General features: G+C 45.8%; 2 protein-coding genes across 2 annotated transcripts; one reads left to right on the top strand and one right to left on the bottom strand.

The window, feature by feature from the left end:
- Positions 1-62,159: 62,159 nt before the first annotated feature.
- On the bottom strand, positions 62,160-70,277 carry LOC147703407 (zinc finger BED domain-containing protein 6-like). Its single transcript, XM_086928922.1, has 2 exons — positions 68,992-70,277; positions 62,160-62,181 (listed from the first exon to the last, which is right to left on the bottom strand). The coding sequence occupies exons 1-2, from the start codon at positions 70,263-70,265 to the stop codon at positions 62,160-62,162; spliced, it is 1,296 nt and encodes a 431-aa protein (XP_086785048.1). The 5' UTR covers positions 70,266-70,277.
- Positions 70,278-79,650: 9,373 nt separating this feature from the next.
- Positions 79,651-113,452, top strand: ARMC5 (armadillo repeat containing 5). The gene is made up of 7 exons (XM_086931840.1): positions 79,651-79,949; positions 80,076-80,106; positions 82,370-82,477; positions 83,234-84,053; positions 85,849-86,825; positions 88,953-89,085; positions 111,483-113,452. The coding sequence occupies exons 1-7, from the start codon at positions 79,686-79,688 to the stop codon at positions 112,321-112,323; spliced, it is 3,174 nt and encodes a 1,057-aa protein (XP_086787966.1). The 5' UTR covers positions 79,651-79,685; the 3' UTR covers positions 112,324-113,452.
- Positions 113,453-144,179: the final 30,727 nt, after the last annotated feature.

Genomic DNA, 144,179 nt, shown 5'->3' with positions numbered 1-144,179 from the left:
CACCAGCTTGTCACACCTGCAACGCAGATAGAGCCCTTCTTTATGCAACTCGCGAATGGGAGTTACATTCTAAGAACGGATCACAGATGTTGTGGCCTTGTTCCAGGGAAAAGTTATCTCGTAAGCGTGACTTCCATGGTCAAATGCTGTATGCAAGCATTGTTCCCGAGCGGGCCTGGAGACATAGAGACTCCCATCTGGCCTCGTCTGCATTTCTCTTCTATACGAAGTGATACTTTAAGCAAAATGAAGTCTGTGCTTTTACAGACAACAGTGCCCATAACGTCATCGAAAGAGACGTATGATCTCCTAGTTGCAAGGACAGCTACGGAGGTTCATGACCTTTTATCAACAAATTGCCCCGTGCATTTCGTAGAAATGTTGAGCCAACTCCTTAACATGTCTAGTGCCACAGGCATCCCAGGCATATTTAAGACGATTTTTACGGGACTGCTAACACCATTTCAAGCAATTCTGGGAATCGTTCCAAATTTTGTCCACTCTGTTTTTGGCGGCATACCCCTATTTTTGGGACTTGTAGCAGGGATTTTATTTTTGACCCTCCTGCTTCATTATGGCAAGCCACAGCTCAGACATGACTCCTATGGGAATGGAAGAGACAATCCTAGCAATCCGCTACCGGGACAGAATAACTAGAGTCCTTGGATTGGCCAGGCTGAGAGATCTAAACATGACCTGGTTCCTTTCATTCAGACCGATATGGCAAAATTGCATCTTACCTGTACTACGATGTATGCTATGCGGAGATGAGTGCATGTTGGACATCTGTCTTTCACTTCCATCAGCAGTACCAATGGATATCGATACTTTGCTAAGTCCGATAACGGCTCACGCATTGTGTTGTCCCCAGCGGCTACCAATCCTGATGACGGCTTTCGTTGAGACTCCTGTGCTACGACTAGGTGGTAACAGTGGAGCGAGTGACAAAAGCAACATCACCCAGGTACGACCTTCTGTGAGCATTGCTGATCCCGACTTTGATGACAGCAATCATTCTCACACCTGCCAAGTTACAGCACTATCGAATATGGTCGAACTGTCACCTGATTTTGTAGACCAATTCTTTGAGAGCCTGTCTGATATGATGTTCTCACCCGAACAGAAACAATAACTTTAGAGAAGCATTCCGACACACAGCGTTTCCTTGAACTCTGAATTCGGCCTTCAGTTTTGAACAACAAAAACTGCTAAAAGCGTTGGAACTCTATTTCCCGTTCAAGCAATAGTTCTTTTGAATTGAACACTTTTTAATATTCACCTTTTTTTGGCACGAAAAATTCTTTGCTTAAAGTAAAACTATTCATAGAGAACAGAAGCTTCAACTTCTATTTCTAAACACATCTAGAGACATAATAACTTTACACCAGCCTCTAGCACATTTTATTGCAATGCATTTATATGTGATGAAATTATCTCGCCCTTCTTCTGTTTCAGAGATATTTCATGAGTAATTCTTTTTGCATAATCGTTCATTGATTTCATATGCTATAATTTTTGAATGATTTCTATGCTTCAAAAACGTACAGTACCTAAATTTTCACGTATTACAAATACGCCTATTTCAAATGCATATATGTATTTTGGGGTGGGCAATGTTACACATGCATCTTATTGCTCTAGTTTTAGTAATTTGATGGACATGAATTCGTGGAGTGGGTGTAGCGTTCTAATCTAGGATCCTGATCGATACTGTGACCTTATGCCCCTATTCGGCTATAAATCCATTTATTCCCTATATTGGCATAACCGTTCAAGTGCAATATTCAGAAGCTCGTCTCTGGCCTCACACGAACAGAGCCACATTTCAGAATAGCTTTCTCTGCCACTTCCTTTGCAACCAATTAGTGCAATGACATAGCAGAAGTTACTATCTGAGATTCCTAGATTAACACTCCGAGTTCTTCAACAAGATAAAAACTCAGCAACCTGGAAATCCCCGCTTGCTGTGTTTTGATTAGTAATAGAACTCTAATGAGCACTGATAGACGATCACTTCCTAGTGACATCTTTATTGATGTCTTATGTCCAAAAACGTACGTATAAATATTACCAACGTTGCCTTAAGCAAACGCTGTTGTGCTGCTGTCTCATTGCTAGCTGTTCGCTGTGTTGCTGTCTGCCGTTGTTTCGCTGAAGCTGATGCTGCCAGCTATCTCGCTGCTGCTGAAGCTGTCATGCTGATGATACCATAGCTGCTATCGCTACTGCTATCGCTGCTAACTAGCGAACGATGGTGTGGTGAACTTAGGAGCTGAACAGCCGTCCCCTGCAAAGAGCCCAGCAGATGCAAGCTGCCCGCGGACGCTGCCCCTCCTCCTCCTCCTCGACGCGCTGAGAAGAGACGCTGTCTTTCTCCTGCAGAGAAATCCAGCTCCGGCGTTTCTGGTCTACCCTTGCGGGTGACTGGGATATCGAGTCCTGAGAGAGATACCAGACCTCCATCATTCTATTCCAGAGGTATGGTGTTGACTAAACCCTTAGAGAGAATTCTTGAAGCAAACCTTGGCAAAACCAACTTAACTTAAAGCTACTTACTTACTCCCCTCCCAAGTATTAGGCTTAGGTCAGGTACACTGGGGTAGGCGTAGTTAGAAGCACCAGTTGAGTATTTTAGCCTAATGTATATATGAATGTATATATGTTTTATTCATTTTAAACCACTGTATGGCTAAGAAACCATATCAATGCTTTTACAGTATTATTTCGCAATACTTATCTTACTGTACGTACTTTTTATAATAACAAGTCTTGCAATTGTGGCAATTCATTTCTCTTGTACGAGAAGAAAGACTGTTCAATAAATGTTACCCTTTATTGACAAACGCCCGTCTCTCTATTCTCTACATAATGTGAAAGTAATCTGCACCAACCTGACTGAGTAAAATAACTGTCTATTGTTTCACACGACCCTAGAGATTGACTCTTGATCTGAGGAGCAAAGTTGTCATGTTGCACGGTTGTTGGAAAACTGAATCCCTTCTTGGCTGTGCCAGGGAAGCTGATCACTTCCTATTTCAGTCAAGAAAGTTTCCAGTGACCTCTGAGCTAGTTGGTAACAAACCCAATTAAGTTTAGCATAGTCAGTGGAGGCCTGGAAGATCCGCACTTCTACGTCGATACTACTGTTTATGTTATTCCAATGCGCAGGGCCTATTGGGAAAATAGGAACTACACTACAAAACAAAGCATAGCATAACATAGCAAAACACAACAAACCATAGCATAACAAAACATAGCAAAACACAACAAACTATAGCATAACAAAACATAGCATACATAACAAAATATAGCATAGCAAAACATAGCATTGCATAACAAAACACAACATAGCATAGCATAACAAAACACAACACAACATAGCATAACAAAACAAAGCTTAGCATAGCATAACAAAACACAACATAGCATAGCATAACAAAACACAACACAACATAGCATTACAAAACAAAGCTTAGCATAGCATAACAAAACATAGCATAACAAAACATAGCATAACAAAACATAGCATAGCATAATAAAACACAACAAAACATAGCAGAGCATAACAAAGCATAGCAGAGCAAAACAGCATAACATAAACAAGCACTGGCGTTGCCAATAGGTCTCGCAGTAGGAAAGTTGGAGCTATTACAATTGCAAATAACAATGCCTTTTATTTTTGTTTTCATTTTAAAAACATAAAGGGCTTTGTCATTTACAAAACCAATAGCTCCAACTTTCCTACTGCGAGACCTATTGTGCACTGCACAGTGTGGGTGAAAGTGGCACTGCGTGGGTGTGAGTGGCTTTTAGTGAGTGGCGTTGCGTGGGTGAGTGGCGTTGCATGTGTGAGTGTTGTTGCGTGGGTGAGTGGCGTTGCGTGGGTGAGTGGCGTTGCGTGGGTGAGTGGCGTTGCGTGGGTGAGTGGCGTTGCGTGTGTGAGTGGCGTTACGTGTGTGAGTGGCGTTGCGTGGGTGAGTGGCGTTGCATGTGTGAGTGGCGTTGCATGTGTGAGTGGCGTTGCATGTGTGAGTGGCGTTGCATGTGTGAGTGGTGTTGCATGTGTGAGTGGCGTTGCATGTGAGAGTGGCGTTGCATGTGTGAGTGGCATTGCATGTGTGAGTGGCGTTGCATGTGTGAGTGGCGTTGCGTGGATGAGTGGGGTTGCGTGGATGAGTGGCGTTCCGTGTGTGAGTGGCGTTGCGTGAGTGAGTTGCGTTGCGTGTGTGAGTGGTGTTGCTTTGAGTGAGTGACGTTGTGTGGGTGAGTGGCATTGCATGTGTGAGTGGCGTTGCATGTTTGAGTGGCATTGCATGTTTGAGTGGTGTTGCATGTGTGAGTGTCGTTGCATGTGTGAGTGGCGTTGCATGTGTGAGTGGCGTTGCATGTGAAAGTGGCGTTGCATGTGTGAGTGGCGTTGCGTGTGTGAGTGGCGTTGCGTGGATGAGTGGGGTTGCGTGGATGAGTGGCGTTGCGTGTGTGAGTGGCGTTGCATGAGTGAGTTGCGTTGCGTGTGTGAGTGGTGTTGCTTTGAGTGAGTGGTGATACATGTGTGAGTGGCGTTGCGTGGGTGAGCGGTGTTGCGTGGGTGAGTGGCGTTGCGTGGGTGAGTGGCGTTGCATGTGTGAGTGGTGTTGCTTGGGTGAGTGGCGTTGCGTGTGAGTGGGGTTGCTTGGGTGAGTGGTGTTGCCTGGGTGAGTGTGGCATTGCGTGGGTGAGTGTGGCATTGCGTGGGTGATAGTGGGCTTGCGTGGGTGTGATTGGTGTTGCGTGTCTGAAAGTGGTGCTGTGTGGGTGAAAGTGGCACTGCGTGGGTGTGAGTGGCTTTGCATGAGTGAGTGAGTGAGTGGCGTTGCGTGTGTGAGTGGCGTTGCGTGTGTGAGTGGCGTTGCATGTGTGAGTGGCGTTGCATGTGTGAGTGGCGTTGCATGTGTGAGTGGCGTTGCATGTGTGAGTGGCGTTGCATGTGTGAGTGGTGTTGCGTGGATGAGTGGCGTTGCATGTGTGAGTGGCGTTGCGTGGATGAGTGGGGTTGCGTGGGTGAGTTGCGTTGCATGTGTGAGTGGCATTGATTGTGTGAGTGGTGTTGCGTGGATGAGTGGCGTTGCATGTGTGAGTGGTGTTGCGTGAGTGAGTGGCGTTGCGTGGGTGAGTTGCATTGCATGTGTGAGTGGCATTGCATGGGTGAGTGTGGAGTTGCGTGTGTGAGAGTGGGCTTGCGTGGGTGTGAGTGGCGTTGTGTGTCTGAAAGTGGTGCTGTGTGGGTAAAAGTGGCACTGCGTGGGTGTGAGTGGATTTGCGTGAGTGAGTGGTGTTGCGTGGGTGAGTGGCGTTGCGTGGGTGAGTGGCGTTGCGTGGGTGAGTGGCGTTGCGTGGGTGAGTGGCGTTGCATGGGTGAGTGGCATTGCATGTGTGAGTGGCGTTGCATGTGTGAGTGGCGTTGCCTGGATGAGTGGCGTTGCGTGGATGAGTCGCGTTGCGTGGATGAGTGGCGTTGCGTGCATGAGTGGTGTTGAGTAGATGAGTGGCGTTGCATGGATGAGTGGCGTTGCGTGGATGAGTGGCGTTGCGTGGATGAGTGGCGTTGCGTGGATGAGTGGGGTTGCGTGGGTGAGTTGTGTTGCGTGTGTGAGTGGTGTTGCTTGGGTGAGTGGCGTTGCTTGGGTGAGTGTGGCATTGCGTGGGTGATAGTGGGCTTGCGTGGGAGTGAGTGGTGTTGCGTGTCTGAAAGTGGTGCTGTGTGGGTGAAAGTGGCACTGCGTGGGTGTGAGTGGCTTTGCGTGAGTGAGTGAGTGAGTGGCGTTGCGTGGGTGAGTGGCTTTGCATGTGTGAGTGGCGTTGCGTGGATGAGTGGCGTTGCGTGGATGAGTGGGGTTGCGTGGATGAGTGGGGTTGCGTGGATGAGTGGGTTTGCATGGATGAGTTGCGTTGCGTGTGTGAGTGGTGTTGCTTGGGTGAGTGGCGTTGCGTGGGTGAGTGTGGTGTTGCGTGGGTGTGAGTGGCGTTGCGTGTCTGAAAGTGGTGCTGTGTGGGTGAAAGTGGCACAGAGCCTTTGATGTGGCCTGGCGCAGGAGAAATGCTGCTGCTGCTAATTAAATATAAAAAGTGTTTAGGGACTCACGGCTGCCGAGAGTAACAAGGCAGTGCTGGGAGGGGGGCTGCACACCAACTGAAGTGCTCTGGTTGCACTGCCTGCGGCCGTGTGAAGTGATAAGCCTTTGAAGTACACAGGCATGCTGTGACGGAGGTGTGAGAGGTCTGGCAGGGAACAGATGGCCTGGCCGTGAAGCAGGGGGCGGGGCAGCGCAGGGGAAGCCTGTGGGAGGGTGATTGATGCCTTTGATGTGGGGAGGGAGGAGAGCCTTTTGCGAGCCTTGTGCAGGAGAAATGCTGCCGATGCGCGTGCATGTTTAATCACGTGATTCACGTGAACTTCATGAAAACCGCGGCTGAAAGCCCTTGGTTTGACGATGATTTTGGCCACTTGAATTCTCGTTCCCTCAATGCGCTTGCGCGCATTGTAGGTCACGAGACCTAAACAACATAGCATAGCAAAACACAACAAAACATAATATAGCATAACAAAACAAAGCATAACAAAACAAAGCATAGCATAGCATACCAAAACATAGCATAGCATAACAGAACATAGCATAACAAAACATAGCATAACATAACAAAACATAGCATAACAAAATACAACAACACATAGCATAACAAAACACAACAAAACAGCATAGCTTAAAAAAACACAACAAAACATAGCATGGCTTAACAAAACATAACAAAACATATAATAGCATAGCAAAACACAGCATAGCATACCAAACACAGCAAAACATAGCATAGCATAACAAAACATAGCATAGCAAAACAAAGTATAGCATAATAAAACACAACAAAGCAAAGCATAGCATAAAAAACATAGCAGAACAAAGCATAGCAGAGCAAAACATAGCATAGCATAACAAAACATAGCATAGCATAACAAAGCATAGCCTAGCAAAACACAACACAACATACCATAGCATAACAAAACACAACAAAACATAGCATAACAAAACAAAGCATAGGATAGCAAAACTAAACATAGCATAGCATAACAAAACAAAGCATAGGATAGCAAAACAAAACATAGCATAGCATAACAAAACATAGCATAACATAACAAAACATAGCATAACATAACAAAACATAGCATAACATAACAAAACATAGCATAACAAAACACAACAAAACAGCATAGCTTAACAAAACAAAACATAGCATGGCTGAACAAAACATAACAAAACATAACAGCATAGCAAAACACAGCATAGCATACCAACACAACAAAACATAGCATAGCATAGCAAAACAAAGCATAGCATAATAAAACACAACAAAACATAGCATAGCATAACAAAGCAGAGCAAAACATAGCATAGCATAACATAGCATAGCAAAACATAGCAAAGCATAGCAAAACATAGCATAGCATAACAAAACAGCATAGCATAGCATAACAAAACAAAACATAGGATAGCAAAACAAAACATAGAATAGCATACAGCATCACTCAGCACCACCACAGCATCACTCAGTGGCACCACAACATCACTGAGCTCCACCACAGCATCAATCTGTACAACCATTCAACAACAACTGGTTCAAATATGTTATCTCAATGTTTCAAGCTTTATTACAAATGTAACAAAAAGATGTTAATATTTGACATATGTTCTTGGATTTTCGTCACAATAAAATACACTGAACATAATCTTCACAAATGTTATTTACAAACGTTTAAGCTATTGCCATTATAAATTACAATAACTTTTATTTAAGTATTAATTATAAAAAAAATTAAAAACATTGTTATTTGTAATATCAATACATGTAAGTCACGTAAATACAACACATATTGCATTACAAATGCTATAGGTGTCACATTTGCGAGAGTTATAACTATTGGCATTGTAAATGACAAAGCTATTAATTTTGCTATTTTCAAAAACAAAACCTAAATAAAAAATGTGTCATTTACAATACCAATAGCTCTAACTTTCCTAATACGAGACCTATTGCATTGCAAATGCTTGTCTTTTTTTTCTCTCCCCCTCCGTTGCTCAGTTATTTATTGTTCATACTGTATTCTTTATCCGTGGTTTGCTTACTTACTGTCAGCCTTCTAGGTAATGTAAGGCCCTTCAGCTTTGCACAATATGTATGTTAAGCCCTCTGATACCTACGCGCTATATAAAACTTTAAAAATAAATAAAATTAAAATAAAGGCCTGCTCTCTTGCACCTCGGGGATGTGTGTCTGTCCCTCGACTTCCGCCTCGGGTTCTTAACCCACTCTCGCTTCAGGCCTGCTCTCTTGCACCCCGGGGAGGCGTGTCTGGCCCTCGATTTCCGCCTCGGGTTCTTAACCCACTCTCGCTTCAGGCCTGCTCTCTTGCACCCCGGGGAGGTGTGTCTGTCCCTCGATTTCCGCCCTGGGTTCTTAACCCACTCTCGCTTCAGGCCTGCTCTCTTGCACCCCGGGGAGGTGTGTCTGTCCCTCGACTTCCGACTTGGGTTCTTACCCCACTCTCGCTGCAGTCCTGCTCTCCCTGAGGTCACTCTGATCATGATGCCAGAACTCGCACAGAACACACCTCGGCGCGAGCGTCAGCTCTGCACTGATCACGCTCATCCATCCCTCCCTCCTGTCGCCTACAAATGTTTGCTCCCTGGACCTTGGCTCTTTCTGTCCCCTGTGCAAAGGCATTGAGTTGGAGCAGTTTGCTCGAGGGAGAGACGTGTTTGCACCCCCACTCCATCATTCTCGCTCTCCTATCGTCCCCCCGCCTTCCTTACCATCATACCAGGCATGAAATGGAAATACAGAAGTGCCAGTTTCCACTGTTCTAGAGTGCCTGTTCGCTGCTGAGATGTATGTGATATGTGTTCAGTGAGTGCAGCTGTATCCAAATGTAGTGGAGCGCTGATGTATTGCACCACTCCTGAGAAGTGACGGGGCTCGTTCTTTCAAATGTCGGAAGTGCGGGTACTCGGTACTGGACAGTGCATTTCCCTGTAAAGCACTGCCCCACTCCGCAGCTTTGGGTCCTGCTGGCCGTCGCCACGGGAAGAGAGACACAAAGCTCACGTGCTTTTTAGGGCTCGTCTTTCCTATTCCGCAGGAATAGGAAAAGAGCCCTAATGCAGCCAAACCATTTCTTAAGGCCAAGGAGGATTTTGGGAAGTGCACGCCTCGTGCACGAGCTTGCCCTAGCCTTCCGCCTATCAGCCTGCCAGTTCTCCTCCCCTAATTATTCACTTCACTCACTCTGGCTCTTCAAAGGCTCTGCTCCCCGCCCCCCGCCTGCACTTCACGGCCGCTTGCCTTCTGTCCCTTAATCTCCCCGTGATTCCCCCCTCACCTCTCCCACTCCACTGCTTCAGGCCCCCATTTGCTCAGGACATTGCTTGTTTCTCAACACCAGCCCTCCCAGGCTGTTCTGCCTCCTCCCCCACTCCTAAGCTCCTCGGACGTTTCTTCATTCGAAGCCGCTTCCTCTAACTGCAGAAATCTAATGCAGTAAGTACATAACATAATTCACAAGACTGACTGGAAAGGCTGAAAGCAGCAGACATTCTTAAGTGAAAATTAGTGACCATCACGCTTGACTTTCCATGTATCAGCGTTGGATTCTTGCACTGCCGGCCGGTGTGAGTGCGTTGAGGTTTCACATGCTTTACTCTCCTTAATTATCCCTCTATTAACGCGCACAAATGTATGTGTTCATCCCATCCTAGTGCCAAAGTCTGCCTTCGTGTTCGTCTTTAGGGTGCGCTTGAATTCCGCCAAGGCACTCTTTGTCAGCTGCCCTTTGCTTCATTTCTCAGCTGCCTCCTCTTCCCCCATTGCTTGTTTTAGGCTTACTCGAAGGGTGCTTTCAAATTAATTAATTAATGTACGGCTAGAGCTAGGCAAACAATCAAAATCAGCAGCACACAAAAATATTTTTTTTAAACCACAGTGAAAGTCACTGAGCAGTTCGTTTTTTATCACTGAGCGCATTGTTTTAGAGCAAATAAAGGCACAAACAGCGACTGAAAGGTTGAGCACAGTATTTTCGCCCGCTGTAAAGTAAGAGATAGCTAGTGCTAAATTTGAGGTGGGGATTCCATTTGGGGCCATCGGCACTCACTTTGGGGACTTATATTTCCTCATCAGACTTAAAGCGCCACTCTTGGCCTCCTCTTTTACAAATTAAGCACTTAAAGTTTTCCAGGTTAGAGTTTATACGGAAACCACTTTATCAAGACGCATTTAATTAAAAAATGTGTTGTTTTGCAAAGTCCCCACTATGATGCGGTCTAAAAAGTGTCATAAATTGAACAAAAAAGTGAGTAGGGGCCCAAAAGGACCGTGGACAAAGAAGCATAACTAAGTACTCTTTGTATATAGCATGAAGCATAGCAAAGTGGCAGCAACTGTCAGCAGCATCTCACTCTGGTGATCAGAGCTACCAAGCTGCTGCAGTCTGTGACATCAGTGGGGGGGGGCACTGTCCGAACATTTCAGCCCCCGCCTTTAGTAACATGCCACTGTTAAAAAATACTTGACGGCCCCATAAAGTAAAAGTAGTTCCCTGCCACTCCATGACTTATTTTTAGGTCTCGGATCACACACAGTTCAAGTGTGACGGGCGCGCTCTCCGTTTGGCAGCCTGCGGCCACTGACAGCAGAAAAGTGCTTTGATCTATATCACGCCCCTCTCCCACTCCCTCCTCCCACTTGCTCCTGCTGAGCCTCACAAAGTGTTTGCATCTCAGCCACAGACTTCCTGGCTCGCACGCATTACGCTAAAAAACCTTTTACATTCACACAGAGCCTTTCCTATGCAATTTCAAAGGTTTCCTACTGCGCTGTCACACAAACACTGCGCTGCCTCACACACAAACTGCACTGGGAGACACACACTGCACTGCCTCACACACACACTGTGCTGTTACAAACTGCACTAAGACACACACTGCACTTCCTCACACACACACTGTGTTGCACCTCACACACACTGCCCTGCATCACCCACACACTGCCCTGCATCACCCACACACTGCGCCTCCTCACACACACACACACTGCGCTGCCTCACACACACACTGCGCTGCCTCACACACACTACGCTGCCTCACACACACACTACGCTGCCTCACACACACACTACGCTGCCTCAAACACATACACACACTGCGCTGCCTCACACACACACACTGCACTGCCTCAGACACACACACTGCGCTGCCTCAGACACACACACTGCGCTGCCTCAGACACACACACTGCGCTGCCTCACACACACACACTGCGCTGCCTCACACACACACACACTGCGCTGCCTCACACACACACACTGCGCTGCCTCACACACACACACTGCGCTGCCTCACACACACTGCGCTGCCTCACACACACTGCGCTGTCACACACACACAGCAATGTCTCACACTACGCAGTCACACACTGCTGTGTCACTCACACTGTCCTATCACACACACACACTGCGCTGTTACACACAAACTGCACTGTGAGATGCACACTGCGCTGCCTCACACACACACTGCGCTGCCTCACACACACACACTGCCCTGCCTCACACACACACACTGCCCAGCCTCACACACACACACTGCCCTGCCTCACACACACACACACTGCTCTGTTACAAACTGCACTGTGAGACACACACTGCACTGCCTCACACACACACTGCGCTGCATCACACACACCGCCCTGCCTCACACACACACTGCGCTGCCTCACATACACACGCTGCGCTGCCTCACATACACACACTGCGCTGCCTCACACACACACTGCGCTGCCTCACACACACACTGTGCTGCCTCACACACACACACTGCGCTGCCTCACACACACACTGCGCTGCCTCGCACACACACTGCGCTGCCTCACACACTGCGCTGCCTCACACACACAGCAATGTCTCACACTACGCAGTCACACACTGCTGTGTCACTCACACTGTCCTATCACACACACACACTGCGCTGTTACACACAAACTGCACTGTGAGATGCACACTGCGCTGCCTCACACAGACACTGCGCTGCCTCACACACACACACTGCCCTGCCTCACACACACACACTGCCCAGCCTCACACACACACACTGCCCTGCCTCACACACACACACACTGCTCTGTTACAAACTGCACTGTGAGACACACACTGCACTGCCTCACACACACACTGCGCTGCATCACACACACCGCCCTGCCTCACACACACACTGCGCTGCCTCACATACACACGCTGCGCTGCCTCACATACACACACTGCGCTGCCTCACACACACACTGCGCTGCCTCACACACACACTGCGCTGCCTCACACACACACTGCGCTGCCTCACACACACACTGCACTGCCTCGCACACACTGAGCTGCCTCACACACACTGCGCTGCCTCACACACACAGCAATGTCTCACACACACAGCAATGTCTCACACACACACACACTGTGCTGCCTCACACACACACTGCGCTGCCTCACACACACACTGCGCTGCCTCACACACACTGCGCTGTCACACACACACAGCAATGTCTCACACTACGCAGTCACACACTGCTGTGTGTCACTCACACTGTCCTATCACACACAAACTGCACTGTGAGACACACACTACACTGCCTCACACACACTGCGCTGCCTCACACACACTGCGCTGCCTCACACACACTGCGCTGCCTCACACACACTGCGCTGCCACACACACACTGCGCTGCCTCACACACACTGCGCTGCCTCACACACACACTCCGCTGCCTCACACACACACTGCGCTGCCTCACACACACACTGCGCTGCCTCACACACACACACTGTGCTGCCTTACACACACACTGCGCTGTCACACACACACTGCGCTGTCACACACACACAGCAATGACACACACACACAGCAATGTCTCACACTGCGCAGTCACACACTGCTGTGTACATACATATATATATACATCTGCATAACACTATAAATACAAATATACATGCATGCATACATATATGCAGACATATGCATCTTATGTACATAACGGTTTGAAAACCCATAACAGTCAGTGCCATACAATTACACGCCTCATACTTACACTCTACTCAATGCAACATAAATACACTACATATAATCACATACAGTTCCACATAATTATATGCTACATAATTACAGTGATCTCAATGTAACATGCACTCCAAATACCACTCAGTACCACATAATTACAAACCACATATTTACTATACTGAATGCAACATAAACTCCACACAATACCACTCAATGCAACATACTGATATAATACATAATTACACTGCCTCAATCCAACATACACTACAAATAATACCACTCAGTGCCACATAATTACACACCTCATATTTACACACAACTCAATGCAACATAAATACACTCCACATCATACCACACAGTGCCACATAATTATATGCTACATCATACCACTGCACTCAATGCGCAATGTACACCAAATAACACTCAGTGCCACATAATTAAACACATTATTATATACTACTAAATACAACACACACTCCACACAATACCACTCAGTGCAACATATTTGTATGCTACATAATTACACTACACTCAATGCAACATAGACTCCAAATAATACCACTCAATGCCACATTATTACATGCCACATAATTACACTCTACTGAATCTAACACACACTCCACACAATACCACCCAGTGCCACATAATTATATGCTACATAATTACACTTCAATCAATGCAACAGAAATGCACTTCACATATTAACACTCAGTGCCACATAATTACATACCACATATTTACACTCTACTCAATAAAACTTAAATACACCCCTAATACCACTCAGTGCCACACACTTACAAGCCACATTATTACACTCTACTCAATACAACATAAATACTACCACAAAAATACCACTCGGTACCACAAAATTACACTCCACATATTTACACTCTACTCAATGCAACATACATGCACTCAACATAAAGCCACTCTGTACACATAATTACACATCACACATTTACTGTACTCCATAAAACATACATAGTCCACATACCTGTCACATTTGCTAAAGTTTAAGCTATTGGCATTATAAATGCCTTTGCTATTAATTTATCTATTTTCTAAAACAACACATAAATAAAAAAAATCAATTAACAAATCGAATAGCTCACACTTTCCTAATGCGAGACCTATTGCATTGCAAATGCTTGTCTCTTTTAGTTATACCATTCAATCCACAAACATTGACTGAGCAAATCCGCAATCTGCTACCTTGCATCATAAAATCTGGTTGTGATTGGTATTATGATTATTTCCTAAATAGTTCTGGCCTGCCATTCAATGTCTCAAGAGAATCAATCAGACCCATTACAGGCCTATTGATGGTCTATTCACCTTCCATCCATCCCTAGAGCCTGACATTTACTATTATTTAGCCTATTGCATACTCAATTCATCATTCCCACTCCCCTTGCAGAACACATCTAAGTAAATATATAAAGAAAAAAACAGCATCAAGAAAAACAAGCATTGGCATAGCCAATAGGTCTCGCCTTTGGGACCTTATAAGTGTTTTGCCAGAGACTAGCACAGAAGTAACGAGTAGCATACAAGCAGAAAGTCGTTATCAAGAGAGAGAGAGAGAGAGGACTAGATAGCTAGTCCGTATCCCCAAGGTTTATATGTGTAATCAATAAGGACTAGCCTGTTTGTGAAGTTTTACCTTGACTCAAAATTGTATGAGAAAGTGCAAACCATTAGGTTTGTTCATGAAGCCCTCACCCACCAACCTGGTTGGTGGCATGCTTCATCATCGGGCCCACCCAGTGACACCGAATGTGTCCCGGGTGTGCTTCTACGCCTGGATACAGGGAGCAGGTATTTTACTGAGTGTGCAGTGTTGTGACGTGAAGGTGAAAGTTTAAAAGCTATACATGGGTCCCAGTACCCGAGGGTAAATTACACTTTAACAATTGGGCCGCTGTTTGCATTAAAAAAAGGCTGATGGATGTGATAGGAGTATCTATTATGGCCTCCTTCATCCAAGTGTGGTCTACATGTTTCAGCCAGGCCTTTATGATTAAAACTGGCTTTCCTCAGGACCAAAAAGTGAAGGTGCAATCTTAATTTTAAGTGAGTGTGTAATTGAACAATGTGAAGCACTCGCTAAGGTGCTATATGTGTGCGAGGGGGGTTCCCTCCTAGAGCATCAGTTGGCTTTTGCCATGAAATGCCCCATGGAGTAGTCCGGCAGAGGAAAGGACCAAAACTGTCGGACGAGACCTGCGGTGAACCTGTTGCTCTCTCTTGGACCTCCGTACACGGAGGTCCACGAGAGAGCACATGTCTGGAGGTGCATGTTGCAGCATCTCTATGTGATTGTCACCATATTTGTGCCTGTACACGGAACCGAAGCCCATGCGAACGTTGAACCCCTTGCAATGATCGGTGCTTCGCAGCACGGCTCCCGAGTCCTGCTCCTCCGGCTCTGCCTCATCCGGGGAGGACGACTCCCCCGCCAGCCTCCCGGGCTCCCACTCCTCTCTGCCGGCGCCTCCTCCTAAAGGGGAAAAGAAGAGGTGGTCAGCAACCGGGCGCACATGAGCAGTCGGGGTCCCAGGGGAAACACAAAGCACACAACGGCACAGACTAGGTCTCCATTTCTCAGTATTCTCTTAACCATTATAACCAACATTTCACTACTAAGCCCCCGTAGTTTAAAGCGATGTGTGGGTGAGGGAGATATCAAACATGCAAAGTCAACTGAATTGAATCTCCACCTCAAGCGTGGATAGCGATGACGCAATTGTACAACTGTTGCTGCAGCACGATGAAGGGATCAAGGGGCTGCAATGAGGTGTTTGGTTGTCCACCTCAGTGTGCAGCCAAGTCCAGTCTACGGCGAAAGCTCCAGCAGGTGTACGCATACATTACTCCCACATCTCTCACCTTTCAATGGGGTCGCATTTGTGGCAACACACGCACATACACCACACACTTCAGAGAACCTTTTTAAGGCTGCTTGCATCTGTGATGGTGGACTGAGTAGGTATGTAGTCTCAGGCATCACATGTGTAGTCAAGACGCAGATGTAAACAAAATATGCCAGGGAATCTTGGAAGGAGAAGAATCAAAATGCACTTTCGGCAATGTTGCAGCTGGGCTAGTTGCTCAGAAGCGGTGGTGTGCGTGGTTCCCCCTCGCCACTCAGCCTCGCATCCCGCCTGCTCTGAGCGCCCCGGGCAGAGCTCGCATGCTCTGAGGCGCTGCCTCTGCTCTGGGCTCGGCTGCCTGTGGCTGCCTCCCCGGCTCCCGGACCCTGCACACACGTGACTCGCCCAATTACACGCTTCCTTGCTGCTAATTTCACCTCGGTCTTGGAAGGGGCTTTCAGGGAGAGGGAGTGGTGGTGGGGATAGAGGCAGACCCCGGCCGGGGTTGGATGAGGGGACAGCACCGGGACGCGGGGACGCATGTAAACACAATCCGCCGTTGCCCTCAGTGTAGGCGCACGTGCAGCCTGGACCGCCATCCACTGCGCAAAAACGGAAGCGCGCTCGCTGCTTTGTTGATTCTTTAGGTCAGTGTTTACAATGCTGCATCTTGTCACCTCTATGCTAGCTTCGTTTTGCTATGCCTGTCTGATCGCAATGAAGGGCAGTTATTTTCTTAATAAAATGGTTCAGTAGCTGTCACAAGTATCACATGTGTTTTTTGTACAATGGGGCCGATGCATGTGCACCCTCCAGAGTGTGCCGTGTGCACAGCCTGCAATCCTTGGGCATTTAAAACAAGCCTGGGAGTGGTGCGCGCACGCGCTTGTGCCCGCCGCTGCATGGAAAAACAGATTACATGCTGCATAAAAGTCACAACAAGATAACCAGCGCGACCAGCGCTGACCGCAACTGTTTCCAATTAACGCGACCGCGAGACGAGGGCACGATAATTGGAAACAGATGGCACTGCTACTCGCTCCCGAGCACCCTAGACAAGGGGACAGAGAAGGAGGGACATGCACCAGCCTTGGACCAATTGCGTGCTGCCTTTCTTTGAAAGACGCATGCACAGGCCAATTAAGGATTAATAAAAAAAGCCCTTACTAATGTTATGTTATGTTATAGGCACTTGTAGAGTGCTCGTACACCAAAAAGGCTTCATAGCGCTGTGGACAGCGGGGAGAGAGGAGTCGCAAGATCTAGATTAGGTCACTATATGCTTGAGTGAACAGCTGTGTCTTGAGTGATTTCCGAACTGGGCATAGGAGGGCACCGACCTTAGCTCCACGGGAAGGGAGTTCCAAAATTGTGGGGCCAGGAAGGCAAATCTGGAGCCGCAGTGCTTCTTGCTTTTGAAGGCGGGCGTAACTAACAGATTAAGGTGGGAGGATCGTAAATCTCAAGAGGGAATGTAGCGTTAGATCCTGGACGATATAAAAGATGGACTGTTGCCATGAAGAGCTTTGAAGATAGTGCATCCCAGTTTGAAAGCACACTTCTTGGCCACAGGAAGCCAGTGTAGTTTCTTCATGAGAGATCTGATGTGTTGCTACTTGGGTAGATGAAAGATGAGTCTGGCAGCTTGGTTTTGAACCAGTTGGAGGCATCTAAATTGGTAGGCTGGGATGCTGACAATCAATGAATTGGCGTAATCCAGACGGGAGATGACAAGGCTAAAATAACCAGGGTCAGAGCTTCTCTGGACAGGAATCTACTGATCTTTTTTATTCTCTTCAATTGAAAGAAGCTAGCAGAAACTACTGAGCCAATCTGGGCGTTTAGTGACAGGTCATTAGAAATCTCTATTCCCAAACTTTTGGCGGAACTGGCTGGCACCGGGGAATTGCCCAGCGATGATGGCCAAAATTACTAAGAGCCTCGGAGAGCAGCGCATGCGCGCTGGCTGAGGCGAGACCTAAAAAGGGATAAGTAGATGAAAACAAATGGAAGCAGTTACAAAAAAACAAGACACATTCTATAAGAAAATCCCCTAGTTTTTTACACTTATAACTTCCAGGGCACAGTCCTACCCCACTTCCATCAAATATAAACCATACACAGGTTTCAGCTCATAGTGTCTAAACATTCTTCAGCTTTAAATGCAGATGTAAATACATGTGTCTTACCATGCCCAATTATCTTGAGCCTAGCTGGAATAAATAATAAGGCCTGCACCCCCTTGTCCTGGAATAGTTTGATCAATTGCCTCAATCTCCTGCATCTTTCAACTGTGACATGGCAGAAATCCTGTCTCACAAAAAATGTGCACCCTTCAGCAGTATGTTTATCGTCTGGACTTGCTCTCTCAAACATGGCTTGCATGAGAAGGAAGTACACACCCCCCCCCCCAAGCAAAATATCCCTAGGTTGCCCTGAGTAACGAGCTAACTGTTTCTTCATAAATGGGAATTTATGAACTCTTTGTATCTCTTGCTCTCTGTCCCAACCCGCAGGTTAAGGGAAAGCACTCTTGAATAGCTGTTCAATATACATCCTTGTGTTGCTCCCTTCTGCCCCTTCGTCCACGCTCAAGACTCTAAAATCATTGCAGTTTTCAAAACCTTCCAATTTTTATTGGGTAACAACTAATTTTGCTTGTTGGGCCACTGCCGTACACTTATTAGCCACAGTGTCCACCTCCAAAGTTGTAACCCTCCCTTCCAATGTGGCCAACCTGTCAGAAAATTCTGAGCAAGTCTTTGCTACCTTCCAAATCGCCATTTGCAGCTTCCTGGTGGCAGCCCGGGCTCTGCGATTATCCATCTGTGTCTCTTCTCTATGAGACATGATCCCCTTCTAAATAGCTTTGAGTGTGGGAGAGTCTGTTATCCCCGCCTGGATTGAATTGCCTAGGGGCTCTATCACATTACATCCCCGCCAGGGATTGGCAGAGTAGTCCCACTTTAATCCTTCTCCCCCAGCCAGTTTTTGTGCCCTCCACTGAGCCTTTCTTAATGGCTGACCAAGGGTTGTTGTCACCTAGGTCTCCAGTGGGGTAATCACTGCCCTCACTTTCCCCACTCGAAACACTTGATACACTAGCCTTTATGTCTTCTTTAGAATTGTCATCTGGAGAGTCGAGTTCCTCCCCTGACCAATCTGATCGATCTGAAAGAGAGAAAATGCACTCTACTACGTTATTATTTGGCCCTGATTTTATAAAAGGAATGTATCTCCTTTTTTGACTGCCTTTGCGCCATTTCTACAGTGGGGTGGCCCATGCACGAAAGGAGCACTTTCCCCGCGGGGTTCCACCTCCCCTTGTCTCTCTCGGTTTTCACAAAGGGTTGTCCTTCTACTTACATAATCTTTGGTGCCTTCGCCTCGCTACAGTTTCTGGTAGGCCCATCCGACCCTCTCCCCCACCCCTTGTGTACTTTCACTGACCTTCACACTGGCCTTCGGCACTGCCAGTGATCCAATGGGCAGGGAGACAGGGGGCTCGTCCCTGGTCCTTCAAAGAGATCTGTAGACATACTCAAAAATAAAATAAATAAATAGACAAAGTCCAAGACTGTCCCTTCTCATACTCCTTTCTGATGCTTGGCTGGTTTGATTCAGCCTCCCTCTGTGACAACTTCCGCTCTGCCATCATTCTCTGTGGGGGGAGCAGCGGCCGAGGCCCTCCTTCTCCTTCCTGGTGACTAAATATCCTGAGGCAGGGTTAAAAAAAAAAAAAATAGTTGACTAGAGTCTGCCTGGGGGCTGCTGAGCTCTCAGTGCTAATTTGTCCATCCCTCTGATTGCTGTTGCTCAGACGAATTTTGAGGTTCCCTAGCCCAGTGCAGCTCCTCATATATTGGCCCTGCAGGGCTTTGGTGGGCCCTATCCCTCCTGCCACTGATCTCCAGAGCTGCATCTACCTGCTGCTGTTTGGCCTACCGCCAAGGCTGCATAGTAACCAGAACAGCCGCCTCACTCGGCCTGGCTGGTTTGTTCACAGACCAAAATTTACACCAGCTCCAGAGAGTACAGCGTGTTCATGTCCCGGGGACAGGGCTCTTCAGTATCAGTGAAAGAAGTGGGCGGGAACGGCAGGGCAAGGCGTGCCCCTACTTCTCTCATTTAACAGATTCCGTTCCCCTACTTTTTTAGTTTAAACGTGCGTCCCAGGACACCAGAAATAGCCAAGATCTATAGATAAGGCTTGGAGTTCGTGGCCGTTCGGGGAGGCGGGACAGGCAGAGAAGGAAAAGGACTCTGTTTCTTCCTTCCCAGAGAAGACAAGGACAGTGTCCACGTCTCCTGCTCTGTTTCTGGCAGCTCCCCCCCCGCCCACCCCCTGCCCCCTCCCCCCCCACCAGCTGCTGCCCTCCACACACTTTCTTACTCTGCCTCAGGCGCGCAACACCCATTGGCCTCAAAGGTGTGTGGCAGCCCGGGATGAGACACTTCCCGGGCCCGCTCACAGCCGCACCCGAGCACTTCACAGGTCTTTAAAAGACCTTGTGCATGTTAATGGGGCTTTGTTGTTGTTTCACCCCTTCTAAGAACCCCTGCAGCTCGACTCTGCCGATTGCCTAAAGATTCAGCCCCCCGAATTTTCTCTTAGCCCCTGAAATTTGACTCTAGTTGCGCCTCTGCTCTGCCTCCCTCTCTTTCTGTCTTGCTCCTCTTCACTTATTGACTTCAAACAACAGTTATTACTCCCTCTTTCATCTTCTTTCCTTTATTTGTTTCTCCGTGAAATGGATCACCCCAAAAAAAATCACTCTGGAAATGTCTTTTTGGGCCATTTTTCTATTCCAAAGTGCAGCCTTGGGAAGGAGAGAAAATAAAGGTTAAAAATGTGGAAAATAACGAAATAACCTATACAATAATGAAACAAACAATATAGTGAGCTAGAAATCTCTCCTGTGGAAAGGAGCGTGGTCAGTGTACTGAGCGTCATGAGCAGTCTGTTCCTGGCTATGAACAACAAAGGAAAACTCTACCGATCTGTAAGTAACACCTTCTTATGGGGATGAGGGAGGAGGTGTGTACATTGAGAGGACATGACGTGCACGAACACAGGCTGCACATATAAACATACCTTCACACTGCTCCGTCTTGCTGCAGGCCTCAAAGGGTTAGAATATCCTGCTACGAAGCATGCCCTTTGAGGCACACGCATGCTGGACTGTGCAGAGCAGCTGTTGTGCCTTTTAGTCCTGCACTGCCCCCACCGCTGTTTGCACTTCCAGTCGAAGAGGGGCTATTGTCTTCTGGGGGGTGTAAGATGCTACCAGAGTAGGGTTACCACATCTTAGGACCCCACAACTGGGAGATTTCGCAAAAATAGAGGAAGGCCCACAATTCTACAATAGCGAAGTGGCATAGAATGACAGCCCTCAGCAGCACAGAAGACGCACTGAGAAGATATATATAACGTAATTTTTAAAACCAGCATCATGCCTGTTCATTAAATTACTTACTTATAAAAGATGCTAACTAACCCTGTCCTAGGAATCCGTAAAAAAGTGATTCTCACTGTTTACAGTTGCCCCACTCTAAAAACCGGGACATGAGCCAAATTTGCTGAAATCTACGGGGACAGCTGTTGAAAAACCGAGACTGTCCCAGCAAATCCGGGACACCTGGTCAGCCTATGCCAGGGCCACAGAGCCTTCATTCCATAGCGCAGTCCTGCTATAGTTGGAACCCACACATACACGCTGTTGTTCCTAGCTGCATAGATACTGACATCAGGGAAGGCTTGCATGACCATCAGGCATGGCTGTGTGCCTGCCTGCTCTCACATTATGCACTCTATCTAGGGGATTAATTAGATTGCCACACAGGAGACAGTGCTGAGGAATGGGCCTGTCAGTTGCTTTTCAGAATTGTAATTGTAGATGCATTTATATAGCGCTTCCTACTCCCGACAAGTGTGGCAATCAGTCGTGGAGGGGATTCGGCAGCATTACGCCTCCTTGCATCATCTTATACCTCTTTTACTGTTCCGATTGCCCAAAACAAGCCTTTCTGAACCTTTTCCTCTGACTCTTCCAACTACACCTCCCTTTTACTCATTCCAAGCTCCAAAACAAAAAAGATTTCTAAATCCTTTCCTCTTCCATCCCTCCACTATCCTTTTCAATCCAAATAACAGACTAACATATCCACCACTCAAATGAATCTCATTTTTCACTGTACTAATTCACCACGAATCCTTTATTGGTTCTGGAGTAGCATGCTACTCGCCGAAAAAGTGCTTCAACACCCCATCAGGGTTAGCAAGCGCTATATAAATGCAAACTTTTCTCCCTTTTCTATCCTTACACTATCCTTCTTAATCCAAAAAACTGACTAATATATCCACTACTCAAATTACTTTCATGTTTCACTATACTAATTCACCACTAATCCCTTATAGGTTCCGGAGTAGCTTGCTACTCACCTAAAAAGTGCTTTGACGCCTCGTCAGGGGTAGTACATGCTATTTAAATGCAATGACAATACAATAAAAATTAGAGTGGAGTCAAAATGGCCAGATTGATTTTATTCACCCAAACACATTAGCAGCACTTTACTGATTTTGAAAGTGAAGCGCTGCTTTGGTTTTATCATCTTTCTTTGAACAACATTGTTTTCCATGGGTGGAGAAGTGCACCATTCCTGGAGGTACTGACTCGCGTGGGGGCGTCATGTTCGCAAGTATATTATTTTTCTAAAATCACATGCTGCCTCCTTCCTGGCCTCCAGCAATTTTCTGCAACAATAAAAATGTACTCATAACTCCGCTGATTAATGTTCTTCCTAGAGAGGGAGGGAGTTTTGTCAAGTGGAAGATAAGATCCATGGACAGCCACCTTAGCTTCAGAAAACTACCCAAGAATTGCCTCTTCCTCACATAACCACCATAAGCAAACAGAAATATACAGCATATCCCTCTGTACAAAAGCATTTATTTGTACTATAGATATATACCTATATATGCATATTGCTTTGTATAAACATGTAGAATAATTGTTTGTCATTCATGTTTGAACTGCTCTTGTGGAAAAAGGGAGACGTGCTGATGACAGAAACTCCATAGCTCAGAGACAAATGGCTTGTGATTCCACTTTTAAACTTATTTGGGACACTCTGTGATTGGAAACGAATCCCAATTTGTGAATGTATTTTAATGTCAATAACTCATTAAACCTTAAATACATGTGTATCCATTGGTTGAATTAAATAACATAATAAGTTGCAACCTGGCAGTGAAATGCCAAAAAAACACTAAAAATTAGAATGATTTGCTCTTTCTGGCCACACCTCTGACTCCGCCCACTGACCCAAGCCTCAGGTTATTCCCGCTCCCTGATCTCCACCCACAGTTCCCCTACTTTTTTTCCCCCACTTCTACCACTGTTCAGTATACGTCTCCTACGGTCACCAGCTCTAGCAGGGTGGAGGGCTGCACTCAGGTGTCCTCACACAGCTGCCATCTTGCTTCTGAAAAGACACCTGCCAAAAGTCCTAGAGGTTACTTTTATGTACTAAAAAAGCAGGTTTGGGCTGGAAAAAGGTTTCTTTTACCAGGTCGAAATGTCAATTTAAAACTGCCCACAGAGGCTGCAAAGGCAGGAATAAGACATGTTTAAAAGAGTTACTTAGGTGGGTGGCACAATAAGAGCTGCAGGCCCACATGTGGTGGCATTTAATTTACAGGCCCTGGGAACATGTAGTACCACTTTACTAGTGACGTACAAGAAAATTAAATATTCCAATTGGGGACAAGACAGGGTTAACATGTTTTAAGGAGCAAGCACATGCCCTTTAGAACTAGTCAGTAGTAGTAAGGTGCACAGAGTCCTATGACCAGTAAAGACGAGATCAGCAAAAAATGGAGAAGGAAGGCAAAATGTTTGGGGCCAGACCAACCTAAAGCTGACAGATCTGACAGTGAGCGCTTTGATAGCTATATGTTGCCCAGAATTTGGGGAAACCCGGACTTAATGTCTCCCTCGAGTGTGCAGTTGATTAAAGAGAAATATTGGTTTTATGTATCAGTGTAGATGCAAACTAATGCTGCAATTTCAGGAAATCAAACGCTACTGTTTATATGAATGATACGTGGGCAGTTATTTCAGGTAGTAAAAAGATCGCTCTGTATAAGATTTAGACTAGGCCTACTTCCTGTATTGTCTTATACCAGCATCTAGTCAAACAAAACTAGAGGATCAGTCTCTTGCAACTGTAAACAAGGAGAGGGAACTATTGTATATTTTATGTTTCTGTGCACTATTTCTTTTCAGACCAGAAGATGCTTTTTGCATCCCCTTATTATGAAGCATAACATTAGACATTGTAAGGTTGCAATAACGCTCTGTTTTTTCCCTGACTTGATTCTATTTTTCTCCCAGTGGCTTCATACATATAGGCAGCCCGGAAGGCCACCATATCTGTGCCACAAAAACCTTGTGATTATTGCAATAGGCATAGGGAAGGGCAGAGGTCTTCAAACTTTTGTAGGTTGAGCCCCCCAGCTCAATTGCTTTAGCTGTTGGGCCCCCCAACACCTGACAGAAATTTCTGCAATCTGGTACACTACATAATTGACTGCCGCGTGCATATCCTGGGCCATTTTTCAGCAAATAATGTTCAACATAATAAGAGTGTTTAATAAAGTGCAGGTTTGTGAGTGGGTGGGCTGAAATGACAGATTATTACATAGCTCAAAACACAATTTTTCTAGATAAAATGTGCAAAAATTGTTTGTACTAGGATGCTTTGTTTTACACATGACATTGATTGATAACACCACCAACATAAATATGACGGGTGTGCCTGTTTTTCGATGGATTTTTGCTACTGCCATCCTCAGGTAGTGGCCACATTCATGGGCAGCTTTACAAGAAAGTGCTGAAGCGTGGCACCGCAAGCCCTTTGGCTGCACCATGCTGCGACACTTCCGAAGCACAGGGGTGCAACATATTTACAAGAATATGACGCATCTCTGTGCTTACCCTTGCGCTGGCACACAAACTGCAGCCATGCCCCCTCCCACATTTCCTCCTCCATGAATTCCCTCACTATCACTCACCAACGATGCACCTCATCTCTTTTTATTGTGTTATAGCGCTACTCATTGTTTACTCACACTCAGTTCTGAGATCTGCATGGTACACATTCTATGGAGCGGGCACATTAACCCTCTGTGCTGTGTGGGGGGCAGGAGTGCTCATGTGCGCACAGTGAGCCATGCAACAGTTTGTGAGTAGGGTAAGAGGTGTGACTGCAGGGAGAGCGAGGTGACCATATGAATTTGGTTGCAGATATAAGTGCAGAGTGGGACAAATGAATGCATAATTATTGGTGGGCTTATTTGAGTGAGATTGCAGATTGAGCAGTGAGGGGCAAGAATGAGAAGCGGGTTGTCTGAATGCATGGTGCATTCCCAGACACTTGAAGTAACTCAGAATGTTATTGACGGCAGCGTTGGGTTTCAAATGTGTTAAACTATTGCTAATATGGCAGTAACCAGGGATCAAGGTGGAGGAAATAAATAATGTGGTGATCCTGCAACAAACTCCCAGTCTTGTGATTAGGGTTGACAGCTTATTATTTTGATGTCCCAGGGGGTACAAAAATAAGCTGTCACCTAAAGCTGTTTTGTCAGTACTTGTCCATGCATACTTTGAACAGCAAATAGAAATAGAAATAACTTTTACTTGTGTTCCAGGGCTGCTTGAATAATCTATGGCTGATAATAAAAGGGTTTTTGTGGAGAGTCTGCGCACACTGTATTTGAACACAGTAAACAAAGAATAATCAAGTTTCACTTAGTGAATGGGTGCAACCCAGTTAGAAGGTAGCCAGCCTATTGAACTAACACAATACTTATGGAGGAAAACCACCAGTATACCAGATCCACAGCTAAAAAATACTGTAAGTTATCTTAACATTAGTAATCAGCAAAATATCACAATATTTTCTGTTAGTTTAAACATTATTTTTTATAATGTACCAAAATCGTTTTTCTTGTATTTTTTAAGTCAAAGAACTGGCAACATGAAAATCCTTACATGAATTGCGAGTAATGCACTTATTTTACAAATAATGTTTAAACTAACAGAATATATTGTGATGTTTGCTGATTACTAATGTGAAGATAACATACAGTATTTTTTAGCTGTGCATCGGGTATACTGGTGATAATAAAAGGGAACATGCAGTCTGTAAAATAACACAGGGCTGGCTATCATTTTGCGCGCCTGCCTGTGTAGTTTTAAAAGAAACTTTGGCTCCTTTCTGGGAAGCGCTAACCCTCCCAGGAGGGGGTTAATTTATAGCGCTGAAATGCTTCAGCTTCAGTGAGAGGCAGGATGTCTCCACTGCTTAAACTGAAAGCAAAGGAACAGACAGGCATTTCAGCTGCAGTGCAAGGCTAGTGGACTCCTCTATAATAATATGGAATGTGTCTTCAGTTTGTTTACCTTCGGTTTTAGCAGAGGAGACTTCCTGTCTCCTCACTGCAGCTGAAGCTGATTGGATTAACCCCCTCCTAGGACGGTGAACATAATAAAAGCATGGGCACTTCGTGCCCCGTCGATTTCCCCTCCCGCCTCCCTCCAACCATTCCGGAGTACTCTAAGAAGCCTTGTCAGGGAACAAAGGTAAAATTAGGGTGGATTGCGCGCAACCCCTAGGAAGGTGTCGCGCCCCCCCAGGGGGGCGCGCCCCACAGTTTGAAGAACTCTGGGGTAGTGGGACCCACCTGTGCTTTATTAACAAACTATATTCTTAGTTTAATTAAGGAGCAATACTTGAGATCTGTGGCGCGTGTTATGATTATGGTTATATTTGCATCATATTGTTCCCACTATATAAATCGTTTGGTTAAAACCAGAGTACTGTATTTAACTAGCTCGCCTGACCGGTGCAGGGCAGAAATATGGACATTTTTGTATCATAGTTTTACATAGAGGATAGTTACCGAAACTGAATGAGAGTGAATTTACTTTCTGACATCTGTCTCTCTGTACAGATAATCTTAGATATCGTATTTTAATAGCTACCAGTACGGTCAAGGAGAGTAATAACAATTCCTTGCACTTTTCTTTTATGCTATCTGTTAGAAAATTGTTTCTGGTTGGCAGAGGTATGCACCTTTTCCAAGTGGGAACCACAATCCTAGTCAGGATAAGTGCAGTACAAACAAAAATGTTATCTGTGATCACCCTTTGGTTGCTTGGCACAGAGCAGTCAGGCTAAACTAAAGAGGCAATGTGTAAAGTATTTGCACACACACACAGTAAAAGCACCACAGAAATACTCCACACCAGTTTAGAAAAATAGGCAATAGTCATCGGAGTAAAACAAGACCACAACAACAAAAATCCAACATGCGCAAGCCAAGATATGAATTTTGCAAGATTAAATCAAAATATGGTGCTTAGAAATCAATAGCTCCAACTGGGACTATCTGTTCGCGCTTCACAGAGGCAATTCCAAATGTTCAGTCCAACCGCAATGAAGCGTGGGCCGGATACAGGAGTCACGCAGACCCACTGACAGTACCTTGGATGCATTGATGCTTGGAATGATGTGTTGAAATATGGAGGTAATGCATTGCTGACGTAAGCAATGCGTCAGTTTTGAAGTCGGGCAAAGTCGTTGATGCGTCGATGTCAAAGGTGATGTGGGTTGATGTAGAACCGCTGAGCTGAAGGCATTTTGTGGCTGAGAAGCCACGCCAGGCCGGGAAAGTTTTGGAGTCAGGGTGTAGCAGACACTGGCGATGCGTTGTCAGATACCCACGCAGCAGATGTGATTCGTGATCAGTAAAGTCGGGCTGCATTGTAACTCCAGGCTGTTGCGTTGCGCACTCAGCGAGCAATGTCCATGGCATCAGTGCAGCAATGCACCAATTTTGCAGGGAAGGCGCCAGTTACCAACAACACTTCGGAGTTGATGCATTGGTTTCCTGGGTTGCAGCTCCAACCACTCACTTACAATGGCCCAGGACTGGATTTGGCACCACTTGGCAGAGCATGACTCATAGCAGAGGAGTCCAGGTGCTGGTAGCAAGATGCAGGTGAAGTCTTTGATATCTTTCAGACTTCAGAAACAGGAGGCAAGCCCAAATAAGCCCTTGGAGAACCTTTAGAGATGCAGGATGTAGAGAGTGAAGTCCCGTCTTCTCAACCCCAGGCAAGAAGCAGCAGGCAACAGGCCAGAACAGCAAAGCAAGCAGCAAAGTGGCAGTTTCTCCTGGCAGCACAACAGCTCTACTTCCTGGCAGTATGTCCTCAGTCCAGATGTGTTCTGAGTATATGGTGTCAGAGGTCCAGTACTCAGACCCATTTCAGCCTTTGAAGTAGGGAGACTTCAAAGAAAGGTCTTTGTAGTGCACAAGACTATGTTTTTCCTTGTCCACACTCCAGACACGCTACACGGATGAATGCACCTCTTTGTATGTGGACAGGCACAGTCCTATTCAGGTGGAAGTTTCAGTTCCTCCCTCTCACTCTAGCTCAGGAAGGCTCATAAGCCTGGTGATGGGCCATCAGGGTATGCAGGGAACACCTCAGCTCCCTCTACGTGTGACTGTCTAGAGGGAATACACGCAACCGAGCTGTCATCCATTCCAGACGTGTTTTACAAGGACAGGCAGAGGCAAATATTGGTTAATGTAAGAAAATGGCCACTTTCTAAAGAAAAGTGGCATTTTCAGATTTGCATTCTAAAAACCAACTTCACAAAAATATGTGTTTTTAAATTGTGAGTCCAGAATCACCAAGCTCATTATTCCTATATTTTCCAATTGGCAGTAACACTTGTAATGGGTTACAAAGCAGCTCCAGGGCTAACCTATGGAAGAGAAAGGCCTTGCTGTAGTGAAAAACAAATTTAGCAGTATTTCACTACCAAGACATGTAAAACGTCAAAGTACAAGTCCTAACTTTTAAATACACTGCACCCTGCCCATTGGGCTACCTAGGGCCTACCTTAGGGGTTACTTATGTGTAATAAAAAGGAAAGTTTGTTCTTGGCAAGTAGGTGAACTTGCCAGGTCGAAAAGGCAGTTTAAAACTGCAAACAAAGGGGCTGCAGTGGCAGGCCTGAGACATGTTTTTTTTAAAGGGCTACTCATGTGGGTGGCACAATCAGTGCTTCTGGAACACTAGTAGTATTTAATTTACAGGCCATGGACAAATATAGTGCACTGTACTGGAGACTTATCAGTAAATCAAATATGTCAATCATGGAACAACTAAATACCACTTTATTTTAGACACACAGCACATGCCCTTTAGCACTGGTCAGCAGTGAATAAAAGTGAACAGAGTCCTAAAGCGAGAAAAAACTAAGTAAAAAACAGGAGAAAGAAGGTAAAATGTTTGGGGGAACCCGGCTAAAAGGGCCATTTAGAAAGCTATTATACTTTTAAAAGTTGTAGTAATCGAGGATGGGGGAGTATTAGTTTTGGAGTTACTCTGACTATTATTGATTAATTGCTTGCCCTATTAGGGCAATACCCCTATGTCCACAACTCTGAAATATATTTAAGAAAGGTAGAGTAATCAATTATCAATGATAATAATAAACATGTGGTTTGTTATTCCTTTCAGTAAAATAATGGTCAGAGATTACGTACTAATCATCACATATGTGTAATTTAATGCAGTTGAAAACAAAGGAAAGACTCTACTTAATTGCAAAGCAGCAGAGAACTTAGACCAGCCAACAAGTGTTTTGCCGCACAATGGGGCCCAAGCCTGGGGCTTTTTAATGCTTTTTAAGTATTATTAGTTAGAGAATTACAGGAATTTCAATGATGTACATATATAGGTCCCATAAAGAAAAAAACAAAAGTAGAAACAAATAAATGCAGATGAACATTACATACAAGCGAAAAGGAGAGACAAAAAAGAGAGAAGCAAGCATAATTTATTTTCAACTGCATTAAAATAAACATATCTGATGTTAAAATGTAATCCTAAAATATCTGACTGCCTACTTAAGATCTTTGTTCTTTAAGTTTTACAAAAGTAAGCCATACAATGATTCACAAATCAAAGAATTAAAAAGAATCAGATATAACAAAAACACAAGCAAAATCGTAAAAACTGCACTAAGCTACTTGAGACACAATTAGAAATTGCAAATTCATTTTCTTTTTTATAGTTGTTTTTCCAACTGTTAAGAATCGATATGCTGCCTTTCACTTAGATATCTCAAATTGTAAAGTTCAACATAAAAGAGTGAAAAGCGAAGTTTGCTTCGTACATGTAATTTAGGTAGAGTAGGCAATTATAAATAAAACTAATAATGAACATGTAGTTTGATATTCCTTGAGTAAAATAGTGGTTATAAATGTCCTTTTAAGCACCTAGTTGCATACTGTCAGTTCTTTGAACATTTAATTATTGTTATTGTTATTTTTATCCAGATTTGTGAAGCGCACTGTAACCCTACGGGCATCCTGGCGCTGATGATACATGTACACTGCCACCAAAGTGTCACAAAGACAATGTTACTATGAAAAGGATTATGCTCTGGGGAATAACCAGGTTTTTATTTTCCTTTTAAACTTCAACAAATCCTGCATCTGTCTTAGATCAGTTGGGAGACCATTCCAGAGCAGCGCTGCTGCAAAACTGAAAGCTCTTCCCCCCGATTTTACTCTTTTAATCCTGGGTACTTTTACCAGGTTAGCCGAGGAGGAGCGAAGACAGCGGGTGGGGACATACCAACAAAACTTGTTCTGCAGCAGTTTAGACCCAGTCCCGTGCAGCGCCTTAAAAACGATACAGAGTGCTTTAAATTGTATCGTCTGGAAAACGGGGAGCCAATGCAGCTCTGCCAGAGATGTGGATGATCGTCGTGGTCTCGATAGGGCAAGTTTTGCCGGCACAATCTGGATTCTCAGGAGTCTCCCAATCAGATACCTTGAGGACTCCAGCAGCAATGCATTGCCATAGTCCAGACGACTCAGAACAACACTCCTTACTACTCATGCTCGTGCCTGGGTGGGTAACAACGGAAGAATCTTCTGGAGTACTCTGATGAGAGTGAAGCTGCTCCCCAAAATCTTGTTTACTTGGATTTCTAGGTTCAGTTTATCACTGAAGCTAATTACTAGATTACGTACCGTTTCAATGGGTATCGGAGGTGTATCCGTGGGGATGGGCCAAAAGTCCAGTGGAAGTGAGAATGGCATTTTACCTGCTGCACAGCATAGTATCTCCGTTTTATCGCTGTTGGATTGCAAGGAGTTGTTTCTCAACCAGTGCACCGTATCTTGCATGCAGGCGTGAAAATTTCCAAGTGAGACCGCCTGATCACCCTCCAATGATAAAATAAGCTGTGTGTCGTCAGCGTAATTCACGAGGCTGACATTATGTGACTTGATGACGCGATCAGGGGACTCATATAGGCGTTAAATAGTATTGGGCTGATTGCAGAACCCTGGGGCACCCCTTGCCTAATATCGACAAAGTGAGATTGATAAGGGGAGAGAGTCACTGCCTGACGTCTGTTTGCCAGGTAAGATTGAAACCATTTCAGGGCTACGCCCACTACCCCTACTCTCTCCAATCTTACTAAAGGACTGCATAGTTGACCGTGTTGAATGCGGCAGACGGGTCCAATAAAATCAGTATAGCCGATTGTCCCATGTCTGCTCGCATTTGAAGATCATCCAAAACGGTCGCCAGAGCAGTCTCCGTCCCGTGGCCTGGACCGAAACCAAACTGCATGTCAGCCAACTTGTTATTAAACTCCAGGAACTGGGAGAGTGCCCTATTTACCAGGCGCTCTGTGATCTTCACTGGATAGGGTAGGAGAGAGATGAGCCTATAGCTCTTAGGGCAAGCTGGGTCGAGCGTAGATTTTTTTAGAAAAGGCGTTATTATTGCTTGCTTCCAGCTTAACGGTACCAACTTGTTAGTCAAGGATTGACTGCACTGTTGTCGAAGTATCGGTAAGAGCTCAGGTCCTAACTCCTTCCAGATTTTATGAGGGAGGGGGTCTATAGGGGAGCCAGAGGAAACTCCTAAGGCTACATTGATAAACTCCTCCTCTGAGGGAAGGTCAAAATGATCTAAAAAGACCACCTGATCTACTAACTTAGCTCCCCCTTCCCAACCCTCTTGCTTATTTAGTGAGGAACTACCATCTATCTCACCAGAGATGACCAAGTCATCCATTTTCAGCCCTTCAATGATTTTGCTTATCTTATCCTCGAAAAAGGTGGCTAAACTGTCATATAACTCCAGAGAAGGAAGATTCTTATTTTTAGTACAATCTGGTCTGGCGATGTCCTTCACAATTTTAAAGATACTCTTGGCACTATTGGGTGCCTTCTGGATAACTTCTGCATGATATTCTGCTTTTGCAGTCACAATTTCCTTTTTATAGCTAACTATTTTCTTCTTCCAAGTGGCTTTATCGGTTTCTACATACGCCTTCCTCCAATGTTGAAATTATGAACTGGATGATACCTGAGTTATTGAAGAAAATTAAGTTGTGTTGATTTTCACTGGAAGATTCAGTGGTTGGGTTCTGATTTATTTTTTCATATAAAGAAAATGTATAACAATAAGAAAAACTGCTGAAACATTTTGTGATTAATTTTGATGGTTATATTAATATTCATAGTTGGCTTTCTAGCAAGATGTAGCACTTCAGTTGGGCATGCCTTACCTAAAATAAAAATTATGGGTCCTGATGATGACCCATAACATGGCTAGGGTTGAAACGTTGTCAACATAAAGGGAGAATGGAACCTATGTGATTGTATCCATTGATAGACTGATAATGAAATGGGCATTGTTTATCTACTTCTTGGGTTCCTTTGATCATTTATTTGTATACACAATGCATTCTTTGTTTGTCTTTTTTTTTTTGCTTTTACTTTACTTTGCATTATTTTAATGCATAAAAAGTAAAAATACAAATACGAGTTAAAACCTTACATCCAATAAAAACATTTAAGACCATACATACATCATAATAAATCAATTACATAACTTCACAATTTCTAAATTGTCAAATAAATACAGTCCATTAAAACATCTGTAAAGATAACGGTCTACGTCTGGCAATTGCCCATAGATGAGAGGTGAGAGTATAACACACATACAGGTCTAAGAGCTGCTGAATAAAGTGCAGTGCAGGGATAGATTGGACAAGATTATATTTCCGTAACATCGGAACTAAAAAAAGCTTTCCTTTGGAGTCCATAAATAGGTAGAGAAAAATAAAATATGTAATGTTGTTTGATTTGCTCTCCCATTACAGTTGGACATCGTTCACCGAGTGAGTGTTAGCCGGGAAAACAAACATTACAGGAATATAATTCAGCCTTAACCCCTTAAGTGCTCCCTTGGTGCATTGGCCGACGGCAGCACTACCTCCCCAGTGCTGCGCACGACCATTGGACGTCCATTCAGCACTAGTTCCAATGGACAGCGCAGCACTGGGGAGGGATGTTTACGAGCATCTATGAGGTTAATGTAATCAAGATGTATCTATGCCGAAGGTTCCATACCAATTAAAGGTATGAATGCAATATATCTTTATGAGGGGGAAAGGAAACTTTTTGTTGTTTTTACTTTATTCCTTTCCCACCTATCATTTGCAGTTTTTTCCAGGAAAATCTTTTTTAATTTTACCTTTGAGAACGATGCACACTGTGATGGCGAATGAAAAAGGTCTTAGAGCCCTATCTCAGTCAAAGTGTTCTCTACATATTTTAACCAGGGGATCCTATGGGCGTATTCTAGTATTAAGCACTCCAGCAGGATTGCCTGGTTTAGTTGTACACATTGGCTTTTCATTATGGAAAGCTTGTATAACAGTGGGGTCAATCCAATTACTTCCTCAAGGTATGATAAATTCAATTCTAAATGTGGTAGATAATTTGCACATGAACGGGGAGCGAGAGCAACCTCTTCCAAAATCATACTTCACACGTTGCAATGGAACCGGGTCTACCATTCGCCAAATTACCGTATGTGGCCCTAGTCAGCGTTTTTAGTTGGTGTATATTTAACAGGTCTGGTATAGGTTTCAAACCCAATTTTGTAGAAAGATTTGCAAGTGCCCTGAAAAGGGCCTTTCTACTTAACACCACCTTTTTCCTAGAAAGCTTTTTGTCAAATAATACACACAGCTAGATAAACAAATCAACCACTTCTAATTTCCTCTTCTCCATATGGAAATTAAAAGATTGAAACATTGAAAAATTTAAACAAAGGATTTTGAAATGTTTACACACAGGTCTAACCTAGCCATATTACACGTGTACTCCTGTATAAGGTTCTGCAGTGCCATAGGAGTTCTAGCCAGGAGCACCGCAACATCCGTGTAGGACTTGGTCTTTTTTTGCTAAAGTTCCCTAAACGTTTTGCTTTCCCTCTAGACCGTTTTCCTTAAATAGAGTTGCCAATTTAGATGCTTTGGTTCTTTGCCACTGCTGATCAGTGTCAAAGTACAAGTTTTCCCTGTGTAAAGTGTAATGGTAATTGGTTGGCCATGATTGGTATGTTTGCCTTACTAGTAAAGTCCCTATTGATGTGCACTGTGTGTGTGCCAGGGCTAGTAATGCAAATGTGCGCGGAGAAGCGAACTCAGGCCTGCAGTGTAGGGCCTGCACGCAGTTTGCTGAGTTAGCATGTTGTCCTGACAAGAGCAACCACTTGTCAGGCCTTACTTTCCCTTTTGCGTACACAGTGGGCACCCCTGTGGTAGGTCCCGGGTAACCCATGGACAGGGTGCAGTGTAAGTAAAAGATAGGACATATACTGAGGTGTGTGCTATGTCCTGACAGTGAAAAACACTCCATTTAGTTTTTCACTGGTGAAAGGCCATCCTGCCCATAGGACAGAAAGTGGGAGGCTGGGTATTGTGTTTTGTTAGCCTAGCTCCCTATATGTTTAAAATGGAGAGGTGAAGTTTAGTATGTATGAACTCACAGTGTCATAACATCTTTCTATGAAGGTGGTTTTGTCACTGTGTGTTCAGAAACCACTCTTTTAGAAAGTGACTGAGTTTTGTGCTTTAAGGATTTCTGTGTATCTCTGCTGAATGTGGATTGACTGTCTGGATCTGAGAGGTGAGAGGAGCTGGGGGGGTCTTGACCCAGGGAAAGGCTGAGATGGCGCCAGGCTGACCTGCATGTGGAGAGTAGGTAGAGGAGAAGCCCCGGGAGGTGAAGAGGCCTGGGTTGCTGCTATAAAACAATTGACCTGTCTCCTGCTGAGTGATTAAGGCTCCAGACCCCCAGTATCAAAGAGAGAAAGGTGACGCTGGAAGGGAGACACCCAGAACTGATTTAGGCAGGGGTCAGGGACCCCTGAGCACAACGAACTTCAAAGACATTTAGGGGTATAACTATGAGAGCTGAGACCCCTGAACGTTGTAATGGAATAGAAATGGATTAAGACTGAAAAGGCATGGACCCATTTCGTGGTCAAGAGGAACCTCTGCCAAGGAAGGAACAATTGAAGAGACTGCTGGGAAGAGCCAATCCTTGCTTCATGATCTTGGGCTGGTCTGCAGTATGCTGTTTTAACCAAGGAAGAGGCTGTTGGGACTGTGCTTTTTGTGCTGGGTGCCCCTGCCTGAAGAAGACTGTGCTGTGTCTTGTTACCCCAAGGGCCCGAGGAGAGCTGGCTCCCCGTTTCAAAACACAGGAACATAAAAGTTCCTGGAGAAGTTTCAAGCAACGTGGTGGCCGTGTGTTGTGGCAGCTTGAGACCCTCAGAAGGTGTACCCTGTGATCTTGGACACACGGACTAGAAGTGATACTCGGATGCTTTGTGTGCGTGTCGTGGTGCACAGGAGGCGTTGGTGAAGAGCACCTGGTCAACGTGTGCATTGAAGGTGAAGTGAGTCTCAAACGCGCTGGGTGCGTCTCATGGTGCACCACAGGCATTGGTGAAGAGCGCCTGGTCAGCGTGTGCATCGGAGGTGAAGTGAGACTCGGACGTGCAGGGTGCATGTTGTGGTACATCACAGGCGCTGGTGAAGAGCGCCTGGTCAGCGTGTGCATCGGGGATAAAGGGAGTCTCAGACGCGCAGGGTGCGTGTCGTGGTGCACAGGTGGCATTGGTGAGGAGTGCCTGGTCAACGTGTGCATCGGAAGTGGAGTGAGTCTCGGACGCGCAGGGTGAGTGTCGGGGTGCACCGGAGGCACTGGTAAAGAGCGCCTGGTCATCGAGTGCAACAGAGTGGAAGTGAGGCTCGGACACGGTGAGCATGTCGTGGTGCGGCCGAAGACGTTGGTGAAGAGCGCCTGGATATCGGGGCACCGGAGTTCGAGTAAGTCTCAGTGAAGCAATGTGCATGCTTTGGTGCACATTGCTTCATTGGACTGTGAGGTGATCGGTAGATCATCGTGTGCACCGGAAGAAAGTGGGTCTTTGCAACACGGTACGCGTGTCTTGGTGCCAACTGAGACCGCAGGAAGAAGTGCCTGGTGACTGTGCACTCGGAGTCGACGTGAAGTCCCATCAGTGTTTTGTGTGTGGCTTCATTCCTGAGGAAACCCGGACGGTGGTGTGTTGAACTTGCACCCGGAGTAAAGTAATTTTAGAGGCATGGGGTACGTCTGCCCCGCAGCCGCCTGAGACCTTCCTAACAGTCGCGGCCCGGACCAGCGGCCCTGGAGGAGCTGAGCTGCCAGGCCCCGTTTGCTAAAGGAGGAGAGGAGAGTGGGCTCGCGCCCCTAGGTAAAGTGGATCACTACCTGGGTGGGGTGCAGGCTCGGAGGGACACTCTCTCGGCCTCTCAGTCCTTTGATGTGGCTCAGATTGGGGCCCGTACTGACCAAAGGAGTGGCAGTACTGGGACCAGAGTGAGAAGCTGTACTTTATGACATCGTTGATCCGTGTGGGGTGGGGGGCAACTGTTATCGAAGAGGGTGATTGTCGTAATACACATTGCCAATATTGCTGCTAACGAACTGCCGGACTGTCTTATGATGCCTGACATTATTTCTGCATCCCGAAGGACACGATTGTAGTGCTACGCATTGCCTTATTTCTCCATTGCAAAGTACAGGATTGTAGCGGCCATCATTGCATTATTTCTTCATTGCAAAGTACACAATTGTAGCAGAGCGCATTGCATTATTTCTTCATTGCAAAGTACGTGATTGGGGTGTGACGCATTGCATTATTCCTTCATTGTGCAGTATATGATTGTAGCGGTATGCATTGCATTATTTCTCCCATTGCAAGGTACCGTGGTGTATCGCAACTCATTGTATTATTTCTTATTTGCCCAGCACAGGATTGTATCGTTACGCAGTGCATTATTGTTTGTCCATTGCAACATGTGTGATTCTAGCATTGCGACCAGCATAGCATTTTGAAAGCGCTGGTTGGGATTTGAACCTACCAGCCAGCCAGAACGAATATTACCCTTTATTATATGTTGGCTTTTGTATCGTGTGGTTTGATCGTATATTTTTTTATATAAAGTTTATACTTGTTTTATCAAACTCGTGTGGAGTCCAATTGTGATGTCACCAGTGGGTTGCTGTGGGTGTGGTTGCACATACTGTACACTCATACCTTGGAGATAGGCCTGGATGCTCGTGCCAAGCTACTAAGGGGGTGAGCAGGGCTATCTCAAACGGTGTCCTTACTTGGCCTAACGTTGAGTGAGGTGTCCCGGATATTGCATTTGGTGACAGTGGTGCGGGATGGGGACTTCGGCTTCCAACAATCCGCATAGAGGAGTATAGGAAATGGGATGACTCCACGTAGGGGACATCTTTTGTTGTTCGCCCCAGGATTGCCTCTAGCCCATTAGGATACAAAGAGAATAACAAAGCATTGGCATAGCCAATAGCTCTCGCCTTTGGGCCCTTATAAGTGTTTAGCTAGAGCTATTGGCTTTGCTAATGTGTTCAAACTATGTTGTAGAGTAATTGGGTTTGTGTGCAGCCTGTTGTAAAGTTATAATAAAAAAGTATTATAAACATTTGTGTTACCTTATCTATAACTAAGCTAATATTATGCATAGCTGAACAACCTTATTGAAAAAAGAATATCAAAAATGTTTAGGTTTTTTTTGTTGGAATGTTGGCAACTTTATCTTGCCTGTTCTAATGGTTGTTAGCTATAAGGTTTTTTGTTTGTTTTGGGTTGGGGAGAGATATAAACAACAGGAGGGTAGAGGTTAGGAAATTGTACGTGAATTATAATACGAGTAACAGACAGATATTAGGGGAGAATTAACAGATGCCAGATTTTGAGCGTACTGTGATGCTTTGGCAATGGCTGGAGTATGGAACAGACAAATAAAATAACCATGTCCTTTGTGCTTTTAAAAGGGTCATGAGTTATCTAAGCACTATCCTACCAATATGAGATAACAACATCAGTATAAAGCAAGAGGCAATGGTTAATAACTCTACGAGGCCATAACAGCCACAGGAGTGCATTATGCAAAAACTGAGCAACATAGCAAGCAGTGCACTTCCACCCCTTCTCCACTCCCTTAGTACTATTAGTATTCTAAGCGCTACACAAATAACATGGCAATTACATAAACTCAGGATGAAATGTGAGGCCCCCCCAGTGGCAGAAGTCCGCTATGCAAAACCAAATAACAGAATAAGTAGTGTAGTTTCATCCTTCCTCAGCACCTCAAATAGAACTATGAGCATTTTAAGCCCTACAATAGTCTGCTATCACATGGCAAATGCGCACTATACAAGCAATAGGTAGCACCACACAAGAAGACCAGTGCACAGCAGACTCACCAGCACAGCCCAGCAGCACTGCTGGCAGCAGAACGACTCCGACTTCCTGCTCCATGCCTGAAGTCTGTGTGCTTCGAGTGAAACACCTTGTAGCTTCTCCTGAGGAAGAACCAAGTGTCTGCAAAGCGCCTCCGCTTCCCCCGAGCCGGCTGCTGACCCTGTGGACTACTTTTATTCACTCGGAGGGGAAGTGGAGGCATTTGAGGTCAAACAACAGAGGAAAGCACCTCCTTCCGAGCTCCATATCAGATCCATCAGTGCTGCTGGTATTTCAAGAGGGGGGATCCTCCTATCAGATGATATTTTCCACGAACGCACAACAAATGCACTGTACGTCTTTGAGTTGAGGGGGGTGTGGGCTTGAAAGTGTTCGAGCAGAAGCCGCCACAGTAAAGAAGGGGCCAGGATGTGGTGTGGCAGAGAGGGTTTATGGAGAAGGGGCCCTGACCGAGATGACCAGACACGGGGAGAAAGAAGACAAGCACCACAGATATACACACTTACAAATTATACTTGTGCATATACAAACAGCCCAGATATACACACAGTATCACACTTGTGCACATACAAACAGAAGCATGCCGATATACACACTCTCAAATCACACCGCTGCACATACAAGCCCCGCAGATATACATATTCTCGAATCACACATGTGCACATACAAACACAAGCACCCCAGATACACTCAAATTACAGAAGCGATCATAAACACCAAATGCACGCAAAGCAATGACCCGAAAATCCCCGAAGCAATTGTGCACAGAAGAAACTAACGCAGACCTATATGCACATGCCTATTAAATAAGGTTACGAGGGGAACAGGCAGTGAGCAGACTCAAAGCAAGGAGAGCGGTGGCAGCAGGCAGACAGGGACAGGAGGGATACAGAGAGGGTGAAGGGCAGTGGGAGCTAGATTGTAGACACTCTGAAAGGTGGAAGACAAGAGTTCAGACATTGGAGGATTGTATAGAGAAACACTGGTAATGTTGAGGGCAAAGAGATGTATTTAAAGGAGACACAGTGAGAAAGAGATGCAGTCAGGAGAGATGGGAAGCATTACCTTGTGTTTGCTACTTGTTAAATGTGCGGTGAAGACGTCACCCTGTATCATGAACTGAAGAGGAGGGAACCTAAGGTACCCTTGGAAAATTAAATGGAATGTTTTTAACCAATGCTGCCAGTTTACGTGAATGAACTCGGAAGATGTGATTTTAAAAATCGGGTTTGATAAGGTCAGAGAGGGAGGTTCTCTCCCAGCATAACTCAAAGTGGCTCAGGTGCTGCTCTGTGGGGTGTGCAAGGATCAGCCGAGAACATGTTTCTCTACCGCCTGCTGCTGCTCCTGGGCCCCAGCTGCCTCTTATATAATTCTGTGCAGTGGTGCCAGTAACAACATGGCGTCAATAACACCACTGATTGTAGGTGGGAGTGGGCAATTGGAAGGCAGCTAGTAAGAGGATACTGTACTGTTGAAAAAACAAGAAGCACGGAAAAAAGGAGACAGAGAGGGCGGAGCGAGTGACTTGCCGGCGAGGAGAGAGGCGTGCGCACGCTGGGGAGAGCAGTCTGCTCTTTTTTCAAAGCATGTGCTTGTGGCGCGCCCCTGCCCGCTCCCGCAAGGTGTATGGTGCCACAAGCACGAGTATGGGTTTTGAAAAAGAGCTGTACGACGGCTAAAGGTCCCCTAAGCAGCGCAAGCGCGCTGCATAGGCGAGACCTAAAAATGGGGCCAATACACAACCTTGTCTTACCCCTGTCTTGATAATAAATGGCTATGTACGTTCTCTGTTTCTTCCAAACCGAACAGAAGCTGTTGCCCCTGTATAAAGCTGCCTAATAAAAGCGATGATAGGGGGCTCCACTCCAATTTCTTCCATAATTGCACATAACTTGCTATGAGATACGCAATCAAAAGCGGCTGTTAAGTCCATACATGCCATAAATAGCTGGCCCTCCTTGGCTTGAGTATATTTGGAGATAATCATAGTCAGGTTTAGGAACTGGTTAATTGTGCCCTTTCCTTTTCTACAGCCATACTGGGCCTCTTCTAAAATGCATTTCTCTGGAGCCCAATCCTCTCCTATTTAAAAGCACTCTCCCCGTTAATTTTGCTGTACTATCAATTAATTAGATGGATCTATCATTTTTCGGTTCTGCCCTATCTCCCTTTTTAGGTCTCGCCTATGCAGCACGCATGCGCTGCTTAGGAGGACCTTTAGCCGTCGTTCTGTTCTTTTTCGAAGCACAAACTTGTGCTTCTGGCGGCATCCACCTTGCGGGAGTGCGCAGGGGCGCGTCACAAGCACGAGTATGTGGTTTGAAAAAGAGCAGACTGCGTGCGCATGCACACACGCATGCACCACTCCCGGGCCAGCAAACACATGATTGCAGCTTTTCCGGCCTTCTCCGGCTCCAATTTACATCCGCGCTTTCACTTTTGCTTTTGTCACAGACAGCCCCGCTCTCACTGACTTCCTTATGCGGCAGCCTCGGATCTCGGCCCAAATATTTTACTGGTATGTTCACTATCAGTATGACTGCTTTGGAATGTATGCCTTAAACTCTCGTAACCCACCTGGATGTGGCGTTTATATAGCAATTGATAAAACTAAGATGTTACTTTACTCACCTCCCAGGATATTGTGAACCAATAGCGGGTGCCACCGATATTTGAAATGTTGTCTGCCAGACATCGTACCCGCCACGAGTGAGTGTGTGATCAGTCACCCTTCCGCCATCTTATTAACCCTCTTAGTGCTCGATTTGTTAATTTCCTGAAATCTGCATTGTTTTAAGCAGCATGGCTAGCTTTACTTTGGAATTGCTCCCACGCCATTGTTATGGGCAATTCCTCACAAAAATCATGGCAAAAAATTATGTTTAATTTTCTTTTATTTAAATTTACATCCATTTACCAGTAAAAAGTAATATTTCTACATGGCATTATTTGCATTCACAATAAAGTTAATTTTTCCAGATTTTTGTTGTTGTTGTAAGATACCTTGAAGATTATAGTAAAAAACATGCCATAAGAGTGTGCCCTCTATATGTTGATAACCCTCTTCACAACCCTTATAACGCATATATACTTAATATGTACAGAAAAGTGCCAACTCCTTGTTACGAAGAGCTTAATACAGTAAGCTTGTGCTGTGAATCATCAGTAAATGTGCTTCATCTTTTAAAATGTAGGTGGAGTTTCATTTTCTTTCACAGTACTTCGTGCTAAGCATTTGCTGTGCCTACTTGTAGGGTGGCAGCAAAGATTCTGCACGCCCAGAGTATTCCTGGGATCTATTTTGGGAGGATGATAGCGTTTTTTGGAGACTTCTAGATAATGTCAGGATTAAAATAGGATATGTACAAATGATAGATGCGACTCAAATGTATGTTATTGCACAAATAGATTACACTGCCCACCACAAGTTCTACTTTCAAATTTCTTCAAAAGGAGAACGGCTTCCCTGGAGATGTGGTTTCTGTTTTATGCAGATGTGACTTATTCACTCACTAGCAGCCCGTCCCAACCTTGTCCGGGTGCTTTCAGGCTTCCCCCTACCCCCGCCTGCCCCGACATGACTCAGCAGCCCATGCCCCCGCCTGCCCCGTCCCCCGCCTGCCGGCTGGCCCGACCCTTGCCTGGAGGTGTTAGTCACTGTCCCCCTCCTGCCCCAACCCCCGCCTGCCCCGACATTGCCTTTAGTAACTCCCCGTCCCCCGCCTGGCCCGACACCCGCCTGCTTACCTCATTCTCTGCTCCTGAGTTGACAGGTCCTCGCCGCTCTGCTCCTCACCGCCTGTCCGCCGCCTCTCCTCCCCCGCGCCATGTCCACCTCTCCGCTGGTCTCTCACCGCCGCTGGCCTGTCCGCTGCTGCTCACGTGACCACTCCTCCCCTGCGCCATGTCCGCCGAGCCTCTGACGCCGCTATGACGCCGCTCCTCTACGTGAGCATGCAAGTTGCGGCCGGCGCTACTTTGGGGGGACTATTTTTTTTAACAAATTTTTTTAAATAAGGGTTTTTTTAAAAGTTTATATAGCCTATAACCATCTACACACCCTGCCGATTTCTACGGTGTATCAGGTGTGTAGATTGGCGCAGTGGTTCCCGCGTTTACTTGCCTCAAAGCCTGCAAGTTTCTCCTTTATTATAGTAGAATAGATGATCTACAGCTGAGTGCTCTGCTGTTCCCCATTTCATTCTTCTTAACCTGTAATTAAAGTGTTGAGTATAGTCAAGTAGACTAATTTAATGTATGGAAGTGTTGTAATCACTGGATAGTTTTGGGCAGCTTTTGTTTCTGGTAGTGTTCCTCGTTTTAGTGTTTAACTCTTTGGATGTGTCTTCGTCCACAAAGTACCCGGTACTTATGAATAAATAATGTGTAATGAAGTAGTGGGTTTATAAAGATCAATTCTGTTTACTTTCTAATTATTTAAAAATAATATACTCGGAAATTATTATCCCAAATCCACTTAGTTCCTAGTGATACATCGTTTTTTCAAGTCTCGTCTTCTAGAGCATAAGTGAGTGATTCTTCTACTGTGCGTGAAAACAGTCTGAGAGGACACATAACAAAGGAAGACATTTAAGGGCCTTATTCTGTATTAAAATATTACCAGAACCTTGTGATTTGGGGAAGTGGGAGATCACATTAGAAGTTGTCCTTTCGTTGTACAATTCAGAACAGATCTAGATACTTCCCTCTTCTATCCCTTGATCATCCTTTTCAATCCAACTAACACTCACAAACCAATGCTCAAATGAACTCCTATTTCCCTGCAATGCAATAGGTTTTGCATGTATGCAAGTTTGAGCTATTGGCATTAAAAATTGCAATGTCTTTTATTAATGTTTTAGTTTAAAAAAAATAAATAAAAGGATTTGTCATTTACAATGCCAATAGCTTAAACTCACGTAAATGCGAGACCTATTGCATTGCAAATGCGTGTTTTTGCTTGCACTGTCACCCTGCATGTGAATTATTTGTGACAGACGGACTGTCGTCTCCAATTGTGGGGTCATTGAAAGTCTCCAGTAAATGGTGGAGATGTGCGGTAACCGAATTACCGCAGATTTTATCGCCTGTGTGCATTGTAAATGTATCTTTACAGCATGGTAAAATCATGTTGCTTTTCCCACATCGAAAAGTGTGGTGGTAATTTTGATGGAAAAATGTGTGAAGGCTTGTCTCAAGGGTTAAAAGACTGGAATGTAATTTCTTAGTTTGAAATTCTTGCCCTAGCATTACCAATAATCTTGTTACTGTAAATTACCTCCCGATTAAACGCTCTCTTCATTCAGACTGAGAACCTAAAAAGTTATACATTTTTTAAACAACCGAACATCATGTTAAGATATTTATTTTGGGTACTTACGGGTAGGATTAGTGAAGGGTTTTCCAACGCAATGTCAACAAGTTACTTTCAAATTACATTTTCCAGCCTATTGGCATTTGGAAGGCGGAGTGGTGAGAAAGGAGCGTGCCCCCTTCCCCTTTAAAATGGTAATGCAGTTACAATTATTTTTGACATGTCAAAGTAGATGATGCAGATTCGCAAAAATAGTGCAACGTCTCAGACAGTTTCTACTTTAGAAATGGCAGATGTGGACATGATGGCTAAGTGGTCCAAGGTACCACTGCATATTCACCCCACTACCCACCCCCATAACGATCATGCCATTTATTTTTAGGTCTCGCATACAAAAGGCTTAAGCTGTCTGTTGCCAAATACCTTCCACCCACAATGCAAAACATACTTACAGCAGGGTTTTGGTTAATGCACTTATCAGTTGATGACTTTCTAGTCAATTTCATTGGCTTGTTTCTTAGTCAATGTTATTTTCCTATGTTTGTGTTTGTCCCAACTTTAGGGCGCAGCCTTTTTGATTGGGTGACCTTTATCCTTCCATCGCTCAAATTAGGGAACTACTTTGTCTTTTGTTTTGAGCATTGCGTGGGAGTGCCTGTGTTTTCGTGCTCTCTCCTCTACATGAAAAATTTCTCTCACATTCCTGGCCACTAAGTTTGCCACTTAGCTCTCCCTTCCCATGATTGCTGCTGGGCTGCTCCTTTCTAGAAACTGTGCATTACCTCCTCATCCGTCTTCCCTGCTACAGTCCTCACCTGCGAGATTCTGTCTCCATCCCACAGAACCTGTTCCCCAGCTGACATACAAAAAATCCACTCAACATGACCGCCATCCCTATGTGGAAGTAGAAAGGGGGAGGAGTAATGACATCACATCCTGTAGATATACAAGCAAATTATGACAATCCTCAATAACATAATCAATCCTCCAACCCCCCCCCCCCCTCCTCGGGCGGCTGGGAGGTTAAAATTAGGACTTTAATGGGAAAGACCTGGACTCGGAGTAAGTTCCACCGCAACTTCATAGTGTTTGCATGGACATTGGTTGTGACGCAGGTGCGCGTATAGATCCTCATACTTGCCTCAAGCAGTGTTTGCTGGGGATCTCTGCTGCCTTTGGTGTGCCAGGAATAGACCAGTCTCTAGATTTGCACTGGGAATTGTGGAAACAATATCACAGTAATTCGTAAAACAACAAATCCTAAAATACCACAGCACAGTATAATTTCTTGTGGCAACCTACCAGATGAGTATGTTCAATATGAGTACACCCCTTGAAGAAGCTGGCCAATGTTACAGATGGATCACAAACCTAACCTATATCGACCAAAATGTAAAAGAATTACACCCTCTCCTCCAGTTTCTTGTTTACATTCTATAGTATAATGTTTTTCTTCTCCATTCAATGTTCATTTATTTCTCAATGTGATTAGTTCTGGGAAATAGCCTTTACAACGAGGTTTCTACTGTGTTGTGCCTTTACCACACATTTTTACCGTATGTTATTACCACGCATATGCCTTTACAACACATGCCTTTACCATGCATTTAGGGTAAGTTGGGGGGGTGTGTCTCCCCACACAAATACATTTTTTATATGTATAAATATATAAAAACAATGCATGGTAATGGCATGTATTGTAAAAGCACATGCATTCCAAAGAAATGAGGGGTAAAAAATGTGTTGTAAAGACATGCAAAGTATTTCCCTGCGTTGTTCCGTCATACAACCATTAGTTCCTCATGGCTATCTTCACTGATACTATAACCGCCTGGATAAATGTTCACTTTCTTAGTCATCAGGTTACGCCCTCACTGGTAAATTTCTTGAGGCATTTAACTTTCTCTAGACTTCACTTGGATGGGGCAGGGTTAATATTTCCATGGAAGGACCTTTTTATGTCTGACCTAAGGACAGCTTAACTGTTTTGCAAGTCTCCTGTTCTCAAAAAATTATGATAAAAATGAAGACATATATTCATACATAGAAGGCCTTTGGGTCAAACCTTTTCATACACTGCTCAAACATCATTCACATTTTGCTTCTATCCACTCGAGCAAACAGCCACTGGGTCTTATGCACTGTAACTGATGGCAATTTGCCCATGCACAGCAACTCTGTTTTTTCCCTATGTTTCATATTTTGTCAATTTCCTTTTGTACATTACATATGTTTGCTAAAAATGCATGCTTGCCAAGGCCAGATCTTTTGGCTTTGCCAATGCTTGCTGATATTGAGGGTCACTGCACCTCATTTGCCTCACTACTGTTCACCTAAAATTTATAGGTATTTTACAACTTGTCACCTACTTCTCCTGGGCATATGGTTTCTATCATATAGTGCAAAGTACAAGCGCATGAAAGTATTTCATTAGCTGAATAAAGGTGCAGTTTTTTTTTCTTTTCAGTTTTATATAGCGCGAACTCGACCCCAAGGTATTGGATCGCTTTACATTAGCAGCAGTTACATTTCACAAGGACACATTCATTTTTTGGTAGGCCCCCGAGGAGATTAAATGTTTTGCATCACAGGATGTTAAGCCCACTCCTCCAGACTCGAACCTGGTTCCCCGATTCCAAAGTGTGCAGCTCTGGCCATTAGGCCACACTCTCTCCAGGTGGGCTTTTGTCCCCCATGCACCAGTGGTGAGGTTGCGAGGAATGGCAGTGGCTGGGCATGCTCTGCAGAACCTGGTCACTGCCTATGGATGAGCTCCCTCCATGATGGCCCTATTGTGCTCTGTTATGCAGTAATGCCCTATTGTGGGCATGCAATGGTCACGAGGCAACTAGAGGGAGCCCTATCAGGAATCTTTAATCTGTATTGGTGTCTTTTTTTCTGGTGGGATTTTTGAAATCTTGAAAAAGGAATGTGCCATCACCAGCTGTTTAGTTTGTTTTACACTTTTTATCCCATTTTGTATCGCCAAATGAATAGTAATTATACAATTTTTTGTTTTATTTTCCAGTTTTGCTTGTTTTATACCATTAGATGAATTCATGCAGAACCAGTCTGGAGCAGAGGGAAGAGACTACTGTGTGCTACATGGAATTGGATGATTAGTAATTAGCTGGGCAAATATGCCCCCTTACACTTAGGGAGTGGGAACTTACCAATTTTACCCTGATTCCATTTATTGTTTACATTGGCAACGTGCTTTAGTGTCCAATGATCCATTGGGGGTACGCCTTTTTGTTACGACTTTTCGTTTCACAGTGGAAGGAATCTTTGTACATTTGTCGTTATAAGAACATATTGCCAGTAGTCAACTCTATTCGAGTGCATGTAGCTGGAAGGAGCACACCTTTGTTTAGAATATAGGGCGTGGAGAAAAACACTGCAAACAAATGAAAATATGAAACTGATTGAATCTCCTGACAGCCATCAAAATAAACTTGTCAACTAAGTGACTAAATTGTGTGTTCGATATTTTCATTCACTGTGACACCTTGTTTGCCTTTTGAAAACAGAACTAAGAATCCTGGGGTATGCAGCAGAGGAAGTTTAAATTTTTTGATGAAATTTACCACATGACAATGTAGAAATGCGTCTTGGCATTAACTTAGGAAATTTGTGTCAATACAGAGGCATTATTAAACGAGTAAAAAGAGAAAATGCTGCTTATATCTGCAAAAAGGTGCCATTCCAGAGATACGTTCACTGCTAGGCCTCAATATTTTCTGTTGTTTCTTCCCTTCCTTCCCTCACTTTAATGAAAGAAATGCCTTTTTTGTATATGCTGATGTAACTTTATAATTGAACTATAGAACCTAATGTTTTTGTGAAATGTGCTGTTAGCTGCAAAATGTATTTCTTTCCTTCCTCACACCATATGACTTAATCGTAATTTAGATTTAGTTAATTCTGCCACATGCTTATAATGAACGAGTGTATTGCTAAAGATTTGAGTCTCATGATCTAACCAGGACATGCTAGATATTAATGTTTCATTTCATAGAGCAGCCAATTATTATACAATGGGACACTGAACATATAACAAAGTAGGCTCTTAAAGGTTCTCATGAGAAACTTCCTAGATGTATCTTTTTAGGTCTTTTTATGGAGGCGTAGGACTTTTGGCGCTAACAAGCGTTTGCCCTTATTGTTCCAGCTGTTGTTTGGGTACCTCTAATTTAATTTGGACACGCTGACTGCTCTTGCCTCCTTGATATCTTCAACAGGCACTCTGACCCCCTTTTTGGTCATTTCTCTGTTTCCTGCCCACCTCTTTCACAAACTCGACAGGTTCCACAACACTGGCTCCGACCTCGTGGGGGGGCAGGGGGCAGTAGCTGCTACTGTCGCTGTTTTACAAGATAGGACAAGGCAGGGGGAGCCTTGCACTGTTACTGGTTTAAACTTTTCGTGTCCCCTTAAACCTGCGAGCATCCTTCGGCTCCAAACAGCAGCAGCCGAGGTCCAGGACAACAAGATTGCCAAATAAGTGCTTTTCGCCCTCATCACTGCATTCCAAGTGTAATTCGAATGGCGAACCTATCTGGAATGCTATCTGTGGAAGCCTGCGTGCAGTCACTACATCAAAGTCCAACATGGTTAAGACCCACCCATAGACACAAATGGTTCTGCATACTGACCAACTGTAACTCGAGATAGAATATGGAGAATAACATTGAAGTGCCTAGTTGCTGTGTGTAGCACATTGACATTCCAGCATAGTTGCAGTGTGTAGTAGCACGACTTAGTGCAAGTACCGCACTTAAAGACGACACAGGATTGGAGCCTGCGGGCTCATGTGTGTTCTTGAGGCCAGGCTCACCTCCCAGTAGACCAAGTGACCTTGGCGTCAGAGTCTTGGATATTATGGTTCCAGCCATGAGTTTTCATGTTGCAAATACATTCAGGGATTTTTGGCCTTGCTCACTTTAAATAAATCAATTGTGTAAACGTCCCATTTCACTGTGGTTTGTAAAAGAAGACTACGATCTACAAATAACAGTCCTGTCAAGTTTCCCCAATTGATACGTGACTAGCTACTCCAGTGCAGGAGTTTCCGTTGTATTCTGGGACTTGTAGTCTTGTTCATACCATTATGAATCCATGCCTACAAATCCCAGAATGCAAAGAGTGAAAACCTGGGCAGCAGAAGCTGTGTCACCATAACAAGAATACACATGGCCATGTCTGCCATGTTGAAACCATGCTCTAAGAGGCAGGGCTGGAACCCAGATACTACACACTAAATGTAAGGCAACAGTGATGGTTCTTAAGTAACGTCAGGAACAGTGTGAAGCCTTGACCTGTTCCCACTAAGGGAAGTCAGATACATTGCACGTAAAAGCATATCAAGCAAGAAAGTTCCTGGCAAACGATCGTTTTGAGCTTTCAGGATTGTTTCAACCACCACAGGGTGTGGGGTCTATTATGTGAGTTTCTGCCCCAGTGTCTTGTGGTACTTGTAGTCCATCTCGCATTGATTCCGCTTTGCTTGGTCACTCATGGCTGTTAGCTGTCCTCTGTGCACACTGATAATTAATGTGTTAGGAAGGGAGGAGGCAGGGAAAGTGGCGGCCTTTACATTCACAGTTGTCAATACACTGTGAAAAAAAGATAACTTTTTTGTTGAAAGTCGGAAATGTGCTTTATTTGCTGTCTATATTAGGCAGTGACAGACAAATGCAGCCTGACTTCTTAAGCAATGATTTTCAATAGGCCTTTTTCGTGAAGACTTTTGTGCTGATTTGTTCCTCAGATTATTCTACTCAGAATGTCTTTTCACTATTTAAGTAAGTCAGTGAGATTTACACGGACAGCAGAGAAACTAGGCCTTGTGCTAATTAATGTGGTCAGAGTTTACTTCTACTGTACATTAGAATGCATGGTATCCCCATTTTGTTATTGTCATATTGTGGAAGTTGTACAGAGTTTTTAGGCCATGCATCCATTTTGGGAAAAGGTTTGTAAAATTATGATTCCTCAAGAGAATTAATGTGATTGTAACCACATTAAAAAAGCATTGGCGTAGCCAATAGGTCTTGCTTTTGGTACCTTTTAAGTATTTAGTTATGCATCACAATATCCTTGGTGCAACAACATCAACTGTTGCATGGCTAAACACTTATAAGGTCCCAAAGGCGAGAACTATTGGCTATGCCAATGCTTGTTATAGATTGGGAAAATTATTGACTGCTTCCAAGAGCTCGGGGGATCTCTCTTAGATGCAACAATGAAGAAATTAGTCAACGCCAGTGTCCATAGCGCTTTAGCTTCCAAAAATATATCTGCTGGGACCCCATCCAGACCAGGTGCCTTCAAAAAGTTGGTCAGGCCAGAGCACAATCAATTTCCTCTACCTCAAATATTAGATTGGGTGATTGATGATCCTTGTTAAATTTGGGGGTCTCTAGTTGGCACAGGTAGGTACTTGTGACACATAGGGACCCTTGCCTCTAGTCAGGATAAGGGGATTACTCTCCTAAATAACCCCTGCTCACCCCCTTGATAGCTTGGCACGAGCAGACAGGCTTATCTCAGAGGCAGTGTGTAAAGCATTTGTGACCACATACAGTAACCCAGTGACAACACTACAAATGGACACCACACAAGGTTTATATAAACAATAAGTATTCTTTATAGAGATTTAACACAAGCCCATAACGACAAAAATACACAATACTATACTTAAAGATGGTAGTTTTAGCTTAGTTCAGTTCAGTTCTTTAGATGCAACACTTTGCGTCAATGTACCTTACGATGCGTTGCGCTTCCACAAGTAATGTTGCAGCGATGGAAATGCTGCAAAGTTCCGGTGCAAAAAAATAAAGAAGTGAAGATCTTCCAGATGCGGCACGCTTCTTCACGGATGCGAGAAGCTTCCGCACGATGCGACAACTACAGCGTCGACATTCAAGATGCGACGGCAGCGGCTCTGACGGCGGCGCGCTTCTCTGGGGATGCGGGAAATCTCGGTTCGATGTGTCAGCTGCAGCGGCGACACCCTTGTTCAGCGATGCGGCGGCAACAGCCTTGGCTGCGGCACTCTTCTCCAACGTTGCGAGGCGCTTCCGCACAAGGCGACAACTACAGCGCCGACATTCAAGATACGGCGGCAGCAGCTCCGACGGCGGCCCGCTTCTCCGGGGGATGCGAGGCGTTTTTCTTGATGCGGTGCAATACGACAGCTACAGCGCTGACATCCACAATGCGACTGCAGCAACATCGACGGCGACGCGCTTCTCCTTCGTTGTGAGACTCGTCTCCTTGATGCGGTGCAATACGACAGCTACTGCAGCGACACCCTCCTTCGGAGTTGCGACAGCAGCAGCAGCGACGGTGACACGTTTCCTCTTCGTTGCGAGACGCTTCTCTCGATGCGGTGCAATATGACAGCTACAGCGCCGACATTCGCGATGCGACGGCAGCAGCAGCGACACGCTTCTTCTTTGATGAGACACGCTTCCAGCTCCCTGCGACACGCAGTCCCTCAGAAAGCCCAAAACAGCAGCAGGCACTGCCAAAGAACTCTGGGGAGCTGGGGGGTGAAGTTGGTTGTAAGCATGGGTGAATTTTGCGAATCTGGCGTTCGCGAATTTGCGTATTTGCGAACTCGCAATCCGCAAAATCCGCGAATTCTCACGAATTTGCGTTTTTTTTTGTGTTCGCAAGGGTTTCTGCCAGTTCGCGAGGGTTTTGTACCAGTTCGCAATTGCGAACTTACTTGTCGGCTCGCAACGGTCGCGACTATGTTGTTTCTACGTCTGGTTCATCATCACAGGTTCCCAGCACCCTCTGTTTCACCACTGCCACCCTCTGGTACATGAATGCCACCCTCTGGTTCATCATCACTGTAGATTATGGGGGGGAAAAGCAAGCACACCTGCCCTGCTTCAACTGACATGAATTAATTTGGGGTTGGTTTATTAATGTGTCACTGTTTTAAAATTCCAGTCTGGCACCTGCTTCCTTATCTGTAATTTGCTTTCTGTTACAGTGCAATGTTTTTTTCCAGGACCTTTGTGGCCTACTTGTAGCTATTTTATGAGCCTGCTGTGAGGGTCAGAGCAGGGTCATACAATTGTTGCAACTAGCAACTGAACTCTGGAGGGGCCCCAGTCAGGAAGCACTACAGGGAATGGTTACTAATGATGAGTTTGAACTTTTGCACCTGCTGAGTGCTTTCAGTTTTGCAAAACTCGTTTTTCTGCAATTTCGCGGGATTCGCGGGGCGCGAACTTGTGCGAGATCGAATTCGGAAGCCGCGAATTCGTGCGAATATGCGATTTGTTTTTTTGCGGCGTGTTAGCTCGCAAGGTTTTGTGCGTTTTAGCGAGCCGCTTGTAGCGCAACGGCGCGAAGTTACCCTCGCGGTCGTTCACGGGCGCGGCCATCTTCTTTGCATGACGTATTTCCTTTTCCGGGCGCGATGTGTAATCTCGCAAAGTGTGCGGCTCGCTAGTACAATTTCGCCTGTGATTGCGAGGAAAATCTCACGCGAACTTACCCACGCGGTCGTGAACGGGCGCGGACATCTTGTTTCTCATTCATTGCTATGGTTCTGGGCATGCTGTCTGTATCCTCTCTGAATCTCTGCCATCCTTTGCTTGTTTGAAGTTTTTTTTAATCTATTTTACTTATTATCTATCCCTCTATTTTTCTAGCTCTATATTTTTGTGTTTTCTGCTACTTTTGGTTAATTTTAAACTACTTTTTAAAACTCTTTTCTTTTCTTTTCTTTTCTTCTCTTCCCTATTCTATTTTCTTTATTATTTTGCTTCCTTTCTGCCCAGACCATGGTAAAGGGAGCCGGGAAGCATCCCGAGAAGGGAAGGGTCCCGCACCCCATGCCCGGCTCCCGGGCGGGCGTTTGAGGGGGGAGCAGGTCGCACCCCGGGAGATCTTCAGTCCGGAGGAGGTGGCCGCACTAATTTTTTATGTTCAGCGCCACCTCCCCAGGACCATCATGGCAGGCGCAAGATCGGTAGCGGGTACAGGATCCAGGAGCGCCGGAAGCGGTGGGAGAAGGTGTGCCAGGCCATGTACCACCACTCTCGGGTCCGGCGCACCTACAACCAGGCCACCCACCGCTGGACGGATGTCCTGGACCGGGAACGCGATCTGCTCGGCCTTGAGATCCCCGGACTTGGTGAGTAGTAGTAGCTATTTCTTTACTACTCTGTTTTCTCCTGCTCTGTGTGTTATTATATTTCAAATTTTTGTTTTTTACCAAGAGCAATAATGCTGCTGATTACATTGTAGGTAAATTATATTTCAAAATCTTCTGTGCATTTCAGGTGCACTGCTCTCCTTCTCAGTAGTGCTGCTACTATGCTTATTTGTTTTCGATTTTGTGTTCATTTCATTGGCCTGTGAAATTATGTATGAGTGTAGTTTAAAGAACTGCGTAATGCTAGACACTAAGGGTCAGATTTTTAATTACCGGCGCATCCCTGCAAAGTAGCAGGGATGCGCCAGTAATTGTGCGCCACGCCACCACCACCCATGGTGCGCCGTATTTACAATGCGGCGCACCATGGGCCCAAAACGTCACCAAGCATTACGCACCTGTGCCGTAAAGGCGGCGCATTGCTGGATTTGCGTCGCAACGATGGCGCAGCTCCATCAATGCTATGGGGTGCCCTATCTCCCCAATGCTGCGTCAAGCCGTACGTCTGCTTCAAGGAGGCGCAGGGTGGGTTTGAGTCACGCATCATTGTCCTCAAAGTGACTGATCGAAATCTTGTAGATTTCCCTCAGCCACTTTTAGGATGCGTTCCTGCGCAGGAACGCCCTCCCTTGCGCCGGAACGCCCCCTGATGGCGCAGGGCTTTACAACGTGATGCATCTCCCATATGCGTCACGTTGTTAATATACGCCGCACCATGGCGCCTCTTTTGTTCTGCCGCTGCGTCACAATGGAGCAAAAGAGCCGCAAGGGGCTTCTAAATCAGCCCCTACAGACTCAAGTCCAGTCCTTCCTTTGTACACATGGTGATAAGAAGAAATAGTGGTGGTGGATAAGGGTGGGCGTAAAATCCGTTTCGCGGGCGAATTTGCGGATTTTGTGCGATTTCGCGATCCGCGAATCTCGCGAAATCGCAGTAAAATCCGCGAATCAGCGGGGACGAATTTTCAGCCAAGCAAGGGTTACAGCAGCAGGTGCAAAAGTTGAACCTAATTTCTTTGTAACCTTTTACAAAAGGGTTACAAACAAATTAACTTCAACTTGGACACCTGCTGCTAATTGCTTCCTGGCGCCTCGTTGCCTACTTGCAACTATTCTCTGACCCTGCTCTGACCCTTGAAGCAGGGTCAGAGAATAGTTACAAGTAGGCAACAAGACACCTGTCCAAGGAATTAAACCTCATCAGGAAGCACTTACAGATATTAAAACAGGAAGAAGGGAGAGGATGGCAAATACACCCATTTTGAGTTGTCAGGAGGGGTTAAACTAAAAGAGACCTTTACAGCACAATTTTCATATGCATTTTGCTAAAAATAAAAAGCTGTATGTTCTGTAGGGGCAACTCAGGAATCTGGCCCTTCAGAGATCCGGCCTCTCTTTCTTTCTCTCGTTCTCTCTCTCCCTCTCTCTTTCCCTCTCTTTCTCTCTCTTTCTATCTATCTATCTATCTATCTATCTATCTATCTATCTATCTATCTATCTATCTATCTCTCTCTCCCTCTCCCATAAACGACTGCATGGGTAACTTCGCTATGCAAGCGGCTCGCGAAGACGCAAAAAACCCCCTCGAACACGCAAAAAACCCTGCGAACACGCACAAAAACCCTGCGAACACGCAAAAAAACCAAAAATCCGCTAATTCGCACAAATTCGCGAATTTTGCGGATCGCGAATTCGCAAATCCGCAAATTCGCGGATCGCGAATTCGCAAAATTCGCCCATGCTTAGTGGTGGATTGATAGTTTGAGTATTTTAATGACTGGTTAATGTAGTAGGAAACTTTAGTGTTGTCGCTGATCTGCAATCAAGATGGACTTTGTCTGTCACTTCGTGTGCTGCGGACTGCTGCCTGCCAGTCCTTGGCAAACCTTTTTAGTACTTTGTTTAGTGAGTAACAAAAGAACTTTCCAAGTCGACGGTCCGCAAATCAAGCAATACTAATAACGTAATAGACCACATGAGATCGGTCAATATATCCCGTCGGATAGTTGTCTATTTGCTATTTTGCCAAAATATTTTGTTATTGTTCTTTTGAAATGTTTGATTTGGTTGACAAATATCATCCATGTTTTCTGGTCTTTCTTTCTTTCATGTTGTACATCAGCTCCCCCCAGGGGCAAGAGGACACAGGAGGAGGGGGGTGCTGTTCAACAGGATGCAGACCAGGATCGGGCAGGCGAGGGCTCCTTTGCTGGCCCCAGTAAGTTTTAATTTTAATATAGAGTACCTATTTTTTCCTAGCGTTCCTCATTCGATTTTTTCTAAATCGTCTTTGATCTTCTTGTAGACTGGATCTAAATTCTTATCCTGCCTCGACTATGACTCCCTGTGGTATTACTAGATTATTCTTATTAGTCTGTCTGTGTAGCTAAGTAAGATTGCACATTTGGCAATTCCATTGGACTCTCATTCTAGTCAGCAATAGCTCTATGCACTGAGTGCAGTCCTCTGGGATTGTCCATAATGTCTTTTCAATTCTTCTAAATGTTTATGCTTTGACAATTGCCAGCAATAAAAAGGTGAATGACCACCAAGAAAGAATAAGATACTACTTTACTTTTGGTTTGGATAGGAGGACACTCCATTCTACTACTGTTGCAGGGACAAATCTGCACAAACAGAACTATGGACACTAAATAATGCATTGCTTAGCTTATCAATTCTAATAGGTGCTGTTAGACTTTCCACATACCTCAGTGATAACAGACTTTGTAGTTGAACCCCCAATCTCCTTACTGACTAGATAGTGTGGCAGAGTCATTTAGCTCCCAAGGTCACCGATGATTGATCCCCAATGATGCTTAGATTATCCAACGCAGGACAAGAGTACGGAGTCAGAGTCAAGAAGTGTCAGAGGCACGGACTCATGCTTGCAAAAATTCCAAAACCTTTAGCTCAGCCACTCTAGTCTGGAGGACAAAAAACCACAGAGTCTATTTACGTTTAAAAGCTTTATTAAAAGTAAACACATTTATTAAAATCAAGTTTGTCATAAAACTAAACGTTTAACTGAAAATGGAAAAGTGCGTAGTGCTGACGATTAATTGGACACATTTCTTGTGGTCGAGTCGAGCTCTCACCTGGTTTGAACTTGATCTTGCTCGTGTTCTTAGAAGTCAAGCTTCTGTCTGTTAGGAGAAAAAGTGGTGCGTGTTAAAAATAAAAAGCAAGCATTCATCAGTTGTGCCAAAAAGTGCAGCAAGACAACAGCCTTCCCTGGAAAAAGGGATATTTTTACTTTAGAGTAGACAGTCACAAATTATGACATTGTTTTCTGTTTTTTTCACATTTCTTTATTCCTCCTACACCAAATATTATATAGTAGTGAGTGGTGTATTCTAACATTCTTAAATGTACTTTGTAGGTGGAACATCTGGTGGCGGGGCCAGCGCGGAGGTGGTGGATGAGGGGAACACTTCTGGGGAGGATGCGGTGCAAGTGCCTGACGACACCAGCAATGTGCCTGTGAGGGTTCACACGGTGGTGGCGGGCAGAGGTAAGCTATATATTCCTTACTTATTGAGATTGAAGACTGCAGAGTGTGCTTTCTGCACGGGTGTATTATAAATCAACCAGGTAGTAGCCTCCTCTAAATGTACTTCGACTTAGCTGTGAAGTTTTTGGCCAGAAGAATCCCAATCAGATCTGAGATGAACTTGATGCATGGGAGGAACGAAAAGCGAAAGAAGGGTGTAAGTAAGTGTGGAAGGACGAGAAATGTAATGATGACTGGCAAAGAAGAATGATATGTGTTTGCTTGGTCCCCGAGGTGGCTGGGAAGGAAAGAATATGGTATGGTGCATGGCTGGGTGAATGATGAAGCAAGGATGGGTGGAAGGAGAACAGCCTGGGTGGGTGAAACAGAAACTGTATGTGTGCATATACTTTGAATGGATGGATGCCTGGATCATGGTACTATCTGACGCTTAGATAGCATATGTGTATCTAGAGAGAGTAGACGGTCACTGGATGAACTAAGTGTTACTTTGAAGAGCATGTAACACCGCACCCGCACGTGCGTTCCAGTGTAGGAAAGGCAAGGAAAAGAAGTTGTAATTTTGTCCAAATACTACCATGAATAGTAGCAGTAGTTTGTATTGCAACTGCAAGCACAGCATATATCCGGTTATTATGGTGGACACTCCCTACCTCTCTTAATAACTTTAGTTTAGTAGTAGTACGTCATTCATGTGTGGGTGTATCACTGTTCACTCAATAATAAGCAAAGCACCTAAAGTCATCCCATATGTAATCAAATACATCCCATGTGAAGTGATAGATAATCAGATTATTTAGCTTCTTCATTTTCCTTTTCTAGTACTCATTTGCACTGTAGGGTGAAAGCTAAATTAATTAAGCAGTAGCCCTTTTAACAGAGTATTCTCAGTGCCACCCGTAATAAAAAAGTAAGAGCTTCACCACCTGCATGTACTGGACCGGTACAGTAACGCAAGTCTGTCTCACTCATCATGATGTGCGTCTGTTTTTCTCGGGTGCAAGTTCACTGCGCTGGCATTATGTCGGCTTGCATAAGATAACGTACCAATTTTCCTAAACAAGAGAGAAGAAGAAGGAAAAGACTGGTGTACTGTCATAGTCGACTGTAATGGAAGTCCATAGTGCTCGTAGAATTTGTTCCTTAAACTCCCACTAATGTTAGAGCAAGGATGAAGAAGTGGGAGGTTAGATAGATACTGTCCTCAATAGTTATGTACTGTGCTTTCAATTTGCTACTTGTACTGTGACACAACTTTCTGCTCAATCATTTTGTGTTAATCTTAAGGAGCATTTGTTACAGACTATGTCTTTCTTTCTTCATATAGTTGCTCCTTCCAAATCAAACAGACCATCAAGGAGGGAGCTGGCTCGAATGGCCCGGCAACGGAGGCTGGATGCCACTGTCGCCAAATATCGGTGGCTGGTGGCCCTGGAGGAGGAGGAAAGGCAGTCTACCGGCACAACATCCACTGGGACAGCTGCATCCTCCTCCGTGCCCCCACGGGCTGCCAGCCAGCACAGTGCTCCAGCGGTACGGAGCCGGGCTACCAAAGCCAACCGCCACCGCCGAGCAGCAAAAACAGCAGCTGCCCCAAACAGGAGTTGCAAGGCACGCCAGCGCCGCTTATGCCCCAGAGTGTCCTACCTGGAGCAGGAGGTCCTAACCTACAGGAACTTGGTGGAGGGCCTCCGCTTCGACCATGCCACCCTCCGGAAGGAGTATGATGCCCTGGCCGCTAAAGTCAACAGCACCCTGCCGTAGTGTCCCTTGCCCCTTTTTTAGAGACTTTTGGGGGGTGGGAATTTGGAGTTGGGTTGTTTTTGGGACTTTTGAAGGACAATCCTTGGGGTTAGGGAGGGTCTTGTGGGAGATTATTTTGTTAGGGCTACAAAAATATACTTTTTGAAACTTTATCTGACCATACCTGTTTTTTACTGCTTTTGAGTCTGGTGGGTGGGGGTTTAACAGTAAGTTTGTTTTCCTGAAGAGTCCTAGGACTTTAGTAGTACTACCGTCAATCTCTCGTCTCTCCTAATACTCCATTATACTACCTCCCACCAAACGCTTATCTTACCTGTAATTTGTGTTTGAAAGTAGGGCTAGGCCCAGGGCTGGCTCCACGGGAAATGGCGATTAAGGTTGGCAATCCTGGGCGGATGAAATGTCCTCCTCATTGCGGTGGTACTAGTGGTGTGACACAGTGGCAGTTGCATGCCTATGGAAAAAAAGAAAATGAAACCTGGTTTGTCCTTACTGTAGCATTACAACGGTACGATAGAGAATATAGCAGGTGACAGTACACTAGAACAGCGCCACAATGTAGCCTAACAAATGGTAAAGTATTGAAAGTATAACTAGTACTTGCGTTGAGTTTCTTTGACATTGGCTACTACTACAAGAAATAGTACTGAAGCTGAGTAAGTCTAGAATATATCCTCGGATTCCTTCACCAGCTTGTTGCTATGACCTTATCCTCCCCAGCAAGTGTGTGGAATTATTGATGTCATTTAGTCACACATCAATCAAAACCACACAGCCCGGGGGAAGAGTGTTAGCGTTTTCGAAAATGGATGGGAATGGGGGGTTTCTTTTTGGGTAGGTTTTGTTGAGAGAGAAAAAAAAAGCACAGCATGGACAAACAATAATTGAAGATAAAGAAATCTTTGGGTACAAAGCTAACCATAAATCTTTTAAGTGACATAAAGGAAGTGCATGCACTACTGCATGCATTGTTACTGAAAAGTAAGTAGTACTTTCGACAACCGTGAATGACAGAATGCGACAGAACAGGGCTGCAGCGTTTTCACTCGCCTATCTCTGCACTCAGAGAAACACTTCTTACATTAAATTAGGTTTAAAAAATAGCCGAAGTAAAACCTATCGAATGGCTGTAGGGATCAATTTAGAAGCAGAGAGAGATCCAAGAAATGCAGTCACACTCATAGAAGAAAACAATGGATACTGTATCTGTATGTTGTTGTAGTTGTCCTGTTGAATTTGGTAAGTAAGTTGCACGCATCAAACAATTCCTCTTATTAGAGGCACTCCTCCATTCCAGCTGACGCTTCGTCTATCAATGTTGGTGACCAGAAGACACCCTGTCCACTGCCTGCCTGGCGGATGCTGAATTGCGGCTCGCTAATGTGAAGCCTGACTCCATCATTTTTTTCCCATTGCACAGACTGAAACCCGGCCTGTAATTATTGACGCAAAAACAGGAAGTGATATTAGAACACCACTGATAAATAAATATAAGGTATGTACGCTGTGTAGTGCAAAAAGTCACACTTTGAGTTTCCTAACAGACAGTACAATATTTTTGAAAGTGCGTACTCTGTCTGAGTCTCCTTTTGAAGGATAAATAAGTATGGGCAAATTAATTTAGCGGATCTTTCCCCTCAAGCTAGGTGTACTGTAAACTGTGTTTTAGAACAAAATTAGACCTTCCCAGCAGTGCTCCCACCCAGACCCTTACTAAAGCCAGTCGCAAAAATGTAGAAGACCCCCAATCAGATCTCAAAAAACGAGGCCTAGTAGAAAACTGGTGACAAAACGTACTTTGAAAGTAAAAGTAGGCCCAAATACCCCCTTACCCGCTGTGGATTGTATTCAAACAACTTTAAAGCAAGCAAAAGTATCCATACCCAGCATCGCTCCAACACTCGCAAACCCCCCCACCCAAACACATGCAATACAAATACTGCTAACCCTAACGAGCCCTAAGTTAAGAATAGTGGCAAAGGCTTTCTTTAACTATGCCAAATTCCCCCTTTCCCACCATGGATTTTCTTCATCTCACACTTGCAACCAAAATTACACATTCCCACGAGTGCTCTAAGACCCCAGAACTCAGTTGCAAAAATCTAGAACACCCCGAAACACATGCAATCCTGCTGCTAGGGCTAACCCTAACGAACCCTAAGTTACAAAAAGTGCCAAAAGGCTTTTCCTTATGGATTTTGTCCAAACCACTTCTATCCGGTATTAGACCTTCCCAGCAATGCCCCAAGACCCGCCAACCCACCCGCAAAAAAGCACAACACCCCCAAACAGCCAAAAAGGAAAATCTCATACTTACAATATTTATCGGCCTTCGGTCCAAACGCGCTGTGCTGCTAGGTCATAACTCCCGTTTTCCACCACGGATTTCCTGAAAAGCAAATGCAATGAAAATTAGACTGTCCCAGCAGTGCTCCCAGACCCCAAAACTCACCCACAAACACCCGGAACCCCCCAAAGAGCACCTCAAAGGCAAGCAAGTCAGCAAAAAGGCAAAAAGAAATTCGCCTCCAATTTGGTCCAAACAACTTTTATCCGGTATTAGAGCTTCCCAGCAATGGCCCCAGAGCCGTCAACCCAGGCGAAAACTAGTAGAAGACCCCCAAACAGCCAAAAAGCAAAAGTACAAAAATGGGGACTTAGTCATTTTCTTGGCAATTTCCAAAATCACTCCGCGCGCGCTCTGCAGCTAGGCCTTAACTCCCCTCTGCCACCATGGATTTGCTTCAAACCTCTTGCAATCTTAAGTATCCATAGCCAGCAGTGCTCCCAGACCCCGAAACCCACCCACAAACACTAGGAAGCCCCCCAAACAGGCCCCCGAAAACGCTGCATTGAGAAAAATGTCAGAAATAGCAAAAAAAAATTCTGCATGGATTTTGTCCAAACCCCTTCTATCCGGTATTAGACCGTCCCAGAAATGCCCCAAGACCCGCCAACCCACCCACAAAAAAGCACAACACCCCCAAACAGCCAAAAAGGAAAATCTCATACTTACAATATTTATCGGCCTTTGGTCCAAACGCGCTGTGCAGCTAGGTCATAACTCCTGTTTTCCACCACGGATTTCCTGAAAAGCAAATGCAATGAAAATTAGACTGTCCAAGCAGTGCTCCCAGACCCCAAAACTCACCCACAAACACCCGGAACCCCCCCAAAGAGCACCTCAAAGGCAAGCAAGTCAGCAAAAAGGCAAACAAAATGTTGCCTCCAATTTGGTCCAAACAACTTTTATCCGGTATTAGAGCTTCCCAGCAATGGCCCCGCCAGGAACCGCCAACTCACCCGCAAAGAAGTAGAACACCCCCACAAGTGCAGAGTCTTTCTTCATTGGGCGTAATCCAGCCCTCTGCTTTGAGGGAAATAGGAGTCTGGACTCTGGAGGAGGAGGATAGAGGAGCATGTTCTTGTGAACTTGTGAACCTGAGGAATGCAGACTAAGGCACCTTCAAATCAATAATCAAACAAGTGAAGATAGTTCTGCTGATGAACTTGTTTTTGTGATTAGGTGATTAAAGTTTTAATTATATTAACTGTGCAAAACAAAGAAAGACAGACACACAGGAATAAAAGTCAAAAAGGACGAAAAAGAAATGTATTGCTTCATTAGCTCATTTTCAGGGCTCGGTGTCAGGGAATTAGAATAAGAGTTCGTCCTCATGGGCGGAGCTAGCCGGCGTCGATGGCGGACGCGTGAGCTCTCGGCTCCTCGCCTTAGCCCCGGAATAATCCTGATAATCTATCCTAAAACGTGTCCTATATGCCATAGCGGGCTCTCCTACACCCGCCGACACCCCTAGATTCTTTTGGGGGACTTTTTGGACACGGGCTGGCGGGCCTCTTCGAGTTGTTTGAAGGGCGGCTCCTTGTGACTCGGCTGAGGAAGACTGGTCCTGAAGCCGCGTTCTATCCTGGAGAGGTGGCCGGGTGACGTCGCCTGACGTGCAGCCTCAGAGGCGGGAGTTGACGGGCTGATCTCCAGCCGGAATAACACTTGGACTTTTCCATTGCCGGAGCGTCCCCCTTCCCCCCCTTTTTTGTCTGCGATTGCTCCACAACAGAACGACTTGTCCTCCCAAGCGGAGGAACACCGGCAGAGAGGATACTGAGCACCCGAACCACGAGGTGGAGCGGTCGCCATATCGGTGCGATCACTGGTTCGGATCCCCACTGCGGCGGTCTGCTATCCCCTGCGCCCCCACGCCACGGTGGTGCGACGCTGACTGGAGCTGGCATTGTTGACCTAATAATACCCTGTGTCCAGCGAGTGTGGGTTTTGCCGAAGTGATTGGAGGCAGTTCGTCCGCCATAACGGACGCCATCTTGGCTGCATCAGGCCTCTGGTTCAGACTCAGTAACTAGTGCCGTATCTCCTGTATTGCCCCTGCGACCTTCTGGTTGCGAGGCGCTTCTTTGTTCTGGGCCCCACCGCAGCAGGAGCAGAAGATGGGGAAAAACGACGCTGCCCAGGCGAAGCTCTCCTTTGAACGGCGCCGACCGAAAGGGCCTGATGCGACAGCCCCGGAGTCATCCCCGAAGGGGGCCACTGCGACCGCTCCAGCGTCCACGGAGCTCCGGGACATGCTGGCCGCCATGGAAAAAGGCATCCAGGACAGCATTGCGTCTGTGGGCACTAAGATAGACGCTCTGTCATACCACATGGACCGCATGGCGGAGCGAGTGGATAAACACGCGGAGCGCCTGGACATGGCGGAACGTCGACTCACTGAAGCCGAAGAAGCCCAGACCGAGTGGGACAAAGATAGAAAGCAGTTTGATAGACTTTTGCACGTTATTCGTGATAAAACGGAGGACTTGGAGGCACGCTCACGCAGATCCAACATCCGTATTACGGGTGTGGCGGAAACAACGCAAACTGGGAAGATGGAACTCTTCGTAGAAAAATTGCTGAAACTGCTCCTTGGGGAGGAGGTTTTTTCCCCCATGTTCATAGTGGAACGGGCCCACCGCACGCTGGGCCCACAACCGCAGCCGGGCGCGCCTCCTCGCCTCATCATCGCGAAGCTCCTTAATTACCGCGACAGGGACACTGCTTTGCGCCTGGCGAGGGAGAAGGGCAAGCTTCAACATGAGGGTATGGATATCTCCCTCTACCCGGACTTTACGGCCAAAGTGCAGGAGGAGAGACGACAGTTCGCGCCGTACAAAAAACAACTGCGCACTCTGGGCCTTGACTACGCGATGCTGTACCCTGCCAAGCTTCGCATTAACACAGGAGGGCGATCATATTTCTTTACGGATCCGAAAGAACTCCAGAAATCCCTAAAGACATGGACACGGGAGCGAAAGGAGGCTAGGCATAGTCAGGAAGACGACGCTGGCTCAGCATCGAACCTGGATGAACAGGACTAGAGGGCTCTACCGGGATATCTGGAACCTCTCATCGTGTGTGGGGCACTGCAACCTGGCACCGCTGCACCACCCCAAGAGGGGCGGTAAATCTGGTCTACATGAGCGCTGCCGGTACTATCTGGAGGGGCGGCGGCTACACTGCTCGGACATGTGCCTTATGGATTGCTGGTGAGGAGATCGTTGGCCATTGATAGGGGGGGGTCTGATCACTGCTGAATCGTTGGGGGGGCTGGTAGGGTTGTGGGGGGGCCGTTACACTTGCTACTCGAAGGGCACTGGCCAACAAGCGGGGCAGGATCGAGGTGCCGATCTGAACTTTTTATTGGGACAGTTTGCGGTGTTGTACTATTTTGGCGCGCTTCGCCCCTGTGCCTTTGGTTGTGCGACTCTCCAGGGAGTTGGTATCGAACTGACGAAAACTCTGCTACTTGAGGGTTGATGGGGGGGATTTTTGGGACCTGTCTGACCTGGTTGGGGGTGGTCAGCTGTGGGTGGGAGGGGGAAAGGGGGGTGGGATCGGGGGTCAGGACAATTGGGGGGGTTGTTGCCTTGGGTTGTTTGGGGGGTTTGTGCGTATTGAGTGTGGACTGCTTGGCGGAACTGTACCGGTTAGGAAATGCCGGCTGGCGAATATGGGATCAAGTGTACTGCTGTGTCCTGTTTTGCCCATCCCTGCTACTAATACAACCCGTAAGCTCATGCAATGTCTAATACTACACTGAATGCACCCACAAGTATCCCGCATAAGCTGCAATTGATGACCTGGAATGTTCGGGGCCTGAACGACTTTCGTAAGCTGAGGAAGGTCCTCGGCTATCTCCACAGACAACATGTCGATCTGGCCTTGTTGCAGGAAACGCACTTGCCACTCACCAGCAGGATGTTACAATCTAGGGGGTTGGCGGGGAACATAGTGGCTGCAGGCTTCACGACACACTCCCGGGGGGTGTTGATTTGGGCCAATCCTACATCACAACTGAAATTGATACCGGTTCACGCAGACACGGAGGGTAGGTACGTCCTGGCTAGGTGTGTGGGTAAAGGTCTTGATCTGCTGGTAGTAAATGTTTATGGCCCCAACTATGATCACCCTGAATTCTATGTGTCTTTGTCTGCCCTTTGTAGGTTACATGCTCAGCCTGGGATGTTGTGGGGGGGGATTTTAATTTTGTGTTCGACCCATCCAGGGACCGCTCCGCGGGCCCTGCTCGGCGCCCGGTGGCCTCGGCCACACATATGAAAGCCGAGATGACTAAATTAGACCTAGTGGATGTCTGGAGGGACAATCACCCCACGAAGGGCGGCTTCACACACTATTCAGCCTTCCACAATGTGCACACTAGGATAGATTACTGGTTAGCATCTCCCTCGGTCCTGGGTGGTATCAGCACATGCGAGGTTCTCCCACGCACACTCTCGGACCACTCCCCCATTCTATTACACCTTTCCACTGCCAGAAAGGGGATACCGGCCTTCACTTGGAGGTTCCCTCCTTTCGCTCTGCTAGATGATGCCTTCCGGGGGGAGCTTGCGGAAGATATAGACCAATATTTTGCTACCAACCAGGGCTCTGTCGGTGACTTTTTTACAGTTTGGGAGGCTTTTAAGGTGTACATCAGGGGTATGGCTATGTCTAAGCACTCCAGTGTGCTACGTTCCATCAGGCGGGAACTCACTGCTCTGGAGACTAGGATAGCGGAGCTGGAGGCTCGACAATTGCCGACACTTGGTACTGCAGATGGCCCGGCGCTCACCCAACTCCTGTCCGAGTTTCAGGCTCTGGCGGATAGAGAGATTCTTTATATGGGCAAGTACGCCACTGCCCGAGTGTATGGTGAGGGGGACAGGCCAGGTGCCTTGCTAGCTCGCATGGTTCGGGGCTCTCGACGGCCTCTGGTTGTTGAGGAGCTAAGGACCCCGGAGGGTGACACGGTCTCAGACGAGGAGCAGATATTAGGGACCTTTAGACGATATTATGCTGAACTATATCAGTCCAAGACGCAGGGAGTCGAGAGCGAAATGGACGATTATTTAGACCACATTGCCATTTCCTCAAGAACTCGGATAGGGAATTTTTGATGGCCCCCTTTCACCAGGACGAAATACTAGAGGCTCTAGCGAGCATGAAATCGGGGAGAGCGCCGGGTTCCGACGGACTCACGGTTGGCTTTTATAAAGCCTTCAAAGACATTCTGCTCCCGCACTTGGTTGCCCTCTTTGATGCTATCTGCGAGGATGGCGAGATGCCGCCCACCATGCGTGAGGCGTTGCTGATCACTATACCTAAGCCGGGGAAACCACCGGACCTCTGCGGCTCGTACAGGCCACTCAGCCTGCTGAACGTAGATGCAAAGATCTACGCAAAAGTCCTAGCCAACCGGCTGGCCTTGTTGGTCCCAGAGCTTGTCGCCCCGGAGCAGTCCGGATTTGTCCCATGCAGGAACTTAACTTACAACATCCGCACGGTGCTGGGCACAATGCAACATGTCAAGCAGGAGAACAGCGCGCTGGCAATCTTCCTTGACATGGAAAAGGCGTTCGACTCTGTTGAGTGGCCTTTCATGGTTAGAGTGCTGCGAAAGCTGGGCCTAGGCGAACCGTTCCTGCAGAGAATAGGGGCGCTGTACCATCGGCCTTCTGCCAGACTTCGGTTGGGAGACAGAGTGTCGGAGCCGGTATACATTGGTAGGGGCACTCGGCAGGGCTGCCCTCTGTCGCCGTTGCTATATGCGCTGGTCGCGGAGCCCCTCGCTTGCGCTATACGGGAGTACCACAGTCTGGAGGGTATAAGTTTTCCCACTTACAAAATAGGGATTTCGACGTACGCTGATGACACACTACTGTATGTCCGGAACCCGGAAACTAACCTGTCCGCGGTCCTTCGGGAGGTGGTCCGCTTTGGATCGCTCTCGGGCTTGAGGGTGAACTGGGACAAGTCCATAGCTTTTCCTCTCACCCCGGTAACACAACCCTTTGCTATGGAGTACCCACTACAGTGGTCCGCTGACTCAGTCCGTTATTTGGGTATCCGTCTGCATACTGATCCTGAGGTCCTGGTTAGGGACAACTACGGAGTTGCGTTCAATAAATTGGTTGATGATGTCGATGCCTGGGTCAAACTCCCGCTCTCCCTTCTGGGCAAGATCGCTATTATGAAAATGATAGTGCTTCCCCGATTCCTGTTCCTTTTCCTTAACTTACCTGTGGTTCTGTCGAGAGCATTTTTTAAACAACTTACCCAAGTCATGATCCGACTGGCCTGGGGAGACAAGCAACCAAGAGTACGGTGGACAATCCTGATTCTCCCCTGTGAGATGGGGGGCTTGGGAGCTCCGGATCTAGAGCGCTACTACCGAGTTGCGCAGGCTTCGCACCTGCACTTGTGGATTCACAGCGAAGCACGCACACCGCACCTCATTCTGGAGCGGTTGTTTGCGGACCCACTCCCCCTGCCTGCCACAATCTGCCTTCCCACGGATCGATCGGCCGGATGGACTCCATTAAAGCGACCAATCACGCCTGGAACTCCCTGATGCGCTCCCGCGGATGCGCCCTTTTGTACTCCCCATTGATGCCTGTAGAATGGGCCCTCTGGCTGGACCCGTTGGGCGAGAGAGGAGTGGTCGAGGCCTTGCGTGCCCTCGGCATAGCGAGGATGGAGGATTTGTTCTCCGAAGGCACTTTGAAAACCTGGGACCAGCTTACTCCCACGGAGTCGGGCCCTTCCTTGCTACAGAAATTTCAATTTCACAGACTTCGCTCTGCGTTCCGAGAGGTCCTGGGTTCTACCATGGAGGAGCCTGAGGAGATCCCGGAACTGACCTATATTATTAAATCCACATCACCCGCAAAGCTTATTTCACAGGTCAACAGGTTGGGAGTGGCGCATCAGCGCCCACAACCCTCTAAAGCTAGAGCGGCCTGGCAGGACGATTTGCAAACCCCCATAGACGACGTTATGTGGAGATACTGTTGCACCAGCACGCGCAAGATTTCCCTAAATGGCAGGCACAGGCTGGAGCATTTCAAATTCCTTCAGCGGGTGTACTATACCCCCGAGCGACTGCACCGCTATGGCCTTCGCCCTACTGCGGAGTGTGAGCGTTGCCGAATGTTAGTGGCAGACTTCTTCCATTTAGCGTGGCTTTGTCCCGGCGTACGAGCATTCTGGGAGGAGGTATTTGCGGAAATCGATCAGATTCTGGGGGAGTCCCTGCCGCGCACTCCCGTGCTCGCGCTCCTTGGTTACTCTAAGCCGTTGGCCCCCTCTCTGCGCCGGATGGTCGATATGGCCCTGCTGTTGGCCAGAAGGGTGGTGGCGGCCTGTTGGATGCGTGGGCCCCTACCGGCCAAAACGAGATGGTTGCGGGACCTACAGTACTGCTGCACTCAAACGGAACTGTACAGCGACCTGTTACCGCCCAGGAGTAGGCCCAAGAATTTCTGGGATCTTTACAAAGAATACCTGCATAAGGGGGAAGATGGCGACTCTGACACTTCTGAAGTAGCTGAACTCCAAGACCGGGTGGGGGATTAGTGGTTTGAACGCATGCATTTCTTTCCCCGAGGGGAGTGGTTTGGGGGTGCTACGGGACGGGAGGGGGCTACACTGAGGTTCCTGATTCTGGGGCTCGACTGGGGGTGGTACTGGGGGGGGCATTCATTTACGGTGGGACGACACGGAGCACATGGCAGGCACACCTTGAGGTACACATGACTAGATGGGGTTAGCAGTTCCACAGCCACACTCTGGGGGGAGGGGTAGGGGTTCAGTTGGGGTAGTACTATTGCCACCTTTCCATACTAGACCTTCTTGTCGCGATCGCAGTTGGGGATTGCCAGTTGACACACTGCTCTAATAAGCTACCCATGGAGAGACATTGCACTTGGTTATACTAGAATTACGACACTTCAACACGCAGCCGGGCCTCCGGGATGCCGGCAAAAAGGCTGTGTAAGGTTCTTCTTGATCATCGCACGCATGTTTTTTGTGGTGTATGATACAGTGCAAGGTGAAAATGTAAATGCTTGGTGATGTCAATGGCTATGCTTTCAATAAAGGTCTTTAAAAAAAAAAAAAAAAAGAGTTCGTCCTCATACTCTGCGAATTTAGGCAGGAATAGGTCAGTGTCACCGAACAGAGAAGAAATTCCCTCATCTAAGTTGCTGTCCTCCTCGTCTTCACCCGGCGTGTGTTCTCGTACTTTGTAATCTGGTGGTATGAGGTGCTGATTCATCTTGATCATTGTTAACCTCTCCACATTTTTGGGCGAGAGGCGGGTCCATTTGGAAGTTACAATGCCACCAGCAGCACTGAAAACACGTTCAGAAGACACGCTTGCGAGTGGGCAAGACAAGTAGTTTATAGCCAGGTTGTAGATTGGTGCCCACAATTCTTTTTTCCCATACCAATACGCCAATGGATCAGCATCAAGATGGACCTCTGTTGAGTCATTCAGATAGTCCTGCACCATCAACTCAAGGTTCTTGATGGTTCCTCCACTTTGCTTACTTTTTGCTGGGAGTGGGACCTTTACAGAACCATACCCAAGCTCAGATAGCCAATCCTCTTCTCGATCTTCACCCAATGTTACTGTTGTGTCTGGTGCAGATGATCTGGTTGCCGGTGCCTTTAACGGCTGAGAGGTCACTTCTGCCACAGCCACAGGTTCAGAAGTGGATTCTTTTGACTGGGGATGGCCTGCTGATGCTGATGTACTGCCTTTTCCTTCAATTATCTGCCGTTCTCTTTCAAACCTCATGGCTGAGAAGGCTAGCCAACGTTTGTACTTAGTAACATCTTCATCATCAAAAGGAAAGAATGCTCGGCCTGCCAGCGCCTTTTTGTAGCGTGGATCCAGAATAGTAGCACAAATGTAATGCTGTTCTGATCGGATCATTTTAAGACGTTCATCGCAAAGTAGGCGCTGTACTAATTTCTCCGCCAAATCAAAAGCTTCTTGCTTTTTTACATCTTTTTCAAACGTAGAAGACACCGCCTTCAGTCTGTGCTCCAGCATGCTCAACAATGGGATAGCTTTTCCCAAATTACAGTCCTCCTTGCTGACTGCACGCGTGAAGACCTCAAAAGGACGAAACATGTCTGTCAGGCTTTTAACTAGGATCCATTGCGCCGCATCTAGCCTCAGGTCCTTATGAGCTGTACCCAGTGTTAAGAAATAGTGATCGAGTACCGTATACTGCTCATACAGACGCTCAAGCATGTAGAAGGTTGAGTTCCAACGTGTTGGCACCTCCTGGATGAGTGCTTTCACTGGCATTCGACGTTCATGTAGCAGGCTCCTCACTTTCTTCCGGGCCTTAAAAGAATGGCTGAAATGCTTGCACATTTTTCGGCAGGTGGCCACTAACTCGCACGCTAGACTGTCTTCATCACTCAAGAATTTTTTAACAACCAGGTTTATACAGTGCACCAAACACGGCACTCTGAAATATTCACCCTGCTCCATGGCCTTAACTACATTGGCGCCATTATCCGTAGAAACATAACCAATCTTGCGTTTTTTTGGGGACAGCAGTGAAAGACCTTTGCGTTAAACTCATTCAAAATGTTTTGTGCTGTATGACGTTTCTCCAAGCCAAAGATGGCTATTGTTGCATGTTTCCGAGCAGCTTTAAAAACTTGGTCCGGGTCAACATCTGCGTTTAGCTTTGCTTTAACACCTGAAAAAGAGATCCAGTGTGCAGTGATGCACATGTAATCAGCGCCTGCGGCACTGGTCCACATGTCTGTTGTCAGATGTATAGTGTGAACAGCACTCTTCTGCAAAGCTGCCCCAATCACCTCCAGCACTTCTTCATGTAGTGCTGGAACCGCAACTCTGGCAAAATAGAACCGGCTAGGAACCTTCCATTTAGGGCAGAGCGCTGCTACTAATTCTAGAAAACCAACCCCTTCTACAAAAGAAAAAGGGAGAAGGTCCAGAGCTAGCATTTTAGCCAGCTTACTGTTATACAGACGCGTAAGTGGGTGGTTGCGATCATATGGCACTTCTGAAAACAACATGGTTCTAATGTTGCCCTGGACCATTTTACGGGATGATGATGACTTCTTCGATCCAGTTACGCTCGCTGCTGAACTTTTTCGCATTGGTGTCTCACTCTCTCCCACACTCTTAGTGTGGCTCAAAGGGGGTGTGCTGCTGACAGGGGTACTGGGTGTAAGTGAAGTGTTTGACACTTCTTCCTCCTCGTGATAATCAGATGAAACATCAATGTTTACAGTTTGTTGACTTCCAATTCGGGCTTCCTTGATCTGCTTTAGGTGCGCAAACCATTGGACAGTGTGCTGTCTCTCAAGATGACCTCTCTGGCCTCCGGTACCATAGTTGGTACCAAACTTACCACGACTAACTGCATGCTTACAAATGCTACAAATGGCGAAGTTTTCCTTTTTTGGGCAAACACTAAAGAAGTCCCAAACTGCGGACTTGAAAAGTCTGTGGGGGCCGGAGGAGGCGGCGATACTGGTGGTGGTCATGCTGCTAATGCCAGATGAAGTGGAGGATGTGGATTGCCGAACTTTACTACGTTGTGCACTTTCACCACCACTAATTGAGTTCGAGGTGGATGGAGGTCCCTTCTGGCGAGGAAGAAATATGGAAGCGGTATGTGTTGGTGTACTAGTTAACTCCAATGATTGTGGTGTTTCCATTGCCTCCTCGTCGACAACATCATCATCACGCTCAGCAGCTTCTCGGGCTAGGGTCAAAATGTCTGTTTGCTGCATGCCCGCTGGGGCTGCAGTGACCTTTATGATGACTGCGGCGTCGTCGTGAGAGTCTTCATCAGCAGGACTATCCGCCACTTCTTGTTGGGCGTCATCACACTCCATAACTTTGAGACTTTCGACGAACTTCCTTTTACGCTTAACTACCTTTGTCAGATCATGGTGTGCCTCACTCTCAGACGGCAGTGATGGTTCCCAAGTTGGATCCATATCATCAGAAGGAAGGGGGCTTGAAGAAGATGTAGACACCACCCTTGATCTTTTCCTTGCTATGGATGTGGAAGACAATGAATGATCATCAGGAGGAGTGGCTTCCTCAAATGATACCTCGGCTTGATTGTCGATTTCCTGATGTGCCCCTACTTCGGGAGGAACAACTATTGTGGGCACTAGTGACCCTCCATGCACCTCTGCTTGCGCATCTCCTTGCGCTGCCTCTCCTTCCACATGTACTTGGGCTAGTACTTGCACATGTGGTTGTTGTTGCGGCTGTGGTTGTTGAACACTCGTCAGATGAGTTACAACAACCTGTGTTGATTGAGGGACATTGCTGCTACTTTCTTGCGATGAGCCAACATCACTGGTCGATGGTGATTAAACAACTAGACTAAGTGCCTCTGCAGCACTCAAGGGCTTGGACTTAAGTTGGCGTGGTGGTGGTGGCACGGAGCCCAATGGTGCGGGGGTGCTGCTCCCAGCTTGGTCCCCAGCAGATCCCGCTGCTGCTGCAGGCGTACTTTTTTTTTACTCCCAAAAAATGTGGTGGCCGGCACACCAGTCTCCTTGGTAACTTGCTTCTTCTGCTCCTTACTGGCAACTTTCTTGCTAGAGGAGCTACAGGGAACTTTTTTTGGGGCCATCTTCTTCAGAGGTCAGAACAGCAGGCTGCAGTTGCACGAGTTGCAGAGTTGTCTGTGGCAAGACGTGACGTCGCGTGACGTTATGCTGCACACACACCGCTGCAGGACTTCTTCCTGGCACTGGTGGTTCTCTTGAGTCTTGTGCACCTAAAAGCAATGGAAGACAGAGGAACATCAGTTCAGTTATACACCCCAAAAACTCGAAAACCACATTAAAATCAGCACAATCCCATGCCATCCAAGCCCTCCATGATGTTTAAATTCAAGACACCCCACAGAAAGACTAGGCCCATGCACCACTCACTACCCCTGGGCATAATGGTTAAAAGCTAGGCAAAATGGTTGCAGGCCTAAGAACACTGCCTGCATTCAAAATGGCCACTTGCCTCCCAGCACATGGCCAAGGCCTGCCTGTACCAGCACTCAAAATGCCCCCCCCCCCAACCCACATGGCCTTTCCCCATGAACACCGCAAAAAATCGAAAAAGACAGAAAAATCAGCACAATCCCATGCCATCCAAGCCCTCCATGATGTTTAAATTCAAGACACCCCACAGAAAGACTAGGCCCATGCACCACTCCCTACCCCTGGTGAAAAGGCCACAACAACAGCCCAAAAAAACGAAAATCACAGAAAAATCTGCACAATCCCATGCCATCCAGGCCCTCCATGATGTTTAAATTCAAGACACCCCACAGAAAGACTAGGCCCATGCACCACTCACTACCCCTGGTGAAAAGGCCAGAACAACAGCCCAAAAAAACGAAAATCACAGAAAAATCAGCACAATCCCATGCCATCCAGGCCCTCCATGATGTTTAAATTCAAGACACCCCACAGAAAGACTAGGCCTATGCACCACTCACTACCCCTGGGCATAAAGGTTGAAAGCTAGGCAAAATGTTTGCAGACCTAAGAACACTGCCTGCATTCAAAATGGCCCCCTGCCTCCCAGCACATGGCCTGCCTGTAGCAGCACTCAAAATGGCCCCCACCCACATGGCCTGTCCCCATGAACACCCCACAAAATCGAAAAACACAGAAAAATCAGCACAATTCCATGCCATCCAGGCCCTCCATGATGTTTAAATTCAAGACACCCCACAGAAAGACTAGGCCCATGCACCACTCACTACCCCTGGTGAAAAGGCCAGAACAACAGCCCAAAAAAACGAAAATCACAGAAAAATCAGCACAATCCCAAGCCCTCCATGATGTTTAAATTCAAGACACCCCACAGAAAGACTAGGCCTATGCACCACTCACTACCCCTGGGCATAAAGGTTGAAAGCTAGGCAAAATGGTTGCAGACCTAAGAACACTGCCTGCATTCAAAATGGCCCCCTGCCTCCCAGCACATGGCCTGCCTGTAGCAGCACTCAAAATGGCCCCCACCCACATGGCCTGTCCCCATGAACACCCCAAAAAATCGAAAAACACAGAAAAATCAGCACAATCCCATGCCATCCATGGCCTTCATGATGTTTAAATTCAAGACACCCCACAGAAAGACTAGGCCCATGCACTACTCACTACCCCAACAACAGCCCAAAAAAACGAAAATCACAGAAAAATCAGCACAATCCCATGCCATCCAGGCCCTCCATGATGTTTAAATTCAAGACACCCCACAGAAAGACTAGGCCCATGCACCACTCACTACCCCTGGTGAAAAGGCCAGAACAACAGCCCAAAAAAACGAAAATCACAGAAAAATCAGCACAATCCCAAGCCCTCCATGATGTTTAAATTCAAGACACCCCACAGAAAGACTAGGCCTATGCACCACTCACTACCCCTGGGCATAAAGGTTGAAAGCTAGGCAAAATGGTTGCAGACCTAAGAACACTGCCTGCATTCAAAATGGCCCCCTGCCTCCCAGCACATGGCCTGCCTGTAGCAGCACTCAAAATGGCCCCCACCCACATGGCCTGTCCCCATGAACACCCCACAAAATCGAAAAACACAGAAAAATCAGCACAATTCCATGCCATCCAGGCCCTCCATGATGTTTAAATTCAAGACACCCCACAGAAAGACTAGGCCCATGCACCACTGACTACCCCTGGTGAAAAGGCCAGACCAACAGCCCAAAAAAAACAAAATCACAGAAAAATCAGCAAAATCCCAAGCCATCCAGGCCCTCCATGATGTTTTTAATAAAGAGACCCCACAGAAAGACTCAGTCCACCCACCACTGAGTACCCCTGGGCAAAAGGCCCCAACAACAGCCCAAAAATCGAAAATTCCAAAATTGTAGTTGCAGCAACTGTTATGCCACAAACAAACTTACTTGTGAAATTTGTAATCCAAAAGTGATTCAAAGAAAGTCAAAAAGGCCTCAAATCCAAATATCCAGCAGCATCCACAAAAAGTAATCCTTCCAGGTGAAGAATCCGAATGAAAGTGACCAGCACATGAAGAAAGCACTGGGAGGAGCCTGCTGGACAGGAACAGGAAGTTGGAGACTGTGGGGCACTTCCTTCCTCCCCCCCCCCCCCAAAAAATGGACTCCTTGCAAAAATAAGTGCAGGCAAATGTCAACCTGAGGAGTTATTCTGATAAAAATCATCATTTTCAGAAGGTTTATGCTGCTTGCTGGTTGATTTCTTGTGCAGAATTTCGAATTTTGAAATTTCGCGCGTGCGAGATTGTTGCTGCTCGCCGCTTCTACCTGTTCGCAATTGCGAACTCTCGCGATGCGTTCTGTGCAAGGTGGCAAGCCGCGTTGACGTAATCGCGGTCGCCAAACTCCCGCGGGATCCCGCAGCAAGATCCAAAATGGCGCAGCACTCGCAAAATATCGAGAAAAACAACTCGGCAAACGCTGAATGACGGTAAGTGAACGCCGCACGCCGCAAAATTGTATCACCAAGAAAAAAAATCCGCTGCGTGCGAATTTGCGGATTTTGCGGGAAATTCGCGAATCTCGCGGATTGCGAATTTGCCGAAAATCCGCAAAATCCGCGAGCGGAACGGATTTTCCGCCCATGCTTAGTTGGTTGTCCCTGAGACTTCAGCAGGAGGCAAGCTCTTTTCCAAGCCCTTGGAGATCCTTCACAAGTTGAAAGCAAAGTACACAAAGTTCCTTTCTCCTCTCTTTGGCAGTAAGGCAACCACTGCAGGCCAATCCCCTAAGCAGCACTTCAGCTTAGGAATAGTCTCTCCTCAGTTTCTTCAGGTTCCTCTCCTCAGCAGATGTTTCTTCTTGTAGTCCAAAAGTGATCTAATTTCATGGGATTAGGGTCCCAATATTTATACCCCAAAATCCTTTGTTCTCTGAGGGGAGAGGGGCCTTTGCCTAGCCCAAACCAGTTCTGGAGCACTCTGTTAACCAGACTTCTTCTTTCCTTTCATAGTGCAGGGCAGAAAAATCAGACGCCCCACGGGAGGTGGAGCCAGCATTCTGTAAGGCAAGCATAGCCCTGGAGCACTTTGTTGACAGGATTCCTTCTCTTCTTTCAGTGTGCATGGCAGAGACATCAGCCGCACTCCAGGAGGTGGAGCCAGCATTGTGGAAGGCAGGCACCGCCCTATTCAAGATTCAGGTGCAACTCCTCCCTCCCATCTAGATGCAGATCTCTCTTTTCACCACCGGGCTGACTCATCCTGTCTCTTGGAATCCCCCAGCCCTGCCACTCAAACTCCAGACAAGGAATACACAACCTAGCAGAGGCAGGCTTGAAAGGTTTGGCAAGAAAATACCTACTTTCTAAAAGTGGCATTTTCAAACAAAGAATGTTAAAACCAACTTCACTAAAAGATGCATTTTATCATTCTGAGTTCAGGCATACTACACTTGAATTTCCACCATGTTCTCTGAGTCAGTTAGGATTATAAGAATGTAATAATCTAACTGCCCATTCTGGCCTATTGAGAACAGGTAGCCTTGCAATAGTGAAAAACAAAAATGACTGTAATTCACTATTAGGACATGCCACACACACCAGGGCATGTCCTACCTTATACTTACAATGCACCCTGCCCTTGGGCCTACCATAGGGGTGTCTGATATGAAGCAAAGGGAAGGTTTATGGGCTGGCAAGTGGGTGCACTTGCCCAGTCAGCATGACAGTATCAGACTGCACGCAGGCTCTGCAATGGCCGACCGTAGGCACAGTTTACAAGGCTGCTTCTGTGGGTGGCACAACCAGTGCTGCAAGCCCACCAGCAGCATTTGGATTTACAAGCCCCGGGCACACTCAGTGCACTGTACTAGGGTCTGACAAATAAACCAAATAGCCAGACATGGAACTACTGATTAATACATCAATTTACAGTAGGGAGCACTTGCTCTGTAGCACTGGACAGCAGTGGTACAGTGCCCAAAGCATCTAACACCAGCAAAAATACATGAGGCAACAGCACAAATGGAAGGGAGACCCACGCCAATGGTGCCATGTCTAACAATCCTCTACGCTAGTAGTTATTTATACTTACAAAAGGGTTTTTAAATATATTTTAAAAGTGGGATATACGTCTTTCCTCCTCAATGTGTGTCTCGGAGCCTCCTCGTCCTTTAGGATTGGCGCCTTTAGCACCCTCCAAAATATCCGGGAGTCCTTTTTATAGAGTGACTATCTCAAATCTTCCTATGCTTTGAGTTTTAGCTCCCTTAATATTGCCCCTCTTGCTTTTTAGGTCTCGGCTAGCGTGGCTGCGCACATGCGTAGCTCGTCGGCGAGATTTAATGTTTTTGAGGATTTTCAGTAAAGGGCTTCGAGCCCCGCCCCTCTTTCCCATTGGCCGGAGTCACAGTTTATGCTAAACGGTGGCAAGCCATTGGAAAAGAGCTTTTTGTGTTGTGTACTTTAGGCTTTTTTGGCCGGCCCACTTGGACGGGATCCTTTGCCTTCCGTGTGTCGCAAAAGGTTTCTTATCTTTATGGGGCATGTGTTTCAAACACATGACCCCATAAAGACAAGAAATCGTTTTGCTCTGGAAGAAAGTGAAAGCGGACCGAGCTTGTTTTGTTGGTATTAACTCACAGAAACGCCTACAATCTTGCCCCTAATCCTACTGGTGGGGCATCTGCATCCATAGATGTTTTGGAAGAGTAACATTCTACCGGTCGTTTCTCTGTGAAATAGGATTGCTCTCAGAATGTAACATCACAATAGTAATTGTTGTTTTGTCTTTCTTGTGATGTGTCTTTTACACACTTGTTGTTTTTGTCCGCTCTGCCTTTTCGTAGAGCTCCATCTCTATTGAGTTCTGTCCCTTTCACAATCACTCTCTTTGGCTGTTCTCTAGAGTCTAGTCATTGCGTGTCTTTTCTGACCTTTTACTGTGCTTTTTTAAGAGCCCTTTTGGTTTCATTCTCAGAGGGTTGCCTGCTGTTTTGTTAGTTGGGAATACACTTTCTGAGTACTCGGGTGACACTTGCACGTGAACCAGGCCTGTTGCTGCAGTGCGTGACTTCAGGTAAAACTATGTTTAACACATAACACTTCGAATATGACTCTGATCCCAATCGGATACGCCTGATTGCAACAGCAGGTGCATGCAACAAGGGAATGGCGGACGTGTGCTGTCAAGGAAATGAAAACTAGCGTTTCAAGATAGGACGGTGTGTTCCGAAGAGTGCAATTAATTGTGCTGTGCAAACTGTGTAATTGCAGAAAGTGTCGGATATCCTTGAAAACTCTGATAAGGCAACTGCTTCATTCACTCTTTATTTATAGGCCAAACAGGTCCGCGCCGGGACTGGTGTTGCTGTTCTCCTGACAAGCACCATAGGGGGGCGCAGTATACCAAATAGCTTGGTGGATAAATGAATGATTCTGCTTCTAAGAGCAGTACATCATGAAGATCGCAGAGTTTGATGGAATGAGTGCTGTTGAGTTGGCTGATGGCAGCGGATTATAAATATAATAACAAGCATTAAAAATGCACTTGGTCTCGCCTTTCATTAAGTTAAAGCCATTTGCTTTGCTATACAATACCATTAGCAAAACAAATGGCTTTAACTGAAAGGCGAAACCTATTGCATTTTCAATGCTTGTTATAACTTGCGCGGAGCACCTGTATACAGCCCTGATCCCTTGAGTTTGCTCGTAAGGCAATATGCAATTTAGAGGCAGATTTCGTGCAGTTGTGATCAAACCATGAATCTTGGATTATATTGTTATTAACATGGCTTAATTGGTTTTTAAGCGCAAAAGAAGAGGCCCCGTGCAAATTAAGATGAGGTTCCTTAAAGTAGGGAAATAAATCAATCAATGTAAAGATTTAAGCGAACCATTCAATAAATAATTATTGAAATTCAATCATTGTAATAATTATTTTTTGAATGGTTAATTGGTTTTTAATCTATATTTTAATTCTCATTTATCGCTATATGAACACTCACGAGCACTCAACACTTTGTGTATAGCAGTAAAAATGTGGGATATTTGTGTATGTATCTCTCTGCTCCAGTTTGTTTTGAGATTGTCAAAATACTAATCTATTGATGTTTGTTGAATTCTGTAAAAGAACACTCTTATTTCATGAAACACTTTTTGATTGTCTAGCATATGCCCTAGGTTCTAGGTATTGTAAAGGGCAGCCTGTTCTCTTAATGCCAGATCCAGTTAGGAGCAAAAAAACTTTTTAGGGGGTTTCATTTTGCTCCGGTTCATTCATGGTGCTTCAATCTGACACACCCCGAATAACGCCATTATATTGCACATTTTCTATGCTAATCAATTCCATTACTTTTCATTTAGGGCTTGCGCATAATCCTTCTGTTTGTATTAAACATTTATCAAAAAATTTTGTGCACGGTCCTTAATATGTTTGCAGTTTTAGGTTTCTATTTCAAAAGAGAATAATACCGGATTATACTGTTTTTACCCTAACTTGGACAATTATAAAAAAATACACACCAAGCTAATTAACAAACTACAATAAATAAAAAAAACTGCCAATAACACACTAGTCACTGGCCTCGGACACTCAAGCTAGGAGATCATTAATTCGACGGAGACTAACTTCAGACACCAATGAAGGTGCTCTTATGCTTGGATCGGTAATGCCGGGAATAGTAGTTCCCCAACTACTAAGTGCCACTGAATCCAAAAGCAATGCAACTGAGCGGACTTTAAGTCCCAGCAGCCCAATCAGCTGGCATCATAAGGCGAGCGACGCAAACACTGAAGAGGGAGGGGGCTGCAAGATGGCGTCGCGGGAAGCGGGAGGGGAGTCACTGGCGGCCACCCTGGCCGGGTTGGCGGGGCCCGATCCTACGGCTCAGGCGCGAGCACTCTATGCTATCCGCACGCGCCACATTAAAGAGCCCGGCGGTATCGAACGATTCCGGGCACGCGGCGGTCTAAAATACTTGCTGAATCTTCTACAGAACCCCCGAGCGCGGCGGTCTATGGACTTGGCACTCAGTATCTTAGCGAATTGCTGCACAGAGAGGGGGAGTCGAACACAGGTGCGTTAGTATGTGGCGCTCAGGGTGTGCCCAGGAAGGTGGGATCGGTGAGCTTTGATCACTTAGTGAGTTATTTTCTCATTTGGACTGCTCTGTAATCATTTTGCACTTTCTTTCCTTCTATAGGTCAGGCAACTCGGTGGAATCCCCCCTCTTGGTGAGTAGATAGATAGTTCCTTCTGCTTTTGCCACATCGACACTTTTGCGTGGTTGTACGTGTTGACGTAAATACTCTGCTATCCCGACGCTCTCTTGTGACGTACTTTTCTGCCATCTTTGATTGGTAACGTTGTATTGCAGCCGAAGTTTACAGATGACCATATGTGTTGAGTTGGATTCAGTGTTACCATTTTGGATCAGGAATGGCTTGTCGTAGCCCGAAAGGGTTTTCGACAATTTATAAACTGTTTGTATTGACGTACAGGGGCCATGATGGGTGTGTGTGTTCACACCCAATATCTAAAACGGCAGCCTGGCGGTGATGTAATAGCTGCCACGTGACGGATTTGATGGTCACACACCAGCCAAGTGTGTGTTAATGCGTGTGACGACAGCCCACTTTTGTATTGTTGTTTTTTTGTTGTTGCCAGTAGCTCCCTACATTTAAGATACTTAGGGGCAGATTTGCAAGCCCCTTGCGCCACTTTTGCGTCACTTTGCCCATGTTAAAAATGACGTAAAAGTGGCGCAAGGGGCTTGTAAATCTGCCCCTTAGTTTCCCTTTTATTCCAGCATACGAAATGAAAGTTGTTTAAATGCAGGTCTGACTAGGATGTTAACTACGGTGATGCTTGCGGAAATCGATATGGAAGAAGCTAGCATTTTTAAGATTTTCAAATAATAAAAACTATACAGTCCAGGGGACCGGTTATGACATTGCTGGTGGTACTCGCACTGCATGACATGATATACAGAGTTGAGGAAACAGGACTGGTGACCCCTGAGGATGTGTAAAAAGTATGACACATAAGACATGCATGAGCACAGTGTCGAATCCTAACCTGGTTGCTATAACCTACACCAGCACCCATTTCTTCTCAGTGCCGTGTTGTACGATAGTTATCCCGTTTGTAACTGGGAGGCATGCATTTCAAAATGCTGTCTGTATTTCAGAGACTTTTCGGTATTTTCCTGCTCATGGGGCTATTTTTGACCACCCGAGAAGCTCAGTCAACAGTTACCCCAAAAGCAATATAGTGATTTTGAGGAATCTTCAGAGTTAAGTCACCTTCCTCAATCTGTGTAATTTGCATGTGTTCAATCTCCATGGTAATTTAGCAGCTATGCAATTTACTAGTTATGGATTTCTAACACATGCATTTTTGTATTGTGGACTTCTTTGTAGTTTTTCTTTGCAAAGTATAATTTTAGTCTCCGTTTTCTATTTTTACACGTACATCGCAGATCCTGGGCGTTCCATTTTCTGTGCAGATTTACAATTTGGAGAGCTCAAAGGGGGCGATACTTCCTAAAATAACTGCATATGTTTATATACAACAGTCTGACTGTCTTGTGTTTTGTATTGTCTGTCATAATTTCAGGCAGGTCTCATTGTGGCAGTTTCAGGGATCCTCAGCCTTACCTGATGGACCACTTGGTTCTACATCACAAAGTTTTGGAGAGCACTATCCTGTTACTCGCTAATCTCTATATGTTCCTGCAACACAGCGATGTTAGACCCCATGTTGGGCTTTTGTTTAATGCTAAAACTGACAGGCGCCTTATTGTGGACAAACATTTATTCATTATTACAACCTCCATTTTTTATTTCTAAATTTGGATTGTTGCAGACACAATGTGAAAAATAAAAGCAAATGCCAAAAGGAGTGTTTAAAAATTAAATGCTATACAACTGAGCCCTCTTTATTGTTCAAGGTCCCAGCCTAGATAATGTTTGGCTGAGGACCAGAACTTACTGATGGTGTCATACATGGAGATTTATGCAGTACTGGGAACAGTTTTTCCTGGTACAATGTGCGGTCAGCTTCACTAAGCCATGTTTTGTCTTTGCCTTCTGCTTCTTTTAGTGCTGAATTTATAATGGGATATATGCTCAAATGATATGCAAAAAAATGGCCTGGACTTGTGAAGTGTTATTCATATAATTGTGGAAACCAATTTCTCTGTTCAATCCATATATATATATATATAGTTTGACATGAGCACGTATTATCACTGGGGTTTCAAGTTTCAAGTACAATTTAAGATTCCAAGGGTTCCTAATGTTTGTACTTGTACTGCTAAACATAAATGCCATGTTGCCCGTGGTCATGTGACATGTGCATTCGACATGTAGATCCAGATAAAGGGAATGATATGTAATCTTTTATGACGCTTCTAATATATACTACAGTACAAATGTAAACAAGCTTGTATACGTGGAGAGAAGATCTGATTTAAGGAAATATTTTCTTCTGCAGTAACCATCTTGAAGTCGATCAATGTTGACAGCATCTTGAACCGGACAGCCAGGGCCCTGGGAAACCTGGCATTGGAGCCTGAGAGTGCCCGTACCATCCACGAGTCTGGTGAGTTTTTAATGCAAGCATGTCTGTCTCTGAGTTGCTTTTGGTGTTGTGAGTAACTGAACTGATGCTGAAGCGATGTGTGGAGGTGAGGGTAAAAATTCCATCTTTACCCTTCTCCGAATGTTTCCTGTGTGATAGCCTAGGGATTGTAGGTTCATATATTCCATCATTTTAGAAGAGAAAAGTAGGAGATAAAAAAAATGGGATAATGTATTTCCCCTATTGACTTCTTTTGAAGCAGATGCAATTTCAGATGAGAGACAAATTCAGATGAGACAAAATAAAGCAGCTTGTGGATTCACAAATTGAGTCTCCACCTGAATTGGGTCTTTAGTCATGTATGCAAAATATTGGCTGAAAGGGGGGGTGTCTGTGGTGTTATCAGCAGCCTCGAAGTGCCATCAAATTATAGTCTGCAGGGGAAGTCTTTGATCTGGATGTTTCACATAGCATGGGGAGGATGCATGATGGAGAACTGGCTGCAGGATGAAGTGTAAATCCACCTCAATGGGAAGGAGTACAGTACCAGGAGAGGGCATGAGGGACCAATAGAGCCCTCTAAATTGGGACAGTGTCTGCCTGGGGATTGTTTGTGGCCCTGGCAAGTCTATGAAAGGGGGAGGGTATGGTGCCTTTGGTTTGAGTGCTGGGCAAAGTGTTAGGTGTGTCTGTCAGTGGTAAAGAGTTGATGCAGAATAGTTGTCTAGGATTGTCATGCTCTCTGACTAACCAGTGGCCATTCTGGTATCTTCATAGGTGCTCTCCCGCATCTTGTGGATGTACTTAAGAACAGCCAGGACGTAGAGTGTCTGCAGAGTGTTATCCGGGCCTTGCGTAACCTGGCAGACACCCCTAGCCACCGATTTTCTATCACTCAGCATTGTGCCATCCCACCCATAGCGGAGAGGCTATCTTCCTCAGATGAAACCTTGGTGGCGGCCAGTGTTCGTGCCCTCTCTGACTTCACTAAAGGCTGCAGCCTGGACTGTGCTGAGCAACTTTCCCTAAGTGATGGTGTGGCCAAGTTGGTGGTCCTGGCTGATCACTCAACAAAGGCCATCCATGACTGTGCCCTCATTACTTTGAGCAACATATGTGTACAAGGAGTGATACGACCCACAGTGGGAAATGCAGGTGGCATCCGCTGCCTGGTTGAGAAGATGAAGAAGCAGAATTTGGTGTCCCTGCCATACATCCGGGCTCTCTGTCTCTGCTGCCGAGAAGCCATCAATCGTGTGCGAGTACGTGAGGTGGGTGGCCTAGAGCTGCTATTGACCTTAGTCAAGGATGAGCGCTACCTGCAGGCACACACCCGCATCATGGCTGCCTTCCTTAACTTCTTCTATGATGAGGTTGCCCTGGAGTATCTGCTGGCCAATGGACTGGTGCCACTTCTGGTCTCCCGCTTGGAGGCCTTGGCTGAATCCACCTCCATGGCCCCAGTTATGGGTGAAGAAGAGGAGGAGGAGGACGAGCGATATGCAGCCTCGTATGACTTCCCAACTGAGTACAATCGAAGACCGGACCCAGAACAGCAGCAGCAAGGAGCCGAGTCTTCCAGCTTCCAAAGCCTCAGGTCAGAGACTGAATCTGTGTCCCTTGTTTTCCCTTCTGGGCCTTCCAGTATTGCACATTACATTGCTTTGATCTTGCCTTAGTCTGTTCACCTCTGTTCTAAGCCTCCCTTTAAAGCACAGCTGTCTTAACTTCTTCCTTATATGCCCTGTCCTTTCCTCCCTCTGAAGCAGCATTTTTTCACCTCATTTAGACCGCTCTATTTCTCAATTCTTCCTTCTCTTGTTCAGGAGTAGGGGGACTTGGGGTTTTGTGTTTGGCACACACTGCAAGCAGAGCCACCTTTTTAAGAACATTGGTGTAGATTTGACAGTTGATGGTTGAGAGCCCCGAGGCCTGAACTCATCCAGATGTGAGGTTTGCACATTGCCAAATGTTCATCAGTATGTTTTAGATACATACAGCCTTTGTGCCTCAGAGTAGAAGGCATACTTAAGCAATAGTGGCTCGGTGAGTAGCGAGGGCGTGTATGTGTTCTGTTGGTAGTTTATGTGAAGAGAAGTCAAACAACTGTCCCGAAAATCAAGGCAATTTGGTAATATTAGGGTGTAGGCAACCTCAAAAGAAGGCCTTACTCAGTGTGTGATACAAAAGAGAAGGGGGGTAGCGAGGAATAGGACTAGGGATGTCCTCCTGTACAACAGATCAATCAAATTGGACCTTAACCCAGTCCTAGTAGAACCTGCGTCTGTTCTTGAAATGATCTACTTTATGATATTGTCCAAAAGACCATCTCAAAGCACTCTTCACCTAACTTGCACTTACTGTTGTGATATCCAACTTGCACTTACTGTTGTGATATCAATACTTGCCACAAAGTATTTGTCAATGCCATACCACACACCAGTCGATTGCCAAATCATGTATGCACTCATTGTGAAGGACCTCATTTTGTACTTGACTCCCTCTGTTGGGATTTATTTGCCAGCAGTGACTTTTGAGGTCCAGTGTGCTTAGAAGCCTGACGTTGAATAACTTTATATTGATTTTGTAGGTAGAGGATAACCGGGTTACTCAGTTGGTGTGATCACTCCTTAATCACTTCAGTGACTAGATCTTGTCTAGTCTACCTTCAGAGGTTGCATTTTCAGTTTTTCTTAACTTTAATCACCCTGTTTTTATCACACATGACTCGTGTAAACAAATGGAGAGCTAGTCTCTGTCAGTTAGGTTTCTCAGAGGAACTCTGGATTGCAAATCATGTCCTCGGCATTATCTTCTCATACTGTAGGTGAAATAAACACCACCATAAATTTCCTCCTTTTCACTTGACGTCTCCCTTTTTGCATCTTAGTGCTGGTCTTTCTCTGTTTTTCATTTAGTCCTATCTTGTACTCTCATTTATCCTTCGTTCCAGGCTCTGCACAGTTGAGTGTCTCTGCTCATGCTTTTAACTCTGCCTCTTTTTCTTTTTATTCTTTTACTTACTGGTACCCTCCTAACACCTTCACCATTTCTTGATCATTCTTTTCTTTGCCTGTTCCCATTACCACTCTGCCCTTGATTTCAACTATAGCTTTATCTTCCTTCCTCACTCTCTTCTCATTGTTACTCTTCTCCTGTGACCCCTGTACCCTGCGCCGCCCCCTACTGATTATTTTCCTAAATCTGTGCACCTCAATGCACGACTTGACTCTTCCTTTCAATGCCTTTCTTCCCCACGCCTTCCTTTAAATACCGAGATCTATTATTTTTGCACTTCTGTCTTTGACCAGTACCGCTCTGCCTTCTTTTCTAATTGCGTGTTTTCTGGCTCACCCTCCTTGACTCTGCTCTTTTGTCTTCACCTCATCCAGGTCTTGGCTCTTGTCTGAAGGATACATTGCCAGTCCGGGAGACCTTTCTCCACAGTGGTCGCCAGATGCTGGAAGCCCTGAGCTTGACCCACAGTACCTGGATGGCTCGGGCAGCCCCACGCTCGGCCTCCGGGATGACGCTGCCAGCACCCTTGAAGAACTTCTGACACAAGATCACCCTGACACCAGCCTGGTAGATGAGACCAGTTGTCCTATCACGGACCAACACCCTGGAGCTGTGACTGATCCAGAACTGGAAACCATAAATCTATTATCCTCTTCACCTGGGACCCTGGAATCGCTACTGAGCAGTCCTGCAGCTGATGTCCCTGGGCAGCTGCCCGCAAGTGAGCATACCGGGAGCCGTGACCCAGACTGCAAGATGTCCTCCACTTTTTGTCGAAGGAGGCGATCCAAGTCCCGCTCAGTCCTGGGCACCAGTGACTCCTCCCTGAACTTCTCGGACGCTTCCACGTCCACCCCTCTCCGCGTACGGTGTGAGGACCGGATGGCTTCGGCGCCGGATGCTGGGGGGCAGCTAGTCACCCCCATACAGGAGATTCTGCAGGCATCTGAAGCACTTTCCTCCTCCTTTTATCGCCAGGAGGAGACCTGGGGTCCTGAGGCCCCGCTGTTGTTGTTGCTTTCCAGGTTCTCACAGGTCGTGGACCCCAGTACTACCCTGGTGACTGATGCCTCTTTGCGGGGCCTGCTGTCCTATGTGGCCAGGTCAGTGGATCCGAGCCCCCGCTGCCTTCGCCTTCTCAACCGTCTCACCTGCAACCCCAACTGCCTGGAGGCCTTCATCCGCACCTATGGGGCGGCTCTGATTCGCACCCAACTGGTTCTGGGGCTATCGCCCAAGGACATTACTACTTCTTTGAGTGACCCCAATGGAGAGGAGACTGGGAACCCAGTGCAGGAGAGCAGTTATCGACTGCAGGAACGTTGGCGTGTTGCAAGGAAGAAGGAACTGGGTGAGTAAAAATGATTTGGGGTAAATAGTGATCACACTGAATAAAGATACAGCTGGGCATCACCTATAAAAGCAGTGACTTCTACATGTGTCCTTTTATATGCGCTGGAAGTGCTGCTGAAATGACACCTCTAGGCCACCAGGGGGAGCTCTCTAGATCGTGTGCAGTTGATCTAGCCCTGTACTATGCTCTGAAGTTAATTCTAAGCTTTAATTTGCACGTACCCGATTGTTTGTTTTGACCCGAGTCGTCTGCTCTGGCCGCTTTTTTTTTTTCTTAATCCAAATGCTATGTTGGCCTCTTCAATTGATGTATACATGTTCCCCTTTTTTTGCCCATACTCTCTGTACTTCTCTCTGTGTAACCGACCTTTACCCATTGCCCGCTTTCTTATTTTTCTGTTCCTTCAGTGTTACTGCCAACTTTTTTGTTTGTTTTGCGCTCTATTCTCTGGTGACCCTGATCTCTCCACATGTCCGTTCCAGCGATGGGCTATGCTTGCTCTTCCCTTTGCCTGTAGACCACCTTTTGCCACTGTTCCCATGTGCCCGTGGTCTATAACCTACTCTCGGACCTTGTCCTTGATTCCTGTCCTGCCTCCACACTGGCATTTGCCGTGGGCGTCTATTCTGTTTCCCCACATTATTCCGGAGGGAATACCAGATTTCCTTATTTGGTCTCTGTGGCCCCTCTGCCTTTTGTCCTGGATTCTGATCGCTTTACTCAAGGTTCTCTGTCCTTTGCATGTGGTGTTGCTCTTCGCTTTGGCATCTGCATATGATTTGTGCCTGCTCGTCCTTTTCTGGTCTCTGTCGTCTTTGCCCTGTCTTTTGTCTACCATCGGTCATGCTTTCCTTTCCATTTTTGTGTGCTCCCTTGCTCTGATGCTTAGAGTTCTGGCCTTTCGCCTTTGTTTGTTCTTTCAGCACACCCCTCTTTGCTGTTTTGTGTGTGTATTGTCCTCTGTCCTTTGTGCCTGGCGTCTACCCTACTTGTTCTGTTCCTTAACTGTATTCAGTCATTCTCACCATTACCTTTTATTATTTGCCTACGCTGTCATTTCCGCTCCAGTCTCTAACCTCTCTACCCATGGCAGAGTATCTCTTCTTGATCTTGCCTGTTTGTGACCTCATTTATCCGGCCATTATCAGTTTTTCGGTTTGATTAACTTTCCCCATCTGCCATTTGCCTGTAGTCTGTGTATTTTGTGTAGTATCTGTCTTCTTTGCCCTTTTCCCATGTCTGCCCCTTAGCCTGCTTTTGCTGGCTTGGTCCTATGATTGTCCTTTGTCCGTAGTCTTAGCGTTGCTACCCCTAGCCCTTTTAGAATGTGAGGACCCTGAAATTGCAACAATAAAGTGTGAGCAACATAAATGACAGTGACACTTTTTGTGGCTAAGCTATGTTGCAAGTTTATTGATTACAGAGGTTGTGTTAGCTTAGGGGCGAGCCAGGTGTCAAGGAGGAGTTCCTTGAACAGCCGACACCCATCCTGAGAAAGCTAGAGCTGTCCTGTTGGTGTTTTTTGCACCCACTGAGTTAGATTCTTTACAGCTCCTTTATTACAGTAGGTTGCCACCTTACTCTGTGTCATGCTCCTGAGAAGTCAGAGCGAGACCCCGGCAATTCTCTCCTATTCCTTATGAAATGATGCGAGGGTGGGTGGATAATGCTGACCGCCAAAGAGGCCCTTCCCTGGGAGGTGAACCCTTCTGAGCCCTGCTGGCCCCCTCCTCCCCTTCTGACACCCCGAGGACATCCACTAAGGGGATGACCTACCTTCCCTCTACAGTGGCCCGATGGGCTCGTCTACCTTTGCAGCAAGGGAGCAGCACTAGGATAATGTCCCCTCATGACGCCCTACTTGCAAGGTGGCCAGCTGCAATTGCCTTTTTTTTTCTCTCTACTTTCCTGAAGTCCTGTGATCTTTTGGTCGAGCAGGCAGTGTGGGAATCCCTTTGCCTTTTGTCTTTCGACCTGTACCTCCTGTGGTCTCAGCCCCATTGTTTAACCTTTGCCTGAGATTTCTGAATTTTCACCTGCGTCCTTTGACACTGGCATCTACTTGCTCTGAATTTGACCTTTTCCTTTCACCTTCTCTTAACTTTGCCACATCCTCTCTTGCAGGTGAGACCCTAATCCGTAACCTGAGTGTGCAGGCAGAGTCTCCTTTCGGTGTTGGAACTTTGACCCATCTCATCCTGTCTGGATCTGAAGCGGACAAGGCTGCTTGCACCATGGCTCTGCCGCTGATCTGCAGGTTTGTCCACTGTGATTTCCATTGGGTTCAGCAGTGAGGTTTAAAGGTTGTGTTCCTGTCCCGACTGTGTCAGTGTGTCTGGATGAGTAGTTGATCTGTACTATACGAGTAGCTTGTGCGGTTGGTTGATCATTATTAGGGCTCCTGGTCCTATGGTATTTATTTTTGTAACCTTTCCGTCTTTATTTATCCATATTTATTTTTGGGCCATTTATCTGCATTTATCCATATGTATTTTGTGTAGAAATGAAGATGTAAAACTACACATTTCCATATTTATTTAACTGATAGACCCACACTCCTACTTTGATGTCTATCATGATTTAGCTTTTCAAGCTGCCAAATATTACGGAATAATACATCCACTAAATATTAGCATAATACCACAAATATTTTGACTTATGCCATTGTTTAAAGAAATGCAATTCTGTTTAATTTCTCATGCTGTCAATCTGCTCAGCTATTGGGCTGCAATTCATGAAAGGCAGTACGGAGAGTCACTAAAATGAAGCACACTTTTCTGTATTTATCCACTTTTACAAATAAATGAAGAGAGAAAACACTGATTTCTTTCTATATTTTTCTGTAAAAATCTGTGAAAACGGGGATCCTTAACCATTATACATCAGTTTGTGTAGAGAAGTGAGCGTTAAATTAACTTGCCGGAGATAGGGCGTCCTCTCTTTGGGTTGCAGTGTTTTTGACCTAGTCTATTTGGAGCAGCGTACATAGCCCCGTCTTCAGTATGCTCTTGATTACTGTAACTCACAAGACTCCACCAAAAGTGTGCACACAGTGTCATGTATAGTAGTATGATCAAAATTTGAATGTGCACAGGATGGTATCGCTTTGAGATATGCTGCTGTGGACCCTATAAAGGCCTTTACGCATACTGCCAAGGGATCTCTACTTGCGACGCATAAAAAATGCTTTAAGATGAACTATTGTGAGTGGTTTACAGAATAATAGCTTTACTTGCAGTTCTATTTGAAATGCTCAGATCCTGTGCTTGGGTGATCACCGGTATTTAACCACTTATGAATACTGTTCGTACACGATATACATTCCGCTTAGTTTGCATTCCAGTACACTTTTACATGAGTGAAAGATGACCTCTGGTAACTGAAGTCCGCAAACCCTTTTCTATTTGGCACACTTGTGCTGCACGAAGACAAGAGGTATCCTCAGATCACATCAAAAATGAAAATTACATTGAACGGATTTTATTTTGTTTTTGTGTGGAGTTGTTTATATTAAGTTGCGTCACACGTCCCAATTTTTAGTGTAATAAATCTGAAGTCTTGTTCCCCCCCCATCCCCCCGATCTATACAAAGTTGGAACATATTTGGGAAATTTCATTCCTGTCATTTCTGCGCTAGATACTGGAGACTCGAGGGGATAGTAGAGGCGCAGTAAAGCGTCTCATAGTGGCTTTGTCATTGTACTGACTGCACAGCAGAGCAAGCTTGTACACCTCTCGAACGTCATACTTTCCAGTAAACGAGGGTCTTTTTGTTTGTGATTTATGCCATCCCTAGTATTTCATATTGAGACAGTCATGCAGCCGGACTAGTGGTCCTTCTTTAAGTTTAATTTTGAAGAAACAAATATTTGTGTTTATAATGTTGTGCTCTCAGTACAGTGAGGTTGTGTGGGCTACAGTGCAAGGGTTATTTCGAATTTAAGTGTGGTAGATGGCGGGCCGGGGGCAAGTCTTAGTAGATCTGTTAATTTCAAAAGGAAACTGCAGCAGCTTGGTAGTGTATTCATTTCACCTTCAATAATTGCTTTGCAATTGAGCAACACAATATAAATATCATAGAACAGTATTTTACCTATCTGGAAAAAAAGCCAGCAAAAGTTTGCAGTAGCTTAAAGAAAGTCTTCAAGCAGTTCATATTCACAAGGGTCCGGGAAATCATTTTTTACAGCAAAATTAATGTGTGAAAAGTCAAGTCAAGTCAAAAACCACTTTATTCGATTTTGTTAAAAATCATAAAAGCATACTACTGCAGTTAAAATCATTCCAAGTACATATGAAAAGTAAATAAGTCGTCGGAAATCACCTGTTGCCAAACTAAATCTTTAGGAATCTCCCTTCTTGTTGGCTTCATTTTTCTACTAAAAAAAATTCCAGCTCTGTACCTCCAAGTTAATCTAATCAAACGTTTAGAGAAACTACGTTGAGTGCCTGCATAAAAAAAGTAAACCTGAACCAGGCATGGTTCTAAACGTCCATAAGCTTGTAGAAGTTTAAATCTTTAACTGAATAATAGGTGGGTGAGGTTTGGCTGCATAGAGAATGAAAATGTCCTCTCACATGTACAAGGAGAATATATACATTTTTAAATGAGTGAAGTCAAGGCTGCCTCCCAGACTCATTTCTATGGTATTTGCCCTCTATCCTGAGAAAAGTAAAACCTAGTCTACCAAATGGGAGTCAAATTCCCCGAAATAGAACACGATGCAAATCTAGAGTCCTACTTTTGTGTGACACTGATTTAGTAGCACTCTCAATTGAATTGAATGCAACCTATTGTGGTCATTTTGAAATTATAATTATTATGGACACATCCAAAACCATCTTTTTGGTGGTCTTCAATGAAGACCGCCTAAATGTAAGAAATGTTCCTACAGTGGGTGTTTTTCTTTGGAAATGTTCAGCAGTTCCATTATTTATGGATTACCATATCTGCTCTACCAGTTCGAAGACGGTACATCTGCTCCATTGTTTCAAAGAGAGCAGACCTTGAGATTTGCAGTGGACTATTGACACAGATGGTATGTATCGCGAAGAATAGATAGGGAAGATAGTACTCCCTAGCAAGACTGAATGCCCACATGAATGATATCCGGGCAACTAGAAACCATGGCATTTTCTCCCACATGTGTGTAATGCTCACAAATATGAAAGCCACTCACATTTGTTGTTTACCCTCCAGAGATGGAAGTCTCAGAGCATGGTTCTTGGGAGGAATCTTGAGGTATGCGCAAATTAGAGCAACAGACCTTCCTAATGGCTGATCCATGGGCTAATATTTCAAATATAGTAGCAAATTTTATTAAAATTAGGAGCATAAAAAGAAAGGCGGAGAAACAAGAGTTCCTTAGGGTGTTTCATACATATAAGGCAGATTGCCTGGAAACAACTGATTTTTAGGTCTTGCCTAGCGACGCAGCGCATGCGCTGCTCAACTTGGCGAGACCTATTGTTGTGAGTTTTGCTTCTGAAGGGGGACGGGAGCTGTGCACGGCCGGACAGGCGATGTGCACGTTTACGGCTCCCGTCGTTTAAGCATGGCGCGCTTTCACTTTCCTAGTCCACACGCTGTGCATGCGCACAGCGTCTGGATTCAGCCCTCTGAGCCTATAATCCGTTCCAGTGTCGGCTCTAAGCTTGTTTCAGTTTAATATGGGCTTATTCTAAAATACTTTGTATATGTCAGAGGGAAATAAACCGCTACAAAAGTCTGTTTTACCCACCCCTAAATTTTGCATAAGCCAGCTTGTGGGAGAGAACAGTACATTTAAGAATAAATGTACGTACCCCGTTTTCAGTGGGACCTGGCGCTGCTCTGTGTAGTGTGTATAGGCATCTGCACCTCACAGGCTTTACTGTCTTTTCCACATCTCACTGGCACTGCCTCTAAGCAAATTTCGTGATCTTCAATTCTGTCTTCTTGGCGGTAACCAAGCAATACCCTCATCTGCCGCACCGTCCGTGTGCCTCCCATTCAAAGACCAGCTGAGTATATACAGTGTGCATGGTGTTTATATCTGAAACAAGGGGTTGACGTATGTAATCGCAAAACAGCCATATTGGACAGGTAGTTAATTTCCGGTCAGAATCCAAAGAATTAAGGCTAAGCTGCTAGAATGTTAGTCTGAACATTTTATTGACATTGTCTTCCACAGTAATAGAGGAAACTGAAAATGTTATACTTTTAGTAAATATTAATTGAATACTTTATATACGATTAACTTAAATCTTAAAGATACTTTAAAAATGAATCTACTCCTTTCCTCTTTTTCAGGGCATACATTTAATTAACAAGCATTTGCAATGCAATGGTCTCTGCATCATTAAAGGTAGAGCTATTGGCATTGCTCATGACATTTTTTTTTCTTTAAATCAAAAATAAATGGCATTGTCATTAACATTGCCAATACACAGCACTCTGCACTCAACAGCACACAATGCTCTGCACACTCACTGCTCTGCACACTCACTCTGCACTCACTGCTCTGCACACTCACTCAGCACTCACTGCTCTGCACACTCACTCTGCACTCACTACTCTGCACACTCACTACTCACTACTCTGCACTCACTACTCACTACTCACTACTCAGTACTCTGCACTCACTACTCAGTACTCTGCACTCACTACTCACTACTCTGCACTCACTACTCTGCACTCACTACTCTGCACTCACTACTCTGCACTCACTACTCTGCACTCACTACTCTGCACTCACTACTCTGCACTCACTACTCTGCATTACCACTCTGCACTCACTACTCACTACTCTGCATTACCACTCTGCACTCACTACTCTGCACTCACTACTCTGCACTCACTACTCTGCACTCACTACTCTGCACTCACTACTCTGCACTCACTACTCTGCACTCACTACTCTGCACTCACTACTCTGCACTCACTACTCTGCACTCACTACTCTGCACTCACTACTCTGCACTCACTACTCTGCACTCACTACTCTGCACTCACTACTCTGCACTCACTACTCTGCACTCACTACTCTGCACTCACTACTCTGCACTCACTACACCTGTCCCTTTAGTCTAACTAAATATAATCTCTGATACCAATATGCCCGTGGTTATTATATATGTTTAAAGCCGCATTGCGTGTTGCTTGTCGGTCCATTAAACCAGCACGGCACTCCACTCTCTGCAATGGCCATGGCTGCGCTCGACAAACTTTTAAAATCAACTGTTTTACCATTAAAAAAAAAAAGTAATATTACTGCCAGTTTGGTCGTGATTGGGAAAACAAAAGCCGGTGCGCCCCCGACCCGCAGCAAGCGGCGTGACGTGAGTCTGATAAATGCACTGCAAAACACATTCTCCTTTTCAGCAAGTAAAAATGTGATAAAATATGTGTTTAGCTCCATAATGCTGACGGGTGCACTATTAACAAACAAGCTTTCCCTTTTGCAGCAAGTAAAACATTTGATAAAAAATGTGTTTAGTACGAGGATACAAACCGAGCCGACACCGGCCCAGCAGACAGACGAGCTGCATGCTTAACCTATCGTGGGGCGGGACTGAGAAAACGAAACCTATCGTGGGGCGGGACTTCCGTTTTGTGAAGCCCGCGCCCACGGAGTGCCTGGAGGAGCACCGAGGGAGAGCCCCGCGGTCGGAGGCTGCACAAGTCCGGAGGGCCTTTGACCGGTGAGCGGGGGGCGGGGGGGTGTGACAACGGAGGGGTGGGGGGGGTGCTCGGCGCACGTGTGTGTGTATGCATGCGACGGCGGGGGTGGGTTCGCTGTATGTGTGGGTGCGTGCGTGCCTGAGCGCTCGTGTGTGTGTCTGTGGGTGGGGGGGGGGGAGGGGGCCTCGGTGCACTTGTGTGTGTGCATGTATCAGGGGTGGTGTCTCTGTATGTATGTATGTGCGTGCGTGCATGGGCGCGTGTGTGTGTGTGTATGCGCATGCGTGTGTGGTGCTTGCGCTTCCCAGGAGACAGCGCCTGGCCACAGCGCGCGTTCCAGTTACAAATCGCCTGGAAGGATGCGCGTGGCCGGGACTGTCTCCTGGGAAGCATAGTCGCTGACAAAAGATCTCCGGCGGAGACGCGCTTCCGCGCGTTGACGCCGAGACCTAAAAACGGGTGAAAAGCTAATTTTCACTGGCTGCTTTCTTGTTTGCATATTGAGTGCGTCTACAGAGGCGTGGACACCACAGGTTGCTACAATTGTCAATTTTCTGTTCAATGGCTCACTTCTTTGAGAGACTACTAGCGATTTATCTGTATTAGAGTAACAAGCGATAATGTGTCAACATTATGGAGGTTGAAACTGAAAACGTGCAGTGCTTCTGAAATGGTGGCAAAGGTTGCGTGTGGCCTCGGGATGCGGAAGTTCTCTGGCTGAATGCCTGTTTAAGACTAGGACTGAGTGTGTAAACTTAGTAGGATAAGTGCGAGGACTGCTAATTACTTTCTGCCCAGCAGTTAAGCATAAATAACTCTGAAAGCCAGTAGAATAATTTGTTTAAATAAGAGTATGGAAGTGTGGATGGTGGGTTCTGTGTAGCAACTTGCGCTGAACTATTTAAGTGTACCTCGGCCACCAGTTCCTCCTGACAGACGGGCGTAAATAACCTGGGAGAGCTAGACCGTTTGATTGCTGGAGGAACAAGCATTTGCAATGCAATAGGTCTCGCATTTACGCGAGTTTAAGCTATTGGCATTGTAAATGACAATGCCTTTTAGTTATGTTTTAAATAACAAAACTAATTGCTATTGCATTGCAAATGCTTGTTATCATTTGGTTACCCACAAAAAAAACAGGGATGCACATTTCCAATCGTAGTCCAGGCAGGTGCTGGTAAGAAGAATTCTTTATGACCAACACGAAGACAGTGGTCTTTACTTCAGTGATGCTTTTACTGCAGTCGCAGCGTACAGGATGCCGTCTCTTACTGCAGCACACTGAGCGCGCCTACCGTTGCATCAGTGCCACACTGCGAGCGACCTTCACTGCACTGTAGTGACCCAATGCTGCCCACACTACTGTGAACTGATGCCCTCTCACACCAGTGACACCACACTTGAGAGTTTTGGTCACTGTGGACAGAGACGAGACTGTGTTCTATACTACTCCCACCCCCAACAATACCCAGAGCATCCCCCCTGTGACACCTCTCAAGCGAGGATAGCCTCCAGCGAACCCTCCCCTTACCGCAGGAGGCCCCGCATTCTCCCTGGGCACATTTCCCCTCCGCCCTCAGCTCTGTCCCACTGCACTTTATGGATCGTCACCTCGGCTCGTCTGCACATCTCTTCTTTACCTTTTTCCCAGAGTAGATATCACCCTCTGATCCATCTCCCTAGTAGATCTCGCCCCTGCAGATTTCCTCGCTGGGCACATTACCCATGGAGATCTGTCGCAGGACACATCCCATCCTCTTGTTCTCGTCCACATTTCATACCATGCAGACCGTTTGCCTGTTAATGTGTTTATTCCCAAGCAGTGATGCACACAGACCTGCTGTGTGCAGGGACACAGAGGCAACCATTGAGTGGGCTAAGTGTGTTTTTAAAACATTTTTTTTTACAATTATTATGAGGGATACACATTCCGCAGTATGCCCCTTATTGCAGTTAATTGTCATTCCTGCGAAAAATCTGGATAATTGTGTTGATCTTCGCAGTAATGATGCCATACCTGGTCTGGTTTAACATATGTATAGGATGCCTCAATACATTCCTTGACAAACTGTCTAGAGAGCCCAAAAAAACATGTGGCCCCACTCCTGTGCATCCTCTTTTTCATGGCCTGCACTGAAAACCGCATCCAGCGTAAACAAGCATTTGCAATGCAATAGGTCTCGCATTTGTGAGAGTTTAAGCTATTGGCATTGTAAATTGTATTGTAATTGCATTTATATAGCGCTTACTACCCCTGACGAGGCGTTGAATCGCTTTTTCGGCGAGTAGCACGCTACTCCGGGACCCATAGAGGATTAATGTTGAATTAGTATAGTGAAACATGCAAGTACATTTTAAGTGGTGGATAGGTTAGTCGGTTATTTGGATTTGGAATGATAGCAGAAGAATAGAGGAGGAAAAAAGGTTTGTATTTATAGAGCGCTTGTTACCCCTGATGGGGTGTTGAAGCACGATACTCCGGAAGCCCATAAAGGATTAGTGGTGAATTAGTATGGTGAAATATGAAAGATCTCAGTGGTGGATATTAGTCAGTTATTTGGAGTGAGAAGGATAGCGAAGGGAGAAAAGGGGAAGAAAGGTTTGCATTCATATAGCACTTGTTAAAGCACACCACTCCAGAACCCATAAAGGATTAGTGGTGAATTAGTATAGTTGAATATGGAATTTGAGAAGTGAACATGTTAGTCTGTTAATTTTGATTGAAAAAGATAGTGGACGGATAAGAGTGAAGGATTTTCTTTTTGTTATTGTTTTTAGGTCTTAGCAATAGGAGGAGGCTTTTGGATGAGTAAAAAGGAGTTTTGGAGGGGAAGAGTCAAGAGTTTAGAAAGGTTTGTTTTGGGGGATATGTATAGTAGAAAGAGGTGTCAGATGATACAAGGAGGGGTAGTGTAGTAGAGAGTCAAGAGGTTATTTTGGGGATCATAATAGTGGTATGGGGTTTGGGATAATTGAGTGGATGTAGAGGATATATTGATGGATGTATAGGCTGGGAAATAGGGTAGTTCATTGGAAATGCTAAATCGAAAAAAGTGATAAATATATACACCCATAAGTACCTTAAGTTTGTGGCTGTGGATGGTGTGGGCTGGGTATTGCTAAATGGGAAAATGGGCAGCATTTCTGGCCCTGGTCAGTCTCGAACAGGCTTAAACAGGCAGCTGCCCTTGTCCTCTCCACCCATAGCCTTGACGCCCGGGCTGAGACGCCTTAACCCTGACCTTTTATAGCCCTTTTAATCAGGTGACCCCTTCACCCAATGGGACCCTAGCCCTAACACTATCCAATCGCAACACTAGCCCTAAAATCTAGAACCAATAGGAGACCAGGACCTTACAGACAATCTTGGCCCTTGTCCAAGCACCCACTCAGTTCAAAAACCCTAATCTCGACGTCCAATAGAGGCCCTAGCCCTACCAGTAGTCCCAACCCAAGTCCAAGCAACCAAAGGTAAAGGAAGCCCTAGTCTCTACTTCCAATAGAAAGCCTAACCCTACTCTTAGCCCCACAACTAGTCCTGCAACCAATCACACTAGAAGCCCTAATCGCTACTTCCAATTAAAGGTCTAATCCTAGCCCTAGCCCCACCCTACTCTCAACCACCAATAACCTAGAAAGCCCTAGTCCCTACTTCTAATAGAAATCCTAACCCTAGCCCCAACCCTACATTGATTGAATCACAGACCCAGAAACCAATCGGAACCCTCAAATACCCAACGAATGAGGACACTAACCCTAATCCAATAGAAACACCAGATACAACCTCCAATCAGTGTTCACATGTACCAACCACTAGCAGACCATTTAAGGTCCTGGCGACCTCAGACAAGGTTTGCTGGCCAGGGAGTTGGAAGCTGCTTCTCCTGTTCAGAATCTCCTAGGAGACAGATCGGCTCAATCCACATTTTGTACGTCTGCAGGTAAAGGCCTCACTAATTTGAAATCTAACAATAATATTTGAATAAAACTTTACTCCCTCTCCTGGCCAAAAAACTAAGTGCACAGTCGCTAGTAAACACAGTTTAAACAGCTCACAGAGGCAGCCTCTGATGGGGAGGCGGGGGAAGGCTAGTTTCACTGGCTTGTGAACACAAAATGGTGGCTGGGGGTGCACTCTTTTAACATACAGGTCTTAGCACAGAGCAGAGGAGAAATTTGGAGGGACAACTGAATTGTCAACAGGAATAAGAGGGATAAACTAAAGAGTTTGGACTGCAAATCCCACAATTGAACACATTAAATGGAAGCAATCATGGGCAGGTAAAACCACAAGTTTAAAACACAAAACAGGTGATAAAATATGCTATCACAGGCAGGTTAAAACTACAATTTTAAACTGTAACAGCCACCGGCAAAGACAGTAATCACATACAGGGAAAATCCTTTTTTTAACAACTTTTGTTTTGGGGAAGAGACAGCACTAGTCTGTCTCCTTACCACTTCCTGGACACTGTTCAAAGGCATTGCTATTACAATGCCAATAGCTCAAACTCTCAACTGCGGGACCTATTGCGTTGCAAATGCTTGTTCAGATTCCAGTGTAGCCATTTTTAGGTCTCGCCTGAGCCAGCTCGCATGCCCTGCTCTGCAAGGCTTCTAGTGAGCATTTCAACTCTGACCACACGCTTTTGGCCTTTTCGTGTGTCCTTTCTAAGAAACACAGCACGCAATTGGCCAAAGGTGGGTGCATGTCCCGCCTTCTCTCTCCCCTGTCCTAGGGAGCGAGCAGCGACCCGCCCTCACTCAAGTGCATCAGAGGCCTGCGTTTGTTTGCTAGCTCGGACACCCCTCCGCCAAAAACACGTGGCCTTCTCTCCCCAGTTATTCACCCCGTCCCCCCAGCGTGCCTGCAGAGGTCGTCATTTTTTATATTTACACATGGTACTGAATCACGATAGGGCCAGCTCTGTACTCTGTATATTGCCGAATTGAAGCACCCTGAAGCTTTTGGGCTGCAGTAAGCTGTGGCCTCATCTACATTTCTCTGTTTCTCAAACTACTTTATTTTTCTCATTGGGCCTTTAAGTTTCCCTGTCTGAACTCACTTGCTGGCAACTGACTCTATATAATAAATGTTTCTAAACTTTAGCCAATGCATTTAAATGCATCTTTTTGCTGGAGATCTCCTGAGTAAATTTCTTTGTTTCTTCCATACTTTAACTATTTATTTGAGCCTTTAATTAACTTCTCTGCCTTCACATATTTCTTTGCGTCTTAGCATTAGACGCCATTTAACTAATCTATGCATACTTTGTCCTTGCATATGAAAAAATCTTCTTGTGGAAGCACGCACGGCTACATTTTTGTTTATACAATACTTGTATTATTTTATGAGGCATTTATTTAACTTACCATGACTGCACACATTTCTTTTGCGTACTTTTGCTTCTTTTCGCTGTTTGACCAGCAATGTATTACATGTAAGCTTGTTAATAAAAGTCAACAGGAGCATTATTTTCTGGCTACATGTACCTATCCCCCATGCGAGGTGCTTTCAATCAAATGGCAAACATAGCAGTTGTTCTCCTTGTAGTGCAGCTTTTCACTCTGTGACCAGCATTAAAAGGGCTCAACAACCTTGTCTCTGCTGCTGGTTTTGAAAGCGACAGCATGGTCATAAACAACCATTTGCAATGCATTAGTATTCGCATTTATGCGAGTTTAAGATATTGCCATTGTAAATGACTATCTTTTATTTATGTTTTATAAACCAAAATAAAAGGCATAGCCATTTACAATGCCAATAGCTCAAACTCTCATAACTGCGAGACCTATTGCATTGCAAATGCTTGTATTTGTTTCTCTCCCTCTTTGTGTTAGTTCTCAGCCCACCCTCCATAAATAAATGCACAGGGGACCTAAACAAATGTTTGTTACTACGTCTACGAGACACCTTGCTTAATGGCACACTTGGCATATTCAAAATTATCTGCACCACCGCACCATTACCATTCCCCATTTACTGTGCGACATTAATTGTGTTGTGCTAATTTACCTTGATGCTGATTCACATACATCTCATCGATTTCAAATGCTCACGGCTAATGTGCCTTAATTCACATGCCAAGCTGCCCGTCCTCCTCCCATTCCCCTTTCCTCTCCCTGCAGTTCATTATTTCAACCCATTGTATTGTGTCCCTGCTCCTCGATGACCCCTACTGCTCCTGTCTCTGGCTCTCTGCCATTTAGTGAGTATGATTTATACCCATAGCAGGCTTTAGCAGCCCATCCCCCTTGTGTCTCAGCCTGGACAGGGGAAAAAACTACACACAGACATGAACTGCTGTGCGCTCCATGGGCAGTGTGTCCGGTCTTATCTCAGCCCCACCAGAGCATTTCACAGGTCTTTAAAAGTCCATTTATATCCCAATAGGAAATGGTTAACAAGACTTAGTAATACATTTGGTGAATACCTGCAGCACTGGTTCATGCTTGTGAGAAACAGAGGTGAGGTGGATTGAATTGAAGAAATGCTCGGGCCAAGCCTCTTAACGTAAGCATCTTCCTCCAGCACAGGCAGCCACTTTGTTGTGCTCGTTATACATAGCTTCGTCACGTCACCAGTGGCACGTTAAGTAACAGTAGATGTTGTAGCACCCAGGATCATGTCCTGCCTGGCTAAACACTTGATACGGTTTCAAAGGCGAGACCTATTGGCAATGCCAATGCTTGTTGTTTGTTCGGTTTAACTTTTTTTAAAAATTGCTTGATACAACATTCATCACTTATGTGAACCCTTGACGCTGCTAAGTGTCAAGACCGCAACTGTTTACCAGTGGTGAGTTTGACCTTTAAAGTTGTCTGTAACAACATTGACCTTCTGTCTGTGTTGGTGTGTTGTGAGTTTCCTAGTAGAGGTGCTCCAAAAGGGGGATGGGGAATAGGCTTTTGACAATCCTCCAAACTTTTATGTGCGAATGGTATGCCCTGGTATCTGTGTCTTGTTCTCTAAAGTGCCTGTGTATTGTCCTCCACTCTACATATTGTGGGTAGTTCCAAAGCTGGTGGACGGGAAGCGGGGGGGGGGGGGGGGGGGGGGTCTCAGTTAGGGCTTTGTAACTTTTCTTTGACTCCATGAATCAATGACTGATATTTGTCATCCGTGTAGCTACAAAAAGTGTTAACTACTGGTCCCAGAAGGGACATGCCAATGCCTATACCACCTCAAAAAGTAATCATTTTATTAAAGACACACCCACGCTCAACTCGCGTGGCATGCTTCATAGAGTACGCGCTTGGTTTTTAGGTCTCGCCTGTCGATGCGCATCGAGCTTGCGAGACTATGGGGGCTTAAACAGTCTTTAACCAACTTGCAAGGAATCGTGGCGATTCCTTGAAGTGCCCGTGAAATTTAAGCTGCATGCGCATTGAGCTTAAAAGCGCGTGCACATGCCCCCAGCCGCCTGCTTGCATGTATTTTCCCTCAGGCGCACTCCTCCCACACCCCCGCTCCGCCCCCTCCCCTGCCTGCCGTGTCGCATTTCTTAAGTTCCCTCAGCCGCACTCCAGGCCCCTGCTGCTTTCACACCCTCTCCCCGCTCCGCCCCTCCCCTCCCCTGCCCGCCGTGTCGCATTTCTCCTCCCCCTCCCCTTCTCTGCCTTCCTTCCGTCTTTTTTTTTTTTTTACCCGCTCCGCCCCCTCCCTTTTCCCCGGAGTCACTTATTCCTCTGAAGAAATGACACAATGCTTTTAACAATCTCACAATTTGCACTTGTGTACCACTACCCCCTCTCTTCTCCCCCTTCCTCTCTCTCACTACCCCTCCCTTCTTTGTGTGCGCACGCACCACGTGAAATCCCAGCGAAAAGTTAGCAGCGCTGAAACCCTCCCCATCTCAGCCCGCCAGAATCGCTCTGGATGAAGGCAAAGCTTCTAGTGGCTCCCTAAGCTGTTTTCCTCTTACATACTCGGCTCAATCAGCGCTGCCGCACGGAAGCATTTTTTTCCATTTATTCCTCTGAAGGAATGACACAATGCATTTCCCGATCTCACAATTTGCACGTGTGTAGTTGAAGTTGATCCCAAAACATGCCCTTTCAAGTGAAAACCGTTTCTTCTCCCTTTTTCACAAGCGAGGGATCATCCCAGGTAGGAGGGACCAGAGGGAGAAAGAGAACCGCAACGCCTCATTCTTTTCTCGAACCCTCACTCTCTCTCTGCCTGCATTGCTCAGGTTTCCCTCATCCACCACCACATCCACCATGACATCCACCACCACATCCACCATGACATCCACCGCCACATCCACCATGACATCCACCGCCACATCCACCACATCCACCACCACATCCACCGCATCCAACACCACATCTACCACATCCACCACTGCATCCACCACCACCACCTCATCCACCACCTCATCCACCACCTCATCCACCACCTCATCCACCACCTCATCCACCACCTCATCCACCACCACCTCATCCACCACCACCTCATCCACCACCACCTCATCCACCACCACCTCATCCACCACCACCTCATCCACCACCACCTCATCCACCACCACCTCATCCACCACCACCTCATCCACCACCACCTCATCCACCACCACCTCATCCACCACCACCTCATCCACCACCACCACCGCATCCACCACCACCACCGCATCCACCACCACCACCGCATCCACCACTATCACCGCATCCACCACTACCACCACCGCATCCGCCACTACCACCACCACCGCATCCACCACTACCACCACCACCGCATCCACCAACACATTCACCATCACCTCCACATCCACCATGACAGCCACCACTGCATCCACCACCACCGCATCCACCACCACCGCATCCACCACCACCGCATCCACCACCACCGCATCCACCACCACCACATCCACTACATCCACCGCCACATCCACTACAACCACCACCACATCCACCACCACATCCACCACCACATCCACCACCACATCCACCACCACATCCACCACCACATCCACCACCACATCCACCACCACATCCACCACCACATCCACCACCACATCCACCACCACATCCACCACCACATCCACCACCACATCCACCACCACATCCACCACCACATCCACCACCACATCCACCACCACATCCACCACCACATCCACCACCACATCCACCACCACATCCACCACCACATCCACCACCACATCCACCACCACCACCACATCCACCACCACCACCACATCCACCACCACCACCTCATCCACCACCTCATCCACCACCACCGCATCCACCACCACCGCATCCACCACCGCATCCACCACCGCATCCACCACACCCACCACCATCACTTCCACCACCACATCCACCACCGCATCCACCACATCCACCACCACCACATCCACCACCACCACATCCACCACATCAACACCACATCGACCACCACCACATCAACACCGCCGCCACCACCACCACCACCACCACATCCACCACCACCCCCACATCCACCCCCACATCCACCCCCACATCCACCCCCACATCCACCCCCACATCCACCCCCACATCCACCACCACCACCACCACATCCACCACATCCACCACCACATCCACCACCACCACCACCACCACCACATCCACCACCACATCCACCACCACATCCACCACCACATCCACCACCACATCCACCACCACATCCACCACCACATCCACCACCACATCCACCACCACATCCACCACCACATCCACCACCACATCCACCACCACCACCACCACCACATACACCACCACCATATCCCCCAGATCCACCACCACCACATCTACATGTGTGTGGCTGTGTGTGTGTAGGTGCAAATGCAATGTTCTTGGATTGTCGTCACAATAAAATACACTGAACATAATCTTCACAAAAGTTATTTACAAACGTTTAAGCTATTGCCATTATAAATTACAATAACTTTTATTTAAGTATTAATTATTTACAAAATTAAAAGCCATTGTTATTTGTAATATCAATACATCTAAGTCACGTAAATACAACACACATTGCATTACAAATGCTATAGGTGTCACATTTGCAAAAGTTAAAACTATTGACATTGTAACTGACAAAGCTATTAATTTTGCTACTTTCAAAACCAACACATAAATAAAAAAAGTGTCATTTACAATACCAATAGATCAAACTTTCCTAATGCGAGACCTATTGCATTTCCAATGCTTGTTTTGTTGTGTGGGCGGGCCACACCCCAAATCTTAGGCCGGGCTGCAGAGTTTCATACCTGCTTCCCATAAGCAATGATAAAGGCTTCTGTTTAAATTTCCACAATTAAATTCTGATAAATGTTTAGCCTTGTGTGGCACTGAATGATTGCAAACAGAGGTGAAGGTATTCTGATCATTAGAGCTCAGTTGGCATATTTGTGTAATCTACGAAATATTAGAACCCATGATATTGGAATCCATGCCAGAAAGAGGATACAAGGATGATTGACTAGAGATGCCGGATAGTCGGGTGAGCATTAGAAAACTGTGCTGGAAAGAAGCTGTGATGGCAAGTCAACTGGCTGGAGTGCAAACAATTCTCAGAGAAAGGACCAGAAGCTGGCAAGGAACCAGCCTCTTTGAATGCCTCCAAGTGGCTGTACCCAGGTTGCTGGGAGGCAAAGAAAGTAGTAGACTCGGTGAGACTAATGAGCCAGACAGAAAGTGCCTTTTTAGGTCTCGGCTGGCGATAGCCTCGCGCATGCGCTGCTCTGTGCATCCAAGAGCTTCTTGAAATCATTCAGGTTTTGGATGGGAACTTGAAGCCCTGCCCATCTTTTTAATTGGGTAGCGTCATCTTCCATGCAAAATGCTGTCTTCTGATTGTAAAGGAGGCTTCTTAGTCCCTCCTTGTTGCCGCCTTGTCTCCTTTTGGCCCCGCCCACTGGGATTGGATCATTTACTAGCGGTGTGACCCTCTTTCCTTCATTTGTCGGTACGCACTTTTTTTTTTTTTATTCGCATTCGGCTTTGGCAAAGTCAGACGCATGTTTATTTTCGCATCACGCTTTCATTTAAAGTGAAAGCGCGATGCAAAAATAAACACGCGGCTACCTTTGTGGTACTTATTACTCCCCTTTTACCCCCATTGGTCATCCTCCTCACCGCTACCCGCCCTCTGTGTTGTCTGCCACCCAAGTCTTGTGCTTTTGTACTTTACTTTAATAAGCGTGGCACCCACTTTAGGCACCGTGCTCACTTTATTTATTTCCTCTCCACTTTTCTCATTAAGCCCAGCACTCCATTCCTCTCCCTTCTCAACTCCTCCCACCCCTCGTCTCCAGTGAACTTTCTTTGCTGGGTATGCTGACAAGCGTCCAGAATGCGCAGACACAGACACGCATCTCTCTGGTGAAAACAAACACGCACAGCCTACTCCCCTGACCCGCACTTGTATTTAAATTCAGCTGTGATGCCGCTGCAGCTTGGAAACTGTCGCCTTTCTTGAGTTTGTCCTACTGCGGGCAGGACATTGTGCTTTATTTACATTCAGCACACCGTGCGCGCAGGGCCCCAAAGCCCTCAGCACCATGAACCCAGACACACAGACAAAGGGGGATTAAAGCCCCGGGAAGGAGGAGGCTGCCCTCGACAAAGCGTGATCACCGACTCGCTGCGCCAGCATGTTAGTGGAGCTCACTCTGGGTACATGACAGTTGAGCTGTAAGTTTATTAACTTTTATTCATTACCTGCCAGCCCACAGCTTAGTGTCACGCAGTTATAAAACATCCTCAGCTAGCCGGAGCGCTTCTAAATTTACTTTGCGTTGTGTCTTTGCTTGACTTGCTTCTTTCATTTTTCAACAAAGATTTCACGTCTTGAATGGCTTTGGAATTGCTTCACGCCTGGTCTGCAGGAAAGAAGTCCAGATTGCTAATATACAGTCACTGAGCTTCAGAGGACACGCCTGACGGAAATATTTCTAAAACACAGCAGGCGGCATGCTGGCTTTATTTTGCACGCCGCAATTTCACAAAACAGATTTCAATGTATGTTTAAAAGCGGATCCCAAACTCCTTTTCGGGACTTTAGTTGAGATTCTGATGTGTTGTTGTGGCAATAACTCATTCATGAGTCACTCCTACTTTTGTGAATGAAATGCGAGCACCTTAGCGCTGCATTGCCGCGATTGTTACAGTGCGTGTTCAGCACAAGGGCCTCTGTTGTCACTTCTCTTCAGCCCACACCACTACATGTGTTATACACATCACACTAAAGCTAGACTGACTCACACATTGACCTTGTAAGCTATACTTACTTGTCAGTGTGCAGTACATACACATGAATAAACTTTTTTTCAAAATTGCCACTGTGCAAACACCTGATAAAGGATCTCAAAGGGTCATTTCTACCGCAAACTGTTACAATCTTCTAAGTTTGTCATCAACTGCAAAGTCCTAGAGACGGAAGTAAATGTCGATATTACTCAGGTTATGTCTGAGATGTATGGATATAGGATTTCTACTGATCTTCATATCAAATACATTAACCAGTCGTATGTACGTTAACTAAAATAAATATACCATCCCAGTGCAAACACAACCAATTCAATCTGCAGAAACCTCTTCTATTAGATTCCAGAACAATTTATTTGTATCTTTTGACATTTTGGAGTTTACGATTTATGGCAAAAGTTGTTGCTTTTGACAATAAGTTTTATGTATTTACAAAATATTGACATTGTTTGCAAACTTGTAACTGTGAATAAGTCCTACCTCTTTATAGCTGAAAAGCAATATTTCTCTCCATTCACGTAGTTCGGTGCTTTCTTTCCTCCACGTTAAGGAACAGTAAATGATTCAGTACCCAGGCTTATGTCCTGCATAGCTAAATACATATAAGGTTCCAAAGGCGAGACCGATTGTATTGAAAATGCAATCGGTCTCGCCTTTGATTAAGTTAAAGCCATTTGCTTTGCTAATGATATTATATAGCAAAGCAAATGGCTTTAACCTAAAGAAAGGAGAGACCTATTGCATTTTTAATGCTTGTTCATAAATGATGCAGTTATTGGTAATAGAGCAGTCTGTGGTTAAGTGCGTTTTCAGGATCCACTTGACTTGACTTCTAGATCAAAGGCACCACTGCTCTTTCAATGCCAATGGGACTAGTCCAAGATTAAAGAAGGAATTGTGAGATTTGGATAGGATAGAAATAAAACTGGTGGAGTCTATTTCATTGAAGAGTACCATGTGAGAGCTGTGCTTACGTAGAGAGGCGAGTTGTAAGCTTAGTGAAATTCCGGTGTGGCCAAATGATAAGAGGATTGGTCCAAATATTACAGATTTGCTATAAGCAATAGCAAAAGCAAGCTGACAGTGTATTGGCACAGAGGGCAGTAGGTGTTAATAAGGTTATGCTTGGAGCAGTGTAGACTCAAATAGTTTGTCAGTGGTGTCTTTAATTTTCAAATAAATATATGAAGTTTTAATTAACTCAAATGAGGCAGAAAATTATTCTGGACGAGTAACCGCTATCTTGCAGAAAACGTTGTTCTGTACTTTTTTTTTTCTTCGCAAATAGATATGAAATGTAAAAGCTAGAACGCATAGAGTAAGCTAACCGTTTCTAGAAAGACCTGGTTCTTGCATTGTCAGTTTGGCTGCTGTTGAGGTTATAGAACAGCCTTAGGAGTTTTTTGGTATTAAAGCGATGCAGTCCTCTTGTTTGGTGAACCGCGCACAGTGCAGGTTTTACATAGAGATCTAATCATCAAGGCTCTCTGTTTGAACTGTTCTTTCATGTAAATCAAGAACTTTTCCTTCTGCTTTTTGTCCTTAAAAACTTGAGTCCTGTGCTCCTCCTATCTTCTACTTGATAGCAGGTTCCTTAAGACTGTTGTTGTGCCCCCAGTTGTGGTCTGTATCCTAGATTACTACAGTAGAACTCCTGTAAAGGACTTTTATGGGAATGCAAGATAAAGAAGTATCTGTGCGTAGTAGCATACCATTTAGTAAATATGTGTTTTTTTAACCGTTTAGTTCATGCACTAGCAAATATTACAGCAGTTTTGTTCGTTCATTATATAGTTCGACAGATCAATGAACAATGTTGCATTTTACTTTCATTCTACTTGGATAATTTATTTAATACCTTGGTTCGGGTCTTGATAATAGCTCCTGCATAGTCCCGAGATTTGTTTTGGTGCTTTTAGGGTGCCCTGTAGCTTTATATGCACATTTTCAGTTTTGCACACTAAACCGTGCCACTAGCCCATTCAGTATTGGGTGGATCCCTCTTCTCCAGTAACAGACTGTTTCCCTTTTAGCAATCGGCATCCTCCTAGCCATCGATAGTTTTATGCCTCTCTGCGGCCCCTCCCGCCCTACACACACACCTTTGTCTATCAATCGGAGTATGAGGTCTCTCTTGCCTTTCCTGATATGTTATTGGCTGAACATATTTTTATTGGTTTGTTGACCAAACTAGTTTAACTGGTAGTTTTGGTTCGCTTGGCACATTTTACTGGTCTCTGTGGTCGACTGAGAATGCTGCCTGTATTTGTAGTTTGGTCAGCAGAGCATCTGCTGCTTCTTTGTGAGGATGGATGATAGTGTGTCACAGGCTTGCCTGAGTTATCCGAGCATGGTGCTCTGCTTTGCGTGGGTTGGTTGAGCATTTGTGTGGTCTCCTGTTGGACTTGGCTCTTTTTGCAGGGCCATCCCTGAACTTTTTGCCTTCCTCCTGTATTTATTGTGACCTGTTGTTGGCTGTTTTATGACTCTGGGCACTTTACCACTGCTGATCAGTGCTAAAGTGCATATGCTCTCTGTTTAATTGATGTATTGATTAGTGATTCCATGATTGGCTTATTTGATTTACTTGTCAGACCTTAGTACAGTGCACCATGTGTGCTCAGGGCCTGTAAGTCAAATGCTGCTGGTAGGCTTGCTGCACTGGTTGTGCCACCCACAGAAGCAGCTTGTAAAGTGTAACTCAGACCTGCCATTGCAGAGCCTGTGTGCAGCCATGTCGACTTTGCAAGTGCACATACTTGCCAGTCCTGAAACCTTCCATTTTCTACATATCAGACACCCCTAAAGTAGGCCTAAGGACAGGGTGCATTGTATGTAAGAGGTGAGACATGCCCTGATGTGTGTGGCATGTCCTGATAGTGAATTACAGCAATTTTCGTTTTTCACTATTGCAAGGCTACTTGTCCCCCATAGGCCAGACTGGGCAGTTTGATTATAACATCCTATAATCCTAACTGACCCAGGGAACATGGTGGAAATTCGAATTTAGTATGCCTGAACTCGGGAGATAAAATACATCTTTTAGTAAAGTTAGTTTTAACATTGCTTTGAAAATTCCACATTTTCTTACCTAACCATCCAGCCTGCCTCTGCTAGCTTGTGTATTGCATGTCTGGTTATTGAGTGACCGGGGCTGGGGAGGCTCCAGGAGACTGGGTGAGTCAGCACAGGGCTGAATAGACCTATCTGCAAATAGAGTGGTGGGAGGAGTAGCACCTGGGCCTGAATAGGGCTGTGCCTGCCTTCCACAATGCTGGCTCCACCTCATGTGGTGTGTCTGAGGACCCTGGCCCACGCTGACAAAGGAAGGTGTGCACTGGAAGAATGCACCCAGAACTGGTTTGAACTAGGTACAGGACCCTCTGCGTTCAGAGGACCAGGCATTTTGCAGTATAAATATTGGGGCCCGACCCCAGGACTTGAGATCACCCTGGAACAACAAGACAAACCTTTTCCAAGGAGAAGAACCAAGGCCTCTGCAGGAGTTTGGACTGCCCCGCTGCCAATGTGCTGTTTGCTGGGTTGGCCTGCAGTGGTGCTTTCATTGCCAAGGAAAGGAGAAGGAACTTTTAAGGAACTTTCATCATGTTGCAGAATATTTCTCCGAGGGCTTGAACTTGTGCTTGCCTCCTGCTGAAGTTTCAGGGCTACAAGATTTCCCCACCAGCTCCCCCCTGAATTTCCTTGCTGGGAATTCTGTCTGCAGAAGCCTGCGTGTTGCTGGGAGCTGGAAGAGCGACAATGAGAAGAAGCGCGTCGCCGTCGCAGCTGTTGCCGTCGCATCTCCGGAGAAGCATGAGGCTGCTGCCGCATCACCAAAGATGCGTTTCTTCGTCGCAGCTGTTTGCCGTCTCATCACCAGAGAAGCGTGTCGCCACCACGAGGGTCGCCATCGCATCACCGGAGAAGCAAGTCGCGGGCCTGCCGCGGCTCCAAAGTTAGAGTTCGCCGCCGGCCGTCTGGTGTGCACGCATATTCTTCACGTTGTTGCATCGCATCATGAGAGCCATCTTATCGCATTGTACCAGATTATCGCATCGAAGCGCTATCTTGCTGCATCGCAACCGGGACGCAGTACGAGAATCAACGCATCACCTGCTCTCCTGTAAGGAACAGACACATCCCCTACTCTGCGCGAGCATTGAGGTGCGACTCATCGCCTCCCCTGAAGCAAGGAACCAATGCATCACCCTCCCTGCGGACCTTGTTTGTTTTGTGTTACGCATCCAAGGTACTGTTGTGAGAAACACATCGCATTTATCATCAACTTGAACTAAGTTACTTCTACCATCTTTAGGTCTATTTTGAGTACAGTATTGTGGATTTTTGACGTTTGAGGTCTTGTGTTAAGTCTATATAAAGAATACTTATTTTTATAAAACCCTTGTGGTGTCCATCTGTAGTGTTTTCACTGTATTACTGTATATAATGCTCAACACACTGCCTCTGAGATAAGCCTGTCTGCTCGTGCCAAGCTACCAAGGGGGTGAGCAGGGGTTATCCAGGAGTGTACTCCCCTTTCCCTGACTAGAACCAAGGGTCCCTATTTGGTTAATGGTACCTTCCTCTACCAACTAGAGACCCCCAGTTCTAACATCTCCTTTGAGTAGTTTTAGGAGGAAGGGGGCTACTGGTTTGTTTCCTCTGCAGAGGTTCTGTTTGTTTGAATTGCACAAGTACCTGCCTAATTTGGCTGCAATCTCCATTGTTCTCTATTCTAATGTCTGCTTCTTTTTCCTTAGGAAGGAGTCTCTGATGCGTAAGCTGCTTCTGGATGGTGGTGGTCTTGCTCTAATCCTAGACAAGCTAGTGACTAGCTCCGATCCACTCTTCATCTTCACTGCCGCTGACTGTCTTGTTACCCTTATGGCCACCTTGTCACCAGTTTCCGAGCCCCTAGAGAGGAAACAACCCACTCCAGTTTTACTGTTGCCCAGACCAACTGTAAAACGAGCTCGATTGGAGGAGGATAGCTCAGACTCAACCTTGCGTGTGGCCTGTCCATATCAGCGACTGGTGGAGGGTGGTCAGACAGATCTGCAGTTTCGTCTGGACTGTGGGAGAATGGTAGGGGCGGTGCGTCAGCAACTGCTGTCTTGTTCAGACGTTTTTCAGGCTATGCTGGGAGGGGAGTATCTGGAATCTCGCCAGGACATCGTACCCATTTGTGGAATATCCTTACCTGTTTTTGGCATCCTAATGCACTTTCTTCATGGCTGCCAGAAAGGAGACCCTTGCCTTGCTCTGGAGGGGGTGCGACAGGCATTACCTGGACAAGGCTTCGAGACCTCCGTGCTGGGTGGTGCCCTCTCAGCAGCTGGCCAATACCTGCTGCCTGAATTACAGTTGCTGCTTGAGGACGTTGTCTGTGAACTCTTGCAGCTGAGGAGCCTCCCATCTGTATACTGTTTTTGCGAGCACTATCAGAACCAGCGCCTTCAGCACCGCTGCCTGCGTTTCTTGTTTCACAGCAGTCATCAGCCTATGGCTAGGGGGCGCTGCCTCTCCAGATTGGTGCAGGCTGCCTCAGACCAGAAGGTCCTGCTTGAAAGACTGCAGGCTGCCGTGCTGGGAGTCCTCTGAGGGCAGAGAAGAGAATCGAAAAACTAGAAAAGACATTTATTATGTATAGTATAACTTGCTTCAAGGTGATGTTTTAAAACAGCTTGTGACCCAGTCAGTTGTGTTGACTTCTGCAGCAGACCCTGGGCTTCAATTGGGCCACTGCAGCTGAGCCATGGGGCAGACCACTGAAGCTGTCCTGCGGGCCCGGTGCTATGTAACATAGTCCAGGAATCGTGTGGACTGGGCTGCAGCCGAGGCAAGGCTGCACATTAGGCTTCTTGTTTTACTGAGTTGTGGCTTGTGCTGATGACTCTGGATAGTGTGCGCTACTGCGGATGAGTCTAGGTGCAGCACCGGCCACTACAGATTGTAGGATCCTATTCATCCACTTCTGGCTTGTGCTGATGAGACTGGATAATGTGCGCTACTTCGGATGAGTCTAGGTGCAGCAAAGGCCACCACAGCTGGTAGGACCCTGATCATCCACTGTAATTCCCTCACAAGTATATGAGATGAGGAACGTGGGTTCAGTCTCAGTGACCAACAACCAGATCGATTGAGTCCCCAAAATCTCATTTGCTAGGCATCTGTGAACTGGATAGCAATGACTCCTAGCTGCTTTTTAAATTTAACTGGTTTGGGACATGAGTGCTCTTGGAGGGAGGGTACAGGAAAAAGTTTGATTGTTGTAGCTTGTCAGCTTCAACATTACACCAAAGCTGAGATGAGTGTAGCGGATACGTGGCAGATATAGTTGTATAATTTGAAATTGCCCCCTGTTCATAATCATTTGTGTTTACTTTTAGATACATAAGGTACTGCTTGGGGTAACAATATTTATTTGGGGTAACTTTTGTCCACCCCTTTGTAAAAATGGCCTAAGTTAATTTAGAAATTGGATTTTCTGTGAAAATTCTGGTTTAGTGTAGGCCATATTGTAGAATTTGGTGTGGATGGTTGTTTGAGGGTTTTGGGCATGTAATGAACATGATACATTGCAAGGCTATGGTGTATGCATGTGAACTTGCACTAGTTACTTGTAAATTTGTGCAACTTTTTTTTCTGTTAAGCAGTTTCTGTTCAGATTTCAGACATTCATGGTGTAAAAGTTAGATTGATAATCACGATAAAGCCTTGTAAGCTCAAAGCCGTGTGTGTGTTTTTTTTGGTGGGGAAGAGGGCGACCAAATGTTAGTTACTTGATCTAATGGATATGTGCAACAGCTTTTTAGCTCGGTCTGAAAACCCTAGCTGTCATTTTCTCCATTAGGGTTTCAAAAGGATCCCAACTTTATTTTCTCTGAATGGCCTGCATAGAGTTTTGGAGGAGCTTGAAAGCTATCCTTCCTGGATGCATTTGTTTTTATATTTAGGAATTCCTCGACACCATGGATTGTTGTGGTTCCCTTGCACGTTTATATATTCAGTAGTGAAATCTAAACCCTTAGATCCAGGAGTTTAAATAATTTGATAATTTTTTTTAAAGGCTACTGTTGATGTTTCACAGTCATGGGAGTTTTCTTGCAACCCCTCGCTTTAAACTAAAGCACCATGTTTACTGATCATCTACCTTCCGAAGTTCGCAAAGAAAATAGAAATCTGTAGTAGTTTAACTCCTGCGTTCTCTAGTAACAAAATATGTTTTGTTTATACTAGTTATGTGTAGGCCTTTATCTACTTTCTGCTTTAGCATATGGTCTACAATACAATATACACGAAGCACTATGGTTCAGCCTGTTACTCGTGTTAAGATGGCTTTCTTGTCTATTTCATTTCCATGTTCCAGATTTGATGGCTTTCCTCCCTATTCTTGTTTGTCCTTCCTCTAAGCAGTTCTTCTTTGGCTTTCCTCTCTATTCTTGTGTCTGTCCCACCTCTAACTTCTAAGCATTTATCATGTTCCTGATTGGTTGACTTGTATCCTTCAACTGTTGATATGTACGGCGATTTTTGTTTTGTTTTATGTAGCTTTCAGCTACATGTCAGTGTATAATTTCTTGTTTATCATTACTCTTTCTTCAAGGTCTCAAACCACTTTGAGCTGTCAGCAATGTCTGTTTTTTTTTTTTTTAAACAACGAAAAAGCAAAAAAACAGGCTTAGAGACGGCCCAATATTTACCATTCGTTGGCTTACAAAGTATTATTCTTTTTTGTTTGATCTGTTAAAGTTTTGCTTAAATGATACATTCGACAGGCAGATACATTTTCAATGGGAACAGTAGGTAGTTTCCTAAATCAAAGTCCAACATTATTGCAGCATTTGCACATATAGCAATCTATATCCATGTCCCATACCATCTTGAGGCATAATAAAGCAGATAAATGTTGTAACTCCAAACTTGTTAGCTTTTCCTTACGGAAGCGCATTGCAATCATAGTATGCCTATACATAGGATTCCCTCATATATCTCAGAGGGCTCCTGACAGCTATGTCTCTTTAATCTAACTTCGATCAAACACACTTACATGGAACATTTGAATTTAAAACCAACCATTGAAGAAACGGGGGGGAGCTGGGGAGCTGAAGTGGGTAGGGGGGAAATGTACAAAATCAGTCATAATATTGCCAATTACACAGTTATACGTCCATATGCTATATCATCATATGGTTATCACCTACTGGTCTGAAGTGTAGAGTGTATACAACATTTTCCAAACCATCTGTTGTCATTGCATGGTTCAGCACCATTATTGGCTGCTATTAGTCATTGTTAGTGGTGGGTCAGCAGAGTTTGTCATCACTTGAAACTCCAACAATATTGTGTTCCAAGCTAGGGAGATGGCATATTTACGCAGACCTAGTGTAGCCTCTGACTAGTGAAACTTCCTTTGTCTTGGCCCAGTTCAGCATACATTGGGACCATGCCTTCAGTGATGAGGGGGCTCCTGCCTTCCAACGGAGGACAGCTTCAAAGACTTTCTTGTTTCCTTACTTCTTGTTGGTCAGCACCTCCTACTTCGTCCTGGGACTTCATAGTCTGCAGCCCCTCCCCCCCCTTACCCATGGTCTGTCATTTGGGAGCTTCCTTTCACTGTCTGTCCTCTTGCCCCACCCTCCCTACCACACACCTTATGTTGCTTGCCCCTCCACCCACCTACCGCTCTCTGTTGTATTGCAGCTCCTTTCTTCCTCCCCTGCTCCTGGCTGGTGTTGCTCCCACCCCGCTCTCCTCCCGCTGTCTTTTATGTTACTGCCCCCCCCCCCCACAGCCACGGTTCCCCCTGCACCCTCCAATCCGCCACAAAAAACATTTACAAGGCCAACTAGCACTTGCATATGAGAGAGCTATTTGGCGCCATAGTGCTTTTTAGGTCTTGGCCGGGCGAAAGCAGCGCGTGCGCTGCTATGCCGTGCCAAGAGGCCTTTTGGAAACGATACCATTCCAGCGTGCCCGCGGGGAGACAAACGAGACAGAAGATGTGCACGCAGGTATTTTCCCCTTTACTGTCGGTGTGATACTCTGTGGACTTATTTTTCGCCTCCTGTAAAGGCAGTCCCCGCGTGCACATCTTCTGTCCGTCCCATGACGGGCCACAAGCACAGACATACACACTAAGCTACTTAAACGGGCGTACATCGCACCCACACAGACAACCTAGCACCCGCCTGTACTGACAGAGGCACACGCAAATAACCAAGCATGGAGGCACACGGGGCGCATACCACACGCATGAAAAAATAAATGGACTCAAGAGTAATATTCACTCAAACAGACATATGGACTCAAACCCATACCAAGACACATACACTGGTGCAGTACATGGGAACACGCCATGCACAAAAAATAAACACTCATACTAACACGGCCACACGCAAATTGTTGGCATACACTATAACAAATAAACACACATACTAAAACAGTCACACCTACGTTGTAAAATTGTAAAGCATGGCTGAAGAAAGGGACCTTGTAAATGCGTGCAAGGGATTTGTTAACGGGTATCCTCTCCTTAAGAATGTCATAATTCCTTACCCAATAATATCTATTTGTCGGTGCGCAGTGACTGGCGCGGCGTCCCTTCAGTGTGGGGCGCAGGATTCCCCGCGCGCACATGCTTGTGTTAAGCAGTGCTAAAGAAAGGGGCCTTTTAAATACATACATGTGATATGTTTACGGGTTTGGCACCTTCTCCTGAAGAGCACACGTTTTTTGATTTATGGGGACATTCACCTCCCCACCGACTCCCACACATTCAAATGCCTTGCAAATTACCACACACTTAGCTGTGGGTATATTTCAACAGGTGCCTCGAGGCGACAGTCCGTCGCAAGGGAGCGCATTGCAAAACAAGTAAATAATGAAACCAAGACTATGGGGAGTCATAGGTTGGCGTCGACAACCGAAACAACCGCACGTCACCGCATGGAAACTCACGGTGGTCTGCAGTCTGGAGTCTTCAACCCCTTTATTCGGGTCTAGGAACGGTGTAGGTTATAGGGGGACAGCGGCTCGCTCTATTATGCAGAAAGTGTGTAAACCTGCAAAGGCGCCTTCCAGCTTCAGAAGTTGGCACCAGGTGCGAGCTGTGGGTCAGTCTGTGAGCAGCTGAAGGGACGTACACACTGCACTTTGAAAGGTATAGTGTATTATGATAGACCACCTTTATATCAAAAGTAGAATTTTATTTGTGTGTTTATTTGAGCGCACACGTGTAGGTAGAGGACGTTTTCAACACGAGTTTAGGTTACAAAGCATGCTGACTAGAAGAATTGTAATTGTATTTGAAAATAAACCCAGTGAAAAAATGCAATGTCTCATTAAAGGCTGAAGCACATCAATAAACATGTTTTCACAAAAAGTAAAAAGTTTTGAGGGTTTACAAAAAATCTTTATGCACCCAAAACAAATCGTTGGGTCATTAACCTACATCTACAGAGAACAATTCATGTCATACCATGGGTTCCCGAGCTTTTACGGTAAATTGTTAGCATTTTAGTACCGATCTGTGTAATTTGTTTTAAATTACCATGATTCATCGTCCTTGTCCGTTTTTAGGTCTCGGCCTGGCGAAAGCAGTGCATGCGCTGCTCTGCCATGAAACGATTCAGAAAAGGGGGTGGTGATGGACAGAGTCTCTGAATTAAGCAGAACACTCCTACCCAGTCAACAGATCAGGGCTTGATCCATCGGCGTTTTTTAGCTCACTGCACCATCCCAGCTCAGAACCTGGCTACATGCAAATTAGTCTGTCCCTGGCCCAGTGCATCATGGGAACAGGGCAGACCAAACTACCAAGCCAATTCTTATACTGGAAAGGAAACAAGCTTACGGGGACCGGTTTCTGGCATTACAGCTGTCTTCGGCCCGGCTTGCTTGAATCCTGATGGTGCAGTGAGCAAGGGACTCACATCTGAGCATACCCTTGGTGGACAAAACAATTCAGAAAAGGGGGTGGTGATGGACAGAGTCTCTGAATTAAGCAGAACACTCCTACCCAGTCAACTGATCAGGGCTTGATCCATCACCGTTTTTTAGCTCACTGCACCATCCCAGCTCAGAACCTGGCTACATGCAAATTAGTCTGTCCCTGGCCCAGTGTCTAAACATGTCTACTCTGCTGTCTGCTATATTTCACTTTGCACACATTTCACTAAAGTAAGCTACTCTCACTCTACGACTCGCACTCTACGACTCGCACTCTACGACTCGCACTCTACGACTCGCACTCTACGACTCGCACTCTACGACTCGCACTCTACGACTCGCACTCTACGACTCGCACTCTACGACTCGCACTCTACGACTCGCACTCTACGACTCGCACTCTACGACTCGCACTCTACGACTCGCACTCTACTACTCTCTCCTCGCTACTACTCTCTCCTCGCTCTCTACTACTCTCTACTACTCACTCTCTACTACTCGCTCCTGCTCTCTACTACTCTCTCTCTACTACTACTACTCACTCGCTTCTACTACTCACTCGCTTCTACTACTCACTCGCTTCTACTACTCACTCGCTACTACTACTCACTCGCTACTACTACTCATTCGCTACTACTCACACTATTCTCTCCCACTCTCTCTACCTCTCTCCACACACACATTTATATGCATATATATATATATATATATGTGTATATATACGTACATACATAAACATCTGCAGATCTATTTAAATACAAATATAAATGAATGCATATGCATGTTATGTACTTGAAAGTTTGAGGAACACTAATAAAAGCAAAGCTACAAAGCCCCCTAATTACAAACAGAATTGCTTTAACTTAAATGAGGGAGAGACCGTTTGCATTTTCAATGCTATTTAAGTTGTGTTGCACAGCACCCTGTGCTGCTGTGCAACATGTCTGAAAAAAACATAGAGCCAATAGATCTTGCTCAGGTGAAACCTATTTCTTTCCTAATGCATTTTTTTTCCTCCCCTTTAATTTGTGCTTCGGCTCAGCTACCATATAGCTCTCTTTTGAGCATGTGCTGCCTGAACCTCTCCCGATTACCACCTCCCCCCGCCCCCACTCACCCTCAACTCTGCCGCCTGCTCCATTTTTCAATATACTTAATGAGTGGCCATCAGCTGCACATCTCTACCTGGCTGCACGCTTTTGGACATTTGGTTCTCATCCCCTGCTTTTTGCCATTAAATCCTGCTCTTCCTCTACTTTTGCGAGGGCCCCTTAGCTGCACACTGCTACAGTGATGCTTGTTTGATCTTCATTGTGCAGCGTCTGCCACATACTTCATTATATTTATTTTTTATTTTACTCTTTCGAGATGGTTGTCCGCCATATTTGAAGGGTGTGTTTTAAAAAAAATTAAAGATGGCCACTACACACAGGCCCCTTTCTCTGAATTGTTTATTAATTTTTTTTAAAGAACATTCATTTCAAGATGTCCACTGACCTTACGTGTGCAAGCAAGGTGGGCATCTTTTTTTTTTTTGCCTGTCAGATTTCTTTTTTTATCAAACTTTGAGCCATTGTTCAGAGTGCATTACAATAAAACGGCTGTTCCTGGCATTTTTCATTTTAGGTGTAATATTGACACATCCGTTTCCATATGGAAAGAAATATACGTCAACCCTCGTATATGGTGGGTAATTTAAAATAAATTGTATTTTGCTTGCTGAAAAGCATTTACAATTTCAGCAGGTCTCACTTTTTTTTTTTTTACCTCTTGGCTCGGCCAGTGCTTTTTTCTGATGCTATGCAGCGTAGATGAACCAATTATGCATCAAAGTATGACAACATTATGCCGTTGTGTTGACTAAATTATGCATTAAAAAAAAGGCTGCAGCGTAATGCAGTATATTTTCAGGTATTTTATTATTTTGATGTGTGTGCACATGCTAACAGTATGTTGCCTTATTAGTACCAGTGTAACATACAAACGCAGCAGTGAGAAAGGTGACCAGTCAACCTTTGCAATAGGCCATCCACTCCGCAGCAACACAAGTCACATTTTATTTTAACTTTTGATATTTTTGAGCTACAAACAGTTTATTAGTTTAAATAATCAGATCATGCAGCAGATCTTGCATTATGAGGCAAATATGGCAGAGCCATAATTTTAGAGAAAACATTTGCATACTAGGATATTTTGCCATTCATGTTTGAACTGCTGTTGTGGAAAAAGGGAGAAGTGCTGATGACAGAAACTCCATGGCTCAGAGACAAATGGCTTGTGTTTCCACATTTTATCGTATTTGGTAGATTCTGTGATTAGAAGCATATCCCACTTTGTGAATATATTTTAATGTCAATAACTCAGTATAACCTTAAATAATCATGTGTATCCATTGGTTGATTAAACTGGGCAGTGAAATGCCAAACAAATACTAAAAATTGGGATGCCTGCGCATTCTGGCCACACCTCTGGCTCCAACCACAGATCCAATCCTTGGGTTATTCCCACCCTCTGATTCTCCGCCCACTGTTCCCCTTCGTTTTTCCCCCACTTCGACCACTGTGTAAGACTCCGCATCCCTGGACCTGTGATGTGCCGCTGCTGCGGGTGCCGCATGTGCCACACATTTACGGTGCCGGGCTTCCGCATAAGGGAGCTGGCCATTATTGTATCCTTAAACGTGCGCACGTTGTCAGTTTGACATTGATTACACGTATTGAGACTCTAAGTTTCTTTTCAAAAACATAGCTAACATTTCGACCTATACATTTTATTTTGTATAAATTAATTGAATGTGTGTAAAATTTAGCAATGTCCCGGGAATTCTAGTAAAGGGAGCACCCATTGGCGAATCACTAGTGTGTGTGATTGCTGCATTATTTCTTACTAACTTTGACGTTGTGCTTTAAATTTGGATAAAAGTTATCATGAATTCTAGCACCAAGAAGCCAATATTGGTAAATGTGTGCTACAAATAATCCCTAACATACACTGTGCATACAGTATATTTAATCTGGTGCTTTAATCATAGGCTGTTTTAAAGTATTCTGATAAAAATCGAATCGTGCTGAAGACAGCCTCGATTGGTGTTGGATCGAGGACCCAGAAGTCTGCACACCTAGCAGGCGAAGATATAGCACCTTCTCAGAGAGTTTAGCATTTTCCCTACAGGCGGCGTTTGTTGGCCTGTGGCTGGATCAGTCACATGTCCTGCATTCCTGGCATTTAATTGAGTCTATCTCAGTTCTGCGCACCAGTGTTTCTTGTGCCACACCTGGCACACCATGTCAGAGGATGGTGATGACGGTAACATTTTGCCCCCCCCCCCCCCCGGAAAAATGTCTGCGGACGCCAATGCCCCGGTACACTGCACCTGCTGCGCCAATGGTAGATACACCGCTGTATGTGCACCTGCTTTTTACACCTCCATGGCGCTTTAGCATTACTGAAGGGGTCGCAGGTGCTTGCAGTGCCCTTTATATAATATAGGTTGCTCCGGCACGATCCCTCACTGACATTCCCTCATTTGCATGTCGGCATGGAGCCATGCAAATAAGGGAATCCTTTGAATTTTATAACTGCACCAAATGATAGCAGGGGCAAATGCAGAGAAGCCGTAAGACCATAACTTACACAGCAGCAAGCCATTCATTAAAGTCCTTTGAAAGAGCGACTCTTTCCCTAAAAGCCCTTTCCCCGCCCATTGGCACTCCCATTTGAATGGGTGCCTGCACCCGCCTGCAGGGGCATCTCTGTCACCATTTAAATGGGAAGCCGATTCTGCTGGCTCCTTGTGACTTCAAATAGACAGCCTTCTTTCACTGATGTACTGTTCCCAGTGCAGGTATGAGTTTGTGCCTGCTCTGGGAACAGCAATTGATGGTAAACAACGTTTACCCAGAAACTTTCTCCCCGCAGGGAATCACAACGCGGCCATTACAACAGCCTTGTTATGATTCCGCAAACCATTACTCTGCAAGTCGGAACAACGACTTGCGGGGGGGAGGTGTTGGATTTAAAATCCAACACATTCCCTAGTGCCCGCACAGACTGGAGTAGGAATAGTAAATTATACTATTCCAACATCTAGAACCCCCCTCCGCAAGTCATTGTTCCGACTTGCGGAGTAATGGTATGCGGAATCACAATGCGGTCGTTGTAACGACCGCGTTGTGATTCCCTGCGGGAAGAAAGACTGCGGGATGGCTGTACATTTTCGCAATTGACTGTAAAGAGGTGCATTGGCCCAGTGGCGTAGCTAGACTACTGCCTCCCGGGGCGGACCCTAAGTTTGCCGCTAGAAGCAGGTTAGAGGTTAGAGTGGCGGGCGACAGACAACTTGTTCGGGGGGGGCGGGTAGTCGACAGACACAACTTGCTCACCTCCACTAAACCCCCTCCCCCCCCCCCCAAACTGCCACACGGGGCAGACCACCTCGCCCCCCCCCTCACCCCACCCCCCCCCAGCTATGACACTGCATTGGCCCAGCACAGAGTGGGACAATGTGCCCTATTTGTAATACTGTCCCAGGAATACGTACATTCATGCAGGTGTTACCCTGTGGCCGGCACATTTTTAACTGAGCTTTAACTGCAATAAAATCAGATTATTCCTCTTTTGGGTTGAGGCCACTGAACTGTGACTTATAGTTTTATTTACTGAACCATTGAACCTTTAAGTAAATACTGACCCTATTTGTTTTTAACGAGTAACTGTGCTGGCATCACATTCACATCAGTGTGATTGGTTTTTGTGTTAATGGTGTCTGAGCTAATACATCACCCTCCAAGGTGAATCCTTGACCCCGCCCCCTCAGACCCCTCTGTGGGTCAAAGGTCAGCGAGTGGCACCCTGGTATTCAATGAGCTTCACAGAGGTACCTCGAACAGAGATTCAATGGCTGCCAGCACGTTCTTTGTCTGTAGTTCTGTAGGACAAGAAGGCAAGGTTAGTTGACAAAAAGTCAACATCATCATCCGGAACACCTCTATGTGCCCCTGGCCAGAGGGCGCGCCATTTTAGGAGGATGTAAACCACCGGATGTGGCTATGTGTGGAGACATTACTGGAAGATCTCCTTGTATGCTTATGGAGACAACACAGGAATGTTGGCGATTGCTAAACAAACGGGGATTGTATACGTTGAGCTCCAGTTATGAGCCAATGGGACATACGCTGAATCATAAACCTGGGTGTGAGTCAGAGGAGGAATGCCAGGCATGGCTGCTGTTTTCATTTGGAAAACACCCAAAGACCGCTTGGATTCACTTTATTGTTTTACAAAGAACTGTTTATTTCAGAAGCAAGCTAGGCTCACATTACCAGTCTTTCAGCTAATGCTTTACAAACTATGAAACCCCACTCAGTAGACGAACAAAATCTAAACAACTCCTCAGCATCTAAACACACCCACTGATTCCATTGCTTTCTCCCTCCTTATCCTCATCTTTACATAAGTGTTACTTGCTCTCTTTAGTTCCTGCGGGCCTACTATTCCTTTTCCATCTGCTCTGGAGTCCTCTACACGCCTGGCCAGGTTGCTGGCTTGATACCAGGGGCTGCCCCTTATTTTTCACTGTCAGAACCTCTTTCAGAGGGCCACGGGGCATACAGCAGTTACTGAGCCCAACAAGGGTGGTTGAGGCCTTTTACTCCTTAGGCCCCAGTGCCTGGCCTACTATGGATTCCGTCCAACTGGGCCAAGTACCCCTTCTGCACTTGACTCTCAGTCGGTAGCTGCAGTCAAGGCATGAAGATGCAGGTGAGTGAACACTACTCGTAACTCAAAATGCAAACATTATGAGTAATATATCAATGTCTAGCCAAATACTTGCTTTCATGAGAAAAGTAGTATTTTATTGCTACCTATTCAAATGCCACGAAGCACGACATTCAGAAGCAACAACACAATCCCCCTTGAGGTCAGACCTCTAGTAGTTGTCAGGCGAATCCCTTTCCTCCTCTCCTTCATGTAGCGTGTTCCGGGTTATTCCTCGTTCACTGGTGGCCGCATCAGGGAATGTAAACTGTTAGGCTGGATTTTAGAGTTCCCATTTGACTCTTCGGGATTTCAGTCAAAAGTGTCTATGTTCAGCAGCACCTTTAGCAGTGAAACCCCCCTGCCCGCGCCCCCTCCACAAGCCCCAAAGGTCAAATTCAAATCTCAGTCTCTCCTGAAGCACAGAAGCAATCGGTGTTATAGTGGGTGCGCAGATCAAGTGTACTCATGAGATCCAATGTCCTGCTGCTCGCAGTGCATGGGGCAGGGGCAGGGGCAGGCTCCTTCTCAGGAGTGTCGCGGCCTCCGCGATCAGAGCAGCTTCCAACTCCCTAGTGATGGGGTAAGTCAAGTTTTCACCAGCAGGGAGATTCAATCCGTCGGCCCCCGACTGCAGTCCTGCGAGGGTACGTCCGCGTCCTCCTGGTCCAGTGGGCTCAGTCAGGGCAGATTGTTCAGTGCATCTAGTCCCACCGGTCACAGTCTCACTTCAGTCCTGTGCAATGGCCAAAAGTCTTTGATTTAGTCCCGGCAGCCTCCCTCCGCATACAGAGTTGTATGGTACCTTCTGGATGCAACATAGACTCTTGAGGTGCAAACACCCCTCATGGCAAAGCGGGTTGCTGCTCAGGCATTCACAAGTCTTGGCAAGCTGGTCACAGAGCTTCTTCACCTGTGACTCCCACTGGCATACAGGATATTCACAACAAGGCTATGTGGGCTTGGCACCCTCCACACAGCACTTGATACTTGCCAATGTCTGTCAGCCCTCACCTGGCATATGGGGGTTGCCGAAAACAGTCTTTCACATCAGCTACAGCCCGATTGGTGCACAGCTGAATCCTCACATCTTGCACAAGGAGTCCTAATGGGAGGGCACCCCACTGGACCTTGCTCCCTCAAACGCTCTTCTCTTCCTCACAGGGCACACTGGTCTTGGCAAGCTGGCTGGTGCTCCAGGCTCCATGACAGGTGGTCTTGGTTTCCCTGGTTGATGTCCCCGTACCCAGCCTTGGCTCTCAGTGCAGTTTCATCTTTGTATCTTTGTACTGTACCCTTCCCAGGAGCACATACAACTAACAGAGTCACTACTCCTGTACTATGCTGAGGGTGGGGCTCCGGGTAGAGCCCTGGGGCACTCTGCAGGTGATCTCTGTAGATTCTGAGAGGAACTGAGGTAGTCTGGCCCGCTTTGTTCGGCCAGTAAGGAAGGAGTGGATCCAGACCAGGGCCTAGTTGCGGATGCCGGCATCGTGGAGTCTTGCGATAAGGGTGGGAGAATGTATCAAAGGTGGCCAAGAGGTCCAGTAGGGTGAGGGCTGCGGTTTGCTGTGGTCGAGGAGCAAGTGGATGTCGTCAGTGATGCTGAGGAGGGCTGTCTCAATGCAGTGGTTACTTCAGAAACTGGATTGAAAGATGCCTAGAACATGTTTTTTTTCAATGAACTCTGAGATTTGGGCATTGATAGCTTTCTTGATGACCTTGGCTGGGAAGGGGATGAGGGAGATGGGTCTAAAGTTCTTGAGGTTTGTCGGGTCAGCCCATTCTAAATAGGGTAACTTCATCAATTCTAATCTGTGCTACCCATTGCCTAATAATATCTTCGGGACTTCATTGAGATAAATGGTTTAACTGGAAATTTTACAAAAAATTATGTGTAATACATGAGAGAGTGTTAATATTTTTCCACAAAATAAGAGCCATTTGTTCTTACTGTATGTTCACATCTAGTGGACTACATCTCAGCTAGTGGCATAATGTGAATACTTCCTGTCAAAAGCCCAACATGACTGTAAACTGGCCATTCAATAATCAATGGGACAATGCAGTAATTGAGGGACATGGTGAAGAACTAGATTTTTGCGAGATAAGAGTTTCGTCATCTGGGAAGTTCCGTAAATCAGAATTTATTGTATCACTGAAACATTGTAATTACGTTGGTTAGGGGAGAGAACACCTGTACTGCGTTTACTCGTTGAACAGATCTGTGTTTCTTACACATTTCCATGTAAATTTAGGCATCTTTTTTTTAACCTTTTTTCCAACCCAGCTAAGGATGCTGAGATGACATTTCATAGAATTTTACATTACGAGAGCTCTGAGCTCCTACAGAATCCACAAGGTCGGCCAGTACACAAAACAGATTCTTTGTTGCATATGGCTGGTCCTAGGGCAGATGAAGATGCCCCCAGATCTTTCATTGTGCATGGGGGAATCTCCTTTGGCTAATAATTGTACATCATGGAGGTGATCCTTCTCAAAGATGATGCTCCTGAAGCCGCCGTAGTACCTTAGCAGGGGGTGATCTGTAAATCAGTACTGTGGCTTGTACCCCGCACTTGCAAAAAGCACTGTGTTTTGGATGTCAGCTCCAGAAAATATGATTGCCTCGGTTAAGCAATGCTGGGATTTTTTGATAAATTTGGCAATGATGTTTCACGATGGCCTGTCTGTTCTTCATGAGATTCTGGGTACTTTGCAATCTTCCTAAAAGTGTGAATTGATGGCTGGGTGGTTAGGGGTACGTAAAGGCGCAAGTATTCAAAAGCAGCTCTGTGGACAATGAAGCCGAACATGGGGATCTGACCTTCTCCAGGGGGTTTGTAGATTTCTCCCAACCAAAAGTTTGGAAAAATAGGGCCAAAATTGGTATTTTCCAGCATATTTTCCAAATATATCGACCAAAAAAAAGCAATGGGTTTTACAAGCTGTTCTGATGGGTAAGCAAACTCCCATCACACTAAGCTTTGTCATAGTACCTCGGAGTAATAGTTTCCAGTATGTACAGCACATTCCCAAGGCAGAAGTTCTCTTTTCTCCAGGTGGGGATGCACACACGGGCACGCCATTTCACACCTTGACTCCCAGCATTTAAAGGACGAGTCCGTGCCTGCAGTCCCTTAGCATGCAAAGCCCCTGGCAGTTGTTGTGTCTTTTACCACACAGCTGAACCCAAATGCCCTCTCGCTGCCACCTCCCCTGCCACCTACTCAGCAACATTGGCATTGGTATTCTCGCTGGGTGCACAGGTCTCCTATGGGAGCAGCACACAGTTTGGCCTGGACTGTGGCAGCCTGTGCAATACCAGGTCCTGGAGGACAGGGGAGGGACTGGGCTTTGTGATGCCACCCATACCAATCTAACTCGAGACCAAAAGCCTTCAACTCTCATGATGCAATTCTGAGAAGAGAAGGAGGGTGTTGAATAAAAAACGACATCCCACAACAATGGCCTCCAAACAAGGACCTTTTTAGGGCTCGCCTGCTGTGCGCATGCGCATAGCTGGCGAAGCTCTAATGTGGCTTATCCAGAGGTTAACCACCACTGGCGATTCCACTGGCGATTGCATGCAGTGCATGTGCTTTTTAGGTGATTGCGCAAGCGCAAGCCCTAAAAAGCGTGTGCACAATGCCACCAGCCGCCTGCCTGCCTCGCATTACCACATCAAAGGCAGCCCAGCCCCCCTCCCACAAGCTTCTCCGCGTGTGCTCTGCCTCAGGCCGGCATTTCTCCTCCCCTCGGGCAAGCAGATAGCCGCAATAACACCCTCCCTGCTCGGCTTTCTTCTCAATTTCTCCCCGTCTCCACTTCCCATTAGGAGCCCTTCCTCCCCCCACTTCGTATGCTAGCCTTCACTCTAGCAATGGCAGTGCTTTCACTTTACAAATGGCAGAGTGCAACAAAGCAGGACGCGAAAACCTACCCCATGGCAAGGTCATCACAGGTAAACTGCCTCGGGAGCAGAGCACGTTTATCTCGCCTCCACTCTGTATGCACGCTTTCACTTTACAATGGCAGAGTGCAACAAACTTTAGCAGGCCATGGCGTGCTCTGTGAGGTTCTTTTTCTAACCTGCTTTGGATTAAGAGCCCCCCTCTCTGTATTTCTTTTGCACGCTGCGGCATGCGTTTTTAAGTTAATTTACTTCCCCCCTCCCACTTCGCATTAGGAGCCCTCCTTCCCCCCACAGGTAAAAAACATGCTGCTGCACGCATCGCACATAAGATGTGAAAAGACGTGCACTGACATTCACAAACAAGCCACCACATATGCAAACGGAGAAATTGCTTAGGAAGGGAACATCTTTATACTTTTCATCAGCCCGCTTGTTTCTCTTTGTTACAAAATCAACCACTTTAATGGTAGTCAGTGGACTAATTCAATTCCGAATATTTGTTTCGAAATCTAGCTCTTGGTTGTGTAAAATGATGGCAGTAGGAACTACGTGGGAGGGGACTCGTGTGCCTTCTGGAAAATACAGCCGCTCGACGTGTGGAAGAAATGCCGAATATAGGCTTATAGCATCACTGCAGAGGTTAGAATCACCACAAGGAGTCCCCAGAAGAGCATCCTTAATCTAAATTGTATTTTAACCCTTAATCCGGTTTCCGCTAAACTCTTGAAGCTTTCACCCCTGCTGCCACTAATAAGTGTCTATCTAACTTATACACTACCTTAATCTAGTCGTCTCTACTGGCATTTATATCTGGAGACCACGCCATTGTCTCATGGCTGACTCTTTCCATTAAAATCCTTTCTCTAACCCCAAACACTTTTTGTGTACCCTTCCTCCTGTGCCACAACTCTATCAAAAACCTGGCAACGACTACCAGGATTTTATTTTCCCCTCCAGCACATTGTTAAAAGAAACCACAAACTTAAATGCAAAAAAATGAAATTGTAAATCACAAAACACTATTGACCAATTGTGTTTTTCTCCTTATGCTCCCTAGCCAGCTTAACACACAACTATCAAGGGACTTCTATGGGAAGGGAGGCACTTTATGTTTACTCTATTTCCCCCCAGAATGCAGTCTTTTATGCATCTTAATTGAAATTTTATTCATCAAAACAGTCCAAAGTTGAGCCACATGACTAGCACCAGGGCTTTTTCAAGTGGCAATGGATAGTAGGTGGCTGCCACTTTCATAGTAAGGCCACCCTTGAATATATCACTGGTGCAGGTCACAATTGACCACAGCACCACGTGTACACAAAAGGAAGATTTTGTATGTTATGGATGTTCAGTGTCTGTATTTTATTCATTGGTACAGCAAGTAAACTTACATGTAAAAGCTGCTCCATGCCATTCCAACAAGCACCTTAGCTACAGAGGATTTTCTAGTTGATTTATGTGGAACCACACAGGCACCATTGGGCCTGAGGTTACCATTAGCAGCAGCAAAGTTTGCCCCTTACTTGAGAGATTGTTGGTGCAGTGATTTATGCATCAAAATGTTAGTGTAGGTAGAGCTGCAAAAATAATTGCTACCGCCCTAACCACCACCTGTGAAAGAGTAAAGGTATAGAAAGCAGTCCTCCGGAAAAGGCATGAAAGCATGTGAACTTCTGTTCTTTGTATCCAAGCATCTCCCCTCCCAAGCATGCACAATTGGCTCTCATGTAATCATACTTTTAAGCAAACTTAGAACATGGATGTGACACATCATGTCCTTGAAGATTACAGTTATTATCCAAACGGTATATTTAAATAGATTTAATAAAGGAGGTAGAGTTGACTTGGCTAAAATTGCACAATTTGGTTGGTTGGGAAGCCGAGACTAGAACTTGTTTTTCGTAGTTTCATAACCGACAGTAAGCCAGTTAATCCACTGAGACCGTCTGCTGAGGTTAGATGGTGTGCCACCTTTTATTTCACAAAATCATATTGTCCAGGTAAGTGCCTGTCAAGTAGAGGGTATATCTTTCTAACCAAGACAGTGGGACTTCACCAGGAGAATGACAGACTGAACAGGATAAATGTGTGCAGCAGGCCTGACTGCTCTGGGACCTTACATCGAGGTGAGCGATGGGAGTGGAACTGGAATACGTTTGCAGGTACCCGCTTGCCTCCTTTCCCTGAAGGCTTTTCTTCATTGCTGTTCCTCCTTTGCCACTTGCATTAAAAGAGAGGTTTTCAAAGCTTTGTTTTAATTTTTTTTTTTAAACCTGTGCCCCCACCACAGAGCTCCACCGATGCACCCACCACAGAGCTCCACAGATGCCCCCACCACACAGCTCCACCGATGCACCCACCACACAGCTCCACCGAGGCACCCACCACACAGCTCCCCCGAGGCACCCACCACACAGCTCCGAGGCACCTACCACACAGCTCCACCGATGCTCCACCAATGCACTCACCACACAGCTCCACCAATGCACCCACTAAGCTCCACCGATGCACCCACCACACAGCTTCACAGATGCACCCATCACAGAGCTCCACCGATGCACCCAGCTCCACCGATGCACCCACCACACAGCTCCACCAATGCACCCACCACAGAGCTCCACCAATGCACCCACCACACAGCTCCACCGATGCACCCACCACACAGCTCCACCTACACAGCTCCGCCGAACGACCCACCACACAGCTCCACCGATGCACCCACACACAGCTCCACTGATGCAGCCACCACACAGCTCCACGGACACAGCTCCACCGATGCACCCACCACCACCCACACAGCTCCACCGATGCACCCACCACACAGCTCCACCGAGGCACCCACCATACAGCTCCACCGAGGCACCCACCATACAGCTCCACCGAGGCACCCACCATACAGCTCCACCGAGGCACCCACCACACAGCTTCACCGATGCACCCACCACACAGCTCCACCTACACAGCTCCACCGGACGACCCACCACACAGCTCCACCGATGCACCCACCACACAGCTCCACCGATGCACCCACCACACAGCTCCACTGACACAGCTCCACCGATGCACCCACCTCCACCCACACAGCTCCACCGATGCACCCACCACACAGCTCCACCGAGGCACCCACCATACAGCTCCACCAAGACACCCACCACCCAGCTCCACCGAGGCACCCACCATACAGCTCCACCGAGGCACCCACCATACAGCTCCACCGATGCACCCACTACTCAGCTCCACCGATGCACCCACCACTCAGCTCCACCGATGCACCCACCACTCAGCTCCACCGATGCACCCACCACACAGCTCCACCGATGCACCCACCACTCAGCTCCACCGATGCACCCACCACTCAGCTCCACCGATGCACCCACCACTCAGCTCCACCGATGCACCCACCACTCAGCTCCACCGATGCACCCACCACACAGCTCCACCGATGCACCCACCACACAGCTCCACCAATGCACCCACTAAGCTCCACCGATGCACACACCACTCAGCGCAACCACAGCATCACTCAGCGCAACCACAGCATCACTCAGCGCAACCACAGCATCACTCAGCGCAACCACAGCATCACTGGTTCAAATATGTTCTTTCAATGTTTCAAGCGGTTTTCATGTTTCTTGCTTTATTACAAATCACAAAAAGATGTTAATATTTCACTTCTGTTCTTGGATTTTCGTCACAATAAAAAACACTGAACATAATCTTCACAAAAGTTATTTACAAAAGTTTAAGCTATTGCCATTACAAATTAAATAAATTATTTAAGTATTAATTATTTAAAAAAATGAAAAGCCATTGTTATTTGTAATATCAATACATCTAAGTCACGTAAATACAAAACATGTTGCATTACAAATGCTATAGGTGTTTGCGAAAGTTAGAACTATTGGCATTGTAAATGACAAAGCTATTAATTTAGCTATTTTAAAAAATAACACATAAAAAAAATTTAATTTATAAGACCAATAGCTCAAACTTTCCTAATGCGAGCCCTATTGCATTTCCAATGCTTGTTTGTATTAGGCACCCAAATACATTTGTGTTGAAGACCCTTTCTTAAAATTAGCTAGAGACTTCCCCAGAAGATTGTGTGGGCTACAGGTGTGATTTGAGAGAAGGAACAGAATTGTAGTGGAACTGGTTGGAAACTCAGTGGTACAGATCTTTGCAGTGGTTGTTGGAGAGATCTGAGGATGAAAAGCACAAAAAACTTTTAAAATCTGCAGTTAAAAAATGAATCCCTTCCTGTGAAGTTGTATCTTTTATTGCAGCTCTGAACCAATGCGGATCGCTCAACAGTTTATTGCTTTAAGCAACACTTGTTTAATGTTGCCCATAAACCGCCTGGTAACTTCCGAAAAGTTTAGGAATGACTATTTGCTTCCTACGGCCCTGTGCTGCTGCTGCTTGCATCATAGATAGGGTCCTCTCACTGGCCCCGCCCACAGATGGCCACAGCGGGAGCTCAGTCATGGGGTCCCTCAGTCCTTGCAGCAGAATACAAAGTTCCCCAGGGAGCGTGTGACAGCGTGAAGCAAGGAGTTGGTATTGTCAGTACCGTGGCTGGAAGGAAGGGTTCCCTAGTCGGAACTTAGAGAGCCTCACACACCCAGAGTAATAGGTGTGAAACACACCCTTACTGGAGGGTGTCCAGTGTCATCATCGACTCACTGCCCCTCGTCAGACCGGCGCTGCAATGTCTGACGGAGTAACCAAAGGTACTCTTTTGGCGGGGTTCTTTTGTTCCTTGCCGATGGTGGGTGTAAGTGAGGATGAAGAAAAGTGTAGTCAGTGCAAATGTGAGTGAAAATAGTAAAAAAGGTAATCGGTCCACTCTCAACTTTATTAACGTGGCTGGTTCCTTAGTTAAAAGGGGTGGGAGGGGAGTTAGAGACCGTATAGGTGTACAGAACAATAACTCAACCCCCTGGTGTGGTCAACATGTTTCTCACCAGAAGGCGATTCGTCAGGACCTCAATAAAGTACTACACAAAAACAAATGTGGACTCAATGCTCAATCTCTATGAAGCAAGCAAATACAACCTCGCTGGGTCGGAGGACTAGAGGGCCAAGGGGTCCTGCTCTATTTAGGCGACCCTAAAGGGATTGAATAGGGCCTCGCAGCATACTCCCGTGAGGCCAGCGCTATTAGGTTGGGTGCACCTTCAAGGAGGCGCTGGATCGGCGGGACACCTACCCCTCACGCTCGCGGCACCTCAGTCCTTGTCTGCACAGTGAGCAGTCTGGGCACCTGCCGGGTGCACGGACAAGGGCTGAGGGTGCCCTGGATGATGTGCTCAGCATTGTGAGAACTGAAGACACTGGTGTGTCCCTATCAACAGGGCTTAATTTGTGCCGGAGGTCGCATAAGGCGCTCATTTTCATGGAGCAAGTCTAATTTATCATTATCAGACTGATGATGAGGGAGAGGGGGCGCGGGTTTGGCCTTTGGTGACACCCCTCAAATATCACAGGAGTTAAAAACACCAGTGTCACTGAACAAGTGAGTAAAATGGGATACCCAAGGCGTTGCAGGGGTGGCTAGCGGCGGAAATCCTTGAAAAACTGAGGTGAAAGTGTCCTGACACTAGAATTTTTTTTCCACTTACATTGATCAAAATGTTATATTTAGAAAGATTGTTTGGCAGCGACGCACAAATATTGCACTCAATACATCAACATTTTCAGCGACCCTAAAGTGAGAGAGGGAGAGTCCTGGTTCTTCAAGAATATGAATATTCCTTTAAGACATTCGGAGAAATGTTGAAACTGGAACTCAACCGGGGTCTGCCCTGCGCACATCTGGGTAACAGACTTCGAGGCTGTAAAGAAATGTCTTCATAACGCGTCACTCTTAGTTGATTGAGAAACACTGGAAAGTACTTACACAATGTAGTGCACTCTTGTGTCTTTGAAGGAATGCGTCCAAATAACGTTTTAAATAATGTATCCTGATTTTGATGTGTATGTTACATTCTCTTATGCAGATCAGACATGTTGAAAATCCGACGGAAACCTCTCAGAGATTTTGTGTCATTTTACCAAGCGCTTTCGCCTATTTTCTCAATCTGCAAGAATGAAGAAAAAAAAAACGTACCCAGCTGGTTGTCAGGAGGTCTTGAGATGGTGGACGCTGGCCAAGCGAGCAGCGCCCTCTGTTTAGTGTGCCACGTGGATGGTTTATTAGCGACATGGGGGGAGGGAGGGGGGCGTGTGCGTGAGTGCCTTGTTGCGTGTCTGTGGGCGGTTGTTGGTCTGTTTTTCCTCTTTTAAATTAGAACTTAAAATATCGAATACAAGAATAAATCAACTGAAAAATGGTTTCGACCTGTCTAAACTACTCTTGAATTGTTTTGATAGCAAATGCATGCACTGTTTAGAACACGCATTGAAAATGCAGTTTGTTTCGCCTTGATTAAGTTAAAGCCATTTGCTTTGCTAATGGTATTGTATATGTTATGTTATAGCAAAACAAATGGCTTTAACTTAATGAAAGGCGAGACCTATTGCATTGTTAATGGCCATACCATATCACAAGACACCATACTATTCAATGATAGGCCATACTATACAATGACAGACCATACAATATGATGACAAGCCATCCCATACAATACATGAAGCCAGATCATGCTATTCCAACCCATAATATATCATGCCTTACAACAGAATGACAGGCCATACCATACTGTGCAATGACAGGATATACCACATGATAATATACAACAAACCGTACCATGCCATATGATACAATGACAGACCGTACCACACTACATTATACAATGACATGCCATACCATATCATACAATCATACAATGACAGACCATACCATACATTGATAGGCCGTGCAGTACCATACTATACCATACCATACACTGACACGCAATACCATACCAAACCATATTATACAATGATAGGCCATACCATCCGATACAATGACCGGCCACACAATAGCATACATACCATACAATGACAGGCAATATCATACTGACTATAGAATGACATACCATATTATACAGTGACAAGCCATTGTGAGACGTTGGCCTGATATATAGTGCTCACTATTCTAGTGATCACTGTGTATCATACCAAACGACCCTTATTGATGATTGGTTGTAAGTCAACCTTATAGACCAGCTATCCTAGTAGCGTGGACAAAAGCAGTCTTTAGGCTAAACTCTAGAGGGCGTGTTAAGCCAGCTGTTTTACCATCACGTATACCCCTTGAACACCAAGTGAAAGGACACCACACAAGTTGTTATAAAAATAAAGGATATTTATTAAAAACAAGTCTAGTCAAGTCAAGTAACACGATCCAGAGGCTTCAGGACCGCTAGGACTACACTACTGAACTCTAAGGTTAGAAGCAGGAGACCTAGGGAACTCGGGTGCAGAGTGTGCACTCTCACGCGGGATGCGGGACAAAGTCTATGGATGCTAGCAATTCTAAAGTTACTGTTTCCGGACGAATCCGACTAGGTAGACTAAAAACGAAAAAGGATCTGGACACTTGGATAGTGACAATTAATCAAAAGGGGGGGATTAGGGATTTGAATGTCTGTTTCATTCCCCAGGGTAAGTAGGTAATTTATCAAAAAGGAAACAGACACTTGTAACACATCAGACCATTGGTAAGGAAAGTTTTTAGAGTAACCTCAAAAACCCTATGCCGATGTGGTTTGTGCGGTATATCTGGTTCATCCGCCCCGCATATGGGTTGTTGGCAGTTATCATTGGTTACTCCAAAATAGTGATGTTGCCAGCCTCAGCCCGAGGCACCTCTGGCCTGTAGTGCAGTGTCCAGAGAAGTGAAAAAAGTGTGTCAAAATTAAAGTCTCAAAAAAAGGAAAAAAGGTTTAAAAACTGAAAAATCACCCAGGGTGGTTTTAATTGTTGGTGTGATTTCCAGATTAATTAAAATAGATTCGGTACTACTAAGTGATCGAGTTACTGGATCATAGTAGTTCAATACAATTATTACACAAACGTCGACATGTTTCAGCTCTGTCGGCCCATAGGGGTCTATAGAGCCTTCGTCAGGACTAACATATAAACAAACAATGTACGTATTACTCACACCATTTGTGTTGTATTTTAGTAGTAACCTGTGTAAATTTCCAGGAATAAAGACTCCTCCAGTTTCTGAAATAAAGTAGGGAGAGTACATAGAGATACACACTTATTCAAAACATCCTGATTTAGGTTTGCGCATTCAATTGAATAAAATTATTATTCATTAGTTCCAGAGACTTATCTCGATGGGGGGAGGGGTAACAGGGTTGAGTTTATTTACACTGTTGACATAGTTATAAAGATTGGGAATCTATTAATTTGATGCGCTGGCACATGAAAGCGCTGGTTTCAAATTTTGTAAGAGAACACTGAGAGGTGGAAGAACCGGAAAGCAAAACCTTAACTTTTACGCGCTGGCATGTGTAAGGGCGCAAGGGTAGGTGTTAGTTACTCTCATAAGCAAGGCAAACGGACTGATTGTAAGCGCAGCGCGTTGTCATACCTTGTGACTGGAAGACACTCACTTGCATCGGGGGGAACCCACTGGACACAGAGCTGTGTTTGAAATGTATTGCATTAGTAGTTGTTACTCGCGGTCACCTTACCGGGATTCAGTAGTTTGTATAGTCTCGCTCCGCCATTACCCGCGTGTATTAGCAACCACGTCTTGTGCTGACTCTGCCCCCGGAAATGGGAAACTCCAGTTGAGCGAGCATTTTTAAAGGGGCAGGCGTTCAGAGCAACGTATACTGGGTGTGTCAAGCAGAGTTTCTTGTTTTTTTGTTTCGGAACAAACTTTATTAGTGCATGAAGTTGTAAATGTGGTTCATTAGTGTCCACTCAATGCTAAATTATGGAAGTAATCAGTTTTTCGAGTTTTTTAAGAAACAGAGTCATTTTTCAAACTGGTGCCACGGAATAAAATCATTGAGTCCGTTTTCATAGGTTTTAAGGCGTTCCACCCACCTCTGTTCTTTCTCAAATAATGTTCTTTCGCATCCCTGGGACTTTTCGTTTAGCATTTCAATTACTGTCCAATGGATGTCATCACAGGAATGGCCTACTTGCACGAAATGGGAGCACAATTTGGTGGTATTCTTTTTTAGTCTAATGTTGCTCCGATGTTCTCCAATTCTTGTTTTCACTTTACGACATGTCATTCCAATGTAGCGCTTATCACAAGGACAGCTCACCATATAAATGACATGTGTCGAATTGCAGTTCGTGTGTTGACGCTGCTGCCAGAGGAGTGTGTCGGAGAGTTGTAGTGTTTTGGAAGCTGTTGTTGTTTTACATGCTACGCATGACCCACACGGATAATGACCAGTTACAGGTGACATGGTTATATCTCTGGTAGGGACCGTTTTTGCTTTTCTTATCGGTCGGGTATGTACTAAGACATCCTTGATGTTTTTAGATCTCCGATTTGCGAACCTTGGTCTAGGCCAATTGAAAGATCCTGTGTGGAGGATATTCCAGTTCTTGTTTACCAGTTTCTTTACTTCATAAGAAGCCTGGCTAAATGTTGTGACGCAGGTGGTCAGATCTGGTGTTGGTTCTTTTTGAAATGTTTGGAGGAGACACTCTCTCGGTTGGTTGCTTGCTCTTTTCTTACAGAGTCTAATTGTTTTCTCTGTGTAGTCTCTCTGCCTCAGTCTGTTGCTTAATTCATTAGCTTGCATTCTGTAGTCTGCGTTGTTACTGCAGTTTCTCTTTAAGCGCAAAAACTGACTGTAGGGAAGGTTGTCCCTCAATGGTTTTGGGTGGAAACTTTTATAAGATAAAATACTGTTTTTTGCCGTTGGTTTTCTGAAGGTCTTTGTATGTAACACATTGTCTTTTGCGAATATGGTTATATCCAAGAAGTCAAGGTTACAACTTGTGGCTGTGTGTGTAAATTTTAACCATGGGTCAAGGTTGTTGAGCCAGTTCATAAAAGACTGTAGGTCCAGCTTATTGTCCCAAATCATGATGATATCATCAATGTATCTCTTCCAGTATAATATACTGGAAGAGAACATGTTGCTATTACTTGTTATGTGTTGTTCCTCAAAGTGACTGACGTAGAGCCCTGCCACCGAGGGAGCGAAGGCGCTCCCCATGGAAGTTCCATGGATTTGGAGATACAAGTCCTCACCATAGGCAAAAAAGTTCTCCTTTAGTGCTATTTTACAGCACTCGAGGATGAAATGTCTCGGTGTTTTAAATTGCCATTCTCTCGTAAATAATACATCTTCCAGGACTTGTATGGTGTCATCTTGGGGGAGACTCGTAAATAGAGCTTCCACATCTAGGCCTACAAGTAGCATAGTGTTTGGGTTAAAGGGCTTTTTCTCTATTTGTACTAGAAGGTCACGTGTGTCCTTTAAGTATGCTGGTGTTTGTTGAACAAGTGGCTTGAGATATTCATCAGCGAATTTAGAGAGCGGTTCTAATATTGAGCCGATGCCCGAAACTATCGGGCGGCCTGGTGGTGGACTTCTGTTCTTATGTGTTTTTGGCAGAGAATAAAAATAGGGGGTGATGGGCTCTTTTGTCATCAGGTAGTCTGCCTCCCTAGATGTAATCCAGCCTTTAGTCTCTGCTTCATTTACCATGATCGAAATGGTATTCCTGAGTCTTTCGGTAGGGTCTGAATCAATCTTTTGATAGAACCTCGTATCAGATAGAAGGGCTAGGCATTGTGAATTGTATCCTTCTTTGCTCAAGATGACTGTTCCTCCCCCCTTATCCGCTGGCTTGATCACTATTTCATCATTGGTTTTTAAAGCCTCAAGGGCCAAGCGTTCTTTTTTACTCAGATTTTGGTAGGGTTTTTTATTTTTCAATTTGTCCACTCCATTTAGAAGTGCCTGCTCAAAGGTCTGTAATTCTGGGTGTACAGTCGAAGTCGGAGGGTTAAAGGTGGATTTCTTCCTCAAAGTAGTATCACCCTGTTCTGTCATCCCAATGTTGGTATTCTGATTGGAAAAGAAGGCCTTCAGTTTCAGTGTCCTGCAAAATTCTGCTAGTTCACTCTTCAATTTGAATGTGTCAAGTCGGGGGGTAGGCACAAATCCTAATCCTTTGTTGAGGATTTCAATCTGTTCATTTGGTAATTCAATACCTGAGGGGTTGACTACGAGGGATTGGTTTTGCTGGTGGAGGGGTGGGATGCTGCCATACTGCGTGTCTGCACATTCCTCTGTAGGTCTTGCCATCTGAGTGATTTTTTCTTTCCTCTTGGTTGGTTTTGGCCTCTCGATAAAAAATGAGGTTCTTTTTGGGTAGTGTGCATGTTTTGCCCCATCTGTTGGTCTCCCATAGTTGGCATTTGTTGCATCCCAGGATTGAATGGATCCATCCAGCCTCCATATGGTGGGACGAATGGCTGGTAATATAGCATGTTATAACCGTGAAAGAACGGTCTCTGCCATCTGTTTCCTCTCCTTGGGCGATTTTGTCTGTAATTGTTCCTGCCTCTCTTGGGGAAATATTCATCCGTACTGCTTAGTGAGTTATTTGAGGAGCCGTTTGATTCATTATCTGATCCTGTGTCTTGTGGGGAATACTCCTCGGCAGTATATGGGTGCATCTTCTCTTGACTGAATTTTTTTAAATCTTTACCAAGTTTATTCAGTTTACTCTGTGTGAGAAATTCTCGAGTTTCCTCCAGTTCTTTATTGATTTCATCCAACCTCTGTTTGTAGACTGCGGGATTGATACCTTTCTTTAATTCCTTCTCACAATCTTCAATCTCTTTTAAGAGCCTATCTGATAATCTTTTTGCGGTTTTAACAAAGAGTACTAGGTAGTCGAGGGTGCATTTCCACGATATTGAGGACCAGTCTCGTCGGAAAACTAAGTCACTCAAAAAAATCCGTGGGGCATTGTTGACCCAGAGACCTCTTGGTGCTGCTTTGACTCTCAGGTATTCTGTCATAATAATACCATGTATAGATGTTCTGATCTGTTCCCTTTTCTTCTCCGTCAGCTTGTCCCAGTCATCTGCCTGTGCTAATGCTTCCGTGAGTTCAGTGTTCTGTAGGAGTGACTGACCTGCCAAAATTTCTTCAATGTCGTTGGCACCAAAACTCAAACCAAGGTTACCCTCCATTTTAAGTTTCTGGGGGGTATATATATATACAGATGTATATATTTGAATCCCGCTGCTGCACACAGCTTTAGTAACAATTAATCAAAAGGGGGGGATTAGGGATTTGAATGTCTGTTTCATTCCCCAGGGTAAGTAGGTAATTTATCAAAAAGGAAACAGACACTTGTAACACATCAGACCATTGGTAAGGAAAGTTTTTAGAGTAACCTCAAAAACCCTATGCCGATGTGGTTTGTGCGGTATATCTGGTTCATCCGCCCCGCATATGGGTTGTTGGCAGTTATCATTGGTTACTCCAAAATAGTGATGTTGCCAGCCTCAGCCCGAGGCACCTCTGGCCTGTAGTGCAGTGTCCAGAGAAGTGAAAAAAGTGTGTCAAAATTAAAGTCTCAAAAAAAGGAAAAAAGGTTTAAAAACTGAAAAATCACCCAGGGTGGTTTTAATTGTTGGTGTGATTTCCAGATTAATTAAAATAGATTCGGTACTACTAAGTGATCGAGTTACTGGATCATAGTAGTTCAATACAATTATTACACAAACGTCGACATGTTTCAGCTCTGTCGGCCCATAGGGGTCTATAGAGCCTTCGTCAGGACTAACATATAAACAAACAATGTACGTATTACTCACACCATTTGTGTTGTATTTTAGTAGTAACCTGTGTAAATTTCCAGGAATAAAGACTCCTCCAGTTTCTGAAATAAAGTAGGGAGAGTACATAGAGATACACACTTATTCAAAACATCCTGATTTAGGTTTGCGCATTCAATTGAATAAAATTATTATTCATTAGTTCCAGAGACTTATCTCGATGGGGGGGAGGGGTAACAGGGTTGAGTTTATTCACACTGTTGACATAGTTATAAAGATTGGGAATCTATTAATTTGACGCGCTGGCACATGAAAGCGCTGGTTTCAAATTTTGTAAGAGAACACTGAGAGGTGGAAGAACCGGAAAGCAAAACCTTAACTTTTACGCGCTGGCATGTGTAAGGGCGCAAGGGTAGGTATTAGTTACTCTCATAAGCAAGGCAAACGGACTGATTGTAAGCGCAGCGCGTTGTCATACCTTGTGACTGGAAGACACTCACTTGCATCGGGGGGAACCCACTGGACACAGAGCTGTGTTTGAAATGTATTGCATTAGTAGTTGTTACTCGCGGTCACCTTACCGGGATTCAGTAGTTTGTATAGTCTCGCTCCGCCATTACCCGCGTGTATTAGCAACCACGTCTTGTGCTGACTCTGCCCCCGGAAATGGGAAACTCCAGTTGAGCGAGCATTTTTAAAGGGGCAGGCGTTCAGAGCAACGTATACTGGGTGTGTCAAGCAGAGTTTCTTGTTTTTTTGTTTCGGAACAAACTTTATTAGTGCATGAAGTTGTAAATGTGGTTCATTAGTGTCCACTCAATGCTAAATTATGGAAGTAATCAGTTTTTCGAGTTTTTTAAGAAACAGAGTCATTTTTCAAACTGGTGCCACGGAATAAAATCATTGAGTCCGTTTTCATAGGTTTTAAGGCGTTCCACCCACCTCTGTTCTTTCTCAAATAATGTTCTTTCGCATCCCTGGGACTTTTCGTTTAGCATTTCAATTACTGTCCAATGGATGTCATCACAGGAATGGCCTACTTGCACGAAATGGGAGCACAATTTGGTGGTATTCTTTTTTAGTCTAATGTTGCTCCGATGTTCTCCAATTCTTGTTTTCACTTTACGACATGTCATTCCAATGTAGCGCTTATCACAAGGACAGCTCACCATATAAATGACATGTGTCGAATTGCAGTTCGTGTGTTGACGCTGCTGCCAGAGGAGTGTGTCGGAGAGTTGTAGTGTTTTGGAAGCTGTTGTTGTTTTACATGCTACGCATGACCCACACGGATAATGACCAGTTACAGGTGACATGGTTATATCTCTGGTCTCTGGTTATAACCTTGGTCTAGGCCTAGTTCGCAAATCGGAGATCTAAAAACATCAAGGATGTCTTAGTACATACCCGACCGATAAGAAAAGCAAAAACGGTCCCTACCAGAGATATAACCATGTCACCTGTAACTGGTCATTATCCGTGTGGGTCATGCGTAGCATGTAAAACAACAACAGCTTCCAAAACACTACAACTCTCCGACACACTCCTCTGGCAGCAGCGTCAACACACGAACTGCAATTCGACACATGTCATTTATATGGTGAGCTGTCCTTGTGATAAGCGCTACATTGGAATGACATGTCGTAAAGTGAAAACAAGAATTGGAGAACATCGGAGCAACATTAGACTAAAAAAGAATACCACCAAATTGTGCTCCCATTTCGTGCAAGTAGGCCATTCCTGTGATGACATCCATTGGACAGTAATTGAAATGCTAAACGAAAAGTCCCAGGGATGCGAAAGAACATTATTTGAGAAAGAACAGAGGTGGGTGGAACGCCTTAAAACCTATGAAAACGGACTCAATGATTTTATTCCGTGGCACCAGTTTGAAAAATGACTCTGTTTCTTAAAAAACTCGAAAAACTGATTACTTCCATAATTTAGCATTGAGTGGACACTAATGAACCACATTTACAACTTCATGCACTAATAAAGTTTGTTCCGAAACAAAAAAACAAGAAACTCTGCTTGACACACCCAGTATACGTTGCTCTGAACGCCTGCCCCTTTAAAAATGCTCGCTCAACTGGAGTTTCCCATTTCCGGGGGCAGAGTCAGCACAAGACGTGGTTGCTAATACACGCGGGTAATGGCGGAGCGAGACTATACAAACTACTGAATCCCGGTAAGGTGACCGCGAGTAACAACTACTAATGCAATACATTTCAAACACAGCTCTGTGTCCAGTGGGTTCCCCCCGATGCAAGTGAGTGTCTTCCAGTCACAAGGTATGACAACGCGCTGCGCTTACAATCAGTCCGTTTGCCTTGCTTATGAGAGTAACTAATACCTACCCTTGCGCCCTTACACATGCCAGCGCGTAAAAGTTAAGGTTTTGCTTTCCGGTTCTTCCACCTCTCAGTGTTCTCTTACAAAATTTGAAACCAGCGCTTTCATGTGCCAGCGCGTCAAATTAATAGATTCCCAATCTTTATAACTATGTCAACAGTGTAAATAAACTCAACCCTGTTACCCCTCCCCCCATCGAGATAAGTCTCTGGAACTAATGAATAATAATTTTATTCAATTGAATGCGCAAACCTAAATCAGGATGTTTTGAATAAGTGTGTATCTCTATGTACTCTCCCTACTTTATTTCAGAAACTGGAGGAGTCTTTATTCCTGGAAATTTACACAGGTTACTACTAAAATACAACACAAATGGTGTGAGTAATACGTACATTGTTTGTTTATATGTTAGTCCTGACGAAGGCTCTATAGACCCCTATGGGCCGACAGAGCTGAAACATGTCGACGTTTGTGTAATAATTGTATTGAACTACTATGATCCAGTAACTCGATCACTTAGTAGTACCGAATCTATTTTAATTAATCTGGAAATCACACCAACAATTAAAACCACCCTGGGTGATTTTTCAGTTTTTAAACCTTTTTTCCTTTTTTTGAGACTTTAATTTTGACACACTTTTTTCACTTCTCTGGACACTGCACTACAGGCCAGAGGTGCCTCGGGCTGAGGCTGGCAACATCACTATTTTGGAGTAACCAATGATAACTGCCAACAACCCATATGCGGGGCGGATGAACCAGATATACCGCACAAACCACATCGGCATAGGGTTTTTGAGGTTACTCTAAAAACTTTCCTTACCAATGGTCTGATGTGTTACAAGTGTCTGTTTCCTTTTTGATAAATTACCCACTTGGATAGTGAACCTGCGTTGGAGCACCGAAATGCTCGGGTTACCTAGCCCAGGGGCTGCGGCTGCATAGGGTTCAAAAGACGTCGGGAATCCTCGTTGTAGTCTATGGAGCCTGAAAGAAGAAGTTGCTGGCAGGCGACCAGTGAAGATGTTCCGGGTGATCCAAGGCTGGATCGGTGATGGAGACGACCTGAAAGCAGAGGGGACTCAGTTCTTAATCACTAGCCAGTGATTGTGTAGGCACCAGGATGGCACCGGATGAGGTCACCGCGATCAGGTGAGTGGGTGACGCTGGACTCTGCAGCCACACGGGCCAGGAGGCGTTGTCGGCAACCAGGCTGGAGGTGCGAGCTGTCCCACGAGGGTGTCTGCTGTCGGCGATGCTGGAACCAGGATTGGAGCAACAATCCTTGGCAAAGGCAAGCCCACGCGGTGGAGTCAAAATGGCATCTGGAGTGGACCAGGAGGGTCCGGGGTGCTCCTCTTTTGGAAGGGAGCAAGGGCCAGTCTGGAGCAACCAGACCAGCGGTGAAAACGTCGTGGTACGTCGTCAGGAGGGTCACTGGCCAACGGGCAAGTGACCGGACAACGTGGCAAGCACCAAAGGAGCAGAAGGGCCCCACGCAGATCTCGTGGATGCTGGGGGGCTGGACTTCGGTGCTGGAGCTGCTCTGGGTTGGGGCTTGTTAGACGGGGACCTGGAGGGTCGGCCGAGGACAAGGGGAGAGGCCTCCGGTGAGGGCCGTCTCCAGCGATCGTACAGACAAGTAACTTCCCCCCCACAGATGGACACCACACAAAGATAAGGTTAACGCTCTTTATATGCAGTTCTTGAAGTAAGGTAGTACGGTACAATGAGATCAGGACACGAGAATCCTCTCAATTCTAGTCT

Source organism: Lissotriton vulgaris, chromosome 7, assembly GCF_964263255.1.
Source record: "Lissotriton vulgaris chromosome 7, aLisVul1.2, whole genome shotgun sequence".
In the NCBI taxonomy this organism is placed as follows: domain Eukaryota; kingdom Metazoa; phylum Chordata; class Amphibia; order Caudata; family Salamandridae; genus Lissotriton; species Lissotriton vulgaris.
Note: the sequence above shows the minus strand (reverse complement) of the source record. Positions and strands in the feature narration are given on the sequence as shown.

Coding starts and splice junctions, on each gene's coding strand:
- ARMC5 (XM_086931840.1), top strand. CDS start 79,686: ATGGCGTCGCGGGAAGCGGGAGGGGAGTCACTGGCGGCCACCCTGGCC. Junction 80,107..82,369: donor CGGTGGAATCCCCCCTCTTG/GTGAGTAGATAG, acceptor TTTCTTCTGCAG/TAACCATCTTGAAGTCGATC. Junction 84,054..85,848: donor TCCAGCTTCCAAAGCCTCAG/GTCAGAGACTGA, acceptor CACCTCATCCAG/GTCTTGGCTCTTGTCTGAAG.
- LOC147703407 (XM_086928922.1), bottom strand. CDS start 70,265: ATGTGCAAGCATTTCAGCCATTCTTTTAAGGCCCGGAAGAAAGTGAGG. Junction 62,182..68,991: donor GAGGACGAACTCTTTTTTTT/TTTTTTTTTAAA, acceptor ACTCTTATTCTA/ATTCCCTGACACCGAGCCCT.